This window comes from Athene cunicularia, assembly GCF_003259725.1.
Source record: "Athene cunicularia isolate RWA chromosome 2 unlocalized genomic scaffold, athCun1 chr2_part1, whole genome shotgun sequence".
Classification (NCBI taxonomy): Eukaryota; Metazoa; Chordata; class Aves; order Strigiformes; family Strigidae; genus Athene; species Athene cunicularia.
Genome location: NW_020799095.1, coordinates 5,459,379 through 5,582,844, shown reverse-complemented (window position 1 = coordinate 5,582,844; position 123,466 = coordinate 5,459,379). Strand labels below are relative to the sequence as shown.

At 38.3% G+C, this 123,466-nt stretch overlaps 1 protein-coding gene across 2 annotated transcripts; it reads right to left on the bottom strand.

Moving 5' to 3' along the window:
* Positions 1-9,901: 9,901 nt before the first annotated feature.
* On the bottom strand, positions 9,902-98,190 carry LARS2 (leucyl-tRNA synthetase 2, mitochondrial). Of its 2 annotated transcripts, XM_026842964.1 has the most exons (20): positions 97,957-98,190; positions 96,000-96,128; positions 85,999-86,090; positions 82,870-82,930; positions 74,303-74,392; positions 69,999-70,142; positions 58,295-58,402; positions 56,668-56,827; positions 53,298-53,402; positions 50,421-50,536; positions 49,220-49,503; positions 45,917-46,015; positions 43,582-43,719; positions 34,982-35,085; positions 33,605-33,787; positions 28,715-28,884; positions 27,613-27,690; positions 25,402-25,513; positions 16,699-16,826; positions 9,902-11,298 (listed from the first exon to the last, which is right to left on the bottom strand). In XM_026842964.1, the coding sequence occupies exons 1-20, from the start codon at positions 98,188-98,190 to the stop codon at positions 11,119-11,121; spliced, it is 2,715 nt and encodes a 904-aa protein (XP_026698765.1). In that variant the 3' UTR covers positions 9,902-11,118. The 2 variants fall into 2 exon arrangements, with proteins under 2 accessions (XP_026698765.1, XP_026698766.1); XM_026842965.1 differs by lacking the exons at positions 82,870-82,930; positions 97,957-98,190 and having other exon boundaries at positions 10,939-11,298; positions 96,000-96,112.
* Positions 98,191-123,466: the final 25,276 nt, after the last annotated feature.

Here is a 123,466-nt window from a genome sequence, read left to right as displayed (position 1 = left end):
CCCCCCCCCCCATTATCTAGCTTCATAGACAGGTAACTGCAGCAAGACCAACCCCGGGGTCATTTATATCAAGAAAGAAGCAAATGAGTGACAACCTCATAAAATTACAGCTGCTTTGGAAAACAGTGGCATGTGTGTGTTACACAGCAATCGGTCAAATCGTATTGTACCTGAACACTTGAAAGGTACAAGAACCGTGTATAAAACCACATTTGGGGTATAAGAACTGTGTATAAAACCACATTTGGGGTATAAGAAGTGTGTATAAAAGAACATTTGCCCCCATGTGAACAGGCAACCTCATGCACATGAGCGAAGACCTACTCCTATGACTCTACACTTTGTGTCCCAGTCTCTCTCCTCCGTTGGCACCAGCCAGTTGTGAAATTTCTGTGGCAAAACCCAGCTGGGGGTGCCCAGAGGTCAGGGGGCGACAACGGGATCTCTGCTGGGCTTGAGGGAGAGGACGATTTGTAGGGAGCCATGGTGCCTCTGAGTAAATCGACTGGTGCAGTTGATCCTTTGGGCTCAGGCACATGTCCTGTATTCTCATGACTTGTTTTAATTCTCCCCCAGGCTCGAGGAGGTAGGGCCACGTGTTAAGGAACGTGGAAATTTGCTGCCTTTAATAATCACAGATTGGTCTGTGACCAAAGCATGTCAGAAACCAAACAAATCCCCTCCCCTCTTTAATCGGTTCCTTTATGAAAGCACTGCTGAGTAACTGAGGCCAGATCTAAAATAGCCTGACTCTTCCAGCGAGTTTTGGTCAGATGTACCTAACGATTGTGGCACTGTGAGCCCCTGGAAAGGTGCCTGTCTTCTTTCAAAGCAACCTCCAAATTAGTTTGGATCTCCAAAGAGGCTCCAGGAAGGGCCAAGAGCCTCATCACTGCAGTAACAGCCTTAGGCTTGGGCTTGAGCTGATAAACTGATAAACTTCATACTTGCAAAAGTTAGCCCAGCCATAGCACAGGGTTAGTTTAGGGGTTTGATGGTTTCTAGGGAAGGCAGGCAGGTGGGAGTCCCAGTGCCGAGCAAAATGCAGCAGTAGAGCTCCCCCAGTCCCCAGAAGCTGTGAAGGGGGACCCCAGCACGTGCTGCCACTAATTATGGGCTGCTGAGATTTTAAGGGATTGATAGTGCTGGAGCTTTGGCACTGTATCAGGAAAATGTCCCATCTATCAGGTAATCTCATCTATCAAACCTTTCCAAGCATTCCTCTGCCATGGGGGTGAGGGAAGGAGGGATGTCACAGCTTCCTCAGGCTGAGCCCCACAAGCCCTGTTTCACTTTGGAAGAAGCTGGATGCCTGGGGGCTAAACCCCACTTTTCACAAGCCCTGACAGTTCAGGAGGGTTTAGCTTGCGTCTGATGTCCATTGTGCAAAGCACATCAAGACCCTGCCTGTGCCAGAGCCCTTTTGGCTGGAGTGGAAAGGACTTGCTTCCCATTTTGTGGCTGGGGGAGGCCACGGTGTGGCCCCCAGCAGCTGCTTTGTGCCAGGCGTAGGCTCAAACCATGAGTTACCAAGAAGGACGGTGACTACCTCTTTCGAGGGACTTGTCCAAAACTGTTGAGTCCTAGGTTAAGCTCAGCTTGGGTAGTGAAAGTCAAAACTGAATTTCAATGTCTAAAGAGCGTCCTGGAGAAGGGCTAGTGCAAAACTGGTTTTGGCCATGTCCTGGGCCAATGAGGACAACCACAGGAGGCGGCTGAGGCATGGGATGTCTCCTCCCCGCCAGCTTCAGGTGCTTTCGGAGACCAGGTTAGCTGAGATGCTAAGCTTTCAGTATGACTGCTTTTATTTAAAATGGGGAGAGTCCAACGTTAAAATGATATGCAAAAAAGTTGGTGCTGAGCAACGGATTGCTTGAGTCCATATTCCTATGGCCCGAGAGGATGACAGAAAGGAAACAGAGCAGCAGGTAGATAAGGATGGGAGCGTGAACTCACCACTGCTTCACTCGCAGGAGAAACCTGCAATGTTAGTGGACAAAGCGATCAAAAAGGAAATTACACATAGCTCTCACACCTTTTTCCCTCTTCCTCACCAAAGGATGTAAAGTTAATCAAGGGAAGGCATGCTCCTTTCCAGCATATCAGAACCACTGTCTGTTAAGGTTTTTTTCCTCAAACAAACTGTGATGAGATTCTTCCAACCTCTAGGAAACCAAAAGCCTTTGGCAGAACACAAGCACTTGGAAATAGATGTCTCTATTTTCAGCTTTCAACAAACAAACCAAGGAAGAATCTGTAACTTCCCTCAGATCATATTTTTTTTTCTGATTTTCTTTTTTAAGGGTCACACATACATTTTCTGCCATTACTTTTTATCTAACATCTGTAAGTAATTTTACAGTTGGACCTGCAGGAGCTCACCACCTTGGGGCTGGGGGGAAGCAGCCTTCTTGCCAAATGGCCTCTCTGGATGCTGCTGACCTTCACCAGCTATGTAAAGTACATTTCCTTCCTATGCCAAAGGATCAAATCAGCTGTCTGCAGAACAATGCTTGCGCGGATGACATGGAAGAGGCTGCCGAAGCCCTTCGGATAGGGAACCGTCACGCTGGGCTTGGCCTCCTTCCAGGCTCCTCACGCATGAGCAGACACTTTGATGGCTAGCGCCTTCGAAGGGGAATTGCAGCCAAGCAATTCAAAGGCATTTTGGTGTTTAATTCACAACGCTTTCACTGAATGTTAGGCAGCAAAATGCCTTTGAAGTTTCGTGCTTGGTTTTGTTCTTTCTGTGAGACCTGGGTTAGGAGTATTCCCAAGCAAGCAGATGATTAACTTGAACTTTCTACTAGACTGGAGATGTAATACTACACTGACTTGCAGACCCTTCTGCTGCGATTAGATATGGTCCCACATTTTTATAGTTCCTGTGAGTTTTACAGCCCATGCCTATTAAGAAATTAAGGGGTCCGCGATTGCTGTTGTAGCCCAGGACCAAAATCTATGTGCCAACTGGAACTGACTTATTCTAAACCCCATGTCTGGAAGGAAAAAAAAAATTGCTCATTTATTCTGTTTTTGTTCCTGTGGGCAAGGCTTACATGCTGCATTTACTCATGCAAAATAATGCTGACAGCTTGTAACCCAGCCCTGCTCCACGTGGCAATTGCAGCTGCCTGTGGGGCGGAGGGAGGCAGCAATTTGGGGAAAAGCAGCCCTGAGCGGTGTTCACCGATTTCGGCCCCATGTCGGTGGGAGTGGCGGGCACATCACCACAGCCTCGTGCCGGGGTGGCACAGCCCTCTGGGGCCGGCGAGGTGCCACAACTGCTGGCAGGCTGAAGCAAAGCACTGCCTGCCTGGGCAAACAGGGAAGGCGTGAATGAGAGCAGGGAGGGGATCATCTGTCTTTATTTCTTGCTGCCACATTTGGCTCTTGGCTCACATTGCAGGAAGATGGAGAAAATGTGGAAAAATCCACCCCCCCCTACCCCCTCGCCGATCATTTTTCTGTCTGGGAGAAAACGCCCTCAGATTCTGAAGCACGACAATAGTGCTGAGCTGTATATTTTATGGAAAAAGATGATTAGGAGGAGTCTGGGTGACAATTTACAGCTAGATCTCTCTCCAAAAGCAACTATCTTATTATACTCATGCTACCTATTTGCAACCAAACTAGCACAAGGCACCGGTGGCTGGCAGCACACCAGCTCCTTTCTGGACATTTCCAGGTCTAATCCCTGCTGCCCGAGTGCCTCCCTGGGGCTGCAGCTGTCCCAGGCAGGTCGTTTCCCTCACACCCTGGACTACCCACGCCACTTCTGCACAGTGCCTGAGATCCATGCTCTGGTGTGTTTTAGCAGGAAAGCAATAAAGGCTTCACTGCTAGAATATAAACAGAGTGAACAATTTATAAGGCAGAAGTATTTCCAGGATGGAGCCTGGCTTGGTTCTAGCAGGAGCAAACGCATCTCTTGGCTCTCAAGGCCGTGCCGCAGCACCCCCCAGCCCTCGACTGTGAATGGCATGGGGAAATTATGAACATTCCACTCCCTACAGTTTTCTAAAGAGGTTTTCAATAAACGTGCAATGCACGAGCTGGCTGCTGTATACCATGAGGATGATGCACAGGGCTGTAGGGGAAATAAGAGGGTGGTGGAGGGAGAGAAGGAGTGAGTGAGTCCTGCAGGCAACAAAGCTGGGCTCAAGCCGGGGCCCGGCTGATGAAAGGGACACTGTGGAGGTGAAGAGGCCAGACCTCAGCCTCTGCCTTCCAAAAGGTTCGCAGGAAGGCGCAGGGCAGGGTTGGGAGATGTTGTTCCTCCCCACCGCTGCCCCAGGGGCCTCTGCATTCCTCCGGGAGGCCTGGCCTGCCCTGCCTGCTGCCCGCCTGCCGACACAATTAACCCCCAAGATGCAGGGGCGGCTGGGGATGGCGGGCAGGCCAGTGTCTCCCCTGCAGCCCAGCTGCCCACCGTCCAGCTTGAGTCTGGGCATCACCTGCCCCCAGGGGCAGGGCAGAGATGGGTCCACAGTTGGATGTTTTGTTTCTGTTGCTGTACAACTTCCATTACTAGGCATGATCTCTGCAGGGAGTTAGACTAAGAGTCATTTAATTAACGCTAATGGAACATAAGGGCCTGGGCAGCACTGGGACAGCTTTCCAAAGAGCCTTTGTGGAGTGGTACAGATGCTTCACAGAAAGGCTTTCTAAATACCTGCACCTGCAGTGTCAGTTCAGTGGGGATGCTGCGGGCCCCGCTCACAGGTGGGCAAACTGGGGCAGGGAAGGGTTATGGCAGGGTACACCTTGGGGAGGTGAGAGGAGCCATGGGGAGTCACTGAGATCCCAAACAGGAGCCTGGGAAGCAGCAGAGAGTGAAAAGGCTGCAAATCCCTGAGCAGCAGTTTCATCTCCCTGAGGAAAGCCAGAGCTGAGTGTCAAGTGCTTGGACTAGAGAACATCCTTTGCCTTCCTCTTCAGTTTCTGCAGGTGCCATGGGTGGCGGCAGAGACCCCAGGATGCTTCGCCATCACTCCATGGGGCCAAACACTTGCTTTAAAGTGGCTGCAGAGTTGCACCAAAATAACAGAGGCATTTTTGTTGGTTTGCCTACCCTTGCTCAGAAGAATATGGAATAATTTGTTTTCTCTGTTTTCTACTAAAAAGAGCCTTTTATCAGGACAAGAACTTGCCTGGAGAATTTTCCAGCTCTGTTTCCCTGCCTCTTTATCAGTGCATTAACACAAACAGCACTGTGACCTGTTTAACCAACATACGTGGCCTTTAGTAATCGTGGGCTAGAAGCACTGTGCAGGTCAGACGACATCCTGCCATCAATCACCGGCCTCACGTGGCTTGGTGGACTTCAAATGGACTTGCCAGATGCAGTCAGTGCATCCACGCCGTTCCTCCGTGCATGTCCTAGGAGAAGCTCTCTGACTAACAGATGTTTTTAAATGCTCTTTCACATGGGAAAATTGGGAAGTATATGTTTTTATTGCACCCTTGCTATTTCATCCAGCCATGTGGATCTCCAGGGATGGAGACGTACTTAAGAAAAATATTCATTTCTAAAAGCTTCTACAATTTTTTCACAATACTTTTTTGGCTTAGCCAGCTTGGCAACACACACTTGTATTTCTGTTTTGCAGCAATTAGTAAGATTTGCTAATTACACTGCTGTGTATTTAAAGACAATTAATTTCCCTTTGCAGCAGAAAACAATTTCCTGTTATGCCAGTTCTCTTAATCTTCATTAGAAATAAACCCGGGCTGCCACTGCTGGTAATACATCATGCTCCTTTATTAAATTGCTCTCTTTTTTGTCCCGATTATGCATCCTGTGTTTATTATTCCTGATCAGTGCATTGGATCATCTACAGCTGTTATGACTATATGTATTTTGCTTCACGTATTGTTGGCACCAAGCACAGTTATCGGAGAGCAACACCGCCTTGCTCAGCAGCTTGTGCATCTCTTCTGGCAGAGGGAGGTATACTAGGAGAACCTTGGACCTTTGATTCTCAGTTTTGGCATGTGTAAAAAACTACTGGTAGATAAGGAAGTTCAGAGCCTTAGATGCAAGTGTGGGCCTTCTCCTTGCAGCCAGCCCAGAGAGAGTGCTTGTGTCTATGAGAGGAAGCACAAAGGCACGCATTTCCATTCATGTAAATGTTACACGTTCTGCTTAGAGTTATACTGAAGAAGACCAGGCTCTTCAAATAAAAGAACTTCTTATGCCCCAGATATCTCAGGCTGAGTGTCACAAATGCAAGAAGAAAGAATGAGAATATTAAACTCATTATACTTAAGTTTTTCTCATTTACATGTTCTTTTACTGAGCAAGCAATTTGGCAGCCTAAAATGGAGAGCAAATTGATGTGGCACAGGCAGATGAGCATACAAGGTAATGTTCTGGGTGTTCAATATTGGGGGGGGTATTTTTGATGAGATTCTTGTCACCAAAATCTCTCAAGAGGTTTGGGCCATGTTCACCCAACAACAAATCTGAGCATCCGCTTGATCTTGACTGAGTTTCTAGTCTCTCATGGCCAATGTAAAAGCTGGCAGATAGAACAAAAGCCATCAAGACTTCTCTCTGCCATGTCACTACATCCAAGTAAAAATATTCTCGTTCAGAGACACTAACATCTTATAAAACTAGGAAAACCTGTTCAAACTCTCTGACCGCACATAAATCTAGAGCTAACTTTGTGTGGAAGATGATGTTGCTTTGCAACAATGAAGAGCTAAAACCAGACCTGAATGTACCCATCCCAAGGCTTACTTGAATGAGAGAAGTGCCGTGAGACACAAAGATTGTGTGTGACTCGGGGCCCTCTGGGACAGATGGGGTTAAGTGAATTGCAAAATGCTTTGTGGTACCAGAAAGCCACTTTATGCAGGAAAGGGAAAAAAAAATCCCACCTTTCCTCCCCATGTCAGGCAAGATCTCTTTTATCATCTGGGCTGCAGATGAGAGCTCTGATCCTGTCCCCTCCTGTGCAGAGATCATGCTTCAGTTCAGCTCTCCTGCTATGTCAGGGACATGTTAAAAACTGCCTCTGATCAGCTTCAGGCTTCTTCTTTGAGACATAAACCCCACTGCCATAAAAAAAAACCAAACCACAGCTGTACTTCCAGCAACATTTTCTAAAGTCAAAAGCAAATATTACCTGGACTGATAGAAGTTAGTGGACTTAATAAGTATATTCACCACTTGGGTTCAGGGGATAGACCTGGCTTCACATTCAACACTTCTCTTACAGCACAGCCCTGTGATACAAAATCAGCTCAGAACATAAGAGGGGGTGACTGAAGAAATAGAGAAGCAGAAAAAGCATCGAGCAAAACCAGTGTATGTACTCTTCCAAGTCAGTAAATATATGTAAGTAAAGCCAATCCCCTCTCTGTGAACTGTAATAAGTATTGAAAAACTAGAAAAATACCCCAGTGATTTCTCCCCCTGTCCTCATTTATAGCCAAACTTTTAGAAAAATGTTATATACTGCAAACCTCTCTAGGAACAACCAGCTAAGTGCTAATTAACACTCTTTCTAGTTCATGCTGATTGTGAAAAGTTTAGAGAAGGGGAATAGCTTTCTGTGAGGCTTTAAATGAAAGGAGAGACAAAGAAGAGAGACTGTATGACCTGCATTATCTGTGGAATTTCTCCCTCCAGAAGAAACAAGCAGGCTTTTACAAAGTCAGCTCAGAAAAAGCCATCATTAACCATGTCAGTTCTGAGGCATTACTTTAATCTGGTAAACCAACAAGAGAGCACACAGATTTTATTTTGCACCAAATTTCCATGTTTGGATTCTGGTGAAGGACATGGAAAAATACATGCTTGTTCAGCAATGCCCTTGTGTAGGTTTTTTTGAAGGACAGGTGGAACAACAATCTGGATAGAGAACTGCCTTAGCTAATGACTTAAGCTGTAACATCGTTCGCATCCACATCATCTCAATCACTGGAGATGACTATGAAACACCCATGCCTAGTAACACATTTTTCTATATGGTGGTGTCTTCCAGCACGCTTCAGTGCCGCCATCACCTCAGCATGAGATCCTTTCTCATTAAACCAATGGCACTGGAAAAGTACTTAGTGACATTTCAGGACTTTGCCAATTTTTCCAGAATCAATGTTTGAAGGCAGGACTTTTGGGATATTCAGTTGCATGAACGATTTTAGGGTAGGAAATGTGCCAATTTCTTTTTTCAATTTTATGTTACTTAAGATAGAAATTTGATACAGACTGGATCAGTGCTGTGACCACTCTTCTATCACCTTGAGAGACAGGATGCAGAAAATGCCCCTGCTGCGTTGTGGATTCCTTTCTTGGAGTAGTTTGTTCTGAGTTTATCCCACTGGGTGTAGCAAATCTCCCTCACCTTCTTTGGCTCATCACTTCACAGATTAAGGACAGTGGCACCATATACGTTTTAATGTGTGATGAACCTGGTGCAATTTGATTGATCAGCCGTCAGCGCCCTTCCTTCACAGTTCTCAATTATCACCTCACAGATTTAAAACTCCCATACTATTTTGCTAATGAACTCTTCAAAAGCACACAATCTGTGGTAACATTTTATACCACCTTCAGCATAAAGATGCATCTATACTGTGACACAAGTAACAACTGTTAAATAAATGAGAGGCATCTGCAATAAATTATTTTAAAAAGACTTGGTAACAGCCTACAGCCTGTATAGGAGTACCAGGGCCATCTAGGCACAGACCAAAGTCACAATTGCCATAAGACAAATGACTATCATGCTTCAGAGCAGGTCAGCCTTCTAAGAAATGTCAGCAGCTGTCAAGACAACTGCATAGCTCCACAGTTGGCACCTATGGCATCTTTCAAACATAAACTTACCGAGGCATTAGACTCTGTCAGACTTTCTGCACTCTCTCTCACTCACTTTTTCACCACTGCTTTTGTATCCTCTAGACCACAGTGAATTTCAACTTACTGTAAACACACTGACATGACTTCTGACCATACACTTTTTGTGCAATTGCTGTTCACTATCTTTACTTTTTTTGTCTGTAGGAGTCCATTCCTTATTTTGATTTTTGCCTGAATCACCAAGTGACATCTACAATTCACTTCCTCTGGCAAGAGCAAATACCCGCCAGTGCTAACAGCAATAAACACTGTGGGCTGCTGCTCAGCCCTGGAGTGACTGCAGCTTTTGTTTAAAGGCACCTTTGGGCTGCTGGGCTTACAACATCTTTCTTCATGCTTGTAAATTTTAGAAGTTTTTATTTACATGAAACAGGTCACCTTTCCCCCAAAGAAAAACTCTGTTAAAATGGTTTCACAGGGTGTGTTAAACTTTTATACAGAAAAAAAGCAGGATTGTGCCATGCTACAGATCCTACTTTAAAAGATCTCTTTCACAGTCCTTTTAGGGGCTTCTGAACAGCAGTTTTATGAATTTATAACAACATATATGTCAGGCAGACACTGGAATTCAAATTATTTTAACTCTAACTAAAGGCCTGTGTTTGAATGTCTGAATGCATTCCTTTGTGGCTGAGATTTTTGGAGTCTTAAAACTGCAAAGAACATATCTCTTCATTATAAATATTCAATTTCTTAGTCATTCTTGTGTCAAAGGACTGCTGGAGAGAAAATCTGCACGAGTGTGGTTCAGGAGGAAGCAGAAATCAGAAGAGTTTTGTTGCAGAAGTAGGGACGTGTGGAACCCAATCTGCTTGCTGAGCCTGGCATATGTTATGTAGCTATACATTTGGAACTGAAAATGCATAATACCAAAGTGAATATTAGTATTGCTTAGCTTGTATGCACACTGCAATGTTATCTGTCTTGATCTTAGCTGCTTAAGATCTATTGGACTTATTTATTGCATGTGGAGATTTTTGTTGGTTTCTGGATGACTCCTAGGTGGGAGGGTTAATACAGACCTCTGTATTTGCTAGCTGGTTGTTACTGCCGACTTCCTAACTGTCAGAATGGCTCATAAATAGCTGGTTTATCGGACTACTTAGTTTAATGGCCGTTAAAGAAAAGACATTCTTACACAATGAACCCTGTAATTGTTTATTTGGAAACACTTATTCAAGCATTTGCTAAATAGAATAAACATTTCCATGTGGATGTAACAGCAAGACAGGGTACAAATAAAATGGTTGAAATGAGGCATGAGAATGGATTTGTGTTTTATGAAAGTCTGATTGATTTTTATAAATACGACAGCTATTTCCACTTAATGAAGCCCTCAGAAAAAGAAAGAATTTCGATTCAAGTTTTACGATCTAGGCACTACAAGACCTAGGAGTAGAAGCAAAAAGCACACCGTCTTCCCCACTGCTGCATTTCTAGCAGCTGATTCATCCCTTTCTTGAATCCTTCAAAAGTCTCTGAGATGGCTCATGTGTAGGAAGTAACTTCCATTCTGTTCTGTGGAGAAATAACCACCAGCACTTTGCTGAATTTGAATGTCTCATGTATGAGCCAACAGAAATAATGCCAGCAAGGAAGGAGGAACCTGGTTAAGGCAGGGCTTGGTTAAATAATCTAACCTTTTTCTTGGCTTGGCTCTGAAAGGTATGTGAAATGCATCAAACCACCCCATTCTGGCTACCTGCTGTGCCCAAGGCCACTGGCCAGTGCTAAAGAAATCCTTTTTTGAATTAACACTCTGTAATAACATTTTATTTAAATGTTAGTTAATGTAGGGTACCCAAACGTGATATAGGGAGCAAAGACTGACTGTAGCACACCTAACACTTGGTGTAGCACATACTCAGATCAGTTGTTTAGTCCTGGAATCGTATTTATGCCTCTGCATTTAGCCAAGCCAACTTTCCAATAGGATGTATTCCTGAGGCTGACACTAAAACCCATGCGCTTTATATCATTTATATTCTGTTACAATCATTTAGTTCTTCTGTGCTTCTTTCTCATTCTCCCAGAGAATATGGACAAACAGCACCTTACTGTGTCTCCATAAGAAACTTTAATTCTGCGCATTTCTCCATGTTGAAATGAAGATTTAGCAGCAACCTGATTTTAATAACCCATTGTTACATGAGATTTAAATAACCATAACTGGTTTTAAAGATTTTTAATCGGTTTAATCTTGAAAAATTCCAGTTCCCTTTTACAGCCCAGCAAAGCCTTTGCTATTCTTGCACTAAGAAGTTGATAAGGGCAGTTCTGGGAGACAGAAAGGCCTTTTTAATGGTTCGTCCCTGGAGATGCTTGACTCCAAGTTCACTTTGAAGAACTAGCTCGTGGACTTCTTCAAAATTGCGGGCTGCTTGCTGAGGCACAAAAACTTTGCCGCAAGCTTTATTATTGATCTGAAAAAGAGAGACATGAAAACAAGAAAAAACAGAAGTTACTACACTGATTTATACAATTTCATTTCCTGAATTCAATCCATCTCATCAAATGGGGAGGAAGGGAAAGTGGATCTTTTCTCCAACACCAAACTTTCTAAGTAGAAAATAAAATTCTCCATATCTCCTGTCCATCTACCATAAAATAAGAGAATGAAACTCTGGCTCACAATACTCAAGGAAAACTGAAAAAGTGGCCATAGGAAGCCTTAGTTTTGAAGACAGCAAGCAGCATATGACTATGCAATGTGGTAATCTTTTAAGTTTAAAAACGTGATAGTTACACAAGCTGAATAATGAGAGTGAACATAATGGTTTGTCAGGTGGGAATCTTGGTTTGTACAAGCGATTCCTTACAGAGATTCAAATGCAAGATTTATTAAAATAAAAATATTTGTGGCTAGAAAGATATCAGAAATATTCATCATTGCTCATTTTTAGAAAAACAAGCTTTAACTCACTACATGCTGCATTCATACTAACCACACATGACTCATTAAGCCAACACCAACCACAAAGACAGCAACCACTCATTACACAAACGTAACGCTTTCCTGTGTGTGGCTGGTTTTCAGAGAAGCTTCCATACTGGTTTTACATTGGCAAGGCAGAATGTAAGTATAACTAAGGCCTTCAGTAGAAATCACCTTAATTTATAAAATGGTCTTATAAATCCTTTCAGTCATCCAATAAGAGCAGATAACTAAGACTACAGAGCCTTCCTGAGTACTTTTCTGGAATTGCCATAAAATTATTACAAAAGCTTCCAGATTTATATGAATACTTTCAGTAGATTAATGAAAATAATATCAATCCCACATTTTAGCAATGAAATAATTTGTATTTTTAAATCCAGTCAAATTACTTGCATAAAAATCTGCTGCTGGTACTGCAGATCTTTGACCTTTAGACATCATTGTAATGAGTTTTCAACCCTCTAAAAGGAGCATACGTTGCTTCACACAGCTTGGACACAAAAATGCACACAGCTTAGTTTTCATCTGGATTTTATTCAGGATACATGTATGCAACATACCATGAATAAGAGAGATCTACTTCACTTACCTAGTTTGTATTTTATGGAAAATAAAATAATCTGTGCAATTCTCAGAGAGAGGAAGTTAGGACAGCATTTTAAGGAACAAGATGAAGTCTCAAATGCAGCTGGGATGAGTCATTTCTGGTTTTTTTACTAGACTTGATGTTAATTTGCAGTGATAATGTAGGTAGGCTTTTAACTATTCCTACATGCATCCATAACATATTGTAAAAGGCTGGCTGTGTAAAACTTTGCCTTTAGCACCTCGTGCAAAGTAAGTCCCTTGAAAAACACAGAAGAGTTAATTTTTAAAGCTTTTGTGAAAAATAAATACAAGTAGTTCTTTTTTGACAGGGCACTTCAAAGAAGAAATCCATTCCACGGGAAGAATAAAATGGTAAAATCCAAATGGGTATAGTTTTAGTGAGAATATAAAGCAAGCCTGTCAGCTTGCTGCTAGGACACACAGCCTGCCGTTCAAAACTATGCCTGCTTAGTTAAAATGTCATTCACTGTCCTCCATGATGCAAATTAACATGTCCCAGTGGATAGATGTTGTCAGGGGGAAACTTGCCACAACTAGCCTATTTGGTGCTGTTTTCAACAGAAAAGCCAAGCGGTCTAAATCAACTTAGTAAATAAATGACTGCTAGCAATTGTGTTTTCCTAGAAAGGTCGAGAAGCCTGGGTGACCTGACACTGTGTACCTTCCCACAGCATCTCTCCTGATCTTCCCACACCACACTGTGAGTTGAGTCCAAAAATCCTATCAAACAGCAAATGAGTTACAATTTCAGCACATGCGTGCAGCATGGCTTTCATTATACTGTAGGTATCGTAATGCAAAGTCAAACATATTAACACTATTCTTAAAATAAGCATCTGCAGATTTAATCACACACTGTGTGTAACAAACATCCTATTCACATATTCTTTTAGTTGAGGGATTAGATTCTCAGCAGGACAAATATCTTCTGCTATGCCTCCATCTCCCTCTCTCTATCTCACTAGACCTTTGGCAACTCCAGGTAAAAGTGCCAGCACAAGAAATTTGGGTGCTGGCTGTCTCATTTCTCTTAAAAACCATGGCAAACTGCAAGAGGGGAAAAAAATGAGGTTTGGGTCCCTTCTTCCCCCGAAGGAGCAAGCTGCTAATTTTTCTTTTCTTCCCCCCTCCCTTTTCTTTTTGTAAAGCACTTGCCATTTTAGACTATTTTGGATCTAGAGGGAGCTAGAGGGAACTAGACAGGTTATAAAGGATGAAATGAAATCACCAAAGACTAAAAACTAAGCACCTGGAGGCTGCAGAGAAGAGTTTTTAGTTCAACTCAAATATTTTTTTGCCATTGATGCATAATCCTTATGAGAAGTAAAAAGGAAAATATCTGTGCATTTTTAGGCTTTCCTCATATACCAAAGCAAGAAAAATGACACTAATTTTTACTTCATAAAAACAGGAGCTATAAGATCATAGCTGCTATCAGTTCTGCACCACCTAGAAAATGTGAGGAATGCTAGTCATTAATGTGTTCATAGGATGAGATGCACACTACATTCAGGTCTGATTTTTCACACCATTAACAATATATGGTACAATTAAAAATATTCAACTTTGCAATAACATTTAGAGGAACAAATACTATGCATATCCAGTGAATTTAAATGTCTTTCTTGTAGGCAATCTGTACTGTAACAGCCAGGGATGCAATGAATTGGTTGCTTTTGCTGCTTTGGGTTAAATATGGAAAGACATAACTCCAGCACAGACAGGAAATAATGAAGTGTTTTGTGTCAAAAGAAATAAAACCATAATGTCTCAGCAGGCAAATCCCTAGCAGCCTGAGGCAGTTTGATGTCTTGAGAAGAATAGGGTTGTAGCCCAAAGACTCAGTTTGACTGTGCAGCCTTGTGAAGAGACACTGCCTCTTTGCAGCTAACCAGTTTCTCCTTATGTCGAGTGTTTCTTGGTTTAATGAAGGCAATTTATTTTTACAGCCATACAAAAACCTACAGTGTTCACAAGACTTTAAAATACTCACATTTATGATGATTTCTCCCTGCTCCTCTGTATTTCCCTTTTACCTTACTCTTACAGTAGAAAGCCAGGCAGACCCCCTAGGCACTAGTTTTAAGAATTATTCCCAGTTTGAAAATGGAACTTGTCTCTCTGGTCTTCCAGTCACTTGCTTTCTCAGAACTAAGGAAGATGTTTACATATATCATATTCTTCCATTATATGATTGAGAACACAGGGGTTGCTTTTTCTCTTATTACAAGACTTCTACACAAGGTGCTTTGGCAAAGTCAACCAGGAAAACAAACAAAAATAGTTTTCGTGATGGTTGTTTAAAGCAAAACTAATTTTTATTTTTCTGGTTTCTTTTTTTGAGAAGGAAGTTTGAATGTCAGCATAAAAATATCAGTGAAATGTGTAGGCGTTTTCATGTGCAGTTGTAGAGTCTTAAAAACATTGAGTTCAGAGTTTTCCCTGTACTGCTGAAGTTTTTATTTTAAAGGTATATTTAATAATATGTTTGCTTTAACCACAACTCAAAGAAGTTTCTATAATTACATGATTTCTCGTTCAGGACTTCCTTATAAACTGAACACTGGAATTTAAGATGTTTGCTAGCTGTGCTTGAAGGTGAAGGTTTATTTTAAGCTTGAGCAAAGTGATTATACATCAGTGAAGATTTTTGTGGATAAATGACCTTTTTGCTGGTATAAATAAATGCTTATCACTTAAAGCAATCAAGCAAGCAAGCAATAAACCCACAGGGAATATTAGGCTAAGTCTGCTATTAACCCTAGCTGACACTTGAGTCCTTCTCCTTGTTTTGGGAAAAGATGCCAATTGAAAGTTTCCTGTGGCCTCTGCTAAGGATGTACATTGAACGTTAGAAAATTTAGTGTTTCAGCAGCATTTCTCATTCTGTTGAAGTGGACTGACTGAGAGATCTGGCAAGATATGAAATTATTTACAAAGATACTTTGATTAAGGAAATCTACAGCAACATGACTTCCCCTAAATCCAACCAATCTCTTCCCTCCTAAAAAACCCCCAGCTGAACAAAAATAACCCGATTGCCTTACTACTTCTACTCAAAAGAGCTAACAGAATAAAATACAGATAAAGTGCACTGCTTCTGTTTCTCTTACACACACACACAGAGAACATGCAGTTTTACAAGACCAAATGTCGTTTCTTCTAGAGGCTCCATCTCTTTCAATGTCCAAAACTGTTTAAGTTGAAACATTTAATTTAAAACATCTAAGTTTATAATGTCTGCATGGTATATTAAAGGTTATTCTTTGGTGAACAGTGAAAAAGGCAAGAATTCTGCAGATCTAACAGTATGCAACTACGTAATTACAGACTATCATAATGCCTGAGCATGAAGAACTTGAATACAAGATGACCAGTTGATGGAAGAGCTGAGACACTACTCATGATCCCATGCCCTTGGCTCCAGGCAGTCCCTCTAATGGCCTGCACTGGCACTTGCTGCAACTATGCACTATCTAACAATAGAGCTTCAGGATGCCTGGGAGCATGCTGAATACAGACTAGTTAACTAGAGATGTAGGAAAACAGACAGTAAACTACACTGTGCCTGTGCACATACACATGTTGGAAAATGACAGGTTAAATAAACATAGTTGTATGTCCCCTCCTCTACTGAACTGTCAGCTCTAGCTCTAGACCATAAAAGTGTTAAGAGTTCAAAGAGAAACCAGAATGCCGTTCTAACATAAGCAAAGATACCTGGTTTTCATCAGCCTCATTCTTGCAAATACAGTCTACAGAAATGTGCCAGAAGTTCAGCTCGTGGCAGATGGGATACATCGTTTGGCAAAAATCGCAGCAACTAAACCCAGCTTATGATACGTTGTATTAGGCAATCATAGCACTACAGGTACGTCAAGAAATGTCACCTAATTGCACATTTTTGTACAGGGCTAAGTTCATAAATGCACTCTCAGGCAAAAAATCTGGAGGGACCTGTATTTTGATCATAGTTTTCACTGTACTGTTCTCGCCCACAGCTTGTTCATTGGTCAAATTTCCACAGGTACTAATATGCAGTCACTCAAAAAGATTTATATTTTGATCATCTCTCTTCCAGACTTGCTCCATTTTTTCATTTAGGAAATAATTTCAATTACTCAGCACAATGGTAATTGCATCTTCTATTCTATTTGACATTTCATTAAGCCACCTAAGATGGGAACTGACTTCCACAAGAGTAGAAATTTTGTCATCTTCTGAGCTCCTAACACATCAGTTGGCCACCACTGAAAAGAAATGAAAATGCTTTTACCAGAACAGACATCTCCACAACATCTGACGGCTGAAGGTACTCTGGGTCTACTTTGGGCCAGGAATGATGCAGCACATCAACATTCCACTGATGATGAGTACAAAGTTTATTCTGCATATGTGCCAAACCTGGAAAACAAAACCAGTCAAACATTCAGCTGTGCTGTAACCAGCACACTGGATCTTTGGAATGTGTTTGATCAATAAGATCAGAATAAAGTTGTCTTTAAAAGCAAGTCCCTTAGGAGGAAATAACATTGTTTAGATTAACATAGAGCACATTATAAACAGAAAGATAGACATCTTTGAAGTGCTTGTTTTATACCATGCATAGGGATGCCAACATGAACAATGTGGGCACATTTGATATTTGGATTAGCACTCCATAACTCTGCCAAAAGCATAGAAGACCACTGTTTATTATTTTAAAATGTAATACTGCAACACAAGATGACCTCTACTTCTAGAAGTCAGTCATAATACTGTGGTCTTTTTTTTTTTTTTTTTTTTTTTTTAATAACACCACCAGCTTGATTAAAATTTTACTAACAATTCAATCAAAATGGTAAACAATTATGGCTTATTATTTCACCATCTGTAATATGCTGGGTAGTTTGTAAATTTGCAAGTCAAGCTACTTGCAAGATTTTCTCTTATTTTGTGAAGTGTCTATTTTCTCAGAAATTATAGGTGCTACATAAGAATACTTTGCACAACTTGCTGTCCTTCTTGTGATATGTACATTCTGAAACACTTTATCATTTGATTTTATTTTAAAACCTTCTATAACGGCTATAAGTGATTCCTTTTTATTAAATAGGCTTTGCTTGCCCCAAGACAACTCATTCCTGATTTGTTTAAATAATAGGAGTATAGGATGCAATTCATTCTGAGGCTGCATTCTTTAACTGAATAAAAGCTTCTGAGTGGGATTTATGTTGCTGCTTTCTCCAGCTGTAGGACAAAATAAAAAGATTTCACTTAACAAGAGGCTGTCAAATATGATCAATATTGATGATGATTGCTCTTGTGATTCTCACAAATCCAGGGTATTTTTAAATTTAAAACATTCTCTATGTTCTCTTTATGAATACAGACTAAAACTATATGAGCACATGCTTCACTCAGAACTGCAAAAAGTATGTGAAATCTCATCTGGTTTAGGGAAACTCCAGCAAGAGCATAAAACCCATCAACACATTATTCACTGTTGAGACTGAGGTACCTGAGGCTGCTCAAAACACAGCACAATGGCAGACATAGGAGCAAAACTAACCCATGCATAATAAATACATGAATTTACCCAGCTGGATTGTTTAGACTAACACAGTGAATAACAGCAGAGACATAAAGAGAATGCAACTTCCTCCAGAAAAATCCGGCAGATTTTTGTCAGCGCTTTTTCAGACAAAGCACTTTGCTAAAATGACACACAGTCTTGCTATTTGCTAAATGATTCAGAAAGGGGCAGTAGGGTGGACCAATGGGAGCTATTTCTAATGGCAAGCAAGACCGTGCACATTTCCTAAGAGTAACAACTAAGCCACAATTTTATTAGGTAAATAATTGATTAAAACACTTCAATTGAGCTGGTTTGGCGTGGTTTTTTTTTCCTCTTGGAGCACTTCAGAAACCGAAAGAGCAAAAGATAGAAATCCAAGCAGAAAAAAAAAATCTTTGCATTGGTGATTCATTATCACATTGACTTTAAATGCAACAGCTGCTAGATTCTTCCCTATTTGGGTTTTGAACATCCAGATGAGCTAATTTCTTTCCAACTGATCACATGCCTTATGGCAGAAGTGTGCATACTGACCACTCCTTATTTTCCTGTTGAAGTTGATTATTCAAACTATTTGAAAACCACTTTCTGATATAAGTCAAGGGCTTCTATGAAAGCAAAACCAGGTCACTTTTAATTCCCATGGAGGCTGTCAGTCCTAATAAACATACTAATAAATAAAATTTAAATGTATCCTGAAGCAGATAAAGTGTGACTAAGCACAATGACAATCTTTTGGTTCATCTTCTTGCTACAAAATGAGCTATGAGCTCATCCATATTAAAAAAAAAAAAAAAAGGTGCAAAAGTCAACAGAACAAGTTTCAGAAAACAGAGTTTGACAGGAAACCAAAATGAAAGTTTTAGCTATGTTGCCTGTTTGACTTCCTGCCTTAATTCATGTTTTGTGAGCTGCAGAACACAGAAAATGCAATGATTCGGTTTGTATTTTCAAAATGCAACACACACAAGACCAGAAACTTAACTGCCATGATCCCGAATGGTGATGGTCCACTTGTCAGGACCAAGAGAGAACCCTCCTCCAGCCTTCCCATTGGATTCTGAGACACAACACAAAAGCACTGTCTGAGAAGGTAAAAACTGTTTTACAGACTTTTATTGTGAGAACATTAAAAACCCATTTTACCATCTTATGGTATGGGAAAGTTCCTAGTGAAGTGCACTTTATGAAGCAGTGTCTATTTTGCTTTAAATTTTTTTATGTATTCTGCTTTTATGGCTACAGATTCTCTTGCAGATGTAGGACAGAAAACCAGCTGAGTACACTGGTACTTACTATAAGCTATTTACTTATATGTACGCAACTGTACAGCTATACAGGACAGATCAAAGACAATACTTGTGCTCAATCTGAAGCCCTGATCCTGCTATCGGATCTGCTTCAGTGGACTTTTACTGACTAGCAAGCTAATACTAGAACAAAGTTTCCTTACCCAGTAACTCAAAGCATTGGAGCCCAAGTTAATGCACCAAGTTAAACATGTGTTACTGTAAATGAGTGAGTTGAGAGGAGGGCACTGGACAAGTCTAACAACATCTCAGCTCATGGCAATGTTTTATTAGCATTACATGAGTATTACCTAAGCATAACACTTCTCCTAAGGTGCTATCTGGCAGGGAAGAACAGGTTCTCATTTTAAACCTATTTAAGAAGAAAAATGTAGAATTAGTTGTGTATCAGCAAGGTAAGTTAGGACAGCAAGGTAATTCTAGTTCTTACAGAAAAGAAAAACCACTAGAAAAACTTATTTGTAAAAATCCAGCCAGTTGGACACAAAATTATATAGGCAGGAGAAAAAGATATGATTATGGAGTAAACTGAATAAAAGCTGACATGGGACAAGCACTGGCACAGAGAGGTAAACAAAGCAGAAAAGGCAAGAAGGAGGGCAGTCTTCATGGGTGATCAAAGGAAGTTAATGAAGGCATCTGAAGAAACGTCAGTATGAGAGTTTAGGACTAGCAGTTTTCTAACAGGAGATACAAGAAGATCAGAGGGGGCAATATAAGCTGACTATGAGGGTGTGTTATCCAAATGCTGATAATTTCTGGATTTAGTAAAATCAGAGCAACAGAAATCTGTGTCAAGTAAAAATCCACCACACTAGCAGACAATCAGATAAAGTTTCTAAAAAACTCAGAGCAGGAGTGTGTAAGGGTAAGTGGAGATGCATTCTGGGTCAGTACCTTATACAACAATGCAGCCTCTTCCAAGGACAGGATTGTTACCATGTTACTTTGTTCTTGATATGCTTTTTTACTATTTCATAAATCTTCCTATTCGATAGATTCAGGCAAGTTGTATACCTGAAATACTTTCTGCTGTCCGGGAGGAACGTGTCTGTCAGTCACATGTGAAACAGTCTGCAATCTCAAGGAAATGATAGCAACATAGTAACAGCTGTTTCCAGACAACTCTGAGAAAAACTGGGTAAAGTCAGAAAATTTACATTTACTCATTGTACTAGGGGATTAATTGTATATGTTCCCTAGTGACAGATGTGGAGCACCAAGGTGGGTTGTGAAAAGCCTGGGTTACTAAAAGCTAACTCTAGAAGGTGTTTCCAGTTCAGCAAACTCCACGTGAATCCTTTTAACCTTCAGAAAATGATCTGCCTTCCTCTATTTGTACAGACTTACTATCCTTCAGGTTATTACTCTTGGAGGAAATAATTATTTTTTTTTTTTAATTCCAAATTGTGGTTTTTTTTTCTTGAATTTGTGAAGGGGACTTTCTGCATTCAGATTTTCAATTAAAATCTGCAACATCAATTAGCTTCTACTCGGCTCTATTCTTTACAAAATCCTTCTTGAGCAAGGATTGAATTCAGACAAAGAAATTCTTGCAAAAGAACTATTACAGTGACAGTTAAAATGTTGCTGAGACAATTATACCTTTACAAATTGCAGTAATTCTCTTTCATTTCAATAGATCTTAAGATGTGTTTATCATCAGTATATATCTTTCATGTGCCATCTCTAATAAAAATTTAACAACTCACAATAAGCAGTGTCATATCCTTGTCTGGACAGCAAAATACTGTACTACTACAAACAAACTAAAAAAAACCCTAACAAATGTCTCAAATGGTGTCTGTATATTCCTTAGATACAAGGTTTCAGGAAGGAAACAGATTTCCTCATCCTGTTAGTGTTCATAAACTGCCAAGATATCAGCCGGATGAACTCTTCCCACACTGAGGGGCTACAGTTGCTTTTTAGTGTTATTAAGCGACAAGCCAGTGTAGTCACCAAAATACTGAAAACTGTTTCTCCTCTAAGCAGGAGAAAGAACTCTTTCACACACAAAATATCAAAGCACAGTGTTACTATTGTTCAGCTGCTGAAAGGTGAGGCACTTGTCAAGCAGCATTCAAGCAGCTTTTCCTTCACTCAAACTGGAAATATTTACTGCTGCTACTGAAGTGCACTCTTCAACCAGCTCGCAGTGCAATGCATTTCTACCTAATGCATGAAAACAAGATGGTCACATATAAACTAAACCCCATGGGAGAATAATTCTTCAGCTGCAGAAGAACAAAAATTGCTGTACCTTGAATCTATCTAATTTTACTTTAATTATACTAAAAGTTGCACATTACATCAGAAGCATCCTTGGAATATCAAACTGCAGTTCTGAGTGTGCAAAGATTATCAACAGACTAACAAAGAAAATGTAGTGGACTAAAAAGCTAAAAATGAACTCTGATGCAACTCCTGAAAAGCAGGATAGCATTATTACAATCAAAATTACTTACATCACTGGTGCTTGTCATTACTTAAAATGTCAAGCAAAGCACCTTTAATTAACATGCTAAAATAATCTTTGGAATTTTCCTAATATTTTCATTAGTTGGTAACGATTAAGATGGACTGATCTGCAGTTAAATCCAGCTGCAAAGAACTTCTTTGCTAACCAGGAGGAAACCTACATATGTATTTATACATTTAGCCAAATTTTAATTTTTACAAGCTATTGTATTAGAACGCACTGATTTGCAATTCTATTTTTCTTACATTTCGTTGCAATCTGTGTCAAATAGCTTTTAGATTGAAATGGAAATTAAAATGCAAAAAAAGCATTTTTTGCTTTTAAACAAACGCATTCAGAATGCAAGTATTTAAGAAAATCTGTTACATACTTAAAATTTATCATGTTTTGCAGTTAATGTTATTTTTTCAAGTAAAGGAGAATATTTTATGTAATTACTGAATAAAATTAACAGTATCAGTTATTTTTGGACATCAGAGCCTTCAAGATTCTAATATTTATAGCCTCTACTGCCTAGCTTTTTATTCCAAAAGTATAAAAGGAAAAAAAGTTGCCTGATTTTTTTTCAGTTTCCAGAACACCTGTCATTTAAAATGAAAAAATACTATTTGCACCTGCAGAAAAGCTTCCAGTTGTCGAAAGTTATTTTATTACCCCCACAAAGTCTCATTCCAGGTGCTTAGCAAGAAAGTTCTATAGTTCTGTGATTTAATTTTCTTCAAATCTTTGGCAGTAATACATTAAGTCAGGGTCTTATTGTTGGTTGTCATTATTTCACATTTAGTTTTAAATTCTACTGTAATTTCTTCTTAAATGTTTCCTGACCATAATCAGTGATCAGAAAAGCATAAAAGAAGAGATTATAATGCAACAGTGAAAGTACTATTCATCCTGTGAAGCACAATGCAACAGTCAAAATTAGTGAGAATGCTCTTTTCTTCTCTCTCTTTTAAGGCCACAGTAAAATTAATATTAAGCCTATCTCATTATGTAGTAAACACTTTCTAATGATAAGAAAGCAAAATCCCTTTTCTTCAAAAAAAGCTTCAATACACAAGGAAGTGTGATGTGGTACAGACAAGCCACCATTCCTACTAACATTCCTACTCAACTGCAAAATTCTGTTTGATATTAACTACAGAGCTTCCAAATTTCCCAGTTTCATTTTCCCTGTAGAAAGAAAAATGCTCCTTGTTTTAATCACTAAACCACGCAAAATGTAAAGGCTGTGTACAAGTTATTTTAGCACGAAATGTCAGTATTTAATTTTAAATATGTCGCTTATGTGTTGTTTATTTTTGGCATTGCAATAGCAGTCAGAGGCTTTCATCAAAGTGTGGGGCTCCACTCTATAGGTGCTATTTATAGAGCTAATAATATACAAAGTCCTTTTCCTGACAAATTTACAAGAGAGGAAGCAGCACTATCCCTATACTCAGATGCAAAGCCAAGGTACAATAACAGGGACTTATTCTGAGTGTGTATAGAGAACTAAAGCATAAATAAAACTAAATGGAGTATTTAGAAAGCTTAACTTTTATACTGAAATTGTTTAAAATAAGAAAGCATCATCATGTATACATAATAAAGTTAAGACACTGGTTACATCAGAAGATCAAGAAGACTTGGTGGAACCAGAGTGCAATTCAGACCATGACCTTGAGGAATCTTTCTCTAGACTACAGTTGGACATTTTTCACCAGAAATCACAATCCTAGGACAAAATTGCTAGACTTTGACTATTACAAAACAACACAGTCTTCTTACCACAATGTGGTAGTTAAACATACATATGTTCTCCTAATAAAATTGTTTAATAACTTTGATGTAATGTAATGATGACCACGCTAAAAGAGATTATGATTTTCTTGTTTATTCATAAAATTCTTCAGGCAATAACCACCACACAGTGTTTTTGTATGCTAGTTGCACTGAATTACAACAGTCTTTGGATCACACAAGTAAAATTTTATCTTTAAATGCAGACACAAGCTGAGGACAATACCCTCCCAATTTTTGTATGTTTCCTTTTCATTCTTACATCAGAGAGAAACCTAGGAAATGTTTACCATTCTCCAGTGATTTTAGTAGTAAGAAAAGACTTAGAATATAGAATCATAGAACAGTTTGGGTTGGAAGGGACCTTAAGGATCATCTAGCTCCAACCTCCCTGCTATAGGCAGGGTCATCTTCCACTAGATCAGGTTGCTCAAAGGCCCATCCAGCCTGACCTTAACAGGCCTTCTCTAACACTCAAAATGTTACAGGATTAAGCTTTATGTTTGACAAGTTATGTTAATTAAGGCATCCTAGTGTTCTTTCTCATTTTATCACACTTATTTGATAATTCTGTATTCCTTAATATGTATTCAAATTTCAAGTTCACAAGGCACTGTTTTTAAGTAATTAGCTTGGACCTTTTTTGCCTCCAACTCAGTCAATGAAGAAAACAAAGTCATGGCAATTACTTCCATTTAATTTTAATTAGATGGTACTTCATGTTGTAAGAGAATAATGACCAGAAGTAGCTTTCTCCAGATGGATCATATCTGATGCCACTCTTTAGTCTAAACAATTCAGCTTGTAGTAAGACATCTTATAAACACTGGAAATGAAAAGCCAGGAAAAAACCCACTCTACGTAATATCTTGCTCTTTGCAGTCTCTACCCCTATGTTACTGCTTTGAACAAGAACAGCCTTTTTTTGGCAGTTAACACTATCACAGGGCCATGCACAACTCTAAAATAGAAGCAATTTTGTAGCTCTGCTCTGTAAACACTTGAATGCACAAAGTTTTAGAATGACTGTTGAAAATAAAACTGTTAAAACAGCATCCAAAAGCTAACATTAAGTCCAAAACCACACAGCAATTTGTGGCCAGTCTTAATGCAGAATATATTCCTATCTTCCCACATATGTCTTAGGACTCCCAATAAACCTTAAAAGCAACTGCTGAACTCTGGCATTGCACATCCCTTATTTCACAGGCTTTAACTATAGCAGCACCATGCAACTTGGCCTGCTTGGGATTCAGACCTCAAGGTTTACAACTGTGACAGATCTTAAAAAAGATTTCCTGTCTACCATTCCCATTCTCCACAAAAGGTTAACTTGCAACATAAGGTCCCTCAGTCTCTGGAGAATTCTATGAGAATAGGATTTTTATTGAACACTCCTTTAGTCCTTTTAGTATACAGACTTCTGACATGGTTCTTTTTGCCTGAATTCCTAAAAGACAATATCTGTAGTCCAAAGACTCTGAAACAGTTGTTTGAAAAGGGCTGTTTCTATCCTCATGTTCAACTCTTAATACTTTGCCCATAGGCAGGAGAAGCTAGCAGCTGACATATGAATTTCTCGTGCAAGTCCTGTCTTGAAATTTTTTCCTTCTCCCTTTCTCTGTCTAGTCTTAAAAAATCCACCCTTGTATGCAAGGGGAAAGAAGCTCAAAGCAGAAAGAGATCTGGGACCACCACAAGTTTCAAGCTTGTTTAGGAATTATGACAGAAGATGACAAGACAGATGTAGAATTCAGGGATAAGTGATACATGTACTATGTTAAAGACATTTTTGAAAACCTTTTGCCTTTTTTCATGGAACATCAATAAAAAGTTTACTTCTCTAAATACCTTTCCACATCTCTGATGCAATGTGCGGAGCCATAGGTGCAACCATAATGCAGAGTGAAGCCAAAGCATCTTCAAATTCTGTGCTGTGGAGAATAAGAGGCTGAGAAGCTTGCTAAATGAAAAGACAGAAGGAAAAGAAATGAAATTGTTAAAATTCTGAGGTAGGGGGGTAAGTAGTTTAAATTAAGAAGAAAATGCAATAATAAAACCTAAAATCAATGTCTATGCTTAGGACAGCATAATTTCACAATAAAATGGAAATTTGTGAAAAGTTCTGGAGAAATAAAATTGCAACTCTTGGTCACAGAGTGCTCTTCTCTAACACTTGGAAGCTAATCCTGAAGAGGCTGATGCAAGCCCTTGGGGATCTGCTCTAGTACATGAGTCTGAGCACAGACCCATCTAGACAACAGTGGTCCTCAAAAACATTTTGAGTGCTGCCACTTATAGAAGTGCAATCTTATGTAAAACTAGAGCTATCTGAGAAGAGGTGCTTGTATAAGAGAGTCAAACTGTGCTGAATGCAGCATGGTTTTTGTTGAGATAAGGTTCAGTTGTACAGGATCTTAGAGTGGCTTTTGTAAAGCTGAGTTTAGTGACAAAGGCTTTAGAGCTGAAGGGAACTTCAGGAATGAAAACTGCAGCACAGGCTCTTACAGTTTAATGTTCAGATTGCTTTAGTAAAGTGTTCAGCTTATCTAGTACAGAAGATTTTCCATTTCTTGCAAAAGGTGCTAGACTGACAAAATTGGAACCTTCATTCCTCTATTTATTGTATCTTAGTAGAAAAGATAGAGCACTAAAAGTAACCGGATGAACTTTTTCTTTCTTTGCCTGTTTGAGAGATTACACCCCCTGGTAAATTCAGATTCTGTGTTTATTTTTTAATTCACTCCTCTAAAGAAACAGCACAGAAAAACGTCAATGCCAATCAGCTTACAAGAATTACCTGGTGGGTGTGGTGAACACCTCTTCCCATCTACTAGAAAAATGACCAAAACGTGTGATTTGACACAGCCCACAAATATTGTCAGATGGTATCTTTTAACATTGATACTGATAGTTCAGTGCAAATTAGATTTGACTGCATTTCAGTAACTACTACTTGCTTTCTATATTTAACTTTCACCCACCTCCCCACTTCCTCCTTTCAAATGGGAGCAAAAGAGGAAGTGTCAGCATGCTATACAGAAACTTGTTCTTGAAAGATACTGCACTGACTTCTTTGGTCAAAAAATATGTCAGTGTTCAAAACATCTGTCTGTAGGACACCAATTTTTATTTATGTTTTTTTTGACATTCACTCATCACCATCCAGCAGCCCAAAAATGCATATGAATCACTGAGCTGGAGATAAAGAATCAGTGTGTCACCTTCCCAATACCACACAGAATCCCAGACTTGTTATCTCAGTGCAGCACTTGTGCACATCCCACTTAACTTTTTGTTAAATTCCTTAAATTTGTCAATAATCTCCTTGGAATCCATAAGGCATAAGTGGTATTTCAATAAAGAAGTTGCAAAATCCAAATTTTGATTTGATTTCTGGTCTAGATCAGGTTACCATTATACCTGAAGGATTGCTCAACCAGATCTAAGAGTAGCAACAAAAATAGTGATAATAGTTTATTATATTTGATCTACGGCCACTGGCTGATAAACAACATAATCTAAATAAAAAATGCTAAAGACCTAAGATATGTTTACATTTGTTTTAAAAAAGGGAATTTGCAAACTCTAGCAGACAATTCAGTGGTGAAAGCTGTCTCTGAGGAATGTAAGATTATGTGTGATTTTCTTTGCAAAGAATAACCTTTTCCTTTAAATCAGAATGTTTGGTAATTCTATAATAAACTACTATACCGAGCTATCTATGCAACTTGGTTAAAAACAAAAGAGAACAAAGAACAGAGCTAAACGAAATGTATTCTTTTGAAATTACAGGATGCAGATGTAAACATCAGGATCTAGTGACTCTAATACCATCAAGCTCTTCCTGCAAAAGTATGTGTTTCAGTGTTACGGTGATACTACAATGTGCTGCTTTTGAACTGAATAATTCCATGAGGTTCTCGACTTAGTGGCAAAGTTTATGTCAGTAAATGACTTATGGAAGCCTGGACCTATAGCTCAGGCAGCTCCTGCTTTGTATAAAAATTTACAGGAACAGGGTCTGAGAGAAAAATACCTTCATTAATATCATGTACTTACATGGAGTATATTAGTGAGGCTCATCAATCGGGAAATAGCTGCATTGAACAAATGATGCTTTGTGAAGTACTCTGTTACCTGGTATTAGAAGAAAAAGTTTATCACTAATTACTTAAAATTCTCAAACATGGAATACTAGGGTTTTAAATGAAAAAGAATTATTGATTATCAATTTCAATTTGTGAAATATGCCCATCTTACCTCTTACATGAAAATCACTCAGGCATGCAAATACATCATATATGCAATCACATGTGTGTATGGGAAAATAATAATCATATAAAAATTCAGTTGAATAGCTTCCCCTCTGTTTCAGGATTTTAAAAGCTTCAAGCAATGCCAATGACAACTGTGTATTAGTAATCACTCTCTATTTCCTTTAATAAAATTTATTCGCTATGCCCCTACAAGAAGCCTTCATATTTGTAAATCCTATTATATTGGTGAAAGCTTGTCCATAGATTGCAAGATTATAATTCTAAAGTCTGTTAAAAGACCTGAAAGGTCTCTCAGCACAGACTTTCAATCAGGAAAAGTTTTTATCTGTAGAAAAGTATTTTAAGTTAATTTTGGAGTTATTTATGTCTCCTTCTGAGTCCTGGATAATTGAATTGACACTAATCCCAGCGTGGACAGCACATAAGAAGAGATGAACAATCACTTTAGGATACACCAATATATTTTCACCAACAAGTTTTTTTCATTCGATATGAAACATCAGGCATGATAATGAGACGTGAAGCAAACGGGTCAAAAAGTTCTGTAGGGATAACCTGCATAAGTCACCTATAGCTTTGCTACTGGAAATGGAGTTACTTGAAACCCAGATTGATAACTTTTTAATGCCATAACATTTCATCCTTTCAAGGAGGCACACAGAGGAGAGAAATTTTGCCAATCAAAATCTTACTATTTTGCAAAAAATTCTATCCCACAGAATTTGTAAGTAAATGAAACTACTTATATAGAGAATAATTAACTTTAAAATTATGAACCTCTCATCTGGAGAAAAAGCTTTTGGCTCTGTAAATCAAGCATACACTTTCAGCATAAGCAGCAACTTATTTAGACATTTACAAACTATGTAAGTGTTTCTTTTAACCTCAGAAATCACCAGATTCTTCTGCTCCCAGATCTTTCTGGCTTCAGCCTTCTCTTTCTTATTCAGAAGTTCAGGATTAGGCATGGTTCCTGAAGTCCTTGCTTCAATAAGTTTGGTTACAAGCATCCAGAGGCGTGTCTGCCATCTCTGAACACCTGGTATAGCATCACCTGAGATTAACAAAAGATCGTAGAAACAAATTTCAGTTACAATGAATGAATCCAAAACTTTGAAGAAAAGCAGAAAGGAAACTGAATGCTAAACATTTTTTACAACCCCCCTGTATTTTAAATTGAAAGTGTCAATGCAATTAAAAAGATCTTTACAAATAATTCTGGGTTGCCTTCACGGAAATAAATCAATAAGATAAAACAAAAGTATCTTTCTGCAATGAGTTTAAAATAAATATATGCAGCAAGAATATTTGCTACATCTGTAAAATAACCCATGTCAATGTTAGAATGCTCACCTCGTGTTTTAATGACAACAAAACATGCTCTCATTTTTCAAACTCATGGAAGAATACAAACACACATATATATATACACACACGCATGCACACACATTTTTTAAATTGAGAGGTTTCTTCTAAAATTTGATTTTAGAAATTATATATACTTTTGTGCTACAGAAATGCTACTGTGCTAATGACTATAGCCTCTGATCTTTGGTATCATCTTTTGACACATCTTAGTTTGGGATGGGGAGATTATAAAGTTGCTCACACTGACCCTGCAGGCATCAGTCCCCCTCCATGGCGGCTCTAAGAATGCGTTTCTGTGACCTAGGGACTGTGCTACAGAGAGGCCCCAAGCTACTGTTGCTCACAGCCAGGTCCTCCATGTGGTATGGTGCAGGGCCACTACTGAGGTGTGGCACTGATAAGGCTTTAGCTTTCTCTTCCAGATGTGTCATGTTTCTACTAGACTGCACAGCACTACATCCCATTGCACTGCACAGTATCAACACATCCTAAGACATCCCAGCTGGCAAGAGCTTCCAACTCTGCTCTGGCAACTGCACTTGAAAAGACTGCCAGGGCCACTGCTAAACTGGGAGAATTACAAGACATGTGAGTGACTGTAATACAGGTGGATTATCTGTCTGATTATGCTAGATGAAAGACTTCCTGCACATCTGGGAACAGTAAAATAGAACCTGATTGACTATATCTGCACGATTCTCATGAACTCTCATTGGTGGTACTGGGAATACGATGCTCTCTCCAAACCTTCTATCTCCTGTTCATTCCAGAAGCATGTAGATCATCTAGAAATGGTAGGCTTGTCTTTATCTGACCTGTAATAATGGTGTAATAACCTGCTGGGATGTTTGACCACATCTGATCCCACAAAGTCTGGAAGACTGCTTGTCCACACCAGGGGGGAGGGGGAGAGAATGACATGAGGCCCTGCCTTCATGCCCACCACTGAAAAGACAAGGAATCGAGTCTGCAGGGCAATCCTCAAAAGGCTATCAAAACACAGTGAAGAGAAGGATAATGGCAACTGAAAATCTGTATTTAATAGTATCTTGTCACATCCTGCTCAGATGAGGGAGGCAAGTGACTCAGATTCATAAATCCCCAACGGAGCAGACAACGGTGAGACAAGTATCAAAGTCCAAACATTTATTGACTTCCCACAATGTACTAACTGGACACACGATAATTGGCTAAGTATATAATGAGTTGTGGCAAGCAATACAGTATGCCTTGCATTTCTTAAAGGTAGTGAAGGAAAAGGGGAAAAAGGAAAGGAGGGAGACGGAAGAAATAGAGGAATAGAGATCACTGGTCTGGGTTCCTGCATCAATCCCACCAGTGAGTGTTCCAGGAGGCATCCGTCTTCTTCACTCCACTCTCTGGGTCACCCTCTCCTCTTTCCTACCCTTTGATTTATGCACACACTCCTTGGGTCCATCCCCTAGGCTGACCTACATACATATGTATCCCATGTATGGGGAGGGGTAAGGTATTTCATGGGATGATGTAATTAGCATGATCTTGTTAGTCTTCGTTAGCATATTCAGGAATGGCATTTATTAACTTTAATATGCATTTTGTGGATAATGAAACAAAGGTCACTCACTGGACAGATGGCCCTTGAAATCTGGCCAGGTGCACCACAGCAGAGCCGTCCTGTCTCCACAGGGCTTCCCTGTCCAGCTGCATCCTGTGTTATTTGGGCAGCCTCATCAGCTTTGACCTCCACACTATCCACTCCGTGACTGTAGTTTCATCTTGCAAGCGTTTGAGGCATTCCTTAGCTCGGAAGATCTCCACTCCCCCTGCTAATTTTTATGTCTTTCTCAGGATGTTTTTCTCAGTCCATGTTTCTCGCAGGCCTGTTTTTACAAGTTGTCTCTCACATCTCTGAATAAGACAGTTTTCTATATTGGGTTTGTATGGCAAGGTTTTGGTAGTGGGGAGGCACAGGGGTGGCTTCTGTGAGAAGGTGCTAGAAGCTTCCCCTGTGTCCAACAGAGCCAATGTCAGCCGACTCCAAGATGGACCCACTGTTGTCCAAGGCTGAACCCACCAGTGATGGTGGTAGCACCTCCATGATACTTATGAAGAGGGAAAAAAACTCTGCAGGAACCTGCAGCTGGAGAGATGAATGAGAATATGTGAGAAAACCAGCTCTGCAGACACCAAGGTCAGTGAAGAATATGGATGAAGTGCTCCATCTCTGCTGGAGCAGAGATTCCCCTGCAGCCCATGGAGGTTAACGTGGGAGCAGATCTCCACCTGCAGCCTGTGGAGGATCCCACGCCGGAGCAGGGGGATGCACCCGAAGGAGGCTGTGACCCCGTGGAGAGCCCGCGCTGGAGCAGGCTCCTGGCAGGACCTGTGGCCCCGTGGAGAAAGGAGCCCACACTGGGTCAGGTTTGCTGGCAGGACTTGTGACCCTGTGGGGGACCCACGCTGGAGCAGTCTGCTCCTGAAGGACTGCACCCCGTGGGAGGGAACAAAGATGGAGCAGCTGGTGAAGAACTGCAGCCCGTGGGAAGGACTCACGTAGGGGAAGTTCAGGGAGGAGTGTCTCCTGTGGGAGGGACCCCACGCTGGAGCAGGGGAAGAGTGTGAGGAGGAAGGAGCGGCAGAGACAATGTGTGATGAACTGACCACAACCTCAATTCCCTGTTCCCCTGTGCCACCCAGGGGGAGGAGGTAGAGAAATCAGGAGTGATGCTGAACCCAGAAAGAAGGGACAGGTAGGGGGAAGGTGTTTTAAGGTTTGAATTTCTCATTACCCTACTCTGATTTGATTGGTAATAAATTAAATTCATTTTCCTGAGTTGTGTCTGTTTTGCCTATGATGGTAACTGGTGAGTGATCTCCCTTTCCTTATCTCAATCCATAAGCCTTTCATCATATTTTCCTCCCCCTGCCCACCTGAGGGAGGAGTGATAGAGCAGCTTTGTGGGCACCAGGCATGCAGCCAAGGTCAAACGCACCAGAACTTGCTTAATTTCTTCAATTTAAACATTTGTTATTTTGTTATCATTAAGAAATTCAGAACAAGCTTAAAAATTTAAGAGATGCTTTTCACCTACTTTCCATTTTTCTCCCCTGGAAGTATCTTTAGGCTGCTAACATCTTCTTTTGTCCACATCTTCCAATACTCTTTTGACATGCTATGACTCCAAAATATTTCTTTGTATTTCTCAAGTGGTAAACAGGTTGGTTTGAATGACTTAATGCATTTTTTGCTAGCATTATACTTGCACATACTTAGCTTTCTTAAAAAATGTTCAACCACTAAGCTCTAGTATACTTTGCAGCTATGATTTTGTACCCACTGTTCTCACACTAATTATTCCATTTTCAAGATGGACACATACAGCAAAATGATTGTGCGTCACTGAATTAGCTGCTTCAGAGGAAATTATGTACCTGTGTACTGTTAGTGATGCAGGAGTTAAAGCTTGATTCTAGCTTGTTTTTTTAAAGAGACCTTTTCATACGCCTAGCTCTGTACCGTTGTGATTAGATGGTGACAGAAAGCCAACTGAGAAAAGTCATAAAGCCCACTCCTCCAGTACATACAATAGTGCAATAATATATAAATGAATACATATTAATATAAAGGGTGACAAATACCAACTGAAATAATGCTTATTGCAGGCTGAAGTAAGTAGTAAGAAGCTAACATGAGAAAGAACAAGGGAGTACACTCTTTAAACCAGGCATGGAGTGTTTTATTAAAGCCTTATTCACAAGAGGGCTAGACTTAACTGTATGCATAAGACTACCTTAAAATGTGTGAACCACAGAAGATAAAAAAAATTAAGATCTGTCAGTATGACAAACTGCATGATGACAGTAAATAAGTGCATAGGAGGGTAATATCTGAACTTATTCAAGAAATAAGCTTATAAAAATGTCCTATGTGTACAAATATTAGTTACTGGGAACTCTGATTATCTTCTCGTGAGATCCTTCTGAGAAATATTTCATAGTCCAGCTTACAAAAGCCATTGTATATGTGTGTAAATAAATGGAAATTAAAAAATATTGCAATTTATCTGTAATCTGATTTTAAAAGCATCTTATTACAAAGAAAAAAATCTTAATCATTTTCAGTCAATCGTAGCTAATAAAAAATACTGCAGAATAAAATACCACTTAAGAAATATTTTTCATACATCCTTTTAGTTTGTAAGAGGTAAGCTGTTTGCAATAATCTTGCAAGCCTGCCTCTCAGTGACAGCCTCGTGACCCTCTCTCTTTTAAAAGAAACAAACAGTAAAACCTGCTCTTTACACTTTTTTGATTCAGTTGTCCCAAAAATTGGGCATGAAGAATTGTATTAATTTTGTCTTTAAAATATAACACATTGGAAAAAAACCAAACCAAACCAAACCAACAGAAACAATCCAACTTACTTTTAGCATCCCACAAAATGTCTTGTTCTGGAGGAGCAGCAAACAGAATGTAAAGACGTAGGGTGTCAATGCCATACTCTTTCATTATTTTTTCAGGGTCTATTCCATTGTGCTTAGATTTGCTCATTTTTTCCCAAGTAACTTGGAGCTTCTCACCAGTGTTTAGGTGAACTGGTTCGGTTCCTAAATATTAAAACATATGGAAAGTATCAAATTTTGCTTATTTGTAACAGCAATTAATGTTGTTCCCTAAGCCTAAGAAAACCCAACTATTTCTAGTGGGGGTTTTTGGTTTCCAAACAGCTTAAAGAGGAAAAACACCCGTTGTAAACACCTGCTTCCCTCCCAGGTTTTTCCTACTCTAATGTTTTAACACAATTAATAATCCAAATGCTTCCACTTTACATCCTTACAGAAAGTCTCCTTCTACTATCTGGAAGCTGTATCTGGCACTCATCCTATGTGCTACCTTGATAGCCCTTGAGATTTAAGCATTGTTATAACCATGCCATCTAAAACCTTCTAGATATGTGTATTGATTTGGTACAATTCTGACCTGCATTTAGGATTTACAAACACCAGATTTAATAGGTTTCAACTGCAGTAAGTTATCCTGACAAGAACATGCCTTCTGTGAGATGGAAAGGGGCATTTATACCAATAAAGGTGTGACCAAGCAAAACCACCTGCTACAGAAAAGCGCTAGCTTTTCTGCAAGAAAGTAAGATAGCAGACAGTGGTAAACGTGTTTTGTTTGTTTGTTTTTTATCTGATTTATGGGGGTTGTATGCAGGAGAAGAACAGTGAAAACAAGGTTCTGTGAAAGGAGTGATTATGGGAGGCAAATATGACCAAACCACTCTTGTTGCTACAGGTCCCCAAGGACTTGCCGCTCCAGCTTATGCAGTGAAAGCACTGGAAAGGACTTGAGAAACACTCAGTGAAAAAGTGAAAGCACTTTTTCCTACACCCATTCTACTTTCCTAATATCTACTGAATACATCAACATCTGTGTTAGCTTTGCCACAATGTTTTTGTAGGTCACCTGTTTGCTGGGACTACTAGCTCTGTTCAGCAAGCTGCTGAGCACTGTCTTAACAAAACTGACTTCTGATCGTTTGGACTATTCTGGAGCTAAAATAATACTATAGCACTGTTTATGTGTTTGGATGAAATTAAGAACTGCTGGATTAGTAAGGTCTCCATGCACACAGCAGTGCATATGGATCCAAAAATCACAGAAGTTGCTCTCCAGTTCAAATATTACAAGGATTCATTTTCTCTTCCAAATTTTCCCAGCACTGAGACTTGTACACTGAAGCAGTCCCTAACTTTCTGGATGCACCTATGCTGATTTTCCCATGCAGTCTCTCTTACCAGTGAGATCAACCTCCTCTCTCTTCAAACACTGGCCTGTTGTTGTTAGTCTGAATGTCTGATTCTTGATAAGACCTTGAACCAAGAGCTTATGGAAAGGCTCCCTAAGGATGGAAGGAAAAAGAAACTTGTCTGTTGAAAAGAACTGTCAAAAGCATACTTAATGATAAGCCTCAGGTGTTGAGCCAATCAGGCACAATTATTTAATGAAACAAGAATTTCAAGTTGACTATACATAAATGGTTGTCACCTTAGAAAGAGTACTTTGTGCATTTATTCATGGTGGCTAGCTGGCAAGTATTTATTTGTATTCTGCACACATTCTGCATCCCAATTTAGTACTAAGTTATTCTACTATCACTTTCCAAATTAGCATATGGATAATGAACACAAGTTTCTTGGCCAACAGCACAATTTCACTAACTTCAAGGTAAATCCCCATGTATAAAAGTGCTCAAGCACCTGGCCTCAATATCTTACGAATATTTAGTTCTAGCTTCTCTCAGAGGAGCACAGTATTTTGAACAAATCAAAATCTTGCTGCACATTTCCTTCTATAAACAAAGAAGATAGTTTCTCTAACATAAGCACCTATATGCCTTGTCCCTTTGTAGAAGTAGCCATGAAGACCTAGCTGTAAGAAAAAAGTACACTACACTAGTAAAGTAGCAATACTAGAAAGTTCATATATCAAGTGGATCATTTTTTTTAGCATTTTGAACATTAAAACTTTACTCTTCTAGCAAAATTTACATCAGGAAGAGTAAACTCTCATCAAATGTGTGCATGATAAAGCTAAAAAGAGTCTTAAAAGCATCAAAGCTAAAGGCAGTAGTGCACTCAGCAAGAACTAAACTCTAAGTACTGCTCTAGTTGACAGATACATTATTGCAGTCACCTCCTTTAATGATCTTGCATTTCTAATTTATTGAGTCAGATGTCTACCACTGTTTCCACTGAAAAAAAGACAACAAAATTAATCTCTAGAGGTTTTGGTGCCCACTCAATAGGCCTGGAAAGTAAGGCAGTTCTAACAGCAGCTCCAGTGGGCCAAGGAGGAGATAGGGAGTGAGACCCAGAAAGCATACACAGTCTGGGCGGCCTTCTCCTTGAATCCTCCAACACAAAGACATTGGTGACCATCATTTTCGAGGATGTGCTAATCCGCCGGTTACCACATCCTAATGCTCACCTGTGCTCATCGTTAAACAATCTGAATCCTTCACACTTTCACCTAAAAAAGCCCCACATAGCTACCAATACAACTTAATGTAAAAAGGATGCATTACTCCTATTTACATATTTTTTAAAAGCTAGAATAAATCCATCTAAAGAAGACATAGTAAAAGCAGACTTCCATATTTTACTTCACATGCACAAAAAAAACATAATCCAAAACTCTACTCACTTTTAAGGAATTAATTTAGTATTTTACATTATTAGGAAATATAAATTATATGACATTTTATATATGATTTAAACCACAGTAATTTATTTAATAATACAGTATTATTAAATTATATAACAGTTATGCATGTTTTAACTGTATTAAAGCAGATATCTTCCAAGTACTAGTCTCTAAACCCTTTTGATGACTTTGAATTAATGAGATATTTGAAAGAAAAGCCTTAAACTAGGAGAGAGAAAGTGACAGGCTTCATACTTTATCTTCAACATATTCATGTTTGAACATGAGTTTCCTTCCTTGCATATTTTGTATACTTGTAAATATTGTGCAAGTACTGGCACATAGAGGTGTATTGCTCAGTCACCAATCAGTACAAGTCTCTGCCATGCCACCTGGTTTTATCAACAATGTTAAGTAAGAGTAGTAATTCAAGCATCTCTAAATATTTTCTAGACTATTTCACAAGCTGCCTCGAAAATCCTGTTGTTTAGAAATAAAGCAACTTAAGATGAGAAGTGAAGTCAAATTTAGACAGTACAAACAAGTATTTTAAAAATAGGAAGCAATCTAAAATCTCAAATAATTATCTCAAATTATCCAAGTGAATTACAAGATGAAAATCAGGAACAAAATCCTTGTAATCCTATCATCAACAAATGGTGGGAAAATGCTTCAGGAGATAACTGTTCAGGTTAAGTTTCTTTTACGAACTAAAGATATCACAGTAAGGAAAAATAAAAATAATTTTTCTCCCTATCATTCAGTACTTCAGTCTAAGATCTCAAACAGGTATTAAAATAGCTACACTTGCTGCTATCTAAAATTAAGCTAACGAGGTAGCCAGAACATCCAAATTAGATAGGGCTCTCCACTGGAAATGATTTTTCAAGGAACACATATTTTTAATGACAGAGTGAGTTCAGATCATATGTGAAGTTATTAAAGCTCAGTGAAGGAATAAGCATTTCCTATTTTTGTTTATGCTGACAGAGGCTACAAAAATGCAATACAAAATACATTACCAAGTATGGGGAAAAAAACTCCCATGTGTTTCTAGTGGGAGACCGCAAGAGAATGGAGACATGCCCAAAATGAGAAAGCCAGAGCCCATCTAATAAACACAGGGCTCAGAAACAAATGGAGCCCTGTACTGAATTTCTCCTGAAGTGCACAGTAATTTTGCCAGTGCTGTGGTGGCTCCATCTCACGGTCACATGCAGAGTTACACTTTAATTTACAGTAATAAAATCACACACCTAAAACCTTCCTCCTCAGAGAAAGCAATGTGTTTCCTGGCTGCAGAAGGGAACTGACAAGACGCCACAGCACATCAGGTGTGACGCAATTCCGACCTAAATACTAGAGCACCCAGGCATGGCCTGGTGTCATAAATACCTCCTGAGCCATACCACTGTCAACAACTGAAATTAAGCTATGTGCAGACAGATGGACATTTCCAGCACGGTAAAAGAAGAGGCGCTCAATTGCATTTTGGACTGTAAGGATGCTGGAACAGGATATGCTCTCACCAGTCCATGAAGTAAGTCTGTGCTCATGTTGGATGGAGTATGGGCACTAGGGCCTTAGTTGTGTGAAGTTTTCAGTCATGTTGTAGGTCACATGGGATCCCACCTGGGAAGTCTGCCTGACACCTCTGAAAAGGATGAGCTGTGCCATGAAGTGTGTAATCAATTTTTTTTCCTTCAGTAACGTTCACATACAGGTTCATCTCTATGACAGACCAATCTCGCTGTATAGGAGCACACAATGGATGGATGGGCAAGTGTTAATGACAGATCAGAAACTCCTGCTCAGTGCCATGTCCTAATGCTCCTCACTCTGCTCCATGCAAGGTGAACAGCAGGACTTTCAATCCTGTTACAAATGACCTGGCTGGAAGGACTGTGTGGAGCCTGCAACAGTGACAAATAGCAGACTCGAAGAAGGGATGGCCCTAGCAAGGGAGCTCACTGCACGTGTTTGCATTCTGCACCTTTAGAAAGGCTGAGGGAGCCCAATGATGTGCCCTAGAGTGAAGACAAGACCTTGGTCAGTCACTGTCAGCTGAGTTCAGGTGCTTGTGAAACCTGCTGTTAGATCTAGCTGCAACAATCTGGCAATCCTGTGGAAGGCCAAAACAGGAGTGACTGGAGGATGTGGGAGCTGATCATTTCAGGCAGAAACTATCAAACAATATTGAATGTTTGAGATTTTACACAGTCAATAGCTGAGTGCCTTTACTTAAAATCAACACTAGTGATAAAGTTCCTAATGAATGCAGAGAAGCTCTAACATCCTTTCTTCACAGAATAAGCTATTCCTGTCACACACATATCTTTTTTTATTCTGTACTGCAGCTATGTGAAAATAGTGCCTTCTTACTCAACAGAGTTGCTCTCTATCAGGTCAAATCTGCTGATTTAATGGCAACAATAAACTTCTTTATTGCTTTATAACCCTTCAGGGACAATGTGCAAGATCCCATTTCCAATTATGCATCAGAAAGAACTGTTTACTAAATATAGGGAAGAGCTGAATTCTGTGTAACTTGTACTTGCAGTAATACAGTTGAGCAGGTGTAACTGAGTGTGTCAGCACACCCTTGCCATGGTGGATTAAGCTGAACCAGATGAGGAGGTTGCTGGTCCCAGCTGCCTACCTGGCTCCTCTCCCAGCAGTGGTCACAGCTGGGAGGGCTGACTGGCTTGTTAATTAATTCTAGAACTGATGCACTTTATAGACCAGATTGCTAACACAAAATTACATCAATTTGAGCTAAATCTGTTATCACATGTATCAATACCCAGAGGGTGCCATTTATTGTGTGTTGTCATTACTGAGGAAATGAGTAACATTTCCTGCCATCTCCAGTTCAATGCATCAAAAAAACAATGCCCATCTTCAGGAGATATTTAAATTGTATTGCTACCTTTACAATTTTAGATGCCTACAAACATTGCATTTTCTACGGAAGCACGTGTGATATCTTTAAATGCCTATTTTATATATGATGCCTATAATGTACATCATATTTGAAGACAATGTTCTGAAAATCTAAACTACACAATTTTAAACTTTTGTTTTCAATTTCATTATTATATTAATAGCCATTAATATAGAATTAAAGACTATCAGGAAATATTTCGGTGGATTTGGAAGTCAGAGGATAGGAGCCAAACAATGAAAATTTCCATGAAGAAAACCTATAAAAATGAAAAATTACTATAGATTAATAGAGGAATCATAAAAATTTGTCAGGACACTAGATAGCAATTTAAATGGTGGCAGCTCTCATTAACTGAGATATAACACAATTTTACTAATTTAATCAGTGAACAAGACCTGAGTTACTTGGGAAAGATTGAAAAATGCACAAGGGGGCAGTGTTTTTTAAGATTTTAATGTTTTCCCTCGGAGCTGTGGACTTCAACACCATGACTTTAAGCTTCCTAACAATAAACTTGCTGTTTCTAACTACCCTTTTCGTATCTTAGGACTGCTCAAAGGCTGGTCTAACAGAAAGCTGAGCAAAAGTGGCTTCTAACAATGCTAAAACATTTAAAATGCATGGTAATATTTATAAAGGGGTTTCAATTTCCACATCAAAACAAAATCCTGATTTGACTTCATGGCTTAAGAGCACCTAATGCTTTAACTTGCATAGAGCTAAAGCAAGCAAACAATTTTGTGCATGATGATGAATTTGTTACAGTCATCTTGCAGTCTGAGCACACAGAGAAGCAGTACAAACAACAGATCCTAGGGGCAATGATGTAACGTATCTTCACATGTGCAACAGTTCTTGAGATTGTATATGGTGTCAAAGGAATTCTCCACAGTCTCGCAAACTACTTCTACAAAAAGAAATTTTTATTTTCTCTGCTATTGTCATTAGACATAGTGCTGAAGCATTTTTTTTTAATTGAAGTTAGAGTTTTCTTCTGCAATTTAGCATATTTAGACCAGCCTACACTACACAGCTTTGGTACTACTGCTCTGTCACAGTGGAATGTAAACAAGACACATTCCAAATTAATACAACTGCAGAATCACTGTCTTAAAATAATGTAGGTTGGAAGGGACCTTTGGAAGTCATTTGGCCCAACTCCTTTCTCACAGCAGACCTAACTTCAGGTTGCTCAGGGCCCCATCCAACTGTGTTTTGAAAACATCCAGTGATGGAGATCCTACCACCTCTCTGGTCAAACTACTCCAGTCTGATCACCTTCACTGTCAGAACTATTTTCCTTCTGACCAGCTGGACCTTGCAGCAATCTGTGACTGTTACACTTTTCCTTTCTCTGTACATCTTTGAGAAGAGTCTGATTCTGTCTCTTCTACAAACATCCTTTAGGTAGCAGTAGACAGCAATTACATTCCCTCCTTAGTCTTCTCCATGGTGAACATGCCCAACTCCCTTAGCCTCTCCTGGTATGCCATATGCTCCAGCCTCTGACTATCTCAGTGCTCCTCCATTAGATCCTCTTCAGTTTGACACTGTCCCTCACACTGGGGGGGTAGGGCTCAAAACCAGACACAATATTCCAGATGTACCTTCCTGAGTGATGAACAGAGGTAATCAAAGCTGGACATGGTTTTGCTAATGCAGCACAGAATACTCTCATGGCAACTGCTGAACTCACACCTAACTTGCCATTCATCAGGACCCCTAAAGCCCTTCTTGGCTGTAATCCCCCCTGCACAGTCGGCACAGCCCCAGCCATTTCTGTGGGTAATCTGCTCCATGTACTTCAGATTCCTGTCAGCACTTCAGACTTGCTTCTCCAACTCATCAAAGTCCTCTGCATAGCAGCTCTGTCATGCAGAGTATCAATGGCTTCTCAGTGCGCAGTCATCAGTGAACCTGCTGAGGGGAAGCACTTTGTTGCACTGCCCAGGCTGTTGATGAAGATGTTAAATACAGTTGGTCTCAGCAGCAACTCCTGAGGAATAACACTTGCAAACAGCTGTCAGTCAGACTTAAAGCACTAACCCTTGGAGCCTGGTGGTCCAGACAGTTTTTCCACCCATGCTGTAGTCCACCCATTCAGCCTGTATTTCCCCAGTCAGACTAAAAGGATGGCATGGAAGAACTTCAGAGCCTTGCTAAAGTCATGGCAAAAGATATGCACAGCTCTCTCCTCATCCACAAATAGAATCACTTCACCACAGAAGGAAAGAAGATTAAGTTGGGCATAATTTCCCCTTGGTAAATCCATGGGGTTACTCCCAATCACCTTGTCTTTCATGTGCCTGGAACTTGTACATGTCTGGTTTACTTAAATGATCCCTAACTCCATTCTACTCTAAAGTGGGTAGTACCTCTCTCCTTCAAACTCTCCTACTAAGCACAGACTTTGGCAGAAAAGGCCAAGGCAAAGACTGTCCTTTGCTACTAGGGTCTTTGTCCGATTTTGTGTCAAGCCAAGGTTTCCTTGATGTTCTTTTCAATGTTCTTGATGTTCTTTTCAGAAGTCCTTCTTACTGCCTTTTCATTCTTCACTGTTTTCAATTCTAGATAAACTGTGGCCTTCACTAATTCTACCTAGCCTACACAGTCAATGCTTCCACATTCCTCAGGGGTAGCCCATCCTCGCTTCCACTTTCCATGCATTTCTTTTAGTGCTTGAGCTCACTCAGGAGGTCCCTTTTCAGCCAAGGTGGCCTCTTTCCATGCCTCATCATTTTCTTGCACCCCAGAATAGACCATGTACTTTTCAAGCAAACCTCTCCACTTCCCTGTGGTCTCACTTTATAGTGACAATACTTAAGCCACCATCGTTACTGTTATTTTGGGATGTGGAAGAATTTGACTAGCAAAAGAAAGTTTTGCTGTTGTGTGTTACAGCTCCTCTAAATGGTTAATAGATTAGGATTGTAAAGTCTTTTGTAGAACTGATAAGCCTGAAATTGCTTGTAAGGGAGAGCTCTGAAATTCTCTGCTTAAAGGGATAGTGCCCCTGAAAGGGTCTGCTTTGAGAGGTCCACTCCCTGTGAGAAGAAACAGCCTTCCTGCTGCAGGTATGCAAGCTGGAGACAACAGAATGAAACATAGGTACACAAATCATCCACATCCAAAATTTCAAATACAGATTTCACTGCAAACTATATTGCAGGCAAGAATGAAGAATGAAAATGCATCACCTATTTTCATCATTATGATTATGAAATAACTCAGGGAAATATTCTGATGGCTTCACTAACTAGTCCATCTTTTTCCAGCACGCAGCTACTTAAGTTCTAGTTTTGTAGCAAAACTACTGCATTCAAGAGTATTCAGTGTGATATATATGTAGGTTCCTCTTTCACATGAAGTTTTTAGAGTGGATACTGGTAAAGAACGAATGCATACGAGTTGCCAGCTCAGAAATTATTGAGCAGTTCTTCTCATGGGATTACTCATTTTGACTCAATCTATTCAAATGTCTCTGCTGACGAGAGAACAAGACTGAGCATGGGGCAGTATTTCACTGCTCTGACACTAGTATCCTCCCAGTTGAGGCATTCCTGTGATGGTATTTTATGGTACAGAATGGCAAAATTTCAGTGAAAATGGGAATGTCAAGCTGGGAATCTAACTGAGAGGACAAAGAATAGAACATCCGATGACTCACCCTTCTGCCTCAAACTTTACCTCTAACCAAAACAGAGGATGATGAATTGGGATATAACAGCATCAGCAACAAGAGTAATTAAAAGTTATTACATAAAAGTAATTAAATAAAAGCTAAATTGACAGCAGAAAAATATACTGCTTTTGCTTATCAAGAATTGTTTTGCACTGTTCAGCTCCAATACAGCAGTGAATTATAGGAGTGCTTAGTTTTCTACATATGCATGGTTCCAGTGAAATTAATGGTATTACTGGCAGGAAGTTACCTAATCTGAAATAACAGCACTACTCAGAATGCCTGAAATTACTAGTCTATGCAAGATTTTGCAGGCTGAAAATCTACAGTATCATTTTATCATTTGCTCTGAGCCAGTTAATACTCATGAAATAAAAATGCTATGTACGTATGCATACAGGAAATGCAACTGACAGTGAGAAACCAAGTAGTTAGCTAAGACTGACAAGCAGGAATATTCAGGCTTATTTAATGTAGTGTTCTACCACCATAACAATGTCCACTAATGCTCTTACTAGTCAAATCATATATGAAAGATTTTTATAGAAATATATGAAGCTTACTTGTGTTTTGTCATCTTTAGATCGTGGAAAAAATGGTTGAAAAACCTTGCATAGAATAAGTGCATAACTGCATGCTCCTTTCCTCCGATGTACAAATCCACAGGCATCCAGTAGTCTGCTAAATCACTATTAAAGGGCCTGAAAAAACACAAATATAGAAAAAAATACAATGTGTAGCAGAAAGATCAGCTCTACTAAAGTAGATCATCATAACTGGCTGGACATCACTGTTTGCTGAGAGCACTACATGTACAGTAAAACTTTTTATTTTGCTATCAGATCTTTTCAATTTTTAAGAAGTGATATGCTTATTAAATTATAGACAAAAATGTAATTTCCACTGGGACACAGATCCACAAAAATATTATCTTCCTATATTTTAGGCAAGTAACTAAGATTTCATATACATTACCTAACAAACTGCTGAAACTATTTGCTTGCTCTTTATTTTTTTATAAATACTCTGTGGCTAGGTTTTAAATATTTTAGTATTTATCAAATTTTACAAACAAACATATTCGAGTGAAAGACAAAAGACATGCCAACTCAAAACCAGCTGATTTTTTAATTGGAGGTTTGAATTGTTGCCATTAGGGGGCAATGATGCAGTTTAAGGCTGCAAAACATTCTGAGGAGTCTGATGGGTTATTGTACTTCAACTGAAGGATGCTTGGTGGATTTACAGTAAATTTGTCATTTACATCATATTTACTATGTCACTGGAGGTCACCTGCATGGTTTCCTAGCATTGCTTACTGCCTCATTAAATATTGTTATGTCTCCTTGTAATAGGCTCCTGGTTGCAAAATACCATTTGTATAGATGTTTCTCTTTAATGTAAGCTTTATGGCCCCGTTCTAACAAATTTACTTGTTTTGTCAGTTTGTTTGATTATTCCATCGTATTTTTGTAAGAGCAACCCGTTTTTCCTCACAGATGAGCCCAGAAGCAAATCGTGGATCTGGGATTCATGTTTTTAGTGGAACAAATCAAAACTAACTTGTTCACAGTCAAAAGAGTAATTCTCCCAAATTCCAGACCTGTGAAATACAGCTTATGAAAATAAAGGGTTTACATATACACAGCTTAGCTCAAAAAAAAAAAAAAAATCAAATGGGGGTAGCAATCTAGTGCAGAAGTCCATATAACTGTTCTTATTTCAATATAAAACAGATTTAGCTACACTAAGCTGTTACTTCCACAGCTGAATGCTACATCCGACTATTTCTTCTTCAACTTCTGGAGAAATCCCTCTTGTCCATGCACAAAAAAATATTTCAAACCGTTGCTGGAGAGGAAGCAATCTGCCTAACTATCACTAGAAAATAATTTAAATTAACATGAAATAGAAGTGCTCACAAAAGATTTTTCTTTAGTTTAACTAAACAAGTGCTGGCAATTAAAAAAAAAAAATCGGCCCAGCTATAGTAAATCACTCAGTACAGTATGTAGTATGTACCCAGACGCTGGTCTGGGTAATAAACAAACAAGTAAGTCCCTTAAAAGCCCTACATGTGGTATCAGTATCTCCTTGTATCTTCCTCAGACTACATAGTAGACTTGTTCCACTAATTCCTCTTGGAAAAACCAGCGCTATCAGCAGTACTACTACAGGCAGACTGTGAAGCAGAAAAAACAGCTAAATAACAACATCTATCTTCCCACACTCTCTGTGCTGCAGCCACTAATACACAGCACATGAAAAATCTCCTTTCATTAATTATGCATATAGTCAAAGTGCCAAAACAGCAGGAGCTTGCTGTGATGCCACTTCACTTTAGGTCTGTGCATGAGGAAGTAGCAAGAGTTACCAGAATTCAAAAGGAGAGAAACGGAGGTGCCATTATTGACAGCTGGATGTTACAGCAGAGTATCCCTCTTATCAGTGTATTGCCAGGGAGGGTACACTCCTTGCAACTTACCAGTCTCAGAGAGTGTCACGGTAGGCTGCTGTTCTTGACGGCACCCTCCACTGAGGACTATCTTTAGCTCCTCAGCTGAACATTTCCTCTGTGCCCTGCCCCATAATGCTCTTTCATGCAAACATCTGCCCCTTGCCCTGTAGCTCCTCTGCTTCCACAGTTCTATATACATACCCTGCTCTTCCAGATCTCCATGGGAGCAACAAAATGCCATATTTGTGGAGCTGTCCTAGTCTACCCTGTGCTGCACTCAGGTCAGAGGACAGGTACAAAATTAGGGCAGCACAGGGGTTTAAGCCACCTTCTCCAAAGGCAGTTAGATGGTAGAAGCACCAGAGCATCTGGTCTCTTCCTTCCCTCCTACTCTGTGCAGCAGGTTTGTCCCTGGAGGGCCCTGCACCTGCAGCCCTCACCTGTCTGTGTTGTGAGGGTCAGTGTACCTCAGGTAGTACCAAGCAGAATCAACAAATGTATCCATGGTATCGACTTCTCGCCGTGCTGCTGCCTTACACCTGAGCAAGAGAGAAGGAGAAAAGCTATTTTTAGGTAAGTGACGAGCTTGGAAAAAACCAACCACGTACAGAGTGGCCATGAAGACATTTAGACTGAAAACTAAACGGGTCTGAACAGTCTGAAGAGTGACATTTTCAGAAAAAGTTCAACACCATTAACAGGGCTGACTCTCCTTCCCTCTCCCTCCCAAACCAAACAAAATGCAAACCAAAAAGAAACCTGAACAACTATAACATCAAGCAATAGCAGAAGATGGCACTGCACCAGACAGCCCTCTCAATCATATGTTCCTGGAATTTTTTAGACGTGCCATTTTAAAAGAAACGAAGCAAGTCTTAAAACACAGACAAGTGTACTTTGCCATAAAGTTAATGGGTACTGAATATATATCACACTCGTTAGGTATGAGCAGACAAATCACTTTATAAACATTTAGCAGAAGGAGCAGGTGGTTGCCTCTCACTGATTGTACAAAAAGGTCTTTGCAGACTCCACTTATTATCTCTAGAAAAAATGAACTTAAGTTTAATTTCAGCTTTCACTGAGATGTAGCAAATCTCTTCTAGATCTTGTAGAACAATTTTAATTTGTGATTATGGCAAATCAATTTTTGCTTGGAGTTATACTGGCAGTCCTGAGAAACTCATGTTACTTTCTGCTAATTTCTCCCTGAATACATATTGTTTGTAGGAGCCAATAATCACATTTAATAAACTTCCAATTGTTGTAAATGATCCCTCTTTAAAACTCATACTGTTAAAACTGTGAGATTATTCTAATGTCAATAAAACTTTGCAACCGGTGACACACTTGTCTATAAATACCACTGGCTATATGTAACAAATGTATGCAATTTAAAACTATGTAAAGTTAAATATATGTGTATGTGGAATAAATATACATAACAAATGAGGAGTGGCTATTTAATATTTTCCAGCTGCGTATGTAGTCTCTGGTCAGGCTTGATGACTGAGCTGCAACATGTATCTGCCTGTCTGCCTGATATTTCAGCTTGGCTTGGTGAGGCAAGTTTATGAGAGTATCACCACTTAAGATTTTCCTTCACTCTGTCCCACCTCCTTCTCTACCAGCAAGTTTTTCATTCAATGGGAGTAATGTAGTAAAGAAATTTTACTTCTAACTCCTTTTTAATATAGAACAAGCATTTTATTCAATTGTACATATAAGCAGAGACTTGGCCAATGCAAAATAATGCCGTATTACATTGAAATCATTGAAGCTTTTCAGTCAAAAGCAAGAATACTTTATAGTCATTGAACCATAATTATACCTGCTTCATGCCTCCGATGTTGCCTTCATCTAAATGGACGTGGCTCACTAACACAGACAGCATGGGCATCTTTCACAAAGTATACAATTTATATTAACATTGTGATTAGAGGCACAACACTGTAATCTCATTAGACGACCTCCGGACAACTAACACAATTACCTGGACTTATATATAACAATGAATAACTTGGGCATCTCCTCATATTTAAGATTGCTAACATTACTGTCACTCGAATACAGACTTTTGTATCTTTCCATCTTGCTCTCCTTATTAATTCTAGATATCCAATGCAACTAATAAAACCACCCAAACTATTAATGGAGAGAAGGACTAAAGGAAAGGATGATGTAACAGAGCAAGGAAAACCAAGGCAGACTATACACACACAAAAGTAATAATTCAAAGTATTTGAAATTGTCGCAGACATATGGATGAGCAATACTGAAGATAGTTGTTGAACAGGTGAGAATAAGAAGCCAAATAAAGGTGAGAATTTTTAAAAAAGTTAATTTCAGCAAACTACCACAAGAAACTAATCCTGTGAGCCTTTATTTCTGACTAACTTCACACATATATTCACAGTATCTCACAATATACTACGCAGAAACCATAAGGACTTGCTATACATGAAAAGTACATTGTTGCTTGCTAAACAACAAAATCATTATTGAATTAACATCAGGAGGAAGCCAAAAGTGCAGACAATGACTTTCAGTCACATCAGGAAAATTTTTCCGTTGAAATTAGAAATTGTAGACCAAAGCATTTCTGGGGATTTTAGTAAGCCTGTGGATCTTGTTTAGTAAGGCTTCCCTTCAAGACTCACACTTTAAAATACACTAGTATATGTAATTTAAATAGGCATATCTGAGAAGAAATTTTCTATGCAGAAACATGGAAGTAAAAGTGTGTTTTACATAAAATATACGTTATCAACAAAGGTCAAAATACATGTTCCCAGAGAACCACAGAAGTGCTGTGCATAAGCTACCTAATTAGAAATGAAAACCACACTGATATTCTACCCTTCAAATGTTAAAATGAATTTAGATGTTATGAAACTGCTGCATTAACAATGAGAGCCCTAACGCCATTTAAATGTCTGATTTCCCTGCCTGGCAGCCTGATAATGTACTTCCCATTTGGTCAGTCTGTTAGCAGCAGCACTGCATTGCACTGCTGATGAAAAATGTTTCTGGGATACCTCATGTTCTACCAGTTCCTTCTGGAGAACCTGTATGCAAACTCCTGAGTATCTAAGCTGCCCTCAAGATTAAACAACTGATTCTTACGACATCTCTATCACTACTTTATTTAGGCTGTTTTATTTCTTAAACAGCTGGACTACAAACAGTAAAGATAACAGCACTGACAAGATGCATATACTTACTATCTCCATCCTGAAATACATGCTGTTATCTGTAATGTACACTGAATGTGATTCTTCATGATAAAGAATTATATAGCTGAGGAAACACTTTGTTGCACTATTGCTAAGAGAATGAACACTACTTTAGTTTCCCTACAAAAAGGATATCATTCAATAATCATTATAATCTTTATATTAACTCCACTGGTGAAAGATAATGAAAATTAGTGTAGTAAATAAGAAATACTGTTAAGAAATAGGGGACAGGGAGAAAGATCATTGTTTTCCCATTTTTCTTTCCTCCGACTTAAACACAGCAAGCTTTGCTTGAGCTTGTTTATGAAGAAATAGCAGCGGGTGTTGCAAAAAAGGGAGTTTTACAGAGTATATAAGAAAAAAACGCCTATGCTGAGTCAGACTAAACATCTGGAATAGTATCCTGTCTCAGAGTGGTCAACTGTCAACACTTACAGACAGGTTACAAACAGGCAGGCACAAAGTGCTGCCTCCCAGTGAGCAGTAAATGCAGCATTGGCTTACCTTGGACAGGAACAGTTCACCCATTCTGGAACTGTTTCTAAAGGTGAAGCTCCCTTGCCTGTGAAGGTGGTTACATTGGGCAACACCACAGGTAAGTCTTCATAAGGTACAGGGACAGTGCCACACGTCTGGCAGTGAATGATAGGAATAGGTGTTCCCCAGTACCGCTGTCGAGATATTAACCAGTCTCTTAATTTGTCACTTGTTAGGTCTCCACCTATCCTTTTATTTTTGGCCTGGTGGGTAATAGCTTTTAAAGCCTCCTGCCGAGTCATACCTGTGATCTGATTAAAAAAAAAGAGAAGCAGAAGAAGGAAAAATTTATACTTGCTGTCAGTGAAAATGCAAGAACAGACAAAAAAAAAAAGTCACAAATGCAATTTCTGAGAGTCAAAGTTTATGAGCCTCATATCAATATCCCCCTTCCTGCTGCTTAACGTCCTCCTCTCCAAGAGACTATTCACATACAAGATACTCATTTAAACCCTCTTGCTCAAAGGATAACGTCCTTGATGGTCTGAATAGAACAAGGCTGAGAGAGTCTTGAAGACCTCTTTAGCATTTATTGGTAGATATTTGCATGTACTGCTGATCTTTTAATCAACTGCTGTACACTGAAACTTCCAAAATATCACCAAGACAAGGTAAAGACTGAGGAAATGAAAACAGTAAAACAGCTTGCTTTCTCCTGTGTTCATTTTAGGTTTTTCTATTCTTGATTTCATGAACATCTTAACCACTTAGACCCTACCTGTAAAGTAGAGAAAATAAGCTTTCTGCCTGCTATCAAATGCATTTTTTCAAGAGATATAACACCATATATACCTTATTTAAAGATAAGATTTCTGTCACTTCATGCAGATAAGTTACCATAAAGGCTTACACCGTATTTCAGTGAATATGTGAAAAATGGATTATTAAGTTAATATTTAGTTTAAAAATCTGAGATGGTGAAATAAGAATCAACTTTAAACAAGGGTTTAATTATTCAGTTTCCATTACGAAAGTCAGACCAATACTGTACCTTCCTCTTGTGTAGGAAAGGAAAAAGCTTATTTTATTGCTACAGAAGAGCCAACATATTTAATCATTAAATTATTCCTAGAAATTTGGTATCATAAGATGATTACTTAAAAAAAAAAATCCCTTTAATCATACAAAGTATTTGGCACTCTTGAGAACTCCATACTTGTATACCTACCTCTGCAGAATTAATTACTTTCTCCAAACCATTTGGCAATGTCTCGATGACTTCAGTGAAAGAAATACCCAGATTCTTAGCTACTGCAGCATCTTCTGCACTAGTACTAGGAATTCCTAGGAGGGGAGAAAAAAACCAAATCCGTTCTGGAATTGACTAACATGGCTATGAATCATCAGTTTAAGGATACAAGATTTTATTCCTACAACACTCTTTTTACAATGAATTTTATTTCCCCAAAGAATTTTAAAAATCTAAGAACAATAAAAATGTTTTCACGTTCTTTAAGCAGTGAAATTCAAGCAGCAATAATTACAAACACATTGTCTCAGTTTATCTGTAACCCAGATCAATGTCCTACCTCAGAAAAGGCTGAACATTTGAGGGTTCTGAAAAAGACTAAAAATAAGGCTACAAAATTTGGATAAATAATAAAATCTTCAATATATAAGTTATATTATCTAAATATATTTAAATAATACAAATTTTAATTCTCTTTGCTAATATGAGAAACAAAAGTTGAAATACGCTTCTTGTTTCAATAGTAAATTTAGTCTCTAATTTCATAGTTTATTAATGTACCACAACACAGCAGTCTCTAACATTACTATCCCTTTCACTTCTTATGAAAGACATGATTTGTTTATAAATGCAGGAAAATAATTCAAATAACATCAATTTTCTATTCAGAATATAACTACTGAGAGCAATTCCTACTCCTGTTCAAGTTATAGAAGTCTCAGCACTTAAGGACCCCAATGTTCTCTTTCCATTTGTATCTTATTATTTGGGACAGTCATACATCTTAGTTCTACTTTGGAGGACTACTTTACAGGGTGGGTTAAGAAATCTCATAACTTTATCATCATATGTGTTCTAAAATTAGATTGAGATACTAACAGATTTATTATTTCCACAGATACATCTGTCTGCATATTTTTCCTTTCAGTAATAACTTATTGAATATTTTGAACAATCTTGCACAACTGCTGTCATCTTTAAAAGGCAAAGAAACTTATTCTGACAAGCCAATGCCAACATTAAGTTTCTGGAAAATACGGACAAAAACTCTCAACATATTGCTGAGCACATTAGAACTATTAATATACAAACTACTTCATTCAAAACCAGTGTAACTATCATTTTTGTACAGGCAATTAAATGCCTGCTATACATTAACTCTGCCAATATACGGAAGTTTAGAAGCTGTTAACTAAAGAAAACCAAGCAAAACTCCCCTGTAACAAATAACTCCTTAACTAGCACAATAAGAATTGCTATTCTATCTTTCCAGCAGATGTACACTCTTGCCATTTCAAGGCCCTGTTATAGAATAATGTATGTATCTAATTTGTCAAAGAGCCCTGCAGCCTGCAACAGGTGGCTTCTCAATATGCTCTGCAAATGGAAAAAAGCGGGTCCCACTTTTTGGTCTTCCTTCTTTTGAAAAGACGATGCTATTAATGTACATTCGCAAAGCTCAACAGCTGGCATCCAGAACTTCCTGGGAAGAGCTGGCCAGTTTCCAACAGACATAAGGCCAAGGTACATGCCAGTGAGCAAGCTGGAAGCTTTTAATGAAAAACAAGATTAGGTATCTCAATTATTTGGCTTCTCTTACAAAAGGAAAGGTTCTGGCTCTCAAAACCAGATTCATTTCTAAAGTGTAACATGCGGGCATATTATAAGTAAGGTTTACTGCCCAAGTGGATAATTTCCATCGGCCTTGTGAGGGTCATCCAAGACATTTTTGCATAGTCAGCTTGTTTTATCCAGTCCAGTTGTGCAGGAACAGCCAATATAGACAATGGCATAGAAAAGAAAGTAGCAGCTCCAGGGCAGGAAGAAAGCAGCAACAACACAGAGGCAGTAAAAGGGAGTTAAGGGGTAGGAAGGTAGTAGAAAGGGGGAAGAAGAGATAACTATTTCCTATTAGGACTCGCACAGAACATGGTGTGCTCAATGCACCTGAGATGAGACCACAGTAAAACACAGGAGTAAACAAAAATTAGGAGGGTGCAGATAAAAATGGACACCATTTTTAAAAGTTAGTGCCATTTCTAATTTAACTTATGAGGACAGTCACATTATCTAACTGTATGTACTTAGCTGCTCAAGTTGAGGGGCTGGGCTCCCTATGCAGGAAAGGAGTAAGACTGGCAGCTTCATAGGACAGCTTGGAGAACTGAAGCCCCCCCCCAGGTGCTTCAGAGTATCCTCTAGCAACACCCTTCCCCCTCCATTTATGGATCCTCAGTCCTAAGTCAGATGCCTTAAATTATGGGACTGCTTCCTTCAGAGATGAAGGTTCCAAGATAACTGTCCAGGACTACCTGAACAGAAGTACCACCTATTCTGATTTACTTTACTGACCTCAACACAAATATTATCAGATAAAAGGCAAACTTGGAAGTTTTGTACCTTTTCTGTCTGAAACATTTCTCTATAAGGATACACATAATTTATATAAACACAAGACACAAAAAAAGCTAAAAGTTTGGGTTGTTTGCAAAATGTTTATGTCAAACAATGGTACAGTTCTGTTTTGATTAAGAATGGTGAGATAGCCAAATACACATGCACTGTAAGTAATCAGTCCTCTTAAGAGATGCAGATCCTCAAATTTAGCTCATTAAATGTAGTAATTTTATAATATTACCATTAAAATTAATCATCATATAAATCTCTTCCTCCAGACAGATTCCACATAGCTACTTCTCCCTTCCTTCTTCACTAATGAAGAACAGGAATGAAGAACAGAGTTCCAAAGTCCAGAAGAGAGCCACTGTGTTCAAAGATTAACCACAAGAGTATCTCATGCTCCAACACAGCAACTGAAAACTTTACCATTCCACTTACACATTAAATGTCACATACCTATTTTAGTATCAAGAAAATTCTCAAAATTGGTTTTTGCTGAGATGACTACAGGAATCTCCTGATTGGTAAGCAAATTCACAGCTGTCACTGAAGTAAGCGAGTCTGAAAACAAATGTAACAATCACGGTAAGTAAAATATGACAGAAGATATGCTAAGAACATTACTTAATATTAGAACTCAGTTTATCTTAAACATGCATTAAATTTATATTACAATTTTGTTTAAAAATGAAAGAAAATGAAAAGCCTAATCACATTTCTAAAAAGCTCAGATGTACCAAAATCTTCAGTAAGTCGGACTGGTAAAATTTTCATGATTAGAAAACATACTTACAACAAACACCTGAATGGAAACAGAGTAAGATTTGGATCATAATAAAAAAATGGAGCCCTTGGCCAAAATGCAGGTCTGCTGCAAAGTTGTATGAATTGGTTTTAGTAAGTCCTAACTTATATACTAGCATACATTATTACAAAATTATGTAAAAAATCCAGTTATTCAAATGAAACTGAAGGGGAGCATATGTCCTACACTTATGATTTGCTTTTACAGAAGAGCTACAAAGCATAAGAAACATTGACCACTGTTTAAAAAAAGCACCTAAATAACTATTGATTTTGATATAGAATATTCATATTCATATTAGAGATGAGGAACCCAGTGTCCACTGGGAAGGGGAGAGAGGAGAGAATCAAGGGTGAGAACTGTGATAAAATGAAATTAATTTACTGAAATGTGTAGCTTGGGTGGCTCAGCAAGAAGAAAATAAAACCTGAATAATCCAAGTTCTGAGGATTCAAAGCCCAGATCCCAATTTGGACCAGTTTCTAACTTTTTCAGTGCCTTTAAGTTGATTATAATTAATTAAAATACAGACTGCTAAGCGCATCCTTCGTATCTTCATAGCTAAGCTGAGGAAAGACTTGTATTGCAATGCATGAAATCTGCTTGAAATAAAGTAACAGCATTTTAGAGAATACGGCTGCTATATCTCATGATTCTCCTTAACACAAGGGATATATTTATTTATTTCTGATTATCACTTTTTCAAATTTCAGGTGTCTGAGATATCCATATTCTACAGAAAAGAGAAAATTTCCCACACTCGAAACACTGCACATAGCTTTCCTCCCCGTGTTTAAAAAAGGTACAAAAGGAATAATTTTGCTCTTTAAAAGCAACTACCCAAAAAACTCCATGAACAGGAAGCTGAGTGGGTAGTAAAGTCTGCTTTTAAAAATAACTTCTCTCTTCCTCCCAGCAATAATTTTGATTTTATGCTGGAACTGAAAATAATAACTCCAGTTTATGAAGGCATTCTTTTTTGTGCTCATTTGCTCCCATCATTATTATAATAGTCGTAAAGAGATGATATTACAGTTACAAATGTGAAAGAATGTATGCATAGTGTTATAATGAGATAATGAACAATGTAAGGGTCAAATCTTTACTTCAGATACATCATGCTGTCAAAACTAGAAGACTTACACCAGATTCTAAATTAACATAAATTTTTCTAGGCTAAAAAATGGAAGGTTTGAAAATTGATTGCTCACCTCTATTTAAATAATAATAGCCTAAAATACAGAACTGTACTCCAAGAGTAAAGCTCTTGGAACTTTAAACTACTTTCCAATACAACAGTTGGGGTTTTTTCTCTCCTAGAAAACATAAAAACATAGCCTCTAAATTATTTAAATGACAACACAGTGAAGAAAGGGAGTTACAAGACTATCTCTGTTGAAAAGGAAACAACTACAAAGAATTAAATTAAAATGTTAATGTTACTGGCAATTTATTTTTTTAAGTCTTGGTTAATATGAAAATATGATCTATTCAAGGCCATCCACAATTTCTTTTTAATTAAATGCCATTGTTTGCCCTCCATATGTACCATGGCTGAAATGCAAATCTGAAAGTCCATATAGAAATTGCTCGCCTTTATGTTCTCTTCTTTGGAAAATACCAGTCTGTGCCTTTGAAATGCTCAAGAAACAGTAAGAAATATCAGCCAATTTCAACTGAAGAATGCATATATTTAAAAGTAGCAGGAATACACAATAGCAGAGCTACAATTCTGGAATTGTGCCTCTTTTTCAAGGACTTATGGCTGTTACTATACCAAATGAGTGTTTCTTAATTTAGCTCAACCAAAAGGTAAAGCTTATTGTTAACAGACACAAAAAAGCTTTTCCAAGTATTTCCACATAAAAATGATATAAAACCATATACTGTTGTCCTTATTAAAAACACATTTTGCACTTGTGTAGTAGGCTTAAAGCACAAAATCCAACAAAGATACAGGCACGTGCATGGATATGTTTCTGCAGTTAGTGCTTTGATTTGGCTGAAGTGTAAGAACCACAAACTTATTCCTTTGTTCCTTAACAAAAATTCTCCAAGCTCTGCTCAGCTTCAAGACAAGAGCTCTACATACTCAACACATTCAGGGTCCCTTTTTTTTTTCTGCTAGCAAGCAAACTTTTTAAGGTTATAGAAATGAAGCACTCAAAAATAAAGCTGTTCCTGTGCAACCATCACAATTTTCCACAAGATTCCTGCTTCACTGCTATTGACATCAGATGTTATATAAACAATGAAGATCATCTTTACCACTGAGAAAAAACAATAAATATTGAACACCAGCCTCAAGTGGAAACAAAAATGTTCAGTATACATTGTACTTGCTCTTGTAATTTTTCAGGTTTTCCAAACAACAAAAAAATAGTAGGCCAGGTATACTAAATACAGGCAGAATTGGTGGTAGGAACATTCAGGAAACCAGTTAATGACAACTAAAGAACTACCACTATTTGTATGCTCTGTACAAGCCATGGCCTGCCATGGGGATACTCTGAATTTACTCCATTAGAGTCCTGCATTAATCAAGGATCTGCACAGCAAAGTATTATTTTCCTATCTATCAGTGATCCACTTTGCTACATATTAGTCATCTATTTTCCTCCTTAGATTTCCTATGACAGGAAGATATCATGGCTGGTGCAAAAGCTGGCTCTGCTGTCCTTGTGCTAATGACAAATTACCATATAGCCATGAGATTTTCCAATGGCCTGACATAGCCAGAGTTGGACTATTCACTTCTGGTACATAAGAAAACAAGAATCTGTTCCACTGCTTTTATACACAGTGAAGTGTTACGGCCATGATAAAAGGAAGAACTCTAACATAGCTGCTCTTACCACATCTGAAGCCAGGACAGGCTGATGTAATACTGTTTGACATATACCAAGAATCAAAAGACCTCTCAACAGGAACAGCTCCTGCTCAGCTTGACACACATTCTGAATATCATTCTCTAAAATTGTTACTCTTCTACAACAAAATACAGTATGAGAAAAATATCACCTTTCCCTGGGATGAACTCCCTCTGAAAGACTTCCTTGAGACTGCTGTTCCCATGCAGCAGTCTGTGAGTCGGTAAAATATATAAATGGGAAGCTCCATAAATGGCTTCAGGAGTATAGGTGTAAGCTGATAGCTTCTCTTCTGTTACTTTACCATTAACCTGAAAAAGATCAGAAAAATTCTCATTAGAAGTGCAGTGGGTTTAGATTCCCCTTCCTTTTTACGCAGCTAACAAATTTACATCACCCTGTAGAACTACAGTTCTAAATATCAAAACCAGATACACTCCCACTACAGAGAGTTTCCAGAATCAAACCTTGACAAAATGTACTTTTAAGACCTTGAGAAAGTTGCTTTACTGTCTTGTCTCAGGTTATCCAAATATATCTATTGACAAAAATTTCTAAAATCGTACGTAACATTACATTGTGCTACTGAGCTAGATTAAGTAACCTGGAATCCTTCTACTCACTTTTAATATACATGTCCTGTTAACAAGAAACAGCAATGAGATGTTATCTCTGAAATCTAAAGAGAATTTAAGATTTTCTCAGCTACCAGGCTTTCCACTACACTTCTCTGATGAAGTAAATGCTGCAACTTATGTACAGGAATAAAATAATAAAAAGTGGCACAATATTAAAACAACTGGACATAAAATATGAATAATAGAAGAGTGCTTAAGAATTACCACCTGGCACTATCAACAGGTTTTATATTTTAGGTCAATTAACTGTAGAGTGTATGGGGGTCTTAGGAGAGTTTTCTACAACAGGCATTGATATACATTTTCAGAAACAATTGATAAAAACAACTTAAATACAAAAATGCACCTTAGAGCATGTGCAATTCAGAGGTATTAAGAAAGTTTAAGCTGTCTCAATTTGAAGTTTCCAAAAATACAGTATTTTAAAATACCAGAGTAAATAAGCACAATAAAGCTTTGAAGCACAAGGGTTGAAATTCCATCAGGGTCTCTGAAAATCTCTACTGTATTCAACAAGCCTTTTGAATCTCTTGAGACAAATGGAAAAAATCTGAAGTCTTTCTGTAGATAATAATAATTTTCTTAAAGTTTCTTTTCCCTTCCTCTCCTTTCTTTCTATCTAGACTTTTCTGTAGGTCCATCACTACCTAATTGTGTTGTTCTCATTATTTTAATTATTGTTTGTAGTAAATGAAATAATGAACAAATATAAGTGAAGTGGCTTGCCTGAGGTCAGCGTGGGACTGACAGAGAAGGTTCTGTGCAGAGAGGAGCAAGCTCAGCTAGATCCCACCTGACTTTTGCAGTGTCACTTGATACTGCTCTTGGCACTGCCCCCCTAAATGTCCTGGCTTTCAGGAGTGTTTATTAGCCAGCATGTATTTTGGCATAAATACACACAGCCAGCTTGCACCCAATATTGCCCTTGAACACACAAATCCTTTCCTGAAGAGTATAGCAGGGAGTATTCCTTCAACACACAAGTGGTTTTCAGGAATCTGTACTGGTCTGGGCATGAACATACAATAATATCTTTTAGTAAGTTTTAAGATTTTGAGATCTGAAAATCCACTCCCATCACACATTTCGGGAGTTGTGGTTAGCCCAACAAAGACAGCAGCACTGAAATTTCTGACTTACCTTTAGCAAGAAGTCAAGACAGCATCCAACACAGTCACCTATCCAATTTGCTTGCATTTCTTTTATACCATACCACTCAGGGAGATCGGACAAAGCATCAAACATAGCCTGATGCAATAAAAGAAAGAATTAGGACATGCAGTTATTTTAAGCATACAGATTAAGACTACGGGTTTAATTATAACTAACAGCAAAATGATAAAGTGCTGGTAAAAACACAGGAAGAGGTGTTTTTATACTACTGCTGCCTCAAATTCATCTCTGAGAACAGAATATGGTGCAAGCCAGAGGTATGTTGTTTCCAACAGAGACCCTGTTGTTATTAAAAGAAGCCTTCCTTTTGAATGGACTAAACCTTAAACACAGAACAAAGCCCTTAGATGAAAACAAATACAAAAAATATTCCCAATGGGTGTAACTTGTGGGAAGTGTAAGTGACCTAATGAGCAGAACAAGACTACAGATACATAGATGTGCTTGCAGGTATGAAGCCAAGATTGGATTAGTTATTCTAGACAATAGTCTGGAGATGGCAGTCAGACAACAGACATTTACATGTCCTAAAATTTTCAAGGTCTGACTTAAAATGGCAAAATAAGACTTTCCAGCTGCCTATTTTTTGTATTTCATAATGGTATTTTACCAAGCACAACAGACTGCAAAATTGAGTGGAATCTTTAGGTGATACTGCCCTGTAAAAAACCCAACCCAAATCATAATAATAAGGGCTCCATACTAAATTGAAAATACACATATTATAATAAGATAATTATTATAAGCAACCAGCAATAAAGCTGGTTAAGGGTCTAGAGAACAAGTCCTATGAGGAGTGACTGAGGGAACTGGGGTTGTTTAGTCTGGAGAAAGGAGGCTGAGAGGAAACCTTATGGCTCTCTACAACTACCTGAAAGGAGATTGTAGCGAGGTGGGTGTTGGTCTCTTTTCCTAAGCAACAAGTGATAGGATGAGTGGAAATGGTCTCAAGTTGAACCAGGGGAGTTTAGATGGGATATTAGGCAAAAACTCTACACAGGAAGGGTTATCAAACGTTGGAACAGGCTGCCCAGGGAAGTGGTGGAATCACCATCCCTGAAGGTATTTAAAAGATGTGTAGACGTGGCACTTAGGGACATGGTTTTCAGGTGGACTTGGCAGTGTTATGTTTATGGCTGATGATGTTAAGGCTCTTTTCCAACCTAAATGATTCTATGTTTCTATACTAAGCAGCAGAGAAGAAATTAAGTGTTGGCTCCTTCATTAGCCATAATGTCCAACAGCCAACCTGTAACTTTTATGTATATTTATACTCAGCAACAGATATATCCATGTATTTATGTGCTTTCTGGTGTGTAGCATGAAAGCAAAACAGACTATTCCAAGTCAACTAACATTTGTCTACATGATTTGAACAGTGTGTTTTTAATAAACAAGATATATAAAAAAGTAAAGGAGAAGATGTACAAAGGGATGCATAACTCAAAACTCATCTCATTTTTCACTTCCTAACACTTCATATTTTTGTTAAGAATACTCCAACTGTCCAGAATCTTTACTTTGGCAGAAGTAAAGGCAAAGGCATGAGTCACTCAGACAGATGGTGGATATGCTGAACAATTAGAGTTAAACTCTAAGAATACGGCAACGTGTTGAGTAATTTTTCCTTCAGCTGTGATTCCCAACATTAAATGTGCAAGCTCTTTATTATCTCATTAATCGCTAACAACCTGCAAGGATGGACATTAGCTACTATGTGCTTCTTAAATTAAATAGTGGATAGTTAGATAATTAGTGAATATACAACTACTTCTTTTTCCAACTGTTGTGTTTTAACTACATTCTTAAATATTTTCAATGTCAGATGCATACAAGATTTTATAAGAATTACTTTCTAGATATATCCTGTTCTATATCTATCATTCAAAATACAACAAAGGGCATCTCCTTCATAAATCATATTACACCACCAATTGGGATTATTACTTTCTACATCCTTAAAAATCAAATTAATTTTCTAATGATTTATAAAGAAAAGAATGGTAAGGTTTTGGAAGGTTTTTAACTTTAATCAGTTTTAGGTCACAATTGCAAGTATACTATATTCTAAATTTTCATTATTCTCACTAATTTTAGTGTTCCAGAGACTTCTGATCTTTATCTGCCATGAATAATCCATGTACATATACACCTACCAACGAATAACGAGTAACTGGAGATATATATATAGATACAGAGATATACATATACAATATTGGGATACATTCTTTGTAGGAATTTTGTGCATTTCAGAAAGAAAGAAATTGTGCCAATACACAGAGAACTGGCTGGACGCATTAGCATATTTTTATAAATTCTCCTGCTTGGATATCCATCCTACTCTACATTACATTTTGCTGGCAGAAGCAGCTAAATGTGCATGTGCTCTACTGAAACTGTACAGTCTGTACAGTCTTGCCAGCAAAACTTTCTAGATGTTTTTTTCACTGCAGGATTAATACATCAAGATTCTTAACGTGTGTGTGATAATGATTTTAACTCTGGTTAGTTGGCCTTATTAGGAGTTATAGGCTACAGTTTGACTTAGCCCAATACTTCTCTTGATAATGCAATTGCTTAATGCAGCTAAATACAGTAAGAGCCCAGTTAGCTCCACCCGAATGAAGATAAAAAAACCTTATTCCGCATGATGGCACAGCCTAGCAGTTTGCAAACATAAACCCATCACATCTTAATATGCACACGAACAGTAGTATAGCATGATAAAAAAAAAACACAACCAGAAAAATCTAAAATAATTTTCAGTATGGAATTATGACTCTCTCGTTTTTGTACTCAACACACTACTTTGGCTTCTTGTCAAGGCTACGAATAGCAGGTGAAGTAAAAAATGAACAACATGCAAAACACAAAGACTTTACAGAGCGTTAAAGAGGCAAAAAATATACAGTAAGTATACTGCTAGCAAGTTAATAAGTTTCTAAATGGTAAATTAACCTAGGATACTCACTAACAGGAAAGCAGAAAAACACATTAATACTTATACACATGAATCCACTTGTATATTCAAAATTAATCCATGCAAATTAGGAGGTTTTAAAAAACTGCTTAAGGGAAATCCTTTCGAAAGGATTTCGAAATCCTTTTTGCTTTCAAATCCAATTGCACTACACTCTGCAAAATCATAAATCTATAAATATATGTTAAAACTATTGCTAATTTTTAAAAGTTACATGTAGTCTGTTTGGGTATACAAAACTTGAATTGAAGCTGACCACTGCTAGCATAGAAACTCCTGAATATTATAAGCTAGTGTTTGAAAATTTAATATTTAACTCCATGGATTTTGCTTCCATGTTCTTTTTTAAAATCATTACCATATTTGGTGAAACATCTCAATCATTAAAGTAGTCCCATGAATTCCGCTCCAATTATTAACTTGCAATTACTGATATGATCCTTAATCAAAAATTTTGACACTTAAAGGCATGTACATAACTCCTTGTCATCTGTGCCACAAGTTTGTTAACTAGGTAACACAAAAAAGACAATCAACAAAAAGATTCCTAGCACATAGGCAAATAAACAAAAGTAAAACCACATTGGACTCTGCCTGCAAGGGACAAAGAACAACAGCAGCACTACAATCCACTAAACAGAGAGTGATACTCATCAAATAAACTCCATTTTCAAATTTTTGATGATGACTTAATAGTAAGAAACTTGGAAACATTAGGTAGAGTGTTTCTACTTTAATTTTTCATGTCTTGGGAAGAGACAAGAAAACTTCAAATGTGTATGTTTAATTACAGGAGAAATTACTCCCATCTTGATCAAACACAAGTCAATGTAAAGCATAAATGCATTTTGGCAGTCTTCCACATCTAAAGACAGACAGGGTCAGGAGAAAGTTAAAGAAATCAAAGCTACATTCAGGGATGAGAATGACTTCAAGGCTCTTACACCTTTAGGAAAAGTTTGACTTAAGTGCTGGAGAAGTTGAAGACTCAAGATAAACTAATGTTTCACAGGACAGCTTTACTCTTTCAGAACACCTAGAAAATTCTGACATCACTAGAATATGAAAGTCAACCAGCTCAGATAATCAGAGGGTCACAAAACCAAGATGAGTTTGCTGAAAATTCATCAGACAACGATGACCAAATCTGAAACTAAAAGTAAAGCATTTGAAAGTGGAAAACTGATCTCACATATCCAGCTGTTTAGTCTGTGAACATTCATAGAGAAACAGAACTTCAGTTCAGCAATCTTCAGACAAAAAGAAGTCCATAAAATCGAAGAGCAGAAGTGCTTTACAATTTCCCAAGAGTATCTCAACTCCAAAAGTCCCCTTGCTCATAGTTCAAAGAGGAAGGATTCTGCTGAGCACCTAAAAAATTGAGTCTCTGACTTGAGGACCTAGTTTTTAGTATGATCAATGACTGTCACTAATTTCATACTTAAAGAGTATTTGTCTATAAAGCCAAATGTTTACTCTTTTTTCAATGAAGACACTTTAATGAGGTTTGTCAAATCTGCAATATAACAAGACTAAAACAAAAAGGTCAACAAAAGGTTTCATTTCAAAGGCATTAAATTCCTTAGAAAAATAAAATTGTCTTCTAATAAAATAAAATTAAGAAGCTTTGTATTAAAATTAAATTCTTAATTTTATTTGACCAAGCTCCCAAAAGAGTAACCAAATACAAACTAATGATTACATGAAATCATTTAATACAACTTAATATATTAACGAAGGTACAGGAAACGGAAGTTAGGCTGCCCACTGTTTTATTTTGCACTTTGTTGCACAGCTCCAACTGTGATTATGCAGTACAGCTTCTGCTGGTATTTAATCTCTTCTTGTTTTGTTTTTTTTACCTTCAGTAGTTTCTGCCTGTAGTATTGTAGGTCACTCTTGACTCCTATTTCCCATGTGTGAAGTATACTGAAAATATACACTAAAATGGAGCAGTAACACAGATACTGCATATACTTCAAATTCTCTCTCATAGATGTCTGAACTGTCACCAGTTTTCCCCTTTCTTACGCTATAATTTATGGTCAACAAACACCTCTGGTTTGATTACACAGAACTGAGGCAAAGAAATGACTCCTCAAAAGCAAAAAGTAAAGCCAGTGTTCTCCAGATTTGCTCTCCAGAGCTGTTCTCATTGTAGCAATTACTGAAGAGAAGATATACCCTTTCAAATATAATGAAGCATATCTTTGGGATGAGTAATTGATTCCATAAATATAAAATCTCTTTAAAACTTTTGTTATCATTTTTAGTAGTACTGAGTATTCACTGTTTTGATTAATCTTACAGCAACAGAACTTAAGTTTATATTGCTGCAGCATCAAATGAGACGCTACATTTAAACTAAGAGGAGATCAGCCTGGTCTGGATATCCATGAACAATTTTATGTCTTGCCAAGTTGATAAAACTGGTGTCATTTTTTTATTAATGAAGTGCTAAGCAAGCTGTGGAAACAATGCTCTTGGTCCCTGTCCAGGAGAGAGCTCTCAGCCTGACTCAAGAGGAAGAGTTTCAAAGCAAGGTTTATCAGATCCGTTCTGTTGGAAGAACACAACTATAAGTTAGACCCCAAGTGTGGGAAGTGAAGAAATCACACATAAAGCATGAAAAACTAAAGAGCCAGCATTTCAATTCTCCTCAATGATGATGCATTACCTCATGCTATGAAATCCAAATAACTGTCAAGACTAACATCCTAAAATGCAGTACTTCAGTTTCATCACATTTCATTACCATTCTGCTTAATAGCTCAGAAATAAAATAGAAAATAAAAAAATCAAGCAAAATATGATTACGTGAAATTCCAAATCTATTCAGATCAGACAAAGGGACTGTCAGATGCAGCACAAACCCAGAGAAAAGATGGAGAAGAACTGCTAGATTGTTTGTCGTTTTCCCTTCACAGTCAGCACCATGCGAAACATCTAAGTTCCTGCACTCCACGGAATATGAGAAGGATTTATCTCTAACTACCTGTACAAAAAAACCCCCCAAATAAACAACTAAGAAAAAGTACTACTAATCTGCATGGCAACTACAAATTAGAGTGGCAGAATTTTGTAGGCCCCGTCACTTTTCCCAGTATTTAAATTAAAAATATACTCTAATTGCTGTGCAAAAAAGGCAGATGATTTAAGGCAAAACTTGTTGCTTCTATTTAAGATTTTTTTGAACAAAATAATTTTCTGGTTATTTGGATGATTTTTGAAAAGTAAAATATGAAAAAAATGTATTAAATTAATTTAGTTAGAACAGGGACTATGCAAAGACTAAACTTACAGATTCTGATTTGAAGGACTCATTGACTGTGCATAAAAAACCGTAATAGCAATTTACAGGTACAGACAGAAAATACTAACATTTACAGATAGATTTTTCCAATGAATCTGCCTACAGATTCAGCTGGGTAACCATAGCAACTAAATGTTTTAGCTTAAACATCTTAAATGCACAGACAACAATTTGAATAATAATGCCATCAGTTAGAGCATTATATTTTTATCAAAGAAGTCTGTCAAAAGAAAAATGACAATTAAAACATTCTTTAAAAATCCATAAAAGCTGCTAGACCATTTCACATGTACTTCACAGTTTAAAAAATGGGTCATGATTACTTTATTACTTTACATAACCAAAATGCTTTCTGCTAAGCATTTAAAGCATGGTCAATATTTCTGCTCTTTGAAAAATATTCACTGCCAACGGTAAATTGCCATGTGAGCCAACACAGCTTCATTTGTTTGTGCTTTTTATTTCAAGAAAAGACTAGGAGCTGGCACAGTAACAATAAAGAAATCAAAGCAAATCCACAGAAGATGAATGCTCTGGACACAACTGAAATCCAAAGAATAGTGTGTGTAGGAATGAAACACTGACTCCTGTAACACACCAGATGACTTCACAGTCCATTACTGATCATGTAACTCCTTGTTGCTATTTGATTAGTAATTTAAGTATTACAGATTAAGATTACCCTTACTAGTATTTATTGTTATTAAGGTTGTGAGAAGACAACAACAGGAGAAAACAAAGTAATAAATGGGTGAAACAGAAGAACACAGAGGACTAGAAAGATCATCAATATGCAGTATAAATAGATTGAATAGTTACAACAAAACAATTTGTTGATGTTCCAAGTAGAAAATAAATTGTATATGTATATATTCAGCCATTATTGCTAGATGGTAATTTGCATGAAGAACTAAGGAATAGCAGATTCATTAAAGGTATTTTAAATGGAACCTTGTCTACAAAACATAGTTATGAAATAAAGTCTTACATTTTCCTCTAAACCACACAGGAAAGAGTTACTTACCAGATATAAAGTTTTTTTTCAACATGCTTTTCCACTACATCAACTTAAAGGAAACTCAGTGATAACTTCAAGAAAACTCAGAGATAACTTCTGGAAGGAATAGGGAACAGATTTGCAGGGAGCCTTGTTGCAGAAGAAGGGCAAGAAAGGTGGAGCTTTCTGACATTTGGTCTTGAATTTCTGTAAATTTTTCAGAAGAAAGTAGATTTTTCAGAAGAAATAGTAGTGACCATTGAAGGTGCAAGCAGAAGGTGACCAGAATCAAATGGCTTTCCCCATGAGATACCAAAACTAGATTAAGGCCTCACTGGAGAAAGATGAGTGGGAGAAGCAGAACACACTTAAAAGAGTACTAACAGTCTTAAAGCAGCCAAAAAGGGAAAAAAATACAAATCTTCCCCAAAGGGTGCAGGGATTAAATTACTATCAGATAACCTATTATTGCTTCCCATTCTTTAATTTAAAAATAAGAAGTAATGACACTTCAGTATATATCAGAAATCTAGCCATACAACTAAGCCTGAACCATTTAGCTCTCTACCTCTTCCCAAACCTAGTAAGAACATCTCGTACAAGGAAGGAATAAATCTGCTCTGTGCCCATGAACTTTTCCAAGCTGTGAGATACAGGACATAGAGGACCAGGTGTGTTTTGATACAAATTTTAGCAGATGCCTCAAAGACCTAAAAGCTACTCTATACTGACAGAAAACGTAGATCTTTGTTCGATTTTGGCCACGCTAGTCTGGCACCACCTTGCCTTAACCTTCTGGACACCTTCAAAAGAAGCAGAACTGGACAAAAGATGTTCAACAGGCAACTGACTCAGAAATGGGGAATAAAGACCTCAGGGCCAGACAAGTTCTAGAAGGCCAAACTTTGACTCCTATTGTTTTTTTAATGCCATAAAAGTTGACCATGGATTTGAAATCTCCAGTCCCATTGAGAATAATCTTTATAATGACCTCTCAGACTTTCCACTTACAGGAGTCTGGCATATGAAGTACCATAAGTAACCTTGACCATCTAAGCCCAGCTTGGATAAAAATGCTGTCTACTACTGCAGCCTTCGGGTGCCTGTAAGTAACTGCAGGGAAGGTACGATACACAGATTCACTGAGAGCCTTAAACTACTGAAGAAAAAGAGAAGTGAGATCCATAAAGAACTTAATTGTTATACTCATTTATCATTAGAAGCACAGATATCTGAAGTCTCTGAACAGCAAAGACTTTCAAGAAAAGGAAGTTGTACTGGTAGAGGTTCTGGTCCATGATGTAAGCCAGGAAAATCTCTTTATGGAAATAAGTGTCTTCAAGATCAAGAGATATGAAGTAACTCACCCTGCTGAAGTGAAGGTATTATCACCACTAATGTTATCATCCTACAATCATATCAGTGATTAAAGATCTTTGGCTTCTTAGAGATGTCATTTTCCTCCACACCTATTAGGACTAGATCTGTAAAATCTGGATCCTCTGCTACAAGATGAAAGGCTCTGGAAATGATAAAGGTAAATGAACGTCTCCCTCTCAATAACACCTGATGTCCTGGCAAGGGCTTTTAAAAAGAGGTGAGGAAGAAGGTTTGAGGAATAGGCTATGGAGTGATTGCTTGTAACCCTGGTGTTCAACACTACACTATTTAGGATTATATGGATTCAGATCAACTATCAACAGCCTGAATCTGAAGAAAAAGTGTACAAAAGAAACAGATTTAGAAGAAAGGACTCATGTCTCTTACCACTCCTTGAAAAGTCCTGGTATGACTACTGTAAGGAATGAAGAAATGTGCGCAAAGTTGAGTTTTGCGGATAGTTACTCAAAATATTCAGAAAGATGAGCCAAAGTTGTATCATTTAAGATCTGTAATTTGGCTGCTGTCAAAATGCTATTGTGAAGCACCCTGGTTATGTGAGTGTAGGCAGAGTATCTAAGAGATTGAAGTACTTGGACAGTGTTAGCTCAGAGACAGTCACCCTCTGATGGACAATCTTCAATTGCAGCTTGTGTTTCATGGACCAGAGTTGTATGGCCAAAACAGTCTTCTTCAGGAAGTAAGACATAACATGCTATGTTATCTAGCCTCTTGCAACTTGAAAAAAAAAAAAAAAGTACCAAAAAAGGGAATTTATCTTAATTTTCCAAAGCATGAAATCCATCTAATATCAGATATTGGACTTAAAATAGCAGAGCCTGGTAATGTGTTATTCTTATCTGAACATTATGGGGGAAAAAAAAGTTATTTTTCACCCCCTCTACAACCAAATGTTTAAAGCCCTTGCCAAAAGCAGCAGATCGAGACTGTTTAAAATGTGCCAGAACCACAGCAACAAAAACGGGAGTCAGTGGAGGGTGAGTAAAAAGGAAAATCCAAACCACCTGCTGATACTTGGTAGCATCTGTCACTGTACAAGAAGTGGGAGCACATAAAGGCAATGCTTGCCAAAGCACTTGAGCTGGGAGCAGTATGGCATCATTCATCGACCTGGTTCTATCACCTAGCATAGACCCTACAGAATATCATTCATGCACAGAACAAAATTTGGGGAAACCTTTACAGAGATCTGTAGAGTACTCAACTGTCCTCTGTAGTAATGCATAAAGGTTTTGTAGTTGATATAAACAATCATCCCCAAATGAACAGTAGAGGCAGCTCTCATTCGTGATGCCACTAAGATGTTCAAGAACATGGGGTTGATTGCACTTTTGCCCTTCATGTATGTAGGGGATATGGTAGCCTCCTGAGGTGCCACCTTTGGGGGGAAGATGAGGGGATGTTGTGGAGACTGAAGTTCCTTCTTGTCATCAGCTGAGCCTACTTACTGGAGAATGACATGTGGGAGATGTGCAAGATCTGATGTCTCGTAACACTTCTTAGGTCAGAAACTAAAGACAAAAGATAAATCTTCCTTCCTAGAGGAGGGTGGATGGTGAGCAAGAAGTAATAAACCTGTAATCCAAGGGTGTTTTCAGGGTTACTAACAAGCTCCTCAGTCTTGTCTTTGTCTTTATGAGTAAAAATTTAAGGCTGATTCACTCCTTTTAGAGGGAGATAAGTAAACAGTGATTTGGTGCAAGCATGGACACAGCCCAGAAATACCAGTCATTATTTCCTACAGTCTTTATAAAGACAGAAGACAAAAGATGCATCAGTAAAGGCAGAAACTCCAGTGGAACTCTGGCTTCATACTGTGGGAAACAGTGAATTGGGGCAGACTCTGAAATATCATAAAGGTGATCATGCAATCTAGTGACAAGAGCAGCAAGAAAAAGCTCACAACGTTGTAATAATTTTGTGATTGTGCAGACATGCTCTATTTTTCCTTCAGCTACAGCAAATGTTGCCTCTTCACTGCCAGAACAGGCAGTACAATCAGTAAGCATGCATCTCAAGTACTCACTCCATGTATGATAAACCAAAGCATCAGCAGGATATCTAAAGTTTTTCTCTTTATTATGAATGGACCTAGAGTAAGAACTGGGTTTCTTCTCCCTGGATGATTGTGGAAATTTGGTCTCTTGAATCTGAGGCTCAGCAAAAGGGTCAAACATGAATTTTTAATATTTTCTTGGCAACAACATTCTCAATCTGTTCTTGAAGTCTCAATACACAGGACACTTGGATGAAATAAAAACTTCACCCAGACAAAACGGGAAATCAATACTTTCATCTCAGAGAACATAAAGCCAAACTTTTGTTGAAGAATTCCTAGATGTGGAAGCTATGCTGTCCCATCACAATCAAAATTTGAGCTCATAACAAAAAAGCATGTTTAAGTAACTTGAAAATATTTTTTAAATTACAGATAATTGAGTAGAGTATGAAGTAAAGTAAAATAGAAGGCCCACATGAATCTTCAATAAAGAGCAGTTAATCATAAAGAAATATAGTTCAGTCACATGTGGAAATGAATGCTAGGTGACATGCTGTACTCCACTGCTTAGACCATGCTCCTAAGTCCAACAGGTTGACCAGGCAAACAGATTTCTAGTTCAAAAGATTGCACAGCTGTACACCCAAAATATGCAGAAAAGTACTCGATGGTAAATACGGGATGACAACGTGTGAATGTAAAATTAAATCATTCACCTCTAATTTATGCTTTTTGATTTCTTCAGAATTTAATCCCACAACAATTACTTAGAATTCTTAAAGATGTGATCAGAAAGATTTCAGGGGTAATAATTTTTATATGCACACATACACAGGGATAGATCATGTGTATTATTATATAATCATGTATTACACAAACATGCATATATAAAAGACCACATTCAGCTCTATGCATATTTCTGGATGAAAAGTCACCTCTTTTAAGTGCTACCAATAATTTCAAAAAACTGTATTCTCACACCTTTGCATAAGCAGTCGTTTTGATAAACCACTGTTTGAGGTATTTCTGTTCCACTTTTGCTCCTGAACGCCATGAGCAACCATTGTCATCCACCTGTTCGTTAGCTAGAACAGTCTGATCCACGGGATCCCAATTAACCAAGGCCTAAAAAAAGTTGCAGGAAGAAAAAATATTTTTAGCAGCTATTTCAAAACCAGAATCTTACTTTTCAGACACGAAAGGAATTATCCAGAAACATTCCTTGGGCCCCTGAGTTTTCTACATTTTTATAACATCCATTTTAATCAGCAACATGGACTCAAATGAAGAGGTTTTGAATATTCATCTTCTCAGAACTCAGAACCCCCAAGAATGCAGTTGGGAGCATCTGCCTTGATTAATCACACTAGTGGGATAGGCTGACACTTGAATTTTAAAAAGTTAAGTGTTCCAATTGGCTATACTGCAAACTACATAGACCAGTGCTTACAAGCTGTCCACCACTAATCCAAAAGCATCAAGTCATACTGAAGGGGACGAATAACTGAGGACCTCCAACTTGAGAGGTCAGAATCACAAAGTAGTATTATAGTGATCAACTATATTTCAAGTGAAAGAGCTGGTATTTTCTGCACATAACTTCTGTTAAATGCATGAATTACTTTTGGAATCATCTTTCCTTATCAATACAAATACTTTAAAGAAATTTAAAGCAAAATAAATATTGGTGTTCAACTCTACAAACCGTGTTTTTTTGAGGGCTAACTGAAATATCAGACAACATACAGTGAAGAAAGCAAAAATCAAACTCGCCCTCCCACCCAGCATTGAACAATTTAGCTGATCGTTCATCATAAAAGATCTAAGACCACAAAAGAATCCTAGTGATCATTCCAGAAGTGGTATTCAATGCTAGACACTGACTTGAAAAAATGAACAGAAAGAAAAAAAAAAACCCACAAAACCAAAGACATAAAGAAGAGTAATCCATTCCATTTAGTGTTATTCAGTATTTGAGCTAAATCAAAGTTACATCAGCCTGACTGAAAAACAATAGCTCCAGCTCCATAGCGTTCTAATACATTAAACTATATTTGAAAATTTCAAATGCATTCTTTGGGTATGGGGAGGACTTAGTATCTCAATCTAAAAACTACTCATGCTTATATTACACACTTCTTATCTATCACTGATCACCTTCTAAAATGCCCCGTTTCCAAACAACTGATACTTCTTAGTTTTAAATATGTTACATTTCTTAGAAACAGTAAATATCACAGCCATTTTACAAATCTTCTAGTGATAATAGCAGAAAGACAGATGCATGGATCCTCTTCCTTAGGTATACTGTTGCTGGTTTTGTTATCAGTGTGTGGTATATGTGTGTGTGCATGCCCACAAAGTCTGATTACCTACATTGATTTATACAAAATTTATTATACTGAAATGAATGAAAGTCATTCTTTGATAAAAAAAACACTCACCTTCAAATGAAGCTTGTGTGAATTCAGTATGTCACTGGAATTTAAACTTTTTGCACTTTGTCTAACTTTTACCTGTTCTCTACCAATAACACCACACTGGTTTTTAGAAAAGGCTTCTGAAAATTCTTTGAGGAAATTAAAAGCAATCAATATATTGCACTATTACAGATTATTTTCTAGACTTTCAGAAGACATGGCTTCTTCAGTAATGACACAACACATTATGAAGTTGGCTCTAAAGTAATGATCTTTTAATTTATAAAGTTCTGGAAAAAAACCCACACCACTACAGAGTTAAAATAACACCTAATGAGAGATAAATCAGATAATATTAAGAAGCAATAAAATGACACTTGCATATAGCAGTATTAGCATATGCTTGTATTCAACTGGCTATGACTCAAAGTTTAAAAAAAATACTGTTTCTATTTTGATGATACTGCATCAAATTTATGATGAAAATTTTAGAAGGTAACTGAAATAATTTATATGAGTATAATTATCTAGTATAACATATTACCATGATTCATAACGAGAAGATTTATCTAAATAAATCATGTAAAACAAAACAAATATGCATTTAAGAAATCCGTAGCTGAAAAGTCTTGTCTGTGAATTTTTAAAGTTGCATTTTGTTCCTTCCATCTCTCCCAGCCTTTTGATTAATATACAGAATCTGGATATTAAATTAAGTCCTTAGTTCCTACTTGTACCTCACACAGGCAACTACTCGACAATGACAGCCTCTGAAACTATGGCCCCAGGAAGCTGCTAAATGTCATCTACACAAAGAGAACACAGTGCAAAGGTGTATAGAGCACAGCAGTTATTTAGATCTCCTCACTACAACAATGTAGACCATACGCTTTTAAGATAGGATTAATGTCCTCTAACTTTCGGTATCTATAGCATAAATGTCTATCTCCAGATATGGTGTTTATGGTTCCACTACAGTCTACAGATACCTAGTCAAAACAGTAGAGTCTAGGCAGCTATTAATCTCATCCTCAATAAGACACCCACACCTGGCCAGGTCAGTAACTTCTACAGTATACTGACTACATCAGTATTGAAGGAAGAGAGAGGATTTTGCTACAGTGAATAAAGACGCTGCAGCACCCAGGCAGACACTGTTAATTCTAAGTAATTGCAGCTCCCAGACATACTGAGTCTGTGTCTCCCTACCAGGGTAATTTCTGGCCAGACACACATACTCCTGGAACAGAGTGTTAACTAGGCTAATACTCCACATGTATTATTCTTATTGCCACAGAAAGGCTATGAATTATCTCCCTGTACCCAAAATGAAATTGTAATGCAGAAGACTTCAAGCTGTGCAATAGTACTGCTTAACATATACTGCAGATGCACTGACAACATGGGATAAATACATGCTTTAAGTATATATGACTGTTTGAATAGACCCGGGGTTATGGGCTAACTCTGCCATCCGCTTCCTGCCAAAAAGCAACTGGTTCATAGCCACCAGAGATTACATCCCCTATAGGTTGACAAATGCTGATTTAAGTTTCAGACTGATTCTTGACTCTTAAAGAGGGAAGCAGATCCAATCACTATTAACCAAGTAGCTCCAGGATCCCACAGTACTTGGAGCCTGCATGCAAAATTTGTTCTATTATTACTGCTTCTAACAAAGCAGCACTGTGCTTTTCAGATCACTCGTCAACTAAAAAAATTTACAGATAAAATTAAGTTTGTTATGGCAAAGCTAGAGACTTAATTTTTTTTAATTACAAACAAAAAATAGTTACAGAAAAAAATCCACAAAAAACCCAAACCAAATCCAGCATGTTAGGACATATAAAATATTGATTATTTTTGCTGGCTGTCATTTAAGGTCTCTGATTACGTCTTGCCTATGAAAATAGGAGATGTAGTTAAGTAACACCTTGACATTCCAAATGCTACCTTTCACCATCAACCTCTTTCTCTGGGTTCAGAGAATAATTAGAATACATCCCTCATTATATTCTATGAGGTTTCCTGGTTTCTGTAAAATACAAATGCAATGTCAAAGCATATTTAAGAAACCTTAGTTTCCATTTTAAGTTAGAAACATTCACTAAATTGCAGCTTTGTTTAAGTGCAGCTGTTAGGGTATTTTGGACCTGCATTGTCTTGGCTATACAGAAATTTCTTTGGAAAGCTCATTTAAAACCTTTGTTTCACCTCCTGCTTAAGAGTTAACCGAACCCTTCCCTTTTCAGATATCCTGATCTATGTTATTTGCAAAATATTATAAGGCAAATAATTTCTTAATGTACTGGTAACAGATAAACAGCTGTGATAGTCTTATAGCATCTAATTTTTATGTCATGTTTTAGAAATCACAAATAGGGTCCAGGAATTGGATGGTCAGGCACATAATTTTCAATTATCCTATCCAATCCTATCAGTTCTGAGACAGTATCACAGTAATGTTACACAGTTAAATAATCTCACTACTGAAGAGACTCCTAATGATCACATTATCTTATTTGCTTTCACCAGAGGGAAGTTAAGAGCTAGAAAATTCTGTATCAAAGCCATGAAATAAACTAATAGGAGCTATATTCTGATCCTGCGCTTCAGTGCAAATCACTGACAATAAACATTTCTGATTTGACTTGCTACAATACCCATTCATGTTAGTTATATATAAAATTTAGTTACATATACAATTCAGTTATATATAAAATTAATTCTAATTTGCAGTGATTTAAAACCAATAGAGCATAATCCACTTAATGAATGTGAACAGATGATCCTGAAACATGCCACTGACATGAATGACTTCAATTAGTAAAGTTGGAAAGTATAAAGGTCAAAGTTTGTACCTACCTCTTTTTGATACACTATCCCAGCTTCAAAAAGCTTAAGAAAGACATATTGTGTCCATTTGTAGTACTCGGGTAAGCAAGTAGTTATTTCCTGTAGAAATGAAATGAAATAAAATAAAAATTCCTGAAACTAGTCTTAGTATTTTCTTGAAGTGTTTTAACTTAAAACAATTACCTCAGGGGTGTATAATACATGACACAGAGAAAACATAAATGTTTATTTATATATGCATTTATGTACAAAACCCTATTGTGTAATGTTTATAATGACTGATACTCACCTGTATTCACAACCAGAGAATATGTGCTTTGTGTGCATGTGATGTGCAAACAAAAGTTTCCCTGTTAACATGGAATATAAGAACCCTGTAAGATTTCAGGGTGATAGATATAAGAACAGAAAGGAAGTGGAAATGACCACAGCTGCCTGACCAGGGAAACAGCAAAACTAGAAAAAAGTAGAACTAGCAAAGAAGTCATCTTAGGTTGCCTTCTCCTCTGTTGCTCAGCAATGAAAAGCAGGACCGGAGCTGCCGACTGTTGAGAAGCAGCTGGGAGATGGCTGCAGAGAAGTGAGCAGAGCCAGGGAGCCTGCAGCTGAAGCAGTAGGTACAGGACAGCAAAACAGCACAGAGGAACCGCGGCTGTTGACAGAGACAGAGCATGTGGGGCAGACAGGACAGAATATGGGGTAAGGCTCTAAACTTCAAGATGAAAGACCTAGGAAGGATATCTCACAATCACAGCTCAAATAAGCAACTATTTTAAACGGCAAGCCAGCTCAAGTTAGGAGAATGCTCTAGGTTAAAGTATGGAAAAAATGAGAGTCATAAAAGATCACAGAATCACAGAACTGTCTAGGTTGGAAAAGTCCAGTCATCAACCCAACATTAACAGTTCCCAACTACACCATACCCTTGAGTGCTATGTCGACTCTACTCTTGAACACCTCCAGGGATGGGGACTCCACCACTGTCCTGGACAGCCCTTTCCAACACCTAACAACCCATTCTCTAAAGAAATGCTTCCTAATATCTAGTCTAAACTTTCCCTGGTGCAGCTTGAGGCCATTCCCTCTTGTCCTATCACTTATTACTTGGTTAAAGAGGCTCATCCCCAGCTCTCTGCACCCTCCTTTCAGGGAGCTGTAGAGGGCGATGAGGTCTCCCCTCAGCCTCCTCTTCTCCAGACTAAACACCCCCAGTTCCCTCAGCCACTCCCCATCAGATCTGTCCTCCAGACCCTGCACCAGCTTCATTGCCTTTCTCTGGACACGCTCGAGTCATTCAATGTCCTTTTTGTAGTGAGGGGCCCAAAACTGAACACAGGAATCGAGGGGCGGCCTCACCAGTGCCGAGTACAGGGGTCAGATCCCTTCCCTGTCCCTGCTGGCCACGCTATTGCTGACACAAGCCAGGATGCCATTGGCCTTCTTGGCCACCTGGGCACACTGCTGGTTCATGTTCAGCCGGCTGTCAATCAACACCCCCAGGTCCCTCTCTGACTGGCAGCTCTCCAGCCACTCCTCCCCAAGCCTGTAGCGCTGCTGGGAAATGATGTCATGAATGAGGGGGATTGTTAAGAGGCAAATTAAGACAGATAAAAGACAAGGAGGAATGGGATGAAGAGAACAACAAGTAACAATATAATGGATAGCATTTTTAAAATTAACAAACATTCTGAGTTTTTAGTGAACTCTAATAATTAAAAAACAACCTACTTATCAACAGCCTAAAAAATTCCCTATTTTAAATGTTCAAAAACCAAACAGCACTCTAACAAACATCTTAATATGTGAAGATGGCTAAGGGATTACATGATTATAGACTCCAAACTTTCTCTACACAAACACAGTGGTATCACAGGCACAACAGAAACACATATGCTTGCACCCACATGTTTTAAAGTTTGGCCAAAGTGACAACAACCATGTAACTCCGTGTTTAAGCTCTCATTACATCATAAATGTGTAACAATAAACTGATCACATTTCACTCCTCAACAGTTTTCCTGTTTAACTTGCATTTGTTTAAAGAAGAAACATTTCTACAAACTTTCTGTTTTACCATTTGTATTTATTGAAGCACAAGATGACTCCTATGCTGAACTTCTAATCAACAAGAACATCTTTTGGTTTTAGAGTTACAGAGTTGGTGTAAGCCACTGATAAAATTTATTCCCTTTGCAAATATTTATCAATTACCTGAAATACCTCCAAATGTGAGATGTCTTTCACCCAGTCTTTCCTATCATCTAAGCTTCCCACTACACACAACTTCAGCAATATTATCCACTACTCAAATGACATCTGTAACACTCGAGCATAAAAATTTTCTTTTTTTACAACTGTACATTCCAGTGCTGAAACATTGCTTTCAACTTTATATTCCAGTGCTGAAACATTGCTTTGAACAATTAATATGACCTTTGAATAGATGTGCCTCAAAAGTGTGTATAAGAGGCTTTCAAGATCACAGAGACATTTAATGGCAGGTTTTCAGCACAGCATGTGAAGACTTAGTCATGAAAAACAGTTGCTTGATTAAATCCCTGTGCTCTGCACTGTAAAAAAACCCACTTGATAGGAGCCTGAGTTCCATCTCTCCAACTAAACACTATCCACTTAATCATCCTTGGGTTTTTTTTCCCTGCTTCTCCACACAGTGACATCAGTTCTGCCAGCGTGATGCCACTACAGGCAACAGCGTTTCATTACTGGAATATTAGACACATAAAAGAAGAGAGAAAAACCCTTTTGGTACAGTATAAGATTATGTGACCAACAGACAAACAGGTAAGACAACAGAAGTGAGTTTTCAAATAAAAATAGTAAAATGGACTGAGATTTGTCCTTTTGGCCCTGAACAGCAGATCCGTGTTAACTGGAACAAAAAAAGACGACACAAGCTTGAGCTGCAAAATACAAGCTAACTCCTGGGAACCGTGCTCTCTCACAAGTTGTAAACTGACCCTTTTCGGAAAGAAACGCAACAGGCAGTATCACTGAAGAAAAATGTGCTGTGTGGTCATTGAGCTGCGAAAAGATCACCCAAGCTCATCATTTAACTTTATAACCTTGAAGGTTTGAAGTAACATTTGAAATTAATGGAGAAAGTGAAATTACATCACTACCAAGTGAAATAAGCTGCTGACAACAAGCTAGCAACCTCTTGTCAATCTCGAAATGTGGGGGTTTTTTTCCCACCATTTAGCACATTAAGACTCATGGTGGAAAATAGTCTTCCATGTATTCAGTTACTAATCTTGATTAAATAAATATTGTCTGGTAAAAAGTTTCAGTTAGGCTGCTATCATGCTTGAATTAAGGTGAATATTAACATTTCTATTTATACTTTATGATCATGACAAAGATTTGCAGTGTATTAACAGAACTAACTTAACTCAGAAATACAGAAAAAGGTTTGCAAAATAGCACAATGGAGCCCTTCTACCCTGCCAAAAACCGTAACTTTCTGCCTCTCATTCGTGAGCTAAGCACTAGCATAATGCACATGTATTGCACCCCGTATCATAAAATTCAGTGAATATATATAAACAGGATATTACCATATTTTCTCCAAAGATAAAATACATACTAAAAATCAGAAACCTTTTACAAATACGAAATATGTTGCTCAGCTGTCCACTGCATGAGCTCTTCAGTGCTCTGTAACAGATTTAGTGATAACCCATCATCTCAACATTTCAGAAGGTAATATGAAATGGGAACATCTCCCTCTTCTCTCCAACCCATTGTCCTTTTTCCTTTTGTCAGCTTGCTAGTTAAAAAGAGTATATATACTGCCACCAAAATGCATCTTTATCATTGGTTACTGTTACTGCTCCTTACGCCTATTCATTAAAACAAACCACCTTTAAAAGTGGTCTGCTTTTAAAAATAACAGATATTGAGAAGGTATAGAAGAGAAAGTCCCCTACTCTTACACCAAAAAATACCTTGCTAAATCCCTTTTTTGCAGCACAGCAAACTGGTCTTAATAAACAGCATGACTGAGGGGTAATTTATTTATTTTTGCAAATAAATTCTCAGTTACAGACTAAATGGCAGTATTACAATTTGACAGCACTGCAACTTGGGAAGCAACTGGTTCATGTTAAGGTTAAAGGGACATTCATTATTTTAAAAATCTGAAAAAAAAACCCTCCAGCTACCAAAAATATGGGAAATCCAACAGTAAAGAAGCCTGGATAAACAAACAAACAAAAAACCCCAAACAAACTGGATGGAAGATTTTGGTCATTAATAAAAGAAAAATTAAATTTCAAATGCCTTGTTTTATAATTCATTATTTGTTCTAAATCTGCTCTGTTCTTAGAATTTTCTATTATGTAGCTCTGACCTTAAAACTATTTTTTGTTTGTCTTTTAAGAAGGTTACATCTTCAAGCTACTTTCATGGCTATTTTCTTTTTAAATAAAAGTAGTATTTACAGGCTGCATAAAAGTGTTTATTTGTTGTAAGACCCACCAGGCTTTGTGAATAACATATAACTAGAGAGAAGTAATCTAGTTTATTACTAACCATTTTATTTTTAGCACACTCTTATGCTATCCTGAAGACAGACATGTTGTACTTGATACTTACTAAAAAGGTGATGAGAAAAAGCCTGAAAGGACTTTTTCAAAATCTATTTGGGAAGATTAAATAGCCTTTAATCTATTATTTGTCTCTTTTGGTATTAAAGGGCATGTACCACCTTATCTGGTATAATTATTTGATTTTCAGAGGTTTAGAGCTTGGTAGACACCAAGTTACATTTCTAAATTAATTTGATTATTTGTATTTCAAAGGTTCTTTGTTTCATGCTTAATTAGCTACAAATACAAACATCATGCAGTGCCTACATTTTAGAACATGAATATCTTTCCTGCAAAAAAGTAAGTTTCATTTTTTAGTTAATCACAAGTAGGGTGACTGATTATCAGTGATATGTTGATAAAGAGAAAATTTAATAGGTAATGCTCTATCTACTGTTACAGTTTTATTCATGCTCCGGCAGTACATAAGAACGACAACTTCAAAGCTAAACAGAAAAATATCTGCACAAAGAAAATATCTGCACCAAAGATTTCAGCTTTTTTAATGTACAGAGCAGAAGGGGAACATTACTCTTATGCAAAAAATTATGTCACTTGGAGCACATAAATTGAAAAGTCTAAAAAATGTTGGCAGAATGAGCTACCTTCTAGAAGAAAGTTACAGATTGATAATATCATAGTGAACTGATGGCTTACTGGGAACATTCAGTCTGACAGCACTCCTGAGAAAAAGAAAGGAAAGATGTTATATGTTCTCCATCCCTTGTTGCTGATGATATGAATCTTTGAAAATTAGATTGCCTAATTCCCCTGCAAATCATGTTTAAAAGAAGTGGCAGGCAGTTTGCTATGCTGTCTGGGATCATATTTTGGAGAAATATTGTAATAAAAATCACCAGGAATGCCCAAATTGTTGTTATTTTAAAAATATAGTATAACCACAATGGTTTATTTTCCAGGTGGGTTTAATGTCTCTCAGAGACATTTCTTCTGTCCTCAAACTGCAGCTTTTTAACCCTGGATCTGACACATACAGATGTTCAAAACAGAAATGTTCTCTCATTTATTCTTTAAAAATCTCTCCCCCAAATCACACCATTTTCAAAGTGATTTAAAAATAAACATTTATTACTCGAGGCACTTAAAATACCTACATGTTTCAGGGAAAAAATATCAGATCACTATTAGTATTCAAATATATTCTAAAGCAAAGTACTTACAGAGATATTTTATGCATTTAATTACATTTTTAGTTTGCTTGCATTTTCTGTTTAGGAGAATAATTTTCAAATGTCTTTGTAACCTGGCTTTCTGAAATAATCTAATTAGCTTTTAATAATGCTTTATTATTTGTGGTGCCTTACTGGTTAAGTAATTTCACTGACTGCTAAAACATAAAAATACTTTAAAATTTTGATTTGTAAGACAGAAAACAATGAAAAAGACCCAGACAAATAAAAGGAAATTACTAATATGCCAGGTGCACTGGGATTTGTTCATAATAATTTTACCAAGCAGTAAAACTACAACTAGTCTTCATATTCCTGGACAGGACAGTCTTGAACACCAGACATGACTTTAAAAGCTTCTTCAAGCACAGCTAAATGCACTAGGCATTCAAAATGTATTTTTTATTATTTTCCCACTTTCTTCTCCCTCAACATTTGTGAAATGGTAAAATTTACTTAAATTTCCTTCACATCATCTAGGTATATACTGTAAGCTGACCACAGAGGACAGAGACAGTTAACATAAAAGGTTAGCACTTTAAAAAGACAATTCACTGCACACTAAAATAGGGATCTAAGGTAGGAGAATGGGTTCCCTCCAGCACATATTTGCTAATTACTGTGCTCTAGCACAATGAAGGAGCACTTTTAAGCAACACCAATGAAATTAAATTAAAAACAAACTCCTGTTTTGTACAATAGTCTTGGTTTATTAGACCAACCCATATAAAAAGTGGGTTTCTTGCATTTTTCACAGGAGTCACTAATGCTAGTGGGTTTGTTTGCAACATGACAGTATTTTGTACATCACTGATTCAGTGCCATACAAGTATAGAATAATAAAAAAAGTATTCCTCACTTTTAAAGTAAGTATCTGCACAGCACAGTGTACTGCTGTGCAAAGATGCTTGCGTTACCCCAGAAGCAGTACAGCTGAGGCAGTAAAATGCTCGGCCCAGCCTAATTAGCCTTGCAGAAAAGCAGGCTTTATCAGTCTGGAAAATACACTCAGCTTAGCCATTCTGCTTTCAAAGGTAGTTCTTTCATGGCTAGCTCAAATATCTGCACATTTGGAAATCAAGCCATACAGATGTATTTCAGGCATCATATATTTTTTGCAATGAATAAACATACCTATTTCTAATGATCACCATTCAGGTCACTCACTAATAAGGCAGGCTTCTAGGTAAAATAAAACATTTCATAAGCTAAGGAGTGAAAACTCCAAAATTCATTGTGTGTCAAGGAACACTTTCTAGCTGTTCTAAAATCTTACCTTTCAAAAACACAAACTATGCGCCCCTAGAACATTCTAAAATATTTCAATTACACAACTGTTCAAACGGGCTTAGTTGAAGAGTATGAAAGCCCCTTTCACAAGAATTCAGAGACTTCTGAAGGTTCATTAGACAAAATGTGGATTACTAGAAAAGTGAAGGTAAGCCTCAAAGAACAGGTACAGAGATGACAAATTACTTTTCCCTCTGTACTTAAATTTCCTGCCATGGTTTTCAGTACTGCCAGCTCTCCATCTCTTCTTCAGAATGGAAGGGTTAAACAAAAGTCCATATAGAGGTGACTTTTCTCAATTTTCTTTAAAGGCAATCTGCAATGTTCAACTCTTGCATGTTTCATAATACTGCCTACACATATGATTTCACTATTTTGAAGTATTGCTGTACTACACAAACAGAAAATCCCTGAGATACCAACATTTTAAATATAAGAAAATAGTTGTCAAGAATGTGTGCAGTAAACCTTCCACAACAATTCTTTTCTTTTCAGAGCAACTTTTTGGCTATCAAGAAAACTAAAATCTTATTAAAAATGGTTATACTGAAAAATCTTCCCCTATATATTGATATTACATGATGAAATACAGGTTTTTAGATGTAAGACATACAAATAAACAACTTCACCTTCAAGGGTGAAGAAAACAGATGGTAGGTCTCAGACTGCCAGAAAACTAATCCTTTTCCTTTTCAGATCTACAATACTGTTATAAAAATTCAAGATTAGCATCTCTATCACTCTATTCAGAATCATATTAAGGTGATAAGCAACAGTTATTGCTGAGAATATAAAGGTAGTGACTTTCAGTTCACTGGTAAATGCAATAACCTTACAATTGCTTCAAAAATTAATTTATTTTTTATCTTTAAGCTATTATTAGCTTATGTCTGATCATGTCTGGTAAGGTTTTTAAAGTGAACACCTGATGCTCAAGCATTAATATTTCCAATAAAATTTATATTTTCCAAAACAGTCAAGATACCAACACCTACAAAAAGGCAGGCTTATGCTTCAAATTTATAATAACATAACTAAACCACCATTTCAAGTTACAAGCTTTAAACCCTTGAGTATATTATAAAAACATAAACATTGAAAAAAGCACTCCTCAAAACATATATATATATATATATATTAACATGAAGGCATGCTGTTTCATAAATATCTATTTAGACTATTGTCTAATTTCTAACACAGAAAATTGCTACTTTGAAAGAACTGAAAAAGCAGAGAGAAAAATCCAAATGCAAAACTGAAATCACTTTAAAGAAAAGATTCTCTTAAATGTTGAGATTAATCAGATGATATCCGCATATCAAAAGTGAAATATGATAAAAAGCTTGAGAAGCTCGATTTTGCAGTTTAGCAACTTAAAACGGACACTTTCAGAGATTTCTATATTATCATAAATAAAATGGTAAAATTCCATGTTTTTTGATGTTCCATCGTACAGTAAAGCAGCATGCCTTAAAAAAGAAAATCTTACCCTTTCCCATGTAAAAGACAGACCTAGTGCATCAAACTGTTCTCTCATGTGTTGAATATTACTGTAAAATTAAAAATAAATATTATTAACTTAAAATATTTCTATCACATGATCATATTCAAAGTCAGGTGCTTACAATGTTCTAAGAAATCAAAAGCACTAGTTAACTTTAAATACTATTATCTCACTAGCAGTCAAACTCAAGGAACTGCCAGAATACCCATCCTAAATATTAATTTTAAAACTCCCTAGTGTACGGTGTCTCAATTTCAATAGCTGTGTATACAAGACAACAATTTGTCTTCTCTTGATTTGAGTAAAACTGAAAAGCAAACATGGCACTGCACTTTGAGGCAAATGTTTCTGAAGCATCACTTCTCATTGTTTTTTATTATCTTTACTTTCAAAGGGTCTTCTGAAATCTTCATGATGGAGTAGGACACAATTTCACCATCAGCTTAATCCTGCTCTATCTTGGCAATGCTATCCTGGATGTATTTTGCTTTGCTCTGGTGATCGTGTGGCTATAGGATGAATTGAATCAGATCAGCCATTCAGCTGAAGACAAAAAGTTCTCCAAAAATACCTCACCAGTTTTCTGGCTTCCCTCTGATCAACAGGCTGATTAAGTCAACACTGTGGCTGCAAAAACAGGTGAGCCAACACAAAGGAAGTAGTGGGAACATATATCCTGGGAGGTGACAAGGAACCCCTAAACTTCTGGTGGCAGAACAGCCACAGATAAACTTAACTGCAAAACTGTAGGGCTAGACCTTGTCCCAGATGGATTATATTAAAAATGTAAAATAAGATACATCAGAATATACAGTGAAGCTTTAGTTTGAAAATCTACTAAATACAGTTTACTAAAATACCCACAGTTACACAAGATTAACTAGTGATCTGGTATGAATCCATATTTTAAAATTGCTTAAAATTTCTTAGGGACTTTTAACTTTCTACTAAAATGCATTATGTCAGATACATTATCCTCCCACAGTGGCTAATTTGACAGTCATGAAACCAAGCATTTAATTCTGATCCAGAACAAACCTGCACTGCCGAGTATGCAAATATCCAGTATTAACAGTCACAGAGCCCCAGTTACACTAGAGAAGGTCTGACTTTTCTGGTAAGGAGTTTTCCTGGTACAGGTATACCAGGAAATTGTCTCATGGACTCACAGTTTCCACCAGGAGAAAAGTAGTATTGCTTATATTAAAGCCCCACTCAAAAAGAACTGTACCAATAAAAAATCTCAAATTTGAGTATATTTTCACAAAGCTTCTGCCAATATACTAACTCTTAGTAACAACAATTTCTCTGTGTTTGTATAAGTAACTAACTTAAACTGCCCATATGATGAATCAACTCCCTTCCATAGCATAATCAAAAAACCTGGGTATGTAAGTAATTTTTCTATTTGGATGTTGTTATAATCAGTCTCCGTTATGATGTGCTAACTTTTCTCAGTTTGTTGTTATAATATTGTTATCTAACTCTTGAAAATAGAAAATCACTCTTTTCAGTACTAAGGAAATTTTCAAAGCAAAACTTGCTTGCAGTATAAAACTTCTTGTACTTTTAACTACTAGCTGAAGTGCTTCGAGTGTATGGAACAATGCATACCTAATTACAAGAAAAGAGAATCAGCTCAGGGTGTGCCCTGTCACTTGCTTTTTAATATGACCTAAACAAACTGCTAAGACGAGACAGGCTGAGCTGATACAGGTCTTTGCTATCACACAGTCTCTCTGCTCCACATGCTCACTGCTTTTCTTTTGAGCCAGTTCAACTCAAGCAGTTGGCAGAATGGCTTTCTTCTGAGTTGGCAAGCCAAGTCAGTTCAACAAGATGCCCTACAAGTGCCAAAGCTAGTACAATAGCTGAGGAGGGACCATGTAATAGGGCGAAGGGGAAAACACTAACCCTTCTGCAGTCAGTAAGTACTTAATGTAAGCCTTGTCTCAAAACCACAGCCTTCACTTCTCTGAACCTCATTTGTCATGTAGGTAAGGATCACAGTAATGCTCTATCTGGTGAAGGTTCCACCAAGATATCCGAGGTAAAACCGAGGCACTCAGATCTAAGAGACAAGTAGATTTGTTTTACAGCTGAGCTTCGGTAGGCTTAATGAAAGAAGACAGAAACCATCAATTTACTGACCATACTACAATGTAATTGATAGCCCACAACACACTGTACACAGTGATTTTTTTTAGATGCTCAGAAGAACAAAACCAGATTTTTATGTCTTGATGGTAACTGGTTCTCACACATATTTTTACCTAAACCATATGTTAGGGAAATTTTTAAAGATGAGCATAACCAATTTATGTGTAGTGCACTCGTGTTCTCCCTAAATGAAATCAATTGCCATCATATTTTAGTTGGAAAAGTATCAAGTATCTTAAGATGGGACCAGAAGCATGAAAAAAAACTTAAAAGAAAGAGCATTATCAAAGAAGGAAATGGATCAAGGTCCAAAAAGATACCACAGCTAGATTACTGCATCCGGAGCACAACAAACAGCCTTACTTAAGAAAACTGGTTTCCAAGTCATTTATAGAAATTAATGTTTACTCATATACTCATTTCTACTCATTTTAAAGAATATTAGGGGAACATAACACCCAATTCTGCATTCTAAAGCCCAAAATTTTCAAGGAAATCAGTAGCAATAATGGCTGTTTATCACTTTCCAAGACCCAGTCTCAAATGAAAAAAATATCTTCTTCCTCTTTCACATGGTACCAAAACCTGTTAGCAAATCTAACCACATAGCTCATAATTTTCAAGTGTGTATTCTATACTAAGATTCAACTCACCATAATGTCATTCTGATTTATTTCTTATTCACTGATTTGGGTGTTTGGGAAACATCACTCTTTCAATATTCTACCTTTTAAAATTTAAAAGTAATTGAGATTAAAACCTTGAAAATCATCCTGATACATTTATTTTTCAAAACTGAATCATCTGTGCGGTCCCGTAAAATATTGGCAAATAATCCTGGTTCTTTCTGTAGCATCTTTCTTCTACACTGTTTTTGCTCTGTTTTGTGGGTTTATGGGGGCCACAGTACAGGTATTCACAGTGGAAATGTCATATTAATTCATTAAAAACTACCTTTGCGTCCAGCTTGCAGGGTGAAGCCCATGTTCGACTGCAGCATTTTCTGCCGGTAAACCAAATGCATCCCATCCCATTGGATTTATCACCTGTCAGCAAAACAGAAAAACACAATCTTACATAACTCTGGAACGGCATCAGCAACACACACAGGCCTCCAAATAACAAATGGTGTTTTGCATTTCAGCATTTGCTTTGTCTCAATTGAACCTCTTCAAAACATGCCAACCATGGCTATGTCTGTTTTATAAGATGAATATGAAGCATACTTGCTATCTATAGTGCAGTGTTAGAGGGAGCCTAAAGTATTATGTCATAAATCCTCATGACTATTTCAATAGCAAGTTGAAAAATTACAAAAATCAATCTTTTGTAAATTTGTGTGGTCATCAAAATCAGCAGTTGATGCTACTGCTATACAGAATCAAATACTCATTCTAAAGAAGAAAGCAAGCAAAACTAATTGAACCAAGTTTTATATACCTGAAGTGTTGCCTTTTTCTTTTGTTGAAGGAAAAAAAAAAGATAAAAAACCTGTGATAACCTTAAATCCAACAGATAACATGAATAGGATGAGGAAAACTGTTTTAGTCAAATTTTACTAAAATATCTTTTGTGAATATAGTCTGACAAATTGTATTTCATGACCAGAAATAAAGGTGGAAAAAAATGTTTACTACAAAATGTAACAGGTAATTCCTGTTGAAATAGATATATATCTTTCTTATTAACATCTGAATTATTTGGAAAAATAATCTACCAATACAGTAAATATTCAAAACCCTGTTTAATAACCAGGGAAAGAAAGGCCAGCACTTAAGATGTTGTCATTAAACACTTATATATCGGATACCTGAAAAAAATTTCCATTTTTTTACACCTACAAATGTGCTGTAAAATCTAACAATTATGATTAAAGTTATACAAGTTTAACAACAGCAAAACATGCCTAAGTAACATTTTACAGGTTGTAAGAAATAGAAATTTTTACCCTTAAAATACATATTTATATAAAGAACTTGTTCTTTAGTGGTATGGAAGCAAACAAGCAGTAAGAAAGCAAGCCCAGCAATACTAATCTCATAAGCTGTCTCCATGTGAAAAATCTGTTTATTTCAGAGGCATAAGAGCTGCTTTCATCGTCACTGGTTTGAATTATTTTTATTCTTCTTTGCCACAGACTTCCAATCCTCTGACTTCAATGGAATATTTCATAAAAAATACTTTATAGACATGTTTATAAAGGTGCCCTAGGCACCAACTCGGTGTAAAAGCAAAAGCAAGGATTTAACAGATGTGACTCCTCAGCATTCTTGTTTTCAATACTGAGCTAAAACTAAACGTACTGTATATAGTTACTTTGCTGGTTGCAGCAACAAAACCAAAGGTATTAACCAGTGATCAACTGTGACACAAGCCAGTACAGTAAGGGTCCATGCCCAGCACATTTCTGATGTATGAATCTAACAGAAATCAAAATGCTATTCTGTGTTACAAATTTTCCCTATTATCAGACATATTACCGTTTCACATATCATAGTGTCAGAAAACTTGAGTCCTAACTCCCTACTTCCCCACATTATAACCATTACATGGAAAATCTCATTTGGAGCCTAAACCACTTGTCAAAGCCCTGTTGACGGACACCTCAGCTCCTCTCCTCTCCCTCTCCCCACCAGTAATCAAAACTATTAGTATAAAAGAGAAAAAAAGAAAGGTAAACTTTACATAAACTACAAATCTCAACAGGATTTTTTAAGGACATACTAAAATAGTAGTTTCTGCAGCTCAGCTCTTTTTGAGCATTACTGTTGCTGATGACCTGTCTCTGGACAGAAATGATGAAATAAACGACCTTTTTTTTTTTTTCATGTATAATATATACTTTCTCTTATTTAAGCCCTCTTTGTTTAGACAAGTGTTTTTTATGTTTGCATCTCTACAAATGTCTTATTTTGCTACAAGCTGACACACATTAAGGAGATTAGAAAAACTACTCTTGATTAATTTTTGTAAAATTTGGCTTCTGTAAATCTCCTGGATATAGATAGGCAGGGAAAAGCAAGGCACAATCTAATTTCTCACGCTCATGAGCAAAAGCATGTGGGAAGAGCAGCTTCACTACCAGCTACAGACTCCCCAAAAGGGCTGACTGATGCTCCAGACAGCTAATGTGCAGACATTTTATCACTGTACCATCAGCACTAGCAGGAATTATCTAATCACACAGATCTTCCCAATTCTAGCATGTATATTAAAAATATCATACAGTGTATTCACTTATCATGTTCAAAAGACAGTTCAATTTAACAACCAATAGCATTCTTCAAGTTAAAGGGCTGAAGAAGTACGCTAATTCAAGTTTCAATCAGAAACCTGAATTTCAAGAGACATTAAAAATATCCTCAAATTAATCTCCAGGATAGATCTATTTATGTAGTTGCTATAGAGATGAATGTAACATGCACAGTGGTTTAGAAAATTATTTCAAGTTTATTGTCTCTTTTACTTCCCTACTGTGAATGGATTTGAAAGGTTTGTGAAATGCATTTGTCTAAACAACAGGTCAGCTGCTTCTGGATGGAATGTATATTACGTATCTACAGTTAAAATGCCACAGTCTCCACACACATCACTTGGCATTACACCTTAACTCAGCCGACATAAAACACAAGACTGAGATCAACTATACAGTTCTGAAAAGCATCAAAAATCTCAAGAGACATGGAAGAAGAGAAAAATAGATACAACATGTCAGAAGTTGGCACAAAGAATAAAGGAAGAGTTCAACTGTTCAAAACAAAGAAAAAAGAGGAAGAAAGAAATTTTGAAGACCAAAGGATATTCCTTGTAGCTCCTAGATGGGTTGGTCATAGTCTCTGACCAGCAGAAAACATGGCTGCTCCCTCCAGCATTACAGACAAGCAGAAGAAAAATATGTCATCCACTTCTTGAATGCTGACTTGATTGCTTCTGACAGCAGTCTCTAAACCTTATGCAACTGAGGGATCAGTTCTGCTCACTAGAGCAACTGTTCTTCCAAGCATCGCTTCTCTGTACAGAGAGTATTTTCTCTAGGTCACAAGGAAAAAGAAAAAACAATAATGAACATATCTTGTAAGACAGGAGGCTTGCATAAGTCTAAGGATGCCTGTACATCGTAAAAGAAGGCAGGCTATAGTTTCAGTCATTTTAAGACAGCAGAAGCCAAAGGCAGCTGTGTGTTTCTGGTCTTCACAATGAAATGGACAGGTCAACTCTTCTTCGTTAAAAGTAACAAGTTAGTCTTGAATACAGATTATTACATGGCTTAGAAATTCACATGATCAGGCAGGATCAGCTATGAAAGACTGGCATTCTCTAGCACTCAGCATATTAAGTTCTGCACAGGAACATGAAGTTGCAATAAAGTGATTAATTAGTATGTGGGGAACAAAGTGCTTGGTAACTACCACACTGAGCAGTCTTTTCAGGAGCAGATTATTAAAAAGAAAAACATTTTAGATCCAAAAGACTCTGACTTCAAATTAGCTCGAATCATTACTTTAAAAATAATTTCACAGCACGGTCAAAAATCTGTCATTAATAATGGCTGGAACTCTTAATGTGACTGTGGGACAAAGCAGAGGAAGACACAGTAACTGCATTAATTCATTTGTGAGATCTCAGCTCTTCCTCTCAGACGATTTTCATCTATTCACTGCTGTAACAATCAGCCCATCACACTGACATTAGTAGGCGAGATCAGTAAGTACTATATAACACAGAGCTGACAGTGATCTCATAACACTCTGTTCTATGCCTCCATCAACATAACTAGGACAGGCGATTCAGTGAATTTTCCTTAATGTTTGTAAGGAAACAAAGAACTTGTTTGCTCTTCTGATGCACTCAGTATGTCTCAAAACTATGACCAGGGAGCTGATGTATCTTTCTTACATCCAGATCGATGCATTCTAAATTTTAAGAAATACAGCCGAATCAGTGTCAAAAATGCCTGTAAATAAACACATTTCAGAGAATATGTGATAAGTGAAGACAACCAAAAATGAAAAGGCTCGCTGACAGATTAGTGATTCGAATCAACACAGCGAAGTCTACATTCCTGTCTCTAGTTACGGCCCCATGACACACTCGACGTGAACTAACCAAAAAAGGCTCACAAAATAGGTCATCTGCGGTCATGAGTTCCAGCTGCCAGAAAACACCTGTGGCTCCAGCAGCAACTTTCTGTCATCCTCCTTGCATTTGACCTCACAACTGTGCAACCACACACAAGCAAGACAGTGAGGACACACGGTTGGAGAGGGGAAAGGAGAGGATGGCTGATCCTTCCACTGGCTGCCCACAATTAGGCTGAACATGTTGAAAATCTGACTTGATTTTCAACAGATTACAGATAAAACACATTACAGATACAACACATTTTAAATACAAGACCTCCACCTGAATGCAGCCTAAACTGTCTTTAAAGTGTAGTAAGGTAATAAACACCATTAAACAATAGCTAAAAATTTACCACCACCAAACAAAAAAAAAACAAACAAGCAGACAAGGCACACCTGGAAATAGAGCAAAATAATGAATTTTTGACTAGTGTGTATATTCTAGCAAGGACTATTTCAATGCCTCTCTGCAACACAACGCTGCATATTAGCATTCTGATAAGGCACTTTCAAATTAAAAAATAATCAGTCCACACAGATTTCTATCAAAACATAACTCTGCTTATAAAATTCTCTAATTTATATGTTGTTCTCACAAGATACAAAATATGAGAAATTATTCTATGTCCACATGCTGCCACAAAGATTTAGAAAACAAAGATGTCTCTCACTTCCTTAATCTCACACATTCTTGTCTAGCATAATTGCATTTAAAATAATACCTCATTTTCTCTTTTTCTTTCAAACTGAAAGAGTGAGCTCATTAACACCTTCAGTGCTTGCTACTGGAAAACTAAATTTAAATAAGGTTCAATTCACGTAGGATACTTGTAATACTTTCCAATTGTTTTATACCACAGAAAATAACCTGGCAAAAGGACACAACCATCTCACACAAATAATACGGTGGAGTACAGCAGCTAATGACAATCAGAAAATGGAACTGTACTGAAATAATTCATCTTACTGATGACTTAATTATAAAGTTTTAATAAAACTTGCCTGTCTTTCTTCAGTACCATTCATTGTTGCAATATCAAGAGCATTAAGATTCACTACTGAAAGGGAAAATACATCCAATTTAGAAAAGATGATGTTCTGGATAAAACCAAAACTCTCTAAGTCATTTGTGGAAATATCAGTGACAATATTCCAATCTCAGCTACGAGGAGCAGTTTAAGTATAAATTAAGAAATCTGATCTTAGTGTACAGGAATTTCACCCTGAATTGTCCAATGATCATTCTCATTTCTGTACAAGTCATAAGTGACTGCCTCGCTGTGGTATCAATTTCAAGTCAAAATTTTATTAAAAAGATATCACAGGAGCTATTGAACTGAATCACTCTCTGTTTACTGATTGCTAAGGGAATTCTTCTCAATCCTCTGAGAGGCAAAAATTATCCACTTTGGAATTTATCAAAGACATGGTAACGATAGCATGATAAAGCAATGGTAAATACTTTTTTCCCTGAGCAGCAGCAGACTCAAAATCTGCCATGGTGAAAATCACCATTTAAATCTCTATAATTTGTACATGGCACTCAAATAATGAGTAGGGAATCTCTTAACTTCTTACAAAACTCCTAAATTTGAATTCACAGCATGCATGTAGATTCACAGAGAAAACACAACCAGAAAATGCACATTATGGTTCTGGGTTGGTTTATTAATAGATACAAATTTATACTTTAAAATATATAAATTACTTTTTCATAGCATTTTTAAAGAAATATGTTTGTAATAAGATCTGTGACTAGAACTCTCCATATGCAAAAATTGTTTTAATTATACTTCAAGAAAAATGTTATCCTTAGCACATTTTGAAAAGAGACTAGCTTGGTGCATTCACGCTAAGTAATCTGTATAGTTTATAGTTCTCACGCAAAGACTTCAAACTCCATCTTCAGTAATTAGAATGTAAACAAGTTATAACAGATGTACCCTACAAATCATTTATCCAGCAACCCAGTCCAAGCCCATGACAGAGTTTATTTCCCATGCACTGCCTACAAGTCCCTGAGGAGTGTTGGAACAAGGCAATGCTTCGCTGGTCAGATCTTCAGGTAAAACAAATGGGACTTCATCATGCAGCAGCACAATCAATGTGCTGGCCCCAAATCGATACAATTGTGGTGATTACCTCTGTGCTGCAATACACACATTCACGCAGCCCCTGCTGAAAACTCTGCAAAGCTTATCACTCATCAGTACACAGAAAAAGCCATTGCCTATTGTGATGTTACACTTGCGTTAAATCCCACCCCTGTACACCATTTCATAAATAGACCAGCCAGCCACCTACCGCAGAAAAGGCTGCTGCCCATTAGGTAATTGCTCATTTTCAGTGTCATTAGTCACCAATATTGTCTACAGCTTTATGCTAAACAAAACAAGATGGGGGGGGAAAGAGCAACAAATACTTATTTTCCCACTTAAAATGCTGATGAAGTACAAGTTCCTAGCAAATATCAGTAGATTTCAGCATGTATTACCTCACTAGAATATTTTAATTGAAACAAAATCAGATCCTATCCAGCCAGAAAAATGAAATACTAATGTTCTATTTCAGAAAAACAAAAAACCAGCATCCAAATTATTTAACACTTTCCCAGTTAAGATCTCAAACTACCTCCAGTATGAAGAAGTTACATGCATGCATTCCAAAAATGGTTCCAATTTACTGAAGGAACTCTAATCCCTTTGTAAAGGCGTTCAAGCTTATCCTTATTTAAGTATTATAACAAATAAGTCAATTCTTGACTGTTCAGATTAAATCAATATGAAATCTATTTTCTCATTAAGTCATTCTCTAAGAAATATATCCCCAATTTATTCAACATACATTACCCTCTTACTCAATCATATATACTAGTTAACTATGTATACACCATATATATTTTCCCTGATATTTTCCCTCACTGTTTATTAGACAAAAAATATACATTGTAGTCTGAAGCTTTCCCTGGGAACTGTAAGTTTGTATTTTTCATGGTAACAGCCCATCACTTCTTGTTGCCTTACAAACACTTTAAACCTACCTGTACTGTTTCTAGCAGTTTTATGACTTGCTAACCAGGGTCAGTTCTACATTTATATACAGAGATACAGTTTCTAAGATTATTTTCAATGAGTCGTCCTTTATTTATTTATTTATTTATTTAGGAAATGATGGAAGCAAAGTTTAAACATTACTACTCAAAAATCTTACCCTAAACTTACCTTGAGTACCTGAAACGCATTCAGTTCTATTTTGGAATTTTGACTTTGGAAAAATTAGTAATCCCAGAACTTTCAAACATGCAATATTAAAACTGAATTTCCAGAAAGAAAAAAAATAAGATCAACAGAGTAAGTTCAAAACTATGCATTCTAACATTTTTTGTTTCTAAAGGATTCTTCCTTTTTATGTACTGAAGAATTCCAGTAATTCCCTGAATACAGGGAAAAGTATTTTTCTTTGGAATATCAAATTTCTTGTATAATATATATGTCATAGCCTACAACCATCACAAGAAAGAAATCTTTAACAGATTGTACAACTGTGACAATGGCCAGAGAATACATCTAGAGGCTGATAACGTCTGAGGAGAAAAATCAATTATAAAGACTTTAATTCTAAGCGATGGAGAAATTAGCATGGCTAATAATAAAAGGGTTTTTTTTAAGGTAAATATGATTTCTATCAAGTTAACGTACATCACTAACACAACAGCTCTTAGTCTGACATACTCAGAAAATCATCTGAGAAATCTTTAATGCCTCTTAATCGTACATGAAGGTTAAATTCTTTGGCTGCCCACCTTTAGTCATAAATAGATGTTCAAAGTGGTTAACACAACAGAAGATACATATATTTATAGAAATTCAGCATGTTCTACAGGCACTCTAATATCCTTCAAAGTAATTTTTACATGAAATACAAAACTAAGCCAAAATGCAAGATTTTAAAACTTTAAAAGACTTTCAAAACTTTTCTGAAAAAAAACAGGCAATCACGGAAATAAAAACTTGCTTTCACAGGGGCTCTTCTATTTCACTGAATTATCTTTTCATATTCTCCAAAGGTTTCTACTAAAGGTGCTTACTCTCCTTGTATTCAAAAGCTAACATCTACAGCATCCTACTAGAGGTAGACAATTTTCACTTTATTTTAGCTAGTACAAGAGAAACAAGTTTTCATCTTTCTGAAGAGAAATTTAGTGGATATCTTCACTATCTCATCACTGTTATTTATGAGAGATGAGCTATGTCCTGAAACAACATCTCCACTGGTCTTAACATTAAGAAAGAATCAAAAGTCCCCTCAAGAACCTAGCTAGCTCATTTTTTTTAGTGAGATCTAAGTTCTGGTCATTCAGGAACTCGGAAACATTAGTGTTACAACAGACACTGGGCTTTTTTCTCATTTAAAGTCTAAGGCAGTTATTTCTTTTTCCTGTAATTTTAAAAGCATGAGAATGCATTTCTGTAAAGCAGCAGCACATACTCAGTGCATGGTATGTTCATCATTGGCATAAAATACACAGTATTTGGAAAGGCAGCACACTGAATAATTCAGTGACAATACCTTTAAGAATCTCATGGATGATGATAAATCCAGGAAATGCTACACTTCTACAGCACTTGTAGCAAGGAAATTGTACTTAGTACCACAACCAGCAACTAACATTTATTTCTCCATTTCATCTTCTTTGTACTCTTTTGGGGTTCTGATTCCTATATTCTTGAGCTGTTCTTTGTCTCTTGTACATTAGAGAATTCCTTTTTGAGTCATATGCTAGACTCCTCCTACAGCTCTTTCATTCCTTTTTGTTCCTTATCCCAAAACTGGGTATTTCTTCCCATCCTCCTTCCTACTGTTTCCCAAATTTTCAACATTTTCCCTCTACCAAATATCTTCTTCCTTCTTAATATGGTTGTCATTCAGGCCACAATTCTCTCACACCTTCCTTACATCCTTCAAATTCTACCTGCCAGCCTTTACTGCAGAACACCAATTAGGATGGCACCTGTAGACTGCAGGGACTAAGCTCTCAGCTACACCTTCTACCTACTGGAAACAGAAAAAGGAGGGAGGGAAAAATTATGGCAGGCATAGGGTGAACTGGAAAAGAGGGACACAGAAGGGAAGATGCAGCAAGTAAATTAATCTTAGCCTTCCTCATAGACTTGCACCTTCAGAATTTGTATTTTGGATGTGTGAGCAAGGCTGAAACAGGCAAGCCAAGAGGTCAGCTGCTACAGAACACAAACTTCTACAGTTACACCCACACCATGTGACATGCCCCTATTCATCTGACTTGTAGTAGTCATGAGAAAGGGTTTCCCTCCCAGCTGGCACAGAGGAGCAGGATGTCCCTATGAGTCTGACAAAGGGCATCAACCGGTTCTCAGGAGCAGAAGAGGTAAAAGGAGTTGACTTCTGTGGTGTCTCAGTTTTCTTTTGCTAGCTACACCTTCTCCTCCCCACAGTCCCACCCAGACAGCAGCAGGGTCTTCAGCCTCCTCTCACTGAAATGGTGTGGCCCACACGTCTCATTGACACTGTGCTGCACATCAGTAGATTCAGGTAGCTGACACAGCATCAGCTGTATCATTGTTGATAGCTTTTAACAATTTGTTATCAACAGTGAGTTCTGAACACCGCCTGTTTTTTAAAAAGTCTCAAATTTCAATATTCAAAGATCCACAGGTCATTATCTATGCATCTGTAGCGTATATTCCAACTAAACATTCACCTTCATGGATTCTGAAAAACACTAATTTCCTGACCAGTTACGATATCAAAACATCAAAACCCCACCCAGTCCTAGTGCCAATCTTTTCTTACCTGCATTCCTCTCATTTTCTGGAACCGAGCTACCGCATCACTGATGGTGTAGACACGAACATGGCCCATGTGAAGCTTTCCAGAAGGATATGGGAACATAGAAAGCACATAAAATTTTGGTCTTGATTTCTAGAAAGAAATTTTTAGAAAGTTTTAACTACATGAGTTAACATTTCACTTGAATAAATACATGTGCACATTATAAATTACACAGTACTGTGAAGATAAACAAGGTTCTGCTGGAACTGATCCAAGTGAGCACTGACAAAGTTCATCAGAACAAATTCTTTGGGACTGTAAATGGGGAGGTTTTACCAGACTTTGCTGCCATCCCATCAATTTATATTGATATTTATATGGCACTTGAAAATTATGGTTTTAATCAACTTTTAATCAACAAAAGATACATTAACATAACTACAGCTTAATAAATCACCAGTCCCTACCGTAGCATCTGCAATTGATTATCTATGAACTCATAATCTGTCCCACCAAAAAATGAAAACATGACAGATTAAATTGTCCCCATAACAGTTTAAATAAGTGTTTTACTTTGTATTTACAACAAACATGGAGCTCACTGCTGGCCAGTTGCTTTTTGTCAGCTGAACTGCAGTAACTCACTGAGTGCCTAACTCAATCATTGTTAATTGCATGAACATCCACTGAAGTGAAACTGTTTAGTTCTACTATATATGCTCAGATCCAAAGTCATCTTACAAGCACCATCTTGCACAGTGAAAAGAAAGTAAAAATTTCATTTAGTTAGGTTTGAGTAAATGGACAAAAGTTATAAAGAAATCAAACATTATCTCTCTCACACAAATTATTCCTAATACATCTCGATTACCATTGAATTTATCACTGATACATGCTTGGTAAGTTCCTACATTATTTTTCTTATGTTAATAATGGGGAAAAAATTATGGGCAGCTTTTACTATTCTGAACAAAACTCTATTCATATTTATCAAATATTACTTCTTTATCACTTTTGTCCAATAACAGTGAGATTAGAGATAATCTGAATACTTCATTGCAGCACTACATACTATTTGCCTCTCAATATGTTATTAAATCTACTTCAACTGTAAGTATAAAACAAGTATCATTAAAAATACAATTTAGACCAGTATATGTATGATATATATATGACACCTATGTATAGACATATTGTCAGATATTAAAGGCACAATCCTGAATTACTGCTTTCCCTGATATATGTATGCATGCACACCATCTTCATCTCAGTTTTCTTCCTCAGAAAATTCAAGCCTCTTTTCGACACTTGGATAGAATCAATTGTTTGTTGGAAAGGGGACACATTTTAGGGAAGAAGAACAAACGTGTAGGGGCACAGAAATATTTTTATACCTATATGACTGAGCGTAATTGAGAAGGCAAAAAGAGTCAGAGACCAAGATTATAATTTTTTCAAGATCTTTTATTGCACGGGAAAACTTTTTTTCTGTAAATCACTCATTATTCCTGACAATATAAACCAAAAAATCTTCTTTAAAAATCATCTTCCTTTAACACAGATTTTAATGAGTCACAGTGTGTCGTGTAATAGATTTCTTATAACCACTGGGAATAAGATCCTAAGAAAATTGTTTACAAAAGTTATGAATGTGAAGATATTTCTTTTAATGCTTTAAATAATTAATTCCTAAATGTGGTATAATAAACAAAGAAATAACTGATTATGTAAACACTTCCTAAATTTTCAAGTTCATACTTTGCTTACCGTGTTTTTCCTCAAGATTTTAAAAATTATTTTTCCACCTACCTCATCAACTGTTTCTAATAATCTACTATCACACAAAAGTATATTCCTCTGAAATGTAATATGTATCTCATCATTATATGCCAACTATACTAAGTAAGTTTCAATTAATTCCATTCTGAGAAAACAAAAATATTGAACATGTAATTTCCAAATTTCTCAAAATGCTTACATCAGTTTCTGAAATTCTGCAGAACTGATCCTTTATTCTTGGGAGCCACCATTTTTCAACTCTTTTTCTTGTCTCCAACCCATAGCTTTTTTCCCATTTTCCCGTCTCACTGTAAATAGTTCTGACACAAGCAGGACCCAGTCTTCTCTGCCATTTAATTAATCCCAGGAAGCCATTTAGTTGTCTCTTCAAACATGAAGAACAAGGGCCAACTTTCTGACAAACCGACTGCATTCTTTAGGTTATGATACCTGAAAAAGACAAAAGTAAGTATTTCAGTCTACAATATATAACAGGAATTCAGTGGTTATTATGATTATACAGAAATTTGGTAGCTATGAAACATATTTTAGCTTGATTTAGATTGCTTGGCTGTTTTCCACAGTACTCACATTTTATTCCCATGTGTCTGAATTATAAAAGCATTTATTTTTTAGCCATGAGAACTTAACTGTGGTCCTTGCACAGAACATTAACTGTTCTGTTAGATTCCTCCTCTAGTAGGACACAATTCTTGCATTCAATCTCTCATAAAGGGAGGATTAGTCAATTGAAGGTTCAAGAAGCTCAACTGCCTGAACAGAAAAAGATGGCTAACATGGTGTTAGTAAAAATTGAGAATGAAAAAGGGAGAAGAGGAAGTTGGATGAAATTATCCTGTAAAACTACTGAATTTGTCATCACTGAGAAGAGATGGGGGAGGATGACTATAATTAGTAGATTTCAACTAGACATTCTAAATTGACTATTTTGCTAAGGGCTTCCTCGTCAGTACAGTTTCCTGCAAGAACTGCATGAGAAACTTACACTGTTCAGACAAGATATAATTTAACAAGTCAAGCAAGTAAAGTAATCCAGTTCTCTTTCAACTAAAAATTCAGTTAAAAGAACTCCTCATGCTTTAGAGTGAGACTTCTAAAATAAAACTACTCAGATGTGAGAAAGATCAAATAATGTGCACATTTGGGATTGGTCTCAGTAAGATATTTACTGATTTTACTTCCTACAGTAGAAAATATGGCATTAAAAAATATTCTAAGATTTCTTCCTCATCTTCACCCCCAATTCCTTTTTTAAAAAAACTTCTTTATTTACATCAATATTTCCTACCTTCCATGGTTGATTTTTTTTTTTTTTCCAAGTTTTGGCCTATACTGTTGTACCAAGCTATTTCAGTCAGTTCATGATTTTTCTTGCAGTTACATGATAAAACCTCTGTGCAGAGAAACTGTATAAACAGTTTTATTTATGTATTTCCCCATAAAATAACAACATTATCAGTAGAAATAATCGCAATACCACCTAAATTAGGTCCCCAGTAAGCTAGTGGGAGATGTAGTTCCTTAACATTCACATGTGCACAAGCCCTCATTGCCTGTCTCATCACAGATCTACAGAACTGCACATTCTCTCTCTTACTTATCAAACAGACTCTTTTAACATTTTCTCATTTACATACATCACAACGGTACACTGGATTTTTTGTTGCTAATTTCTAAAATCTCTCTCATTTGTAATAATAAAAAATCCAGGACCGAACTCAGGATTCCTGGTGCAGAAGTTATTCAGGAAACACCTAATTTCTCCCCCTCAATAACCCTACACTTACTCACTCAACTGAAAATTACCAAGAACATTTTACTACTTCACAGGTTTGCTTATTTTTATTAATTATTTCCTTATTACTTATGTCTTTTTTTTTATTACTTCAATTTATTTTATAACAGAAAGGAGCACTTAGCTTAGAAAGAAGCTTAGGGCAGGGCACTTTCAGCATTGCTGATTTGCAAAATACACATTTTAAAACCCAGCAGCTATGCACATGGGAATCCTTCACTGAAGAGAGACAGAAAAGACACGTCAGCTCCACACCAGCGCACAGCTTAAGACGTGCCAGTGCCACATCTGCCAGGGCACATTTGGGTGACTTCAGGCTCTACAGGTCACATAAGCAGGGGTCAGAGTGGTGGATCCGCGCCCGCCCCCGGCCGGGGGGAACCGCGGGGTGGGGGGCAGTTGTAGCGCAGCCCGGCGCAGCCCCTCAGCCCGGACCAAAGGGTCCGAAAGGCGTCGAATCCTGCGGGATATCTGCCGTGCTACCGAGCCCCGCAGAAGGGGAGGGGAGCGCGGCCCTCCGACATGGCAGCCCTTTGCGAAGTGGCCCCCAGGTACCGTGCCTGCCTAGGCGGGATCCCCTCAGAGCCCGCATTGAAAAGTTGCTTTCCAAAATCGAGGGCAAAAACTGAATTTCAGCAGTGATAGACAGTTAGTAACCTACTAGACATCAGTAGCGACCGTTTAATTAATGGAGTTTAGGTACAGGCATGCGTTTTAGAAGGCCCGAGAGCACTCCACGTCAGACAGTACACACGCTGGGTTTATATGTTAACAAGGTTTTGCCAAGATCGCAGTCTTTGCCTTGCGGAAAGGCGGCCTGGTAGCGATGAAGGCCTTCGGCCCCTCAGTCCTGCAAACGTTTCAGTAGGTGTTGGGTGAGGAGGACGGAGGATGAAAAGCAAGGTAGTCACCTGAGAAACACGTAAGAGCACTCCTGAGGGTCTGAGGATCTTGTGCTGGGCAACATGAGGCTGAATTTGTCACTCTGTCACTGTACATCAGATACTTAACATGCAAACCTAGAAGATCAACAATAAATAAAAGGGTTAGATTAACCAGGATTCAATCTCTGTATAAATTGCACCGCGGTTTTTTAATATCGTTCACAGCATACACAGATACTTTAAACTGACCGTGTAGCTTAGGGCTAGATTTTAGTAGCATTTTGTCTTCAGTAATTTTATTTCCCTTCTGTAATTTATTTTTTGAGACTCAAATTATGAAATAAAACCAATAGTTGTTTTGTGATGTCTTTTGGACTAATGTGAAAAAAAAGAGCAGAAGTCCATAAAACTAATCTAAAGCAGTATAATTAGTTCTACCTCTGGCTGGAAAACAACATCTTACCCTGTTGTCAACATTGTACAGTTCAGAGTTGTTTTCAATTACCGCAGGTGGCTTCTAGTAGCCTCCAAAGAACAAAAAATGCATCTTTTTTCTTTTTCCTGTGGACTGTGTGCTTTTGCTGCTGGCAGCTGCTGATTCTTTTAAACTCTTTTCTTCACTGTTGTGTTTCCAGTGGAGTTTAAACCAACACATTCTGTTTATGCAATGCAATGCCTATAGTGCTGTGAACCTTTTTGTACTCTAGAGATAGGGGCTTCTTATGAATAAAGTATTTACCGAGTATAAGCTTTCTGCTTGGTTGTGTGTACCTGTCAAGTATGCTTAAAATTTAACCTTTTCACTGCAAAAATTAACTGAGAGCAGCACTGATGCTTACCCTGCTTATAAACCAGCACAGTTTCATCAGGACCATGTGCATAATTTTAATTTGCTTTCCTGTTGATGTCTCTTTCAGCAAGTGATGGTGACTTTGGTCTAACAGGCCTTCCCATTCCATATCTCTCTCTGAGCTGCTGGGCTAGAGGGGACAGGGCATTTTGTGGTGTGGGGGTACAGGCAGTGCAGTCCTTGGCTGAGACCCTTCCCCAGGATAAGGGAGACCTCGTGACTGGCTGGGACATACTTTCACCCCCAAGGATGATCTCCCTCACACTGGCCCTTGCCCTGGCACTCTCCTGATTCATATGGTGCCATTTGAGGGCTTGTGTCCCTACTCACTCCTTGCGCTCTGCAAGGGTTACAGCCTGCTAAGGAAAAGCGGGTGAGCGAGAAGTATATCCAACCCCTGCCTGGCCTATTAAGATGAACAATTGTTGAAGTTCATTTTCATTTGTATGGCGGGCTGTGAAGCTCACAGCTGTGATTTGTGATTCCTGTTGGGTTCAGATCAGGAACCTAGGAGTTTCCCACTTCCAAAGAGAAGGGACCTGATGTGGAAGAACTGTCTGTCCTTGCTTGCAAACGAAAACCTCTTTACTTTGTATGTCACCTCAACTGGAGACAACACGGTAGAGCTCAGAGTAAGTGGAGGTAGCAAAATAACAAGAGAATTGTTTTATGTTGTCTTGAAAACATTTTGAAAGTTCAATCACTGCCTCAAATTTAGAATTACGATTTAAAAAATAAATTTCAATCTCTGGACTGTTGAAGTATTTAATGTTAAACATATTGACCTATATTTCTCAAGGCCTGCCATCAAGATTATAGCTGATTGAGTAGTCAGACCTTTGTTTTATCTTTTTAATCTATTCATTTCACTAAAATATTGCTTTCTCATCCTGACAATCTACTTATGTATTTCATTTGCTTGAAGCTGAGGATAATCTGTTTAGATAATACTAAATTAATCACAATCTTAAATGCTTCCAAGGAAGTTAGATGGATGCTATACACAAATGCAGACCTGCCATACCTTGGGAACACTTAGGTCTGGGCCCACATGGAGCCACCAGCACTTCTCTGTTCACCATATTATGAAACAGCTCAAACCAGGCTTGGGTAAAGTCAGACGTAGCTTGTGATAAGGCTGAAATGGGTATCGCCAGAGGGGTTTATAAATGCATTGAGGCACAGTATTGTGCCAGGTCTTGGCTATAGGTGCCACTTTGCACCCACTATTTCTAAAAACAAACTGGAGAAAAATTAAAAACCAAATAATACCATTTTCTATTATTCCTTATTCTGGGAGGACTTGCTGATATGATTTTGATTAGCTGCTAACAAAGACAAGCCAAGAACATTTGACACAGATTTAAATTGTGTGTAACTTCAGGACATATAGAAGATTACTTCTGTCAAGATACTACTGGAAACACACCGAGAATATATTGAACTCTTAATTTGTGTCACTTTCCCATTGATTTTATTGAAGCTTATTGTGCTGTCTGGATTCTGATAGTGAGGAAGGCAGCCAGTATCAGATGAAGCTAAATAAGGTCCAAGATTATCTACAAACAGAAATTAAAACTGGGTGAGAAAAATTGAGACCAACCAGAAGCATACTAAGAAAGAGTATACTAAGAAAGAAGAACATAGGTGTTTTGAGTAGTATGATAATCCATGAGGATCAAAACTAATGCAGATACACACTGATATTTGGCATTTGGGCTTGTTTATTGGCTTATTCATGGTAAGAATAGTAGTGAGTTGCCTATCTATTAAGCATTAATTGTTTGGCATCATGGTTTTAAAAACACTGAGATCCCATGTCAGCAGTAAGTCCTAGAAATGGCAATGAATGATTGTCCCATGATGCGGACAGCCAAAAGCACACCAAAGCTTTCCTCCAAAATTTGATACTGACTTTTTTCTGTGGTCTCATCCAAGTCAGCTAACCTCTCTATTTTCCTCTTCCAGCAATGGGAGGTCAGATTTTCTTGTTTGCTGTGCCCTGTCTGCATGATTGGATGGGTGGAAGGTTGGCCAGGTTGTGAAAGGAAGGTAATTCACCTGCTATATATACGACAAGTGGTAAAAGCGTTAGAGAAAATTATCAGGACACTTACACGGTTTTTAAATGAGAGGGAACTTGAGATATCACTGAAAATTACAGAGAGCTTTGAGGCTACTGTGCCTCTGCTTTCTTCTTTTAATTTCTTCATTCAAGAGCATTCGGATGTGCCAGGGGCTTAAGCCAGGGCTTAAGGCAAAATATCAGACTAGGAACCCTAAAAATGGTGGGGTGTATTGTAATGGGATGAATACATGACATCCTCAGACTTTTCCAAACAGGGGACCTACCCCACTCTCCCATGATCCCTACCTTCCCTCTGTGGGTTTTACTTGCTAACCTGGACCGTTTGCTCAGTCTCCTTTTATTATGGGAAATTAATGATATAATGACATTTGTATTTACCTTAATAATAACCTTGGTACCAAACTATTTTCTGTAAGGCTGATATTCCCCTATTTTCTTTTTTAGACTTTATACTAACTTGTTTGTTAGCATTTTTGTTAAGCCAGAGCCTGGAGATGTTTAAGGAGTTAGTTAGTTAATTCATTAGTTCCTGTGCAGAAGTGCCCCAGTTTTCTGTCACTTAAATAGACATGCTTCTCAGATTTCCGTACAAGTATGATTTTGCCTTTGCTGATAGTTACCAGAATTGATGCTTGAGTTTCCTGGCATTGCTCTTTTGCTCCTACATCAACAACATGACTAGTATTTTTCCAGTCTCCTACAAAAAGAGGATTAAAACCCAGCATTTGGAATACAAAATCATTTTTATTGTCTGCATACTTCAAATCCCAGCCCCATTTCATGTAATTAAAGAGTTGCTTGGTTTTTTCCATTAAACTCCTTGAGAGTGGCTTTTGCTTCTGAGTTTCATTTTGCCTTTGTTTATATATACATGTATTTAGTGTTTTTGCTTTAAAACACAAGGTCAGATTAAAAAATGCAGGTGATTGGATTGCAGGGATGTGAAGAATAGCACTTGAGAATATAAAAAAGCAATAAATTAATAGACTGAATTTAAAAAAACCCAAAACCAACCCAACAACTTCTCAAAGCCATGTCTACCATTCAAGCCTAGATCTCAAAGATAAGAATTCTGAGTGACCCCATGAAGATCAACAGAGGCTTCATTTTTTGCAATGGATTTTATTTTAAAAAGCACTGAAATATTGTGGTAATAGAAGAATAAACTCTTGAAACAGGTAGAAGAGGTAGAGTTACACTTTCGGGATAGAAAGGAATGGATTTGGGCAAGGCTGGTCACATCACTAGGGGCGGAGCTTAACCTGCTTATAATGGGTATTACATGAAAAGGTTAACACCCGCTCCAGCCAGGGACTGGCCTGGATGACAGAGGAGAGTCTTGTCATCCAAACCAGCACAGGATTGTTATTCCTTGGTTTTGCAAAATTAAGAACTCACACAATGTGTCAAATGGAAGAAGAGATCAGCTAAATTAAGAAGCCAGCAACTTCCCTCCCACCATCCAGGGGTCTGTGCTCTGTGAGCAGGATGGCCCTGTCTGGTTGGAAAATCCATGAACCTGTGCCTGTCCCTGTGCCACTCATTAAACCACTGAAAAATACAGAAGGGTTTTGAAAATGTGCGAGATCCAGAATTAGTGGAATCATATTTATCAGTGCTGTTTTAGCAGGCTGATGTTGGTCCCTAAGTCTAGAGCTGGGACATGGAGCTGAGTCCATTTTAAGTCCTAGGTGAACCTTATTCCGAGGGGATTTTGTGCAGCACCTGTGTTGTGTTGGGTGTTTGTAGCAGGGTGCATTTAACCTAAAATGCACATCCTCAATGTACCACACAAAGGTATCAGACCAGTGTCTGTGACAGCAGCTTCTTGCTGATTCAGACTAGAGTTTGTGAGTAGGTATGTGCACATAGGTGGGGAGAAGTAATTGGGATGAATGTACCTTCACTATTTTGCCTTTCATCAACAGTCCAGTTTTCAAGCAAAGCAATCTGTGCTGTATTTTCATCTTGGCCATCTTCTAATTCCAAACAATTTTGCTGTTGTTTGGAACTAGTTAAACACAGTGGTGAGCAAAATTACCCCTTTGCAGCAGTCAAAGCTCTGCATTTCTTGTTTTTAATCTGGAAAAAAAAGCTGTTTGTAAGACTGTTTAAAGTTTTGAATTTATAGCCACAGAGCTAAGAGCCCAATCCTTACAAGATGGTGGACTCTTGATTATGGTGACACAATATTGTCATTAAGCTATCTGCAACTCAGATGCGTTTGGGAATGTTATGTCTCCTTATTACAGCTAGGAATGCAAATTTTGGAAACTTGGTTTTCATTGTCCTCTCTTTCTCAAACCCTGTCATTTGAGATGGTGGGTCAATTGTGTGCCAAGAGGCAGGCAATTCCAGCTGTTTGAGGCTGTTAGTGAAGGCTGGCACGCTGATACGGTACATACCCTTTATACATATGTGGGGGAGAAGATTGTCCATCTGGACAGCCACCTTACAGAGAGGCACTGTGCCCCTCTTCCTCCACCTTCTTTCACAGTAAATTTTGTATTACAAAAGTGTGTGCTACTGTGTCAGACAAGAACCAATAACAAGACAAACACTCATTAATTAAACCCTTGTCATGTTCATTAAGAACTAGGCCTTCATATTTAAAATAATTGGTGAATGGATATTTTCCATTCATTGTGACTACTAAACCAGCTTTTTACATTGATAGCCATACTTCATAATTGCAATTATCCAACAACTAGATTGCACTTAAACTTTGTAATGATATCTGACAGCAGGAAACAGTTTGAGTGCTGGGTAACATCATCCTGCTCACTGGGTTTGTCTTGTTGGCTGTCAGCTGGCTGTCAGCTGGCTCCAGAAGAACTGGAGTAGAATAGGAGGAAAACATCTGCAAGTCTTAAAATTAATGAGGGTTACTTGATCTTTACTGTATGGAAAAGTTACAATGCTAATATTTACAAAAAAAGCTCAGTGTGGCTTGGAAGCTGTTGTATCACGTAGTTACATGTATGTGTATATGTTGTCTGTGTATGTATATAAACAAATAACAAAAATGCACATACATGTATGCGTGGTTTATATACATACATATAAATATGCCCCAGATGAAAGCAAACATGATCTAGCTTTTTTTTTTTTTTTTCCCTGTATTTCTACACACAGTATAATTACCAAAGGAGAAAGAATGATTAAATTAGTTTTTCTAGTTATAGAGAAAACAAGATGAAAGGAGCCTGGGTTTAACAGGGGAACATGGTGCCAGAATAATCTGATAGCTTTCCTTAAATGAGATAATGGATTTTTCAAAATAGAAAATGTGGTAAATCTCATTTGGACCTTAGCAAAGCACTTGATACACTCCTAAATGGGATAATATTAATGAAGTAAAAGAAGATGGAGGTTAACAGAGGGTATGAAGGGTGGGGAAGAACTGGCTGATGGGAAAGGTCAGAGGAAGAGAAAGAAAAGAGACAAGAAGCAAGTTACTGTGAGTTCCTCAAGGGTCAATTTTAGTACCAGTGCTGGTAATATTTTCATTAAGTATATTAGTTTATGAAGTCAGCGTGCTCTTGAAATCTAAAGATGAAGGAACATTGCTAACATGGAAGAAGACTATCATGTATTAAAACCTTTCTGACTCTGACAGGGAAATAAATGGAAAGAAGTGTTTGATTAGAATAGAATGTCAGGGTGTGCACTTCAGAGTTCATGAGGAATTTCTTCTGTAAGGGAGACAAGAGATGTCTCAGGTGGAGAGAACTCTTGAGTGTTGCAGAAAATGACTATGGTGACTATGAATCAACCATCGGATGAAGCCACAAAGAAGGTGTACATGCTCATAGCATACATCAGACAAGTATTTCCAGCAGAAAGTTTCATTGTAGAAGGCATGGATGAATGCAGATCTGCAACACAACTGCTGTCACATTTCTCTAAGAAAGATGAATTCTTCTGCAACAAGTGCAGAGGTACCATAAAGCATGTCATATGAGAGATGACATAAAGTGCTGCTTAGTCTGAAAAATAAAGGCTATGTTAGGATACTGATTTCGTTCTAAGAGGACCAAAGAAGAGCTATTTAAGGAAAAGAATAAAAAAACCCAAGTAATCATATTACATTTAGACTGGAAAGCAAGAGCAGGTTCTCACTGATGGATGAGAGAGGTCCTCAAACAACCTTCCAGAGGAGTGGAAACAGCCTCCCCCCTCCAATAACTCTGGCAAGTTTTAGGACAAAATTCAACCCATTAACAGAGAAGAAGATGTGGCATGATCTCTGGGGAGAGCCAGGTCTGGTCTACGTTTGGTCATGCAGGCGGCCTCCTGAAATACCATAACTGGTCACCCAAGTCCTTATATCCCTGGGAAAATTCTGATTACCTTGTGAAGCAATATTGCTTGCTAGCAATTAGCTTGGAAAGTAAGGCAGATACAGCTGTGCTATCTGTCCTACAGTACAGTGGGAAACCTGAAGGTCTCATAGATGTAATGCAGAGTTGGCATTTCTGTAAATCACTTTCTGCTCCCCCTTTGAAACTCATTATGCTTTAATAAAAATTAAAATTTACATTTCGACAGAGGGAGGGTTCTTCTTCACATTTTTCAGCAAAACTGCCTGCACGTCTTGCAGGCGTACCAGATGTACCGGATAAGCTCACTCAGCATTCCTTACTCCCATTGAAATGTCTTGCTAGTGACGGGCAGGAGAGGATGTTTTGTGCCTTCCTGTCCCAAAAAGCAGATTCAAGCAAAGGACATGCAATTTCAGCACAGGATATACCTTCATTCATACTTTACTGATGTAAGAAAATCACTTGTTCACTCAAGAATGACATAAGTCCAGGAACGATGGTCATGGGTAGTGACTCAACACTGTTCCTTATCAGCATTTTTTTACAGTTGAGCCATGGAAGCTACTTACTGTTGGGGTGATAAAGCAGGTAGTGTTGCAAAGAATAAGCAGACTGTTTTCCTGTGCTGGGACATTATGCCCATTTTATACCTAAGGTAGCCAGATTATGCGAGTCTCTTTGTCCTGGGCCAGTGAGCAGCCGTGTGTGAGACCCCTGTGATGCCCACCTTAAGCATGGGGCCGGGGACAGTGTTCACCAGGGCCTGTTTTAGCTGGAGAAGGCTTTGCACTAAAGGAAAAAGTTCATGCAGTGGCAACACAGGGTACCTAAGTCAGACCCCCTGCTCTCTCTGTTGAGAGACTGTCTGACTACAGAAAGAGCTGAAAGAAACGAGCTGGCCTCCCCTAAGGGTAGCTTTTGTCAACACCTCACCCAGCTGTGCCCTGTGGGCTTGATGGACTGTTGTGAAAATGTGAAAGCTGCAGGACATGTCTGCATTTTAAAATTAATATTTTATGTTCTTTTACCAATCTGCTGCTTCTCGTGATGCTGGGACAGGGAGGAAAATCTGCAGAAAAGCCAACAGTGCATAAGAACAGCTTGATAAACTGAGCCTGAGAAATTTCATGAAACATTGAGTGTGATGTTTTGTCCAGACCTGTATGCTGCTCTCTGCTGACACAGTAAGGACTCCATCGTCAGCAAATGCAAGAGGTGGTAAATGGGAAGGTCTTAATAATATTGAATGAAGTTGCTGATAACCTGCTGTCAGAAGTCAGACTCAGGCCAGTAGTGAAGCAGATGGGGGAAACAACTGCTGGGCTGGGAGCCCCAGGACCTAGAAAGGGTTCAGATCAGATCTGGGAAGGGTGAAGGCTGTTTAACTGGGGGAGTCCAAGCAGGACCAGCACAAGAGCAACTAGATACTGGACCCAGCAAGCCACTATGTCAGGGTTGGTATTCACGGGGTAGAAAGGAAGCCTGCTCACAGCCCAGCAGAGAGACTATTGTGCTGCTTTAGGATACTGCATATATTACAGCTGGGAAAGTTATGACACTATTATGATCCCCTGCTGTCTCATGCAGTTGCAGATACCTTATATTCTTCATTAGCACTACTTTCAGCTCTGAGTCTTGTTAAAGGAATTTTAAATTTTCTTTGGAAAGGAAGAAAAACAGGATTGGTAAAGGATTGTGGATGCTGTTTGAAGTCTGTCAGTCTTTCCTAATGATCATCTACTATGATTCAACTTTAGCCTCTTTTTTTGCTATTTTTATTTTTTATGTGGCTATCAAACAGATATATTTAATGCCACATATACTATGGAGATATGTCCATTACACAGAATGGTCTTGTTAGCTGTAATACATATACTATTCAGATCCATTGGTACTAGATAGAAATCCTCTTGCTTGCCAATAATTAGATAACTAATAGGATGATTGAATGCTCTGGACTGCAATTCCTAAATACCAATTAACACCTCATTTTCAGGATTTGATGTTATAAAACCTGCCACTCATTTTCTCTTTGTAGCTGAAATTATAGGAAAAGATGTCACAAAAACTGTCTAAGAAAGTGGAGTATCTTGCTTCTTAATAGATGTCTGAGATTTGGATATCTAAAAAAATTAAAATATATTTCAAAAGTTAAGTAGTTGTATTTCAACAATGTAAGACTTTTTACATGAGGGAACTTTCTTTTAACAGTTGAGAGTGTCTCTTTGGAGAGAACAGCTCATTTTAGATTCTGTTGCCATAAATAAACTCAACAATGCCAAGTTACATTCTAGAATTCAAGGCAGGTTTTGCTTGTAGCTATGCAGACCCACAGGGATGCTGAGGTGACCTGTCTATGTGTCCTGTCATTGTTTCCTACGTGAGAAGTACAGGGTTGCTTCAGTAGCCAAATTATCTTTTTTTTTTTTTTTAAGTTCAGCTTGAACTTGTGAAAAATAATTTGCATGAAGTGAACAAAACACCAAAACACAATTCAGATACTCTGTATATACAGCCCATACAGTCAGATTCCTACTTTTGTTTCTTAGTTCTAAAGGGGTATTTTTGATGTATTTTTTCCTGTTAACATTCCTAAGTCTAAGCAGAGCATGTAATGTTTGCAGTTTTTACATGTGTTTTGCAAACCCAATACTTATACTGTTAACCTTATGCTAATTTAAATATTGTTTTCTACTCTTTAACATTCAAAAGCCCACTGGAGGAGTTAAGATTAGAAGGTAGCTTGACACCTAGAATCCCCAGCCCACATTAGCACTGCTTTCACATGAATTCAATGCTAAGATTTCTTAAGGCCTGTCCAGGATTTTTAGTTCCTGTTCTTTATTAAGTAAGTGCTTTGCTGTATGTGGAGGAAAAATGGCCCATCATTTGTATATAGAAAAATTGAGGAGTACTTCTCGCTCGCTTTCAGGCTTCCATTGAAGTACTCCTTACTTCTCTTCATCCTAAAGGCTTCTCCCATGCTTACCTGCTTGCAGCTGAGGTGTTAATCCCACATAGGATGCTTCTTGCAGGACACTGTGGGTAGTCATTCAGCCATAGTTTCTGGATTGCAGGACATGCTGGGACTCAGAGCACACTGGGGAGCCGTGGCATTGCCTGTACGAGTGGTGGTACCCCGGTACACCCAGTGTCACAAATGTATGTTAGCGTACTGAGAGAGTTCCATGATCTGGAGTGATGCTGATGAAGTGCTGAGTGATGTCTCCAAAATACCTTCCTAATGTAGTGGAGTTTCAGGGAACTTCTCTGTGTGCTGGGGGAGCCTGGAACTAGGAGCCAGCACAGACACTGGCTGCACAGCTGTGTTGGGAGATGGTTACCACAGGCTGTTAGAAGTCTATGACTTACCAAATTGCTGGCAGGAGATCAAATGTCAGTGTTTTCCTGACAGAAGTCTACCGAGTGACTGTACTACAGCTTATTCACAGGTTGAACACTGGTTAGTGGCTGTCGCTCTATCCATCTGAGCTTCAGCAAAATTGGAGACCAACTAGGAAGAAAAAATTGCATTCAACAACTTTCCAAAAATCTGGAAGGAGTGACTGAGAATTATGTGGGTAAAAAGGTGTATAAAAAGTCTGCATCATGCCTTGAGACATGCCATTAGAGAGAAGAAAAGTAATTACATTTTGGATAAAATTTAGAAATTAAAATGGTCTGCAGTGCATATGCAAAAGCTAATTCTGGGGCAGTGCTATGTCTCAGTGTCTTGTGAAGTACCATCTGCAAACTGAATGCTTTATATCCCCTAGGAAAGTAGACAGTCTTGGCTTTTCAGTGATATAAACCAATCCGTTCCTGCCTTAATGCCTCCAAAGGGTTCTGTATCTCAAGCCAGACTCCAGTGATGTAGCTTGCTGTTTGGTGGCTGCAGGCAAGTGTAGTTTTTGGAGATTAAATTAATGTTTTAGGAAAGAAAGAGAAACTTTTGTCTGGCTTGTTGTTTTGTGTTTTAAAATTGTAGATACTGATTGTAAAATGTTGGTGTGAGAAGCCACCATGTGGTGTGTACTTGTGGTGCTCATTGTTTTCCCAGAAGTCTGGAGGCCAAAGGCGCATGATAAATGGAGCTTATTAGACATTTAGCTGGTTGGCCAATGACCTATTTCTGAACTGAGTGTAACTGAGAGTGATTTTTTTCCAGTCTCCTGGATATCACATGGTTAAAACTCACCACCAGGCTTTGCGAGTCATTAGTCATGAAATTTCTGTTGTAAAGGGTGTTGGCTTCTTCATCCTTACAGATTCCTTTTCTATTTCCCATCTTTTCCCCCCAAATTTGGGAGCAGCAGCAGATTTTCCTGACCTAGAATTGAAAATTAAGCAATAGGTCCAGAATTTTCTTGATCACAAAGATCAAGAAATAAAGAAAGAAGCAAAGGACTTTTCTTACATACAGCCCTTTATTTAGATGCTGAGAAGGGGTAGCAGAGTGCACCATGCCTCAGAAACATGGATACTTTCCCCAGCCCTGGTGGTAGTCTATGGGATATTCTAATATTAGTTATTTCACTTTGGGGTTTCAAATACTTGCTTCTCTCTCATCTCTTTTGAAGAAGCTCCCAATATCCAGTCACTTACAGCTGAAGAGTTGACTCTGTATACCTTAACAAGAAGAGATTGATACAGAAGATACTCTAAATTTCAAAGCTTTCCTTGAGTCCGCAGGAACACATGAATGCCTTTACCAGCCAGAGATTTGCGAAAGCAGTCTAGACTTTGTAAAAGCAGTTATTATTAGTATTGGGTCTCATCTGAAGTAATTTATTGGAAAACACTGTAAACACAGTAAAGGGAAAAAGAGATCCTCAAGACATGGCAGGACTGCCTTTATGCTTTGATCTTTGGTTTTATAATCTGTAGGAACTAGTTTACAAATCAAAATGCCAGCCAGACTCTTCTGGAAATCTGGATTCGCACAAAGATGAGCATGTAATGATAGTTTTGCTTTTGCCCAAATTGACAGCTTTTCCATCTCATTGTTTCCTATCGTCCCTCACTTCCTTCTTGAGCTGCTCCAGCTAAAACCTTTCTTCTCTTAAACTATTTTGATAACTTTATCTGAAGTTTGTGATTAAAAAAATTTGATAGGAAGATACCACCTTACAACAGAAGAGGCTTCTCCATGAGTTATCTTCTATAGGTATGCACAAGCAGCGGTGGTTTCTTCTCCAAACATTATAACTAGGTGGGGCAGACCAAAGGGACCAACGGTAATTATTTTCCCACTAATGAATCTGGAACTACAAGAGAGAGGATCTACAAGTTTTGTGCAGAAGAGATAAGCAGCAGTCCTCAAAACTGAATCCAGATCCCCTGACATCCAGCCCCAGCTATAACTGTACGCACACCTCCACTGTTTCTTTGTGATTGCCAACACAGGAGTGTAAATCTAAGCAAGCAGTGCTGAGAGCTTTCATCTCCCACTGAAGTAAGTAGGACTCAGAGGTGCTCAGCCCCGTGCTGCCCTCAGCGGGAAGGTGGCACTGGACCTGCTCTAGGCCAGCGCTTGTTCAACCTTCACCACCCCCAGGCTCTGCTACCTGCCTGCATCAGCCACCTTCTCTTCTTTCTCATATTCTCTAATCCAACACACACACATGTGGGAGTATCTAAATTAAAAATAGCAATCCAGAAAAAAAATGCAGTGCAGTCAGAGAGCTGATTTGCAGCTGAATTATTCATCCCTACATATTCCTTTCATTGCAGGATGATAGTACCGGAGATGCGCAGGTGCAGTCTGGGTCAGGGACTGGTGATGCCAGGGAGAGACAACAACCTTGCGAGTGTCCCTTGGTCCCTTGTCAGCAAGCAGATTTTCCACTGGTCAGCTCATTTGTCTTTTTATACCAAGTGACACGTGAAAACACGTTGAACCACTGCCCCGCTCCCCTCTATGCCGCCTCCCTTCACTTATTACCCAATAACTGGACTAATGCATCTCAGCTCTCGCAAACCCAAACAACTGAATTAGTCCAACCTTTTAAAAGGTTATTGGAACACCCCGTTCTATTAACACCAAGCTTTAGTAGAGAAAAACATGAAAAAGCTGTTTTCATGCTCTTATTGGCCAGGCCTGAGCCAGGGCGCTTTGGTGGGTTGCCAGCATGTGAAATTGCAATTTGCAAGAGACCATGAGTGATTTTCCCCATGTATCTGCAGGGGTGGCCCTTGGTTTTAATCAGCACTCTGGTAGCTGTGATTGCAGTGCGCATTACAAAAATTGCTGGCAGTTAATTGTCACTTTTTTGCAAGGAATTTTTGTAAATAACATTTTTATTCCCACAGAGAATCATTCAATTACAAGAGCAATCATAAAAACCTCAGAAGTCAGAACATTCTGAGACATGAAAGAAGGAAAAAAAAGAAACCAAAACGGACTTCAAAGTAGTCTTCATGGTTCCTGGCTGGCATCCTGCTTCCCTTGCCTGGTGTGATGTATTGACATGGCCTCCCTCTCCACCACAATCCCAGGCTGGAACCTCATAGGATCTCACTCAAGCATCCTCCCTGCTGTGAAGCTCATGGGCACATGAAAGCTGAATGATATAATAATAAGAAAAAAACAGACATTTGGTAGTGCCTCTTTGCTTCTGGTAGACAAAACCTCGCAGTTTAACTGGTAACGTAAGCAAGATGTTAGAAGTTTGTATTGTGCAAAGCACAGCTCAGCCCCAGACTCGCCTGGGCAATGATTTCCATGTCTGCATTCTTTTCTCCATTGGCTCTCCTGTCTGTAGGGTCCCAGCACCGTTTTTTTTTCTTCCATGGATTCAGTAGGATACCTACATGGATATCATGTTCCCCATCTCACTCCTGCAACCTGGTGTCACATGCCACCAACTTATTGACAATTCAGCTGTGGCTGCTTTGGAGGTGTGCTGGCATCTTAGCAGGCTAATCTTCCCCCACAAAACTGCAATCACTTCATTCTGAATTACAGCAAATTGTAGTCATCAGAAACACATAGCGGAGACATGAGTCCACGGAAGGACAGTCCCACCTCACTTTGCTACTGCAGGCATTCAGAAAGGAAGACAGCAGTGGCTGTTGTATCATTCTACCTCTCCCATGATCCATCTCTCCAGCTTCCACTGCAGCTGGAGGCATTGCATAGGTGGATCAGGAGACCTGGTTTGGCTTTGGAAGTTAGCCAAAGTGACCAAGGGACAGAAGTGACCAAGAGTCAGAAGTGACCAAGAGAAAAAAGACACTCAGCAGCTGTAAATTGGGGCTCATCCAAGGAAGTACTTGCTACTTGGATAGAAATGCTACAGTCTTTCTCCTAAGTTTCTGATCTACTTCTGCAGCTCAGCGATACAGGAGTCTGTGCCAGGCATCAATCTGGGCGCTTGTCTCAGGGTTTCAGCTTTGCTTTCTTCTAGTTGGCACTCAGCAGCATCATCCCTTCACTGCAGGGGCCCATTTCTTCCCAGCGGGAGCTGCTGGAAGCAGGTCTGCTACTCATACACACCCAGGCATCCTTCACTGGGATGTAAATGCCCAGGCTTGGGCACTTCCAGAGTACAGCCAGAAAGAAGGCCTCCAGTTTTCACAGTTCTCTATCGCTTTTGCTAGATTTTGTATCACCTTCTCTTTAGCTGATAAATCTCAGCTGGGAGGCAGCTGTTTGCTAACCACTGAAATGGGGCCAGTTTCTCCAAAAAGGGCCATTCAGTGACAGTCCTGCTACTTTCTGTATTCAGGCATATTCTCCATACACTTCATTTTTGCAGCTAAACATTAGCTTCATGTGAAGACTTGCTGAGCAGTGAAAGATAAAGCAGGCTGGAGAGAGGAGAAGAGAGCAAGGGAATGCTATTTGCATGATGTCAAAAGAGCACCAGCTTTTACTGTTACCTCTGATGAAACGCTGAAGGGCAAGGTGAGAAAACAGAGATTTGTTAGCACTGATCATAGTTCCTCTCTGGCTGGACTCGCAAACCAGCAAGGACTAGGGAAAAGAGAGAATTTTGAGTGGCATTCAGCTGTATATTTAAGCATGAATCATCCTCCATCTATTGCAAATGTAGTTGAATTTTCATGAAGGAATATATGAACTTTGGCTACAACAGATATCATCTTGGAGGGTTGCTTTTTTTTTAATATCTGAACGTAGCCCCAGTATAATAGGCAATATCGGGCTTTCATCTTTCACCACTACTAGCTCTAAAATCCAGAGCAGATGATCATTAGCATGCATTACTTAAGAGAGGTACAGCACTCAGTGAGTCAGGGTACAGACCAAGAATTAATTGTTGAAGAAATTTAAAAATAATCCCTTGAAGAACAGATACTTTTGAGAGTATTGCAGTCTGTCCAGAGTCCAAAGCGCCAGTGCACAATGAAGGCAGCTGTGGTGACGTGTTGCCCTAAGGCTGCCCTGAAGGGATGCAGGGAGAATTTGCTGGGAATGCAGTGGCCAGTGGGAACATGGCAGGGGTCTGCAAGGGACATTCTGACAATGTGCTGCAACAGCAGTATGGAGGGTGAGGTTGGATGGTGGGAGTTTCCAGCTCCAGGCTTGAATTTCTGTAGAAAAAGGAGTCACTGAGCTGAAAATGGCTGGGGTGGCTGCAGCAGAGGGGATCAAGAGCTGGCCAGGATGCAGGATGCTGGAGGCACCTTTTAACAGGCTGCAGGGGAGCGGGCTTCAATTTTCACAGCCCACCAGTATGGACTGAACCACCTGCAACAGGGCAATGGACTATGGGATGGGCATGCTTGGAGATACATGAAGAAGTGCTGAAGAGACCGTGCTCTGTGGCAGGATCCTCAGGCAGCGCCTAGCACCCGGGCGCTGCAGCTGAAACAAAGGCCTTCGGTAGCTCCCTGCATGATTGCCCTTCTGAGCTTTCCTTCAAAACATTTCAGTCTCTTCTGAACAACTGTCTTGGTGGCAGGGCCTAACCTCTGCCACGCTTTCTGGATGCTGGGAGTTCTTGGTTGCTATTATTATTCACCCTGCCCTTTATGCAATGCCAACACTACTGCTGATTTATCTGCTGTATTTCAGGGCCTTTTTCAAGACACCAGTTTCCTGTGAGAATATTTCTCACTGATTTACATGGGGTGGAGTGGATCAGGCCATTAGGGACAGAAATGGCCACACAACTGGCCTCAGCCTGCAGGCTGCACAGTGAGCTGTGCTGTAAAATATTTATGAAAGAGCTGACCCAGAGCTCTGGCTTTTGGGAGGAAGAACAGATCCCGCCAGTGCAGACTGTTTATCTCTTCACCTGGAGTAATTGTAGGGTCCAAGCGGCCAGGATTTCTTACCACTTTCTTTGATTAGTAACTTTGTAAAGAATTTTTTTTTTACAACCAATCATAATTTTCTTATGCTAATTTTCCACAAATTTCTCCCAACTCATTCCTGTACTGCATCATCTATGTGCTCTCCAGATTACGATCTCCAGCTAAGTTCCTGTTGCTTTCATGCCTTTTGTAGCTTGGGCAAGTTACAAAAAGCATCCCAGACCAAAACTATCTGAAATCAGACTCATTTAAAAGCTCAGATGCTGCCATCTCATGCTCATACCCAACAAAAACGTGCCCCTAAAGCCCATTCATCAGTGGAGTTGCCTGGAGGGTGCTGTGCCTGGAGCAGAGCACAGGTAATGCACCAGGACAGTGCCCCTTGGCTGGCTCTGTGGTTGCCTCTGCTCAGCAGATTCCCCTCTGCTTCGCTCAGAGTCCTGGTGCAAAAACTTTTCCCTATTTGTTTACTAGCTTGGCTCTAGGAGATGCATATGGGTAAGCATCACAGTTTAGACGACAGAACTTGATTTGGTCTATATGAGTCCTACTCTCAGAAAGCAGAGGAATGCTTCACGTTGTGTTCACCCCATTAGCTAGGACTGCAAGAAGATTATTTTTCTTCCATGGACTTTGTGAAGTACAGGACTCCAGAAATGCCCCACTGACTCCTGACCAAGGGTGGATAATGGACTGTCCTTGAACTCTTGCCAATAGGCCGGGAACCACAGGGTGTGGGAAGATGTTTTCTCTTTTTTCAGTGTCAATAGCAATTATTTCTCTGATCTGGAAGTCCAAGTTGCCAGATATTTTTGGTGCCCCTGTTAAAAAGCCATTGTTTTTACAGACAAGGTTGGCCCTGCCTTAAAACCGAACTGGAGTCTGAAAAACCTCTCAACTTGCTTTCCTCAGACAAACCAGAAACTAAGTACTTCTACAAATGAAGGCTTTCATTCATTTGTCACACTGAGACTTAATGACTTAAGTGCAACCATAGAAGTAGGGTGTTAAATGGTAGGCTATTTACTGGTTATTGTTTTCATAGACTATAACTAGCTGATTTTTTTATTGCCTTTCTAAGAGGTTCCTGCCCCATTTCTGCCCCCTGCCTCCTGGCCACTGGTCTCTGCCCTCTCAGTTGTGCCAGAGACTGAATCAGTGATCTTTTTATGGCCTGTCTTTAACAGAGGGGACAAAAATCTCCTCCCCCTGTGGCTTTGTGGGAAAGGATGATAACTGGCAGTTACTGTTTACGCTTCATGCATTACTGCCCGAGCAGTATTTACAAAGGTAACAACTCCGTCTGAAGCTAAAGCAGGGGTGCAGCTAGGAGTGACAAAAGTCCTGTTATTAGAGCAAGCATATTAAGAATTTGGTGACAATTTAATTGTTTCTTGGTGGCACAAAAGACCTAGTGCTAAGAAAGAGACAAAAAGAGCTGTCATATTATACTTTACTGATGGTAAGCTCTGATTTACTCCCTTGGTTAGCAGTTTGCAAAAGAAGGTCTGTTGTGCCCTGCAGAGGATGTATGCAAGCTTCGGTACCTGTCCAGGCTGGTCCTATGGGATAAGAGGAAGGTGTGATCCTGCCCCTTAATCTGACCCATGCTAGCTTTCCCTTCCCATCTCAGTTGCTTGGGTGTCCGTGCCCTTCCCCTGTCCCTTGCTATTGCAGTTCCTCTCCACAGTGTGAACAAAAGGGGAGTTTACACCCCCCAGAAGTGAATGGAGCTGGAACCACTGGCTGGAGACCCTTGAATCCTTCCTTTCTTTAGCACTGTTGTGGGATGGAGGTTCAGCAGCTACATTTAGGTTGGGAGGGAATTAGCACCTCGCTCCATGCCCATGGTATTTGTCTTACAAAATAGTCACAGATGTGGGTTATTTTCTGCTACTAACTAGAAGAATAGTTTTAAAGCTGCGTGTCACTCTCTCATTTCACTTTTAAGAGACAGTGCTTATTTTTAGAAGAAATTACTCACAAACAGTAGGTTTTCCTGGTCATATTCACTGATAGAAATGTCTGTATTGCAGATGGCAGCATGTCTAATCCTCATGAGACAAATTTCCTGGAACTGAACAGAAGACAAAGTGTGAATATCACAGCATCATTTAAGGAATTGTGCCTGATTAGTAGAAAATCAGTCAGCAATACAAAGCAATTATTTAAAAAAGCAATGTCTTGGACATCCATTTTAAGTTGCACATAAACAGCTCAATCTTTCTTAAGCTAGTTGCGACTGCAGAAGCAAAATGGGGTCATGAAAATATTGTTTTGAACTGGGAATTAATGAACAAGTTGCTCACTAATCACAGAGATGTTTCTTCACTGGCACGGCTAGATGCCCTCTGGTTTCTTTCCCTTCTTGAACCACTATAGTAATGAGACAAAATGAAAGCTAGTTTTTTTTGCGAATTACTAGCTCTAAACTATCTTGCAAGACAGCAGCGGAAGAACAGGGTCTTGAAGAGCCTCCTGTCAACTGTCACCTTATTCAAGCTGAGTGGACCAGCCACAAGCTTTCATAGATGGGCAATCAAACAAACAGAGAGGAACACTACAGCTCTAGTAGCACATGCTTATTAGTGAAAGGCAATGCTCTATGAACAGAAATCTTCAGATTAGCCTTTGCTGTAAGGATATTATAGAAAAAAAGTTGCGCAAACAAGTTGAGAAAAAAAAAGTAGCAGAGAAATAAACCTGAGGTTTTGACGGTCCTGAGAGATCAGGACTATAATGCTGGTGTAAAAGGCTTTTGTATGTACCTTTTAATATTCCTTGATAACTACAAACCCATGAAGAGTAGGAACGAAGAGTACGGAAGCATGATCACTGCAGTTGAAAACAAAGTATTAGTCCAGGTGATACATTTCCAAGTGATCTACTTTTCAGTGGAAGGTATGTGGGGATTTTACTAATACAATAAAAAGGAAAAAAAGATTAAATTATGTCTGAGGTAAATATTCTTCATATCTCTAAAAAGACTCAATCCTAAGGTGATTCTAGAATATAGACAAAACCCATGAGCAAAGAACAATAAAACTCATTAAATTTTTTTGCCTCTCTTCTTTTTTTTCCTCTCCATCTGCCCTTCCCAACCTCCCTCACTGTTTAAGTCTAAAGAAAAATAATCTGCACACACTGATAAAAAGGAAGGTCAAGACAGAAGCCCCAGAAGTCTGCCAGGAGACACTGAGAACTCTTCCCTTACAGAAACCAGCACAGGGTTTCCCACAGAGGGAAAGCTTCACTTCTTTTCCTGTCTCCATTTCAGCAGGTTGGGTGTCTGCCCTTTTAATCCATCCTATATTTAGTGAAAGGGTCCTGGGACATTTCTTCCTTAGTTGTTCTGCTCTGTATCCTTTCCCATCCTGGAAAGCAGGAGGTGTTTGGGATACCACAGGTGAGCAGGACCACTCCTAGTACATGCATACTAGATATTAAAAACTTTTAGCAGCACAATCTTCTGTCAGAGGAAATAAAACTAAAATATATTTATGCAGATCAGTATATTCAGCACAGATAATACATGATCCAAAGACTCTTGGGTTTTTTTAGGTTTAGTGAGTGGAAGGTTACTCTGTGCCTGCAATATTGCAGAAAGGCTAATGACTCTGGCAGAGAAGGGAGGTAAAATGGACCAAACACGGTGGATGAATCACCGGAGCATGGCCCTGAGGAAAACCAGACATCTTAGGGCTATGCTACCAGGAATGGAGTGGTGCCCTGCTTGTGCATGGGATAGAAGCTGCTATCATTTCTGTTACCTAGTCTGATAAAGGAGATGATAGATAAACAGCTTTTCTACAACTTTTAAAAATTATTCATATTGTGAGTTACTAAACAACAACTGAGGCCATGTGGAATATGTAGAAATTGTATGAGGCTAAAGTTATTGTAACCTTTCTCTGCAAAATAATTTCAGCATCCCTCATACTGTTTGAATTATGTCCTCTGTCACTACAGTGAATTGCAAACGTTTGTAGATGTCTCCCTGCATACATCTGTGCATATATTTGCTTATATGAAAGAACCATCTTCAAATGAATTGCTGGTGTTCAGCAGTTCTGGCTGTGGGCTCAGCCTAGAAGGCTGGTGAATCTAAGTCAGGAAAAGAATTAATATTTTTAAGCATGAATGTCTCTTCTCAATGTTTTCTACCACCAGGATATCTCCCATTTTAACATACTGTATTCTCTGTGGGTTGAAGGCTGGGCAAAGGCACACATGAGAATAATCCCTCAGTGCCTGAGCAAACCACAGCCTGCAGCCAGGAACATGAAGGATGCCTGGTCTGTGTTCATCATGCCGCCTTTCCTGGAAGATGACTATTAAATTGTCAAACCACTAGCTCTGAAGGCATGCTGTTAGCTTGCACCTTTATGCTACTTGTGTCACTTTAACAGAAAATACTCCATCTAAGCTTTCTGTATTGTATATATGGATCTCTTCTGACCAATGCAATTCATCACCATCAGAAAGAATATCTATTAAATCTATCTGGATACAAGCACCAAGTGTGAAGCTTTTTATAAAACTCTGTGACAAAAAGAGCAAATGACCTCTTTCCAGTCTCTCCTATTGCACTTGCTCCATACTTTCCTCTTATCTCTTTTCTAGGCATTTATTCATCCTCCGAAGGAATTGGGTTTACTCAGCATTGCCTCCACTGACCCACACAGAAGTATGTGGTGGGCAAGCTTTTGGAAGGAATTTCTCACTTTTAGTAAAAGTTAGCGAAAAGAAGGGGGAATGCTTTTTCATACTTAACTACCAATCTCAAGGAACATGGAAATAATTTTTCTTTCACCTCCATTGAGCTCTTCCCCAATTGATAGAGGAAGAGCTTCCACACAATAGATCCATTTCCACGTTCTTGTCATAATTTGAAATTAAGGTTACCTCTTTACTTTCCAAAAGGCAGAAATATAGCAACAGGCTGATGTGTATGGAGACTATTTTCTTTGCCAGACCATATCTGCTTACAGGCAGAGCAGACTGCATTCTCGCAGCCTCACCTCCACGGCCTTTACTGAGTTTCATCCATGGCGGGAAAAGCTGCATTTTGCCTTCCCTGCTGAGAAGCCTTATGCCCCCCCTTCACATTTCTTATAGAAATGATGAACTCAAACCATGGCACTTCTGAGGCCAGAGTGTCTCACTCCTCTTATATAGATGAGATATTACAAGCAGTCTTTCCAGAGGAATAGCAGCTCAGCTAGTCCACGGGTTATCTTACTATGCATTAATCATCTGTGTTTAAATTCCCCTGGCAGTTTGCATCACCATGTGACTGTCTCTGGAACCTTTAGTGTCAAAGCAACCCTGAACAACCCTCCGCACGCCTCTGGTGAGTGAATTTGAGTGTTTAGCAATAGAAGTGACTGCAGAGTTTTTCTCCGACTCCCAAGCCCCAACTTCTACTGCAAAAATGGAATAGGCAGCAAAAAAGACCCACAACTAATGCCACACATAGTTGCCATAAGGATAATAGCTGGCATTTGAGTCTCATTGGCCAGTTAAGGATAGCATCCACAATGCCAGAGAGATTGCCATACCAGGCTCGGGATTTAGAAGCAAGATTAGAGGCAGCTGTTCCTTTATCAGTGTAAAGATGAAAGCTCAGGGTATAAAAATAAAATGCAACCGATCATCATTTTCCTCGGAGGCTGTAGCTGGCTTCAGCAGTGGCTTCTGCCTCAAGCAGCCGTGGCAGCATCGTGGCATGCCCACACTGCCTTTGTGGAGGGTGCTTGGGAGTGCATCCCTCAGCCCTGTGTGGTGGCTGCTGGCATCTTCAGGAGGACCTCCTGGTTGCCACTGCTTTTCAGCCCCCTGGAGGGATGTATATCAGGGGGGACAGCTGCCCCTGTGGAAAGGCTTTGTTTGGAAGAGCTTTGCTATTGAATAAACAGCTGTGAGCAATGTTTGGAGCCGGGATGAAGGGCACTTAATTACTTTTGTTTTAATCTCACAGCAACATTATTCTGTAGTGAAAAGCATCCTTGTAACTTGCAGGTTGGAGAGAAGCACTTTCATCATGCTTCCATCCTCTTTGTTGGAGGTAAACAGAGTGGGGCTGAACTGCTCCATGCCCGAGGTGATCTCACTTGAGACCTCAGCACTGGAGGACAGCCGCCATGGAAATGATGAAAATCATGCTGTATGGGCCAGGGCAGACATGACTTTTCCTACAAAACCAGAAATGTAACTAACTGTCACAATGCAAACACAAACTGAACTATTAAAACCCAACTGATCCTAATATGCCTTCATGCGGGTAAGCTGTTTTCTTTAGAGCATAATTAATCATAACTGTTTCTACAGACCGTCTCTGTATGAGGAGATGAGAACAGAATACAAAATTTGGGGGGAAAAATTTCAAAAATTTATCCCAGGAAAGGGTACTTTTAAACACTGCTTGTAATTTCTGTGGTATTATATTAAACATTTATTAACA

What these genes read in the sequence shown, in the direction of transcription:
- LARS2 (XM_026842964.1), bottom strand. Translation starts at nt 98,190, where the DNA reads ATGCAGTCGGTTTGTCAGAAAGTTGGCCCTTGTTCTTCATGTTTGAAG. An exon ending in AAACGACTGCTTATGCAAAG is followed by an intron (nt 58,403 to 69,998) that starts GTGTGAGAATAC and finishes TTATTGCATCAG; the next exon opens with GCTATGTTTGATGCTTTGTC. An exon ending in AGAATCTGGTGATTTCTGAG is followed by an intron (nt 27,691 to 28,714) that starts GTTAAAAGAAAC and finishes TTCTAATACCAG; the next exon opens with GTAACAGAGTACTTCACAAA.